The following is a 142,300-nucleotide window of genomic DNA, read 5'->3' on the forward strand; positions in this document are numbered from 1 at the left end:
CATGACGCCAGCAGATTGGGCTAATATGTGTAAAGCTGTGCTAAATGGAGGACAATACCTGTTATGGAAGGTTGCCAATGAGGAATTTTGCAAGGAGACGGCTAGGCGAAATGCAGCAGCTGGTTATCCTCAGAGAAATCTAGATATGTTGTTAGGAAAGGGACCTTATGAGGATCAGCAGCAACAAATTGCATATGATCCTGGCGTATACGCACAAATTGCTGCAGATGCAATTAAGGCATGGAAGACTTTACAAGGACATGGAGGTTTACAAGGTCAATTATCTAAGGTAATACAAGGAGCTAATGAACCTTATGCTGAATTTGTAGATAGGCTTATTCAAACAGCTACCAGAGTTTTTGGGAATACAGAACAAGCAATGCCATTACTAAAACACCTGGCTTATGAGCAAGCGAATCGTTGGTGCAGAGATATCATTAGACCATGGAAACATGAAGATTTAAACACATATATTAAATTATGTAGAGACATTAATGAACAAGAGCAAGTCGTGGCAGCTGCAGTAAAACAGGCTTTAGATGCCAGAGACATTAATGAACAAGGGCAAATTGTGGCAGCTGCAGTAAAACAGGCTTTAGATGCCAGGCCAAGAACATGCTACAATTGTGAACAAACAGGACATTTTAAAAGGAATTGCCCCATTGGAGGAGGGTTTAACAAAACTAGGTATCAAAGGAGTAGAATACCAGGTATTTGCCCACGATGCCGTAGAGGGAGACATTGGGCTAATGAATGCCGTTCTCAAACCACCATAGAGGGTACTCCATTATCAAAAAACGAACAAGGACCAGGTGTTTATCCACGATATCGTGGAGAAAGGCATTGGGCTCCATTGCCAAAAAATGGACAGGGGGGCCCAATGCTCCGGGGCCCAAAACCACAAATATACGGAGCACTGGAGGAACCCAGCAACCCCATCAGGGTAGTGCCCAGGACACATTGTCCATCAGATCCCTCATCAGACAAACCAGAGGGAGCGCAGGGTTGGACATCTGCGCCTCCGCCAGAGCAGTACTAACTCCAGAGATGGGAGTTCAAATCATTCCCACAGGGGTGAAAGGACCTCTTCCCAAAGGAACAGTAGGCTTATTATTGGGACGCAGCTCTTCTACTCTAAAAGGACTTATGATAAGTCCTGGGGTAATTGATCCCGACTATGAAGGTGAAATAAAAATTATAGCCAGTTCTCCAAAGGGTATATCAGTAATTTCACCAGGAGATAGAATAGCACAGTTACTAATAATACCCAGCCTACATGATAAATTTTCCAGTCGTACTGTAGAAAGAGGTTCCAAGGGATTAGGCTCCACAGGTGTAGATTGGGCTATGCTTTCTTTAAATTTAGATTCTCGCCCCATGCTAAAACTAAATATTCAAGGACATGAATTTAATGGGCTACTGGATACAGGTGCAGACCTTAGCATCATCTCTCGTCAAGAATGGCCAAAACATTGGCCATTACAACAAGCCACTCAAACGCTTCGAGGCCTAGGAGTGGCGACTAATCCCCATAGAAGTGCAATGGTATTAGATTGGAAGGATCCTGAAGGATGTGAAGGAACTATACAGCCATATGTATTGGATCATCTTCCCGTAAATTTATGGGGACGAGATGTCCTAGATCAATTAGGTTTGACATTAACAAATAACATCAACCAAAATGCACCCACTATTATGACTAGACAAGGTTTTAGGAACGGAAAAAGATTAGAAAAACAAGAACAAGGTATAGCAGCACCAATACAAATAGATCAAGGAACAGACAGACATGGGTTGGATTTTCAGAAAGGGCCACTGAGACGATAAAAATTACTTGGAAATCAGAAAGACCAGTATGGGTTCCTCAGTGGCCCCTGACTAAAGAAAAGATACAAGCAGCCCATGACCTGGTCAAACAACAATTAGCAGAAGGACATATACAACCTTCTGTATCTCCCCATAATACTCCCATTTTTGTCATCAAAAAGAAATCTGGTAAATGGAGATTATTGCAAGATTTAAGAGCCATTAATAATGAGATGGTTATTATGGGACCTGCTCAATCAGGGATTCCTCAGTTGTCTGCTTTGCCAAAAACCTGGTATGTTTTAGTTATAGATATTAAAGATTGTTTTTTTTCAATTCCAATTCATCCTGAGGATAGTCCACGTTTTGCATTTACTATCCCTGCACTGAATCATGAAGGTCCTGATCAGAGATATGAATGGAAAGTACTCCCTCAAGGGATGGCTAACAGCCCAACTATGTGTCAAATTTATGTTAACAAAGTAATCCAGCCACTTAGAAATCAAAATCCTGAACTACAAATATTTCACTATATGGATGATGTATTATTAGCACACAAAGATAAAAACACATTGCTAGAATGTTATGCCACACTTACAAACTTATTAAAAAATTATAATCTAGAGATAGCAATAGATAAAGTACAATTAAATTTTCCAATTAATTATTTAGGAGTTCTATTATCCTCAACCATGGTCCGTCCACCAAAAATTCAAATACGAGTAGATCAACTCAAATCACTTAATGACTTTCAAAAGTTATTAGGAGACATAAATTGGATAAGGCCTTATTTAGGTATACCAACAGGAGAGTTGGGACCTTTATTTGATATCCTAAAAGGTCCATCAGATCCAAATTCACCCCGAATGTTAACGCCTGAAGCAAGAAAGGCATTAAAAATCATTGAAACATATATGGAAAATATGCATTTGGATAGAATTGATATAAGTTTGCCTTTATTATTTATTGTACTACCAACAAAAAATATTCCTACAGGAGTATTTTGGCAAGAAGGTCCATTATTATGGATACATTTATCTTATTCTCCTAACACTATTCTTACTAGGTATCCTGAGGCTGTAGGACAATTAATACTCAAAGGAATAAAAGCAGCAAAGGGAGTGTTTGGAATTTCTCCCAATAAAATTATTACTCCATATACTATGAATCAAATTGATGAGTTAGCTAATGAGTTAAATACTTGGGCAATAATCATGTGTAAATCTAATGTTTCATTTGATAACCACTTACCATCTAATCCTTTATTGTCTTTTTGGTCATTGCATCCTGTAATTTTTCCAAAAATGACAAGAAAAACACCTATCATGAATGCTCCAAATATATTCACTGATGGGTCAAATAATGGTACAGCAGCAGTAGTTACCCCTGATCAAACTTTTACATTTTTAGTACCCAAACAATCAGCTCAAAAGGTAGAGCTTAATGCAGTTTTACAAGCTTTTGTGATGTTTAAAGATTCTGTATTTAATTTATTTTCTGATAGTCAGTATGTAGTTAATGCTATAGTATCTCTTGAAGATGCTGGTAGGATTTCCCCTTCTTCTACTGTTTTCTCTTTGCTTTCCACTATACAAAGTCTAATCTGGGACAGAAAAGATCCATTCTTTATAGGACATATCAGGGCACATACAGGATTGCCTGGAGCCCTTAGTTTGGGCAATGATTTAGCAGATAAAACTACACATGACATACATATTTTCTCTACACTAGAAGAAGCTATAAATTTTCATAAAAAGTTCCATGTCAATGCTAATACTTTACAAAAGCGTTTTAAAATAACTAAGGAACAAGCTAGACAAATAATAAAACAATGTCAAAATTGTGTGACCTTTTTACCACAAGTTAATCTTGGAGTCAATCCTAGAGGATTGATACCTAACCATATTTGGCAGATGGACGTCAAAAACTTGCCAGAATTTGGAAAATTAAAATATTTGCATGTTACAGTTGATACATCTTCTGGATTTTTGATGGGCTCCCTTCATGCCGGAGAAAAAACTAAAGATGTTATAGCTCATTGCTTACAAAATTTTGCCACTGTGGGTGTTCCAAAACAGTTAAAAACAGATAATGCCCCTGGTTATACTTCTACCTCTTTTAAACAATTTTGCTCAACATTTGGCATTACTCATATAACAGGAATCCCATACAATCCACAGGGACAAGGCATAGTTGAAAGAGCTCATCAAACTATTAAAATGTACTTATTAAAGCAAAAAGAAGGAATTGGGAAGGGGTATATATTCCCCAAAGATAAACTTAAAATAACCCTTTTTACTCTAAACTTTTTAAATTTGGATTCATCAGGACTTAGTGCTGCGGAAAGGCATATGTGTCCAAAAAAGGTACATAAGCCCAAGGTACTTTGGAAGGAGATTCGAACAGGACAATGGAAAGGTCCTGACCCAGTAATTGTCTGGAGTCGGGGGTCTGTTTGTGTGTTTCCACAGGGAGAACAGCAGCCGATTTGGATTCCAGAGAGATTAACCAAGGTCCTGACCCAGTGATTGTCTGGAGTCGGGGGTCTGTTTATGTGTTTCCACAGGGAGAACAGCAGCCGATTTGGATTCCAGAAAGATTAACTAAAGCGATTTCTACAGACCAAAAAGAAGATGATTTGGCTCAAATCCATAACAACTGATATCCAAAACTCCAGTTTGGCTATTCTTACATCTGCAACAGAACCAGGATGCTTTTTTCAATATCTATTTTATTATTGCCCTTTGCCATATCATGAAGTTCTATTTTGTTTTTTGAGCTCATGCAGACCTAGGTTAATGTTTTGCTGATCAGTTCTATTTTTTGACTATAGAGTTTTTAAACATTGCAATGGAGATTTCACCTGTAAAAAGTTATAAGGCCTTTACTATAATGTTATGTGTTGTATGTATTATATTATGTGTGCACACTTGTGTTTTGTGTTATATGTTTGAATGTACGTATGTCCATATATCATATATGATGAGCGCTCATGATAAAATGGATCCAAATATTTTTTTTCACGTGATTTATATGGTTTAATTTAAATTGGGTAAACAACTGTTGAGGATTGTTTTAATATGTAAACAAAAAAGAAGGTTAACAGATCTGTTTGTTTACTTTTACCTTTCCTTTTCATTATATTTAATAATTCTCTTAAAGATAATGTAAATTGTTAAGAAAATTGTTTTCTTTTAGTGCCTTTTGGAATGTTACATAATTTTTTCTTTAGCCATTATTGCCAGAATTCCTATCTTCATCCCAGTGCTGGTGAAGTGAAAGATAAAACCAATCTACAGCTTCTACAATAGTCATCACTGAACTGCTTGCAGAACTTGCCTGGACACATTGTGAGCTCACCTGTATGCATTGTGAACTATCTGTTGGTACAGCGAACTGTGGTAGTGCTGGAGTATTTTTGCTGATGGTGTCACCGGTGGTACAATTTAGGAGCCCTCAATTGGCTTAATGTCATGGCATTTTGCATCCTCCTCTACTAGTGATGGTCTAAAATTTGGGGGCCAACAGAGGTGAGGTAAAGAACCTCACCCCCCCACAGGTGCAAAGGCCTATCCACAAGTATGGCTGTATGCTGGACCGGTAGTCAGTGACGGGTATGATCCAATTGCAGTGGTACCAACCTAAGACAGGAGGCTGACGCCTAGAGGTCAGTTCATCCGATGACGGGTAAGGACCATATGTTGAATTGGACTGCCTAACAGGCACGGTCCCTAAGCCACATGCTTGTTGTTTAAACAGAGAGGGGGAGATGTTGAGAGCCACAGCCAAAGGGGCCCCAGCAAACTTCCAGCTGCCAGCAAACTTCCAGCTGCCGGCTGATGATTGGCTCACAGCGGCCCCAGCAACATCTAGCTGCTTGGCTCCTCGGCCCCAGCAACATCTAGCTGATTGGCTCCTCTGCGGTGATGCTCATTGGACTGTTTCCCTGCCCTTTCAGACCACGGAGCTGCTCATTGGGGGACTTTTTTGGCTCCGCCCACGTGACCCAGCCAATCGGCCTCAAGAGCAGGAGGATTGTGGGAGGTGGAGAGAAGCTTGTGTGGGAGAGAGAGGCTTGGGGAAAGCCGGTGGTGGCAGTTGAGGCTCTGAGGGTTTTTCCTGAGAGGCTATTTTGTTTGTCGTGTGTGGTTCTAAAAATAAAGTTAGTTTCTTTTGACAAGTGGCTCCTGATTGTGCCCAGCCAGACTGCGGCAGGGTATAGTCCGAGAAGGGGAATAGCTGGGTCAAATGGTGGTTCCATTCCCAGCTTTCCAAGGAATCTCCATACTGCTTTCCAAATCGGCTGCACCAATTTGCAGTCCCACCAGCATTGTATGAGTGTACCTTTTTCCCCTGCATCCTCGCCAGCACTTATTGTTGTTTGACTTCATAATGGCTGCCATTTTTATTGGAGAGAGATGGTATCTTAGAGTAGTTTTAATTTGCATTTCTCTGATTGCTAGAGATGGTGAACATTTTTTCATGTATTTGTTGATTGATTGTATATTCTCTTCTGAAAAGTTTCTGTTCAAGTCCTTGGCCATTTGTTGATTGGGTTATTTGCTTTTTTGTTGTTTAACTTTTTGAGTTTTTTGTATACTCTAGAGATTAGAGCTCTATCTGATGTTTGAGGGGTAAAAATTTGTTCCCAGGATGTAGGCTCCCTATTCACCTCACATATTATTTCTCTTGCTGAGAAAAAAACTTTTTAGTTTGAATTCGTCCAATTTGTTGATTCTTGGTTTTAACTCTTGTGCTATAGGTGTCTTATTAAGAAATTTGGGGCCTGCCCCCACGTGATGAAGATTAGGGCCAACTTTATCTTCTAGTAGATACAGAGTCTCTGGTCTGATTCCTAGCTCCTTGATCCATTTTGAGTTGACTTTTGTGCATGGTGAGAGAAAGGGATTCAATTTCATTTTGTTGCATATGGATTTCCAGTTCTCCCAGCACCATTTGTTGAAGATGCTATCCTTTCTCCATTGCATGGTTTTAGCACCTTTGACTAATATAAGGTAGTTGTAATTTTGTGGATTTGTCTCTGCGTTCTCTATTTTGTACCATTGGTCTAACAGCCTGTTTTGGTGCCAGTACCATGCTGTTTTTGTTACTATTGCTCTGTAGTATACTTTAAAATCTGGAATCGCGGTACCACCAATTTCACTCTTCCTGCTTAGAATTACTTTAGCTATTCTGGGTCTCTTGTTTTTCCAGATGAATTTCATGATTGCTTTTTCTATTTCTGCAAGGAATGTCATTGGGATTTTGATGGGAATTGCATTGAATCTGTAAAGTGCTTTTGGTAGTATGGCCATCTTAATAATATTAATTCTACCAATCCATGAGCAAGGTAAATCCTTCCATCTTCTAAGGTCTTCTTCTATTTCTTTCTTCAGGGTTCTGTAGTTTTCATTGTATAGCTCTTTCACCTCTTTTGTTAAGTTGATTCCCAGGTATTTTTTTTTTTGAGGATATTGTGAATGGAGTAGTTGTCCTCATTTCCATTTCAGAGAATTTGTCACTGATATACAGGAATGCCTTTGATTTATTGGTATTGATTTTATATCCTGCCACTTTGCTGAATTCATTTACTAGTTCTAGAAGTTTCTTGGTTGAATTTTTTGGGTCTGCTAGGTATAGGATCATGTCATTGGCAAATAGTGCTAATTTAAGTTCTTCTTTTCCTATATTTATGCCTTTAATTTCTTTCGTCTGTCTAATTGCTCTGGCTAGTGTTTCAAGAACTATGTTGAATAGAAGTGGTGAGAGAGGGCATCCCTGTCTTGTTCCAGATTTTAAAGGGAATGCCTTCAATTTTTCTCCATTTAGAATGATGCTGGCCTGAGGCTTAGCATATATAGCTTTTAACATGTTGAGGTAATTTCCTGTTATCCCTAATTTTTCTAGAGTTTTGAACATAAGGGATGCTGTAATTTGTCGAATGCTTTTTCTGCATCTATTGAGATGATCATATGGTTCTTTTCTTTAAGTCTATTGATGTGGTGAATTACATTTATTGATTTCCATATATTGAACCAGCCTTGCATCCCAGGGGTGAATCCCACTTGGTCATGGTGCATGATCTTTTTGATATGTTTTTGTATCCAATTTGCCAGAATTTTATTGAGGATTTTTGCATCTATATTCATTAGGGATATTGGTCTGTAGTTTTCTTTCTTTGAAGTGTCTTTATCTGGTTGGGAATTAGGGTGATATTGGCCTCATAAAATGAATTTGGAAGTTCTCCCTCTTTTTCTATTTCCTGAAATAGATTGTAGAGTATTGGTATTAGTTCTTCTTTAAAGTTCTTGTAAAACTCTGCTGTATATCCATCCGGTCCTGGGCTTTTCTTGGTTGATAGTCTTTTGATGGCTTCTTCTATTTCCTCACTTGATATTGGTCTGTTTAGGTTGTTTATATCATCCTGACTCAATCTGGGTAGCTCATATGTCTTAAGGAATTTATCAATGCCTTCACTGTCTTCTATTTTATTAGAGTATAGGGTTTCAAAATAATTTCTAATTATCTTCTGTATTTCCGAAGTGTCTGTTGTGATGTTGCCTTTTTCATCCCGTAAGCTAGTAATTTGGGTTCTCTCTCTTGTTGAGAGCCACAGCCGAAGGGGCCCCAGCAAACTTCCAGCTGCCAGCAAACTTCCAGCTGCCGGCTGATGATTGGCTCACAGCGGCCCCAGCAACATCTAGCTGCTTGGCTCCTCGGCCCCAGCAACATCTAGCTGATTGGCTCCTCTGCGGTGATGCTCATTGGGCTGTTTCCCTGCCCTTTCAGACCACAGAGCTGCTCATTGGGGGACTTTTTTGGCTCCGCCCACGTGACCCAGCCAATCGGCCTCAAGAGCAGGAGGATTGTGGGAGGTGGAGAGAAGCTTGTGTGGGAGAGAGAGGCTTGTGGAAAGCCGGTGGTGGCAGTTGAGGCTCTGAGGGTTTTTCCTGAGAGGCTGTTTTGTTTGGCGTGTGTGGTTCTAAAAATAAAGTTAGTTTCTTTTGACAAGTGGCTCCTGATTGTGCCCAGCCAGACTGCGGCATTTGGTGGCTCACACGGGGAGCGACTGAGGGTAAGTGAAACTGCTCGCCCCTGAGGGCAGGGCGAGAGGATGGGTAGCCATTTTAAGATTCCTCTTTTATTTTGCTTCACTTTTGTTTTAAGTTGCCTGTCCCTGGAGATGAGTGAGACGGAAGAAAAACCGCTCACATCTGAGGAAAAACTATTTACGTCTGAGGAACAGATAGGGAGAAAGGACGGATGCACATGTCAGGAGGATAGAAAGGCTATAATGACTTTTTGTTGTTCCCTTTTTATTTCATTCTGTCTCGGTTTTGTTTGGCGTCATCTTGTTGGGTTGTATTATAGTAGAAATACGGGATCAGAAACTAGTAAAACACAAACTGAAAGAGTGTTAAGTAAATTGTTAGAGGAAGGAGGCATCTCAGTAAAATCAAGAACAATCAGGGCATACATTGATACAATACAAAAATGTAGCCCATGGCTTTTTAAGGAGGAGTTGTTAAATATATCACAATGGAACCATCATGGTGAAGATTTAACAAGAATAGAAAAGAAAAGCCCAGGGACTCTGTCAGATGGCACATTGCCATTGTGGACGTTCATATCTTGTTTGCTTAGTCCAAAGCCTTCAGTTCAGACAATGGTAGAGGAAGGAGAAGACATAATGATTCAAGTAAAAGAGAAGGTCTCTCAAGTTAGTCAGACAGAGGAAAAGATTCAAGTAAAAGAGAAGGCCTCTCAAGCTAGTCAGACAGAGAAAGAAAGTGTAAAACAGAAAAAGCCATCAGGGGGAAAGTTACAACAGGAGACTGCTACTAACACCTTTCTATCACCAGAGGGTGTAAGTGTCCAACCAACAGCACCACCTCTACAGGAGACTGCTACTAACACCTTTCTATCACCAGAGGGCGTAAGTGTCCAACCAACAGCGCCACCTCCATATGCTGGGAGGCCCCCAACCCCCGCAGTTGATAGTTGGGATCCTGAGACAAGATCTCAAATATTAACATGCCCTGTATTTGAGGCAGGAGGGCAGCGATTTTACCAAGTTTTAAATTTCAAAACAGTGAAGCAGCTAAAAGAGGCTGTAACAACCTATGGTCCTCAAGCACCCTTCACTGTAAGCATGGTCGAATCCATTAACAACTTGAACATGACGCCAGCAGATTGGGCTAATATGTGTAAAGCTGTGCTAAATGGAGGACAATACCTGTTATGGAAGGTTGCCAATGAGGAATTTTGCAAGGAGACGGCTAGGCGAAATGCAGCAGCTGGTTATCCTCAGAGAAATCTAGATATGTTGTTAGGAAAGGGACCTTATGAGGATCAGCAGCAACAAATTGCATATGATCCTGGCGTATACGCACAAATTGCTGCAGATGCAATTAAGGCATGGAAGACTTTACAAGGACATGGAGGTTTACAAGGTCAATTATCTAAGGTAATACAAGGAGCTAATGAACCTTATGCTGAATTTGTAGATAGGCTTATTCAAACAGCTACCAGAGTTTTTGGGAATACAGAACAAGCAATGCCATTACTAAAACACCTGGCTTATGAGCAAGCGAATCGTTGGTGCAGAGATATCATTAGACCATGGAAACATGAAGATTTAAACACATATATTAAATTATGTAGAGACATTAATGAACAAGAGCAAGTCGTGGCAGCTGCAGTAAAACAGGCTTTAGATGCCAGAGACATTAATGAACAAGGGCAAATTGTGGCAGCTGCAGTAAAACAGGCTTTAGATGCCAGGCCAAGAACATGCTACAATTGTGAACAAACAGGACATTTTAAAAGGAATTGCCCCATTGGAGGAGGGTTTAACAAAACTAGGTATCAAAGGAGTAGAATACCAGGTATTTGCCCACGATGCCGTAGAGGGAGACATTGGGCTAATGAATGCCGTTCTCAAACCACCATAGAGGGTACTCCATTATCAAAAAACGAACAAGGACCAGGTGTTTATCCACGATATCGTGGAGAAAGGCATTGGGCTCCATTGCCAAAAAATGGACAGGGGGGCCCAATGCTCCGGGGCCCAAAACCACAAATATACGGAGCACTGGAGGAACCCAGCAACCCCATCAGGGTAGTGCCCAGGACACATTGTCCATCAGATCCCTCATCAGACAAACCAGAGGGAGCGCAGGGTTGGACATCTGCGCCTCCGCCAGAGCAGTACTAACTCCAGAGATGGGAGTTCAAATCATTCCCACAGGGGTGAAAGGACCTCTTCCCAAAGGAACAGTAGGCTTATTATTGGGACGCAGCTCTTCTACTCTAAAAGGACTTATGGTAAGTCCTGGGGTAATTGATCCCGATTATGAAGGTGAAATAAAAATTATAGCCAGTTCTCCAAAGGGTATATCAGTAATTTCACCAGGAGATAGAATAGCACAGTTACTAATAATACCCAGCCTACATGATAAATTTTCCAGTCGTACTGTAGAAAGAGGTTCCAAGGGATTAGGCTCCACAGGTGTAGATTGGGCTATGCTTTCTTTAAATTTAGATTCTCGCCCCATGCTAAAACTAAATATTCAAGGACATGAATTTAATGGGCTACTGGATACAGGTGCAGACCTTAGCATCATCTCTCGTCAAGAATGGCCAAAACATTGGCCATTACAACAAGCCACTCAAACGCTTCGAGGCCTAGGAGTGGCGACTAATCCCCATAGAAGTGCAATGGTATTAGATTGGAAGGATCCTGAAGGATGTGAAGGAACTATACAGCCATATGTATTGGATCATCTTCCCGTAAATTTATGGGGACGAGATGTCCTAGATCAATTAGGTTTGACATTAACAAATAACATCAACCAAAATGCACCCACTATTATGACTAGACAAGGTTTTAGGAACGGAAAAAGATTAGAAAAACAAGAACAAGGTATAGCAGCACCAATACAAATAGATCAAGGAACAGACAGACATGGGTTGGATTTTCAGAAAGGGCCACTGAGACGATAAAAATTACTTGGAAATCAGAAAGACCAGTATGGGTTCCTCAGTGGCCCCTGACTAAAGAAAAGATACAAGCAGCCCATGACCTGGTCAAACAACAATTAGCAGAAGGACATATACAACCTTCTGTATCTCCCCATAATACTCCCATTTTTGTCATCAAAAAGAAATCTGGTAAATGGAGATTATTGCAAGATTTAAGAGCCATTAATAATGAGATGGTTATTATGGGACCTGCTCAATCAGGGATTCCTCAGTTGTCTGCTTTGCCAAAAACCTGGTATGTTTTAGTTATAGATATTAAAGATTGTTTTTTTTCAATTCCAATTCATCCTGAGGATAGTCCACGTTTTGCATTTACTATCCCTGCACTGAATCATGAAGGTCCTGATCAGAGATATGAATGGAAAGTACTCCCTCAAGGGATGGCTAACAGCCCAACTATGTGTCAAATTTATGTTAACAAAGTAATCCAGCCACTTAGAAATCAAAATCCTGAACTACAAATATTTCACTATATGGATGATGTATTATTAGCACACAAAGATAAAAACACATTGCTAGAATGTTATGCCACACTTACAAACTTATTAAAAAATTATAATCTAGAGATAGCAATAGATAAAGTACAATTAAATTTTCCAATTAATTATTTAGGAGTTCTATTATCCTCAACCATGGTCCGTCCACCAAAAATTCAAATACGAGTAGATCAACTCAAATCACTTAATGACTTTCAAAAGTTATTAGGAGACATAAATTGGATAAGGCCTTATTTAGGTATACCAACAGGAGAGTTGGGACCTTTATTTGATATCCTAAAAGGTCCATCAGATCCAAATTCACCCCGAATGTTAACGCCTGAAGCAAGAAAGGCATTAAAAATCATTGAAACATATATGGAAAATATGCATTTGGATAGAATTGATATAAGTTTGCCTTTATTATTTATTGTACTACCAACAAAAAATATTCCTACAGGAGTATTTTGGCAAGAAGGTCCATTATTATGGATACATTTATCTTATTCTCCTAACACTATTCTTACTAGGTATCCTGAGGCTGTAGGACAATTAATACTCAAAGGAATAAAAGCAGCAAAGGGAGTGTTTGGAATTTCTCCCAATAAAATTATTACTCCATATACTATGAATCAAATTGATGAGTTAGCTAATGAGTTAAATACTTGGGCAATAATCATGTGTAAATCTAATGTTTCATTTGATAACCACTTACCATCTAATCCTTTATTGTCTTTTTGGTCATTGCATCCTGTAATTTTTCCAAAAATGACAAGAAAAACACCTATCATGAATGCTCCAAATATATTCACTGATGGGTCAAATAATGGTACAGCAGCAGTAGTTACCCCTGATCAAACTTTTACATTTTTAGTACCCAAACAATCAGCTCAAAAGGTAGAGCTTAATGCAGTTTTACAAGCTTTTGTGATGTTTAAAGATTCTGTATTTAATTTATTTTCTGATAGTCAGTATGTAGTTAATGCTATAGTATCTCTTGAAGATGCTGGTAGGATTTCCCCTTCTTCTACTGTTTTCTCTTTGCTTTCCACTATACAAAGTCTAATCTGGGACAGAAAAGATCCATTCTTTATAGGACATATCAGGGCACATACAGGATTGCCTGGAGCCCTTAGTTTGGGCAATGATTTAGCAGATAAAACTACACATGACATACATATTTTCTCTACACTAGAAGAAGCTATAAATTTTCATAAAAAGTTCCATGTCAATGCTAATACTTTACAAAAGCGTTTTAAAATAACTAAGGAACAAGCTAGACAAATAATAAAACAATGTCAAAATTGTGTGACCTTTTTACCACAAGTTAATCTTGGAGTCAATCCTAGAGGATTGATACCTAACCATATTTGGCAGATGGACGTCACACACTTGCCAGAATTTGGAAAATTAAAATATTTGCATGTTACAGTTGATACATCTTCTGGATTTTTGATGGGCTCCCTTCATGCCGGAGAAAAAACTAAAGATGTTATAGCTCATTGCTTACAAAATTTTGCCACTGTGGGTGTTCCAAAACAGTTAAAAACAGATAATGCCCCTGGTTATACTTCTACCTCTTTTAAACAATTTTGCTCAACATTTGGCATTACTCATATAACAGGAATCCCATACAATCCACAGGGACAAGGCATAGTTGAAAGAGCTCATCAAACTATTAAAATGTACTTATTAAAGCAAAAAGAAGGAATTGGGAAGGGGTATATATTCCCCAAAGATAAACTTAAAATAACCCTTTTTACTCTAAACTTTTTAAATTTGGATTCATCAGGACTTAGTGCTGCGGAAAGGCATATGTGTCCAAAAAATGTACATAAGCCCAAGGTACTTTGGAAGGATATTCTAACAGGACAATGGAAAGGTCCTGACCCAGTAATTGTCTGGAGTCGGGGGTCTGTTTGTGTGTTTCCACAGGGAGAACAGCAGCCGATTTGGATTCCAGAGAGATTAACCAAGGTCCTGACCCAGTGATTGTCTGGAGTCGGGGGTCTGTTTATGTGTTTCCACAGGGAGAACAGCAGCCGATTTGGATTCCAGAAAGATTAACTAAAGCGATTTCTACAGACCAAAAAGAAGATGATTTGGCTCAAATCCATAACAACTGATATCCAAAACTCCAGTTTGGCTATTCTTACATCTGCAACAGAATCAGGTTGCTTTTTTCAATATCTATTTTATTATTGCCCTTTGCCATATCATGAAGTTCTATTTTGTTTTTTGAGCTCATGCAGACCTAGGTTAATGTTTTGCTGATCAGTTCTATTTTTTGACTATAGAGTTTTTAAACATTGCAATGGAGATTTCACCTGTAAAAAGTTATAAGGCCTTTACTATAATGTTATGTGTTGTATGTATTATGTGTGCACACTTGTGTTTTGTGTTATATGTTTGAATGTATGTATGTCCATATGTCATATAAGATGAGCGCTCATGATAAAATGGATCCAAATATTTTTTTTCACGTGATTTATATGGTTTAATTTAAATTGGGTAAACAACTGTTGAGGATTGTTTTAATATGTAAACAAAAAAGAAGGTTAACAGATCTGTTTGTTTACTTTCACCTTTCCTTTTCATTATATTTAATAATTCTCTTAAAGATAATGTAAATTGTTAAGAAAATTGTTTTCTTTTAGTGCCGGTGAAGACAATGTAAATTGTTAAGAAAATTGTTTTCTTTTAGTGCCTTCTGTAATGTTACATAATTTTTTCTTTAGCCATTATTGCCAGAATTCCTATCTTCATCCCAGTGCCGGTGAAGACAATGTAAATTGTTAAGAAAATTGTTTTCTTTTAGTGCCTTCTGGAATGTTACATAATTTTTTCTTTAGCCATTATTGCCAGAATTCCTATCTTCATCCCAGTGCTGGTGAAGTGAAAGATAAAACCAATCTACAGCTTCTACAATAGCCATCACTGAACTGCTTGCAGAACTTGCGTGGACACATTGTGAGCTCACCTGTATGCATTGTGAACTATCTGTTGGTGCAGCGACTTGTGGTAGTGTTGGGGTATTTTTGCTGATGATGTCACCGGTGGTACAATTTTTCAAAGGAGCCCTCAATTGGCTTAATGTCATGGCATTTTGCATCCTCCTCTACTAGTGATGGTCTAAAATTTGGGGGCCAACAGAGGTGAGGCAAAGAACCTCACCCCCCCACAGGTGCAAAGGCCTATCCACAAGTATAGCTGTATGCTGGACCGGTAGTCAGTGACGGGTATGATCCAATTGCAGTGGTACCAACCTAAGACAGGAGGCTGACGCCTAGAGGTCAGTTCATCCGATGACGGGTAAGGACCATATGTTGAATTGGACTGCCTAACAGGCACGGTCCCTAAGCCACATGCTTGTTGTTTAAACAGAGAGGGGGAGATGTTGAGAGCCACAGCCGAAGGGGCCCCAGCAAACTTCCAGCTGCCAGCAAACTTCCAGCTGCCGGCTGATGATTGGCTCACAGCGGCCCCAGCAACATCTAGCTGATTGGCTCCTCGGCCCCAGCAACATCTAGCTGATTGGCTCCTCTGCGGTGATGCTCATTGGGCTGTTTCCCTGCCCTTTCAGACCACGGAGCTGCTCATTGGGGGACTTTTTTGGCTCCGCCCACGTGACCCAGCCAATCGGCCTCAAGAGCAGGAGGATTGTGGGAGGTGGAGAGAAGCTTGTGTGGGAGAGAGAGGCTTGTGGAAAGCCGGTGGTGGCAGTTGAGGCTCTGAGGGTTTTTCCTGAGAGGCTGTTTTGTTTGGCGTGTGTGGTTCTAAAAATAAAGTTAGTTTCTTTTGACAAGTGGCTCCTGATTGTGCCCAGCCAGACTGCGGCACTCTCTTGTTCTCTTTGTTAGTGTGGCTAGTGGTTTATCAATCTTATTTATGTTTTCAAAGAACCAACTTTTAGTTTTGTCAATTTTTTCGATTGTTTCTTTTGTTTCGATTTCATTGATTTCAGCTCTGATTTTAATTATTTCTTGCCTTCTACTGTATTTGCTGTTGATTTGTTCTTCTTTTTCTAAGGTTTCCAGGTGTAGTGTGAGGTCATTTATTTGTTGGCTTTTCCTTCTTTTAAGGAATGAACTCCATGAAATGAATTTTCCTCTTAGTACTGCTTTCATAGTGTCCCAGAGATTTCGATATGTTGTGTCTGAGTTTTCATTTACCTCTAAGAATTTTTAAATTTCCTCTTTGATGTCTTCTGTAACCCTTTGTTCATTCAGTAGCATATTGTTTAATCTCCATGTGATGTAGGATTTTTTCTTTCTTATTTTATTATTGATTTCCAATTTCATTCCATTATGATCAGATAAAATGCATGGTAGTATCTCTACTCCTTTGTAATTGCTAAGATTTGCCCTGTGACATAATATATGGTCTATTTTTGAGAAGGATCCATGTGCTGCTGAGAAGAAAGTGTATCCGCTTGATGTTGGGTGGTATATTCTGTATATATCAATTAAGTCTAAGTTATTAATTGTATTATTGAGCTCTATGGTTTCTTTATTCAACTTTTGTTTGGAAGATCTGTCCAGTGGTGAGAGAGGTGTGTTAAAATCTCCCATGATTATTGTGTTGTGGTCTATTTGACTCTTGAACTTGAGAAGAGTTTGTTTGATGAACGTAGCTGCACCATTGTTTGGGGCATATATATTAATGATTGTCAAGTCTTGTTGGTGTATGGTTCCCTTGAGCAGTATGTAGTGTCCTTGTTTATCCCTTTTGATTAACTTTGGCTTGAAGTCTATTTTATTTGATACAAGTATGGACACCCCTGCTTGCTTCCGGGGTCCATATGAGTGGTATGATTTTTCCCAACCTTTCACCTTCAGTCTGTGTATGTCTTTTCCTATCAGATGAGTCTCCTGTAGGCAGCATATTGTTGGATCTTTTTTTTTAATCCATTCTACTAGCCTATGTCTTTTGATTGGTGCATTTAAGCCATTAACATTTAGGGTTACTATTGAGATATGGTTTGTACTTCCAGCCATATTTGATTATGTATGTTACTTAACATGGTTTGTTTTTCCTCTATGATTAGTTTTTCCTTTACTGTCCTACCTCCCGCTGTTGGTTTTCATTGTTATTTTTCATTTCCTCTTCCTGTAATGTTTTGCCAAGGATGTTTTGAAGAGCTGGTTTTCTAGCTGCAAATTCTTTTAACTTTTGTTTATCGTGGAAGATTTTTATTTCATCCTCAATCCTGAAGCTTAATTTCGCTGGATACATGATTCTTGGTTGGAACCCTTTTTCTTTCAGCGTTTGAAATATGTTGCCGATTGAACTTCCCTTTTTAAAACACAAATTCAAAGCAAATTATTAAGAATTTCAAGATGGCCACTGCAGAGCCAGGGCCACTCTGAATGTGGAACTCTGTGTAGCTGTGCCAGTCCTACACCTATGAAGCCATCCCTGAGAGGAGAGGGACAAGACCAACTGGAGATGACACCATAGAAAGGCAGTCAGGGAATAAGACCCCAACCTCGCTTTCCTCCCCATTTCTGGGTGGGTCTCTTCAATGGGAGGACCCACATACCAGCCAGAAGGCAAGATTGCCAGTGGAACAGAATCCACAGAGGTCAGCCTCCTGGGGCAGATGGAAGGACGGAAAGAAGGTGTGGAGAGTCTAATCCCACCCAGTCTGCACCTTCGTCCCTCAGGATTCACTCTTTAATATGGGTGGGAAAGAGCTACCATATCACTGGAAGCTGATGTCAGCTTGGTCATTGGTATGGTCTGAATGCTTGTGTCCCCCAGATTCATGTGTGGATCCCTAACCCCCCATATGATGGTCTTAAGAGGTGAAGCCTCAGCGACATGTGGTTGGGGCTTTCAGGAATGCAATTGGTGTCCTTATAAAGAGGCCCCAGAGAATTTCTCTCATCCTTTCCACCATGTGAGGATAGAGCTCCATATCTGCCATGCTGCCATCTTGGATTTCCCAGCCTCTAGAACTGTAAGAAATAAATTTCCATTGTTTATAAGCTACCCTACCTATGGTAGTTTGTTACAGTCACACTCCCACCTGAAACAGAAAGGGAGCCACCAGCGACATCCTCTATATAAAGTAGTGGGACAGCAGGCAACAATGAAGTAACATCAGCATGACTGCAGAAACCCTGCTTCTGTAGCTGGTCCCAGGACCTATGGGGTAATGACATCCCTGCACCTGCTCCAAGATCCCCTCAGCCTTTGCTAAACAGGGATCATTAGCTGGCAGAGTGATCCCACCTTCCTCTCCTACGTGAACCCCACTGGCAGTCCCATCTTACTTGGGTTGCTATAGTTTTTTTCCATAAACTTGTACAGTGGGATGTGGAAATATAATAAGAGATGTCCAATGCACCTCCAAGACTCCAGACCTGGCTCTCCCTGCCCCACTGTAGAGCAGATCTTCCCTTGGCCATTGGGACTATTAGCATAGGCAACATAGCACCCCTCCCTGTGCATGTTGTTTGGCAGCACGAGGAGCCCAGAATAGGCAGGGATATTCCACTTGCAGTACTTTGGTACCTGGTAGAGAGAGTCTCCCTTAAGTACCAACACTGCTTTGGTTTGGAAGAGTGTATCCCACAGGTCCATGAGTTGGAAGCTGGATCTGCAGGGTGATACTATGGGAAAGTCCTATGGGCGTTTGGGAAGAAGGGCCTAGGTCACTGAGGGAGCACCCCAAGGGACATTCTGGGAACTCATGCCCATCCTCTCTTTTTCTTTGCTTCCTAGCTCATGATGTCAGCAGTTTGTTCCATTGTGCACTCCTGACATGTTATGCTGCCTTTGCCAAAGCCCCAAAGTAGTGGGGGAGTCACAAGGTCTAGGGATGGATCCCCCAGAACCATGAGCCCAAATAAATCTTTGGGCTATTACCTTCTATCCCCGGGTACATGACCACCTTGCATATGAACCTATTTTGAACAAGGGCCAGGGAGGCAAGGGAATGGACGTCTGGCACCCACAGGAAGGGCCATCTTGCTACCTGGCTTGTTGAGCATCTTCTCTGTGTCAGGTGTCCCCTGGTGGTCATCCAAAGCAGGTCCACTCATGAACCAGGAATGGGATGTTTCCAGAAAATTTTCCCGGTCCTCCTGAGCATGCAAGTGCAGGCTGAGAGAGAGGCAGGGAGCTGGAGGAGAGGCCGAGGAAATTTTGAACCGGTTGCTCACACAGTCTCCCTGGGCCCTTCAACAGGCCCAGGCCCAGTCTCCCACTTATTATTCTCTGTTAAAAATGGGGCACTGCTGTATATACCCAGTTATCAGCCATCAGGCAATATTCTTTTCACAGCAGTCCACTCAGGCTCCAGAGTCCTTGAGATCCCACAGGTAGGAGTGTAGCTTCTACCTGGGTTGACCAGCAACACAGGAAGTGCTGTACTAAGAGCATTTGGCACAGAAGAAGACGGGAGGTCTCCCTTGCAACGCTCTACGTGGGGCTCAGCAGAAGCTCCACACCTCATCCTCTTCGCTGCCACAGATACTCCCAGTGCCAGAGTTGGCTCCATGATAACAACCAGGGGCAGAGCAGCTCGCCACTCAGTCTCACGAGCTGCCTGGCTAGAGCAGCACCCCAACCCCCAGACCCAAAGAGACCGGCCACTAGATGTATTGCCAAGTGCAGCTACTTCCCATTCACTTTAGAAGGGATATCCTGACCTGCCCAGACCACTGGACACCTGGACACTCACCATGCAGCTTGACCCTGAACTTAGCTGTCTCTATGACCTTCGGGCTTGTACCTGTCCTACAAAGGCACCCACAGTTCCTACTATTTCCTGTTACCAGCCCATTGCTATGAACGGACCAGCATGCTATTTTGCAGGATTTCAAGATTGTCAAGGTTCCTCTGAACAAATGGACAGAACTCTGAAGCAAGACAGTGAAGATACAAGGCTGTCCCTGCAATAGAAATGCAAATTGCTTTTGACTTCTCCTCTGACGGGAATGGGAAAGAGAGCCTTTATCAGGTCAATCAAACACTATGGTGAATGCCAAAAATCCATGTGCAGAGCTGCAAACTTCAGACTTCAAACTACAGTCTGACCACTCCAACATTACTGTAGCATTGTCTAACTTGAAGACATACATATTTTACTATATAAGTATATTTTGCCATTTGTCTATGCTTAGTAACAAATTTGCATTTTTTATTTGATATAACAAAGGCTTTGATGTAATTTCTCTTAGATTTTGCATTTTTTCATTATTATTATGCTTAACCTCAAACATTATTGATTCTTATATCATTGCATTAGTATTATGAATAATCACATGAAATGTTGTGAATATAATTATAGGGCTTTTTTTTTCATTTAGTAGGAACCTTTCCATCATTGTGGAAAACTAAGAAAATTTCTTCCCGCTGTATAATCTGGCATTTGTAGCTTAAAGTTTATTTGTCTGTGAATAAAATGTACTCAATAAATGCTTATATAATTATATCAAAATGGATTCTGCTGTCATGTATGACTAAAAAGAACCAATAAATTAAAAATATATTCAAAAATGCAAATAAAAAGATGAAAAAAACTATGGTGTTTAGAAATGAAATATTTGGGAGGTGATTAGGATTAAATAAATTCACCTCAGTGAAGTCCCTGTGATTGGATACAGGTGACTTTATAAAGGGAGGGGGAGGGGAGATCTCGGAGGATACCCATCCTTACAAGCATGGTTCTCACCACGTGATGCTCTGCCCTGGCTTGGGACTCTGCCAGCAAGAAGACCATCCTCAGCTGCTGCCCTTGCTCCTGATGTAGACCTGCGAAACAAACCTCTCCTCTTTATACTCCTCCACTCTGGTACTGTGTTATTAGCAACAGTGACTGGATTAATAGAAGGCGAATGCTCTGTTTTAATCAGATCACAGATTCATCTTTTATGGGCACATTCAAGTATAAAGTGACCACTTTATTGCTTAGGGCCTGGGAGTTGCAGAGGAAGGTAACGTCATTTATATATTTTAAATGAATTTACATAAGCAGCAAAGGTTCAGTATGGTACATGATAATGTCTTTTCCCTTGGTAAGTGCTTGGAACAGCAAACTCAACAGCAGCAATTAATGTATCCTTCAAAAGACTCTCTGTAATCAATTAACTCATGACATTTGACTATTCAGTTTATTATTAAACCAAATTTAGTATTCACCTCAAAACTGGTTTACCATTATCAAATCCACTAAAATGTCCTACTGAAACAATTTTCCAAGGTGAAAAAAAATACAAAGATTCAAGCTGGGGACATGTTGGCTTCTTAAGAGGGATTTTAAGATTGTAGATCTTTGTCTCTTCCCAGCAGCTCTCTGAATATGACCCCAGTTTCTTCATGTTAAAATAAGGGCATTGCACAGTCTGGCTGGCTCTGCGGGGCTAAGGTTCCGGTGTCCAGGATCTGCCTATTTTTAGCCCAAGGCATCTTAGGGATGAGGCCAGAATTCCAAATGAGGTTCAAATTTGCAACAACACTAGTGGCCCAGGTACACAGTCTCAGAAAAAGACTCCAAAATGACTTAAAATTAACACATCATACCAAACTTTTTGTTTTATAAGTGAGAAAACTTAATTAAGGAGAAATTTCATGTTTTCTCCTGATTAACCTACTTATCTTTCAAAATTCAGTTCTGAGCTGGAGGTACATAGCTCAGTGGCAGAATGCGTGCCTAGTAAGTGGGAGGTCCTGGGTTCCATGCCCAGCACTGCAGAGAGGAAGAAGAGGAAGAGGAAGAGGGAAGGAAGAGGAGGACAGGGGGGGGGGGGGAGAGAGAGAGAACCTGAGAGACTGATTTAATTTAGCCATTCACCCAGAAGATACAGCTGACCACTCCCTACTGTCATCAACATCAAATATTCACTTTTGTCAGTTATCTGCCAGTCCCTGTTCTAAGCACTTAGAATTCATGGTGCACAATGGAGACGAAAATCCTTGCTCTCAAGTGGCTTATATTCTAGGTGGTGGGGGGAGGGCGGGAGGCACTGCACTGTAAATGTAATAAGTAAATCATGCTGTATGTGGAAGGGAGCCAGTACTAGAGGGGGACAGAAAAGGATCATGGAGATCAGGAGCACCAAGAGTGGGGATGGCTGAGTTTGTGTTTGACTTATTTATTTATTTAGTTAGTTTTGAGTTTGAGATTTTTACATAGTGTGATAGCCTCATAATGAGGTGAAAGTTGATTTAAAAAAAAAAAAAAACACTTATAGGAGATGGGGAAACGAGCCAGGGAGTATCTGGAAGAAGAACGGCAGGGTCCCACCCTGTGAACGTTCTCCACCAGTTCAGGTCACAGTGAGCAGGCGCTTGAGAGATAAGGCTAGGGAAGCTGGTCACACAGAGCCCTCGGGGCCACCACAGAGGCTTTTACACTCCAGGGTTTGAGTAGAGCAGTGACATGATCCAACTTCTTCCCTGCAGGCCCACCTGCTCTGGTTGCTGTGTGGGGAATAGAACATGGTGGACAGGAAGAGAAGTTCCGAAAGCCGGTGGGGGCTGTTGCAGCCCCTCAGGTAAGAGGCCACGACTGCTTGGACCCAGGGCCGTAGTGGAGGTCGGCTCTGTCCTGAAAACACAACAGGGTGAGCTAAGAGATGAGACGACGCTAATGGGTAAACATGAGTAAAGTGTTTCCTTGAGTTTTGTGAGCAAACAAATCAACAGGGTTGTGGGAACTCCTGATTTATACCTGTCGGAAGTATAAGTGACAACCTACCACTTGAAACTGGCAATTTGAAGGGAGTGGGGTGTGGTCAGAGTCTTGTGATTCTGAGCTCTTAACTTGTAGTATCTGACACTATTTCCAGATAGAATTGGAGGACATTCAACTGCTGGTGTTCACTGCAGAACTGGTTGGTGTGTGGGGCTTCTCCCACATCTGATGTCTGAAGTATTGAGCGTCTGCATAAGAGGTAGTTGGTACTGAAAACCAGAGTGGGAAAGTGTTTTTCCCACACTGTGTAACACATTGCTGCAAACTTAGCAACTTAAAACAATACACCCTTATTCTCTCACACTTTCCATGGGCCAGGAGTCTTTAGCTAGGTCCTCTGTTAAAAGTTTCACAAGGCTGCAACTAAGGTGCCAGGCTGTGTTCTCATCTGGAGGCCCCAGTGAGGAAAATCTGCTTCCAAGCTCATTCAGGTTGCAGACAGTTGGTTTATTTGTGGTTGTAGGATAAGGGATCTAGCTGTTAGCTTGGAGCACCCCGCCATTCCCAGGGGTCACTCACAGTTCTTTGATGTCAACTCCTTCAACACTTCCACCCTGTTCATCAAGCTGTAACGAAAGTCTTCATTGTAACATAAAGCAATCACAGGCTGACACCATATCACCTTTGCTTTATTCTATTAGTTAGAAGCAAGTCTCTGGACCTGCACAGTTAAGTGCCTGAACACCAGGAAGTGGGACACACTCGGGATCACAGTGACCTGTATCATTAGAAGTGTGTGTACCCCCCATCTCAACAATTCTGTCTCCTGTTAGCTCTGGCATAGCATGGCTAGTGTGACAAAAGAACTTCATTTTCTTTTTTAATTTTTTTTTTTTAGTTGTTGACAGACCTTTATTTTATTTATTTTTTATGTGGTGCTTAGAATCAAACCCAGTGCCTCACACATGCTGGGCAAGAGCGCTTCCACTGGGCCCCAGCCCCTGCCCCAGCCCTAAGAACTTCATTTTCAATTTAAAGAAATCTAATGATTAATTTAATTTAAAAACCCATAGTAAACTCAGTTTCAGGAAAAAAAAAATGTTTGTGTAAGTAAATGAGACTTCTTTTTCAACTGTAAATTTTATAAAACTAGATACAGATCAAATGTCTCCACTGAAAACTCAGTGTTTAAACAGTATGATTGATGTTAATTGTAAACATATACACCAAGTTTCAAAGACAATACAAAAACCAGAAATCTCTTAAATAATTTCCAAACTGATGTTGAAATGATAAGATATATTATTAAAAACAATTTTATCTGCTTGTACTTATTTTTGAAAGAAACAAGTTACCAGAGGATTTTAAGTTGCACACGTGGTTCAAATTCTATTGCTGAGCAAAAATAAAGAGGTGCTGAGCTTATACTTGGCAAGACACCAATGTCAGCTAATAGTGCAAGGAAACACCTGATTAATGATAGATAGGACACTGTGGAGGGCTCAGAGGGGTGCAGACGGGCTCTCCAAGCGCTGGGAAGGTCTCAGGAGAAGGCCGACCTGCTGCTGACACACCCAGCAGGACGTCCCGCGCCAGCAGCTGCTCCGCCGGCTCTTCGCCCCGTGCCCGCTGTGAACGCGCGGCGCTGCTTGACCCTCGCGCAGCGCCGTAGGCCGCGCTGCACGCCGGGCGGCCGCGATGGCGGACGTGTCGGAGAGGACGCTGCAGGTGTCGGTGCTGGTGGCTTTCGCCTCCGGAGTGCTCGTCGGCTGGCAGGCGAACCGGCTAAGGAGGCGCTATCTGGACTGGAGGAAGCGGAGGCTGCAGGACAAGCTGGCGACGACGCAGAAGAAGCTGGACCTGGCCTGAGTGGACGCCTCGCGATGCACGCGCGCGCCCGGCTCCCTCGCCCTCCCGCCCGCGGGGCCGGCCCTTCCCCAGCGTCGGTGAGCAGAAGGACCGTGGGGCCTGGAGCCGCGGTAGGCTGGGGCCCCGGGAGGGAGTTGCTTCCCTCCCCAGAGACCAGGAGGAGTAACTTTGCTGAGTACTAGCGCTTGGGTGTAATAGTTGAGCTCCCTGCGGGGGTTTGGTGGCACTGACTTGCCACATGCAGTGTCACCGCACCCTGACATCATTAAAAGTGAAAAATCCCGGAAAGAACGACAGGGGAAAAAGGAAAGGCCATGGGAACCACGGAGATGCCTCTTGCACCTGCTCCCCCTCCGTCCATCCCCGTGGCTCCCGGGGGACCTCTTTGCATTAACGTTTTGTAAATTCCAGTCAGAAAACTTAGGTTGTGGGAAGTTGGTGAACAGGAAAGAGCAGTGGTCTGGAAGTCAGAATCCTTGCATTTAGTCCAGACTTTCTCATCAGCGCTATTTGTCATAGATTTTCAGGACCTCCGTTTCCTTTTAACAGTAGATCTTAATAATTCAGGGTTTAAAGCTACAGCATAATTATTTGAAGTTAAAGAGTGTGTTACTAACCTTTTCTTTTTTTCTGTTTCCAACAGCTTGCTGAAGAGGGATGTAGAATACCGGAAAGAAATAAGTTCTTGCACTTTATGAATCTATTTTTAAAATAAAAAAATTTAAATATCTTTGAACCTTTTTTTTCTTTAAGGGAAAGGGATCTTTTGCCTGCTGTTAAGTTTGCTGTATGAAGAGATTCTGGATTCTTAAGCTTATGCATTAGCAGTTTTCAACAAGTAACTTCTTTCCTATGGAATCTATGCGGGGTCGTTGGTACAGCCACAAGGCAGAGTTCACCAGGGAACCATTATGGGTCCTTTTGTTGGACCAGGAAAGCAAGGGTCTGTGTACACATAACTGAGGTGAGGATGATGTATGTAAGACCTTTGCACTTCAGAGATTGACAGCGTACCAAGTACAGAGTAGACATTTCTATTGGCAGAAGTCTCCTGTATGTCTCATTACGGAATATACATGTGAACAAGAAATGTTATCGAAAAGAGCTTGGTGATAAATTCTGTAAATCAAGAGTGAGTGACTAGGTCCATGGTTACTTTTTATTTGCAAGTGATGCTTTCTAGCACATCACCCTTGCTTATTCTTATAAAGATGACTTTTGTGTCTCAGCTCCATAGCAACATAAGGAAATTTAGAAAAGGTGTTCCTACAGAAAGTCTATTAAAGTCACACTACTTCCAACTTTGTTCTTTTTCATTCTGTGAATGCAGTACATAAGGACCCAAAGGATGGTTCTTAGAGCTTCATCCTGTCGGCTCCAGTTAGCTGAAGCTTTCCAGTTACCATCTTTCATTGAGGCTCAGAGTTAAAGCTCTTCGAGACACAGTAGGTTTCTTGAGGTACAAGTTGCCCTCCAACTACTGGGATGTTCCTGGTTAAGTATCTGGGTTCTGACAAGTTCTGCCTCTGGACCTGTTCCTGTACCCTGTTCCTGGTGGACCTGGTCTTTTCAGGTTCTTTCCTCATTGCTTGCATGCAGTGCCCTGGTGTACTCAGCCCCCTCTCCTGTCCCATATCTGGGCATCCCTGCCTATGGGCTTGTGCTGCTCATTCCCAAGTCCCATTGTTTCCCATGGGTCTTCACCCATTGTGTGCCACTCCTAATCTCATTTTCTGTGCCTATTATTTCTTTATGCTCTATGCACATGTGTCCCCATCTCTGTAGTGGGGAATCCCCCTTGATATTCTGTCACCTTTTTCTTACCTTTACTCAAATTAGTTTTTCTCCCCTGAAATGCTTTCTCACATAGAGGCAGCACCCTTTGCTATGTTAACCAAAACTGGAAACAGGAGGTTGGGAGCCAGGAGTCACAAAAGTAGATATCCTGGATATGACATACTGCTGACTTGAAATAAATACCCCACCCCCACTTGCCATGCCATTTAATCACAACATCTACTTGTCTTGATTGACTCGCTCTTCTATCTTGTCTTCTTTCTGCCCCATATGGGCTTCTCAGACCACCTACTGCATTCCATATTGCTTTAGCTAAACCCTGGATCTTCTTTTCAACAGACTTGGACCTCATCTCATACTTGGCTTCTTTGATGTCAGCAGCTGAAACCCTCCTTGTTTAGGTCAGCTGACATCAGTAAAAGTGCCAACTCAAGACCACTGGTTATCCTATCCTCCAGTTCACCTTGTCAGTCATCCTGGGCTTCCTTATCACATTAGACTCCATCCCCACATTTACCCCTCAACACTGTTGTTGCCACCAAACTTACCAGAGGAAGACACTTCACCTTTCTCATGTGGCCTACCATAAGTGGATTCTATTGTGTATCCTTCTGGTGTCCCAGTAATGTTTCTTCCCAGTGTATATCTCATTCCTAGGAGATTGCTCTCCATCATATGAGAAGATAAAGGCCATGAGGTGGGAATTCCCTTAGCTCTCAATGATCTGACTAGAGCAGTGGTTTTCAACAGGGCTGTCCATTACGATCATCTAAAGAATCTTCACAATATGAATCCCTGAAATTTTGCTGCATGTAGTTGGTCTGGGCGTTAGGATTTTAAAGCTCCCCAGGTAAGTCTAATGCTCAGCAGAGGCTGAGACCCAGTGGTTCAGGCTCTGTTGCATGACCTTTCCTTTACTGTTGGGGACCACAAATCAAGTCAAGATGGCGCCTGGCAGTTTGCCAGGAGGAGTGGTTTGTGAGGCAACGCCACCGAGCCATTAAGATGATGGGAATTCCTTATTGGCTGATTGCTGTATCTGGATGATGCTAATTGAGTCAAGCTGTGTGTAATCAGTTAGGTGTATATATACCGCTGTTGTCCCGCAATAAAGCAGTTCCCGCTTCAACCTTTAAGTTGCATGTCACCTCCCGGTCATTTTGCCCAGCCGGACTGCGGCACTTTACTTGGAAAGCAGATGTAGGGGCCCCTTCATAGGCTATCTCCTCTCTGGTCTCAGTTGTATCTGTATCTACCCTGGGCCTTCAATCTTTCCCAGCTTTCCCTTAGTCACAAGAACACAGATCTTGACTTAAAATTCCTTTTAGTTGACCAACTTGAGAATGAACATACTACAACTAAGTACAGCGTCTTACAAACACAAGGTTGACACAAGAATTCTGTACACAGCATAATTCCATTATATTGTCCAAAAGGAAGCAAAACAAGTTTGTAGTGTTTACTTTTGGTGGTGGTGGGGGATAAGGGTGGGTAAGAACTAGGAGAGGAAGAACTGTTAGGGTGCATGTAATGTTTCTTAATCTGGGTGCCATTACATGGGGCATACAGTGAAGATTCAGGAAGCTGCATGCTTTCATTTTGCACTTTTTTTTTTCTGGGTACTGGGGATTGAACTCGGGTGCTTTACCACCAAGTATGTCTCCAGTTCTTTTTAATTTTTTATTTAAGATAGGGTCTTGCTAAGTTGCTGAAGCTGGCATCTAACCTGTGATCCTCCCAGTTCTGCCTCCCAAGTTGCAAGCAATATGGGCAGTACTTGGCTTTATGGACTTTTCTATCATTTTTGAAGAAAGAAGTATATAATGAAAATGTGACAGTTTGGCCTGACCTGTGGAATCAACTTATGTGTAGTTCTGAAGAACACACACTTATGTGGTCCATCATTTGGGAGGTTAGCTGGGTCTGTCATTCTTGCTCAAGTACAATGTTGCCACAGTGGAGTTTGGGGATTGGATTTACAGAATTCAGCCCCGCTTGGGGAATTATTATTACCAGCTTCCTAAGGGTGCATGCAAACTGGGGATCAAGGTGAGGATGTATTATTTGCTCACAGACTTGCTTGGAACAGAATCACCATCCTCCCAGAATTCAGATGGACGACGTGCAAAATCAGAATGGAGAGAAACTACAGCCGTATCCCAGAAGACAAAGAACTAAAAAGTTACTTTGAAAGCAACAGTATGCGCCCAAATCATGCACCCCGTGAAGGCTACACTGGACAGTTCTTGTAGTTATGAAAGTGTTAAAACGCTCAAATCGCATCTTAAGATTTGCTCAGTGAGACTGGCATGAGTCAACAGCATAAAACAGCACCCCAGCCCGAGGTAATAACGATACGCTGTGGCACGTGTAGTTTCGCACACCGGGAGCTTCGCAAATCGGCTACCGCGGCGGGCGCGCTACCGCTCTCGCCTTCCCGCCAGCAGTCGGCAGGTGGGCGGGGCTAGAGGGCGGGCGCGGCGTGGCGTCATCTTCCGGCGCCGCCTTAGTCTCCCTGGCAACCGGCGCGCGCCGGGCGCCGGGGCCGGGGAGATGCTGCCACGCCGGCCGCGCGATCCGCTGCAGGCGGTGCGGCGCCGCAGTCAGGAGCTGAAGCAGCAGGTACGGTGGGGTCGGGCGCACCCCGGGGTGGGCGAGGGGGCGCGGGGCGCCGCAGCGCTTTCCTCCCGGCGACCCCACGCCCTGGGAGCCGGCGTCCGACCCAAACGCTCAGCACCCGCGACCTCCCCGCGCCAAACCCGGCTCCAGCCCGCGCTGCGCCCGGCCCGGCCACCCATGGAACCTCCTGACCTTCCACGACAGACCGCGTCCTCCGCCCTGACGGCCCCCAGCCGTCGGGTTTGCAGCCCAGGGCTGCGCAGGAGCCGCCCTACCCGCGCCCGCCCCGCGCTCTCCGGGTCCCTGTCCCTGGAGCCACCGCTCCTGGGGCCCAAGCCCCAGGAAGAGTCCTACTGTGTCAGGACTGCAGGACCTGAAGGGCGAGTGTCCTAGAGGACACACAAGTGATGTCAGCATGAAAGTTAACTTCAAAGATAAACCAGTGGCAAAGGAGATGAACTCTCCCAAAGACTGTGAAAGTGGCCACACTCAGTCTTGGGGAAGGCGTGGCCGGCCTGCCACCTAGACTCGCTGCCCCACGGTGTCGGGTTCAGCTTTCTGGAAAGCACTGTGACGAGGTGTAGCCGATGTGCATGCGCCCAGGCGCCCAGGTAGAAACCTGCCCTATGTAATAATGAAACGTTGGGACAGAGATCGATAGTAAAAGTACTGGTCTCATTGCTTAATAGAAAAAATGATACGCTTTAATGAGAAGTAATAGGGGAATGAATAACTTTCGATGGGATATAATAATACTGTGACTAAACTTTTGTTAAATCTTAATGTGTTAGGGGAAATATTTGTGATCAAATGGCAAGTTAACAAAAACAAAACGGAATAAAAGATATCTTAATGACGTTTTTCTATATATAGTACATGAAAAAGATATAAAAGAAAACATGCTGAAATGGTATCTCTGTGGTGGAATGCTGGGAGTAGTGTTTTTTCTCATTTTTAAGTACACCGAATGCCTATGCCTTTTTTTTTTTCCAGTACTAAGATTGAACCCAGGTGTGCCCTATCACTGAGCCACATCCCAGCTTTTTAATTATTTATTTATTTTTATGGTACTGGGGATCAAGTCTGGGACCTTGTGCAAGCTAGGCATGTAAGTGCTCCACCACTGAGCCACATCCCTAGCCCTTTTTATTTTTTATTGTGACACAGAGTCTGGCTAAATTGCTGAGGCTGGCCTTGAACTTGTGATCCTCCTGCCTTAACCTCCATAGTAGCTGGGATTATAGGTGTGTGCCATTTCATCCCAGGTCTGTTACCTTGCAAGAAAAAAAAAAGTAAATAGCAATTAGTAGGTTCATTTTTTTAGATTCTTTATGAGTTTGCTAATTTTATTTTGTAAAAAGGGATCTATTGCCAAGATTTTTACTCTAAATAAAATTATTTTATAATATATCAGTTAAAAATAAGCCAGGCTCTGTGATGCAGGCCTGTCATCCCAGTGGCTCTGGAGGCTGAGGCAGGAGGATGGTGAATTCAAAGCCAGCCTCAGCAAAAATGAGGTGCTGTATAACTCAGTGAGACTGTCTCTAAATAAAATACAAAATAGGGCTGGGGTCATGTGCTCCTGAGTTCAATCCCTGGTACCTAAAAAGAATTTTAAAAAATAAATTTTAAAATGAACCAAAGAATTTGGCACATAAATATTTAAGTGACTTTATATTGGAATCCCAGTGGTACAGCAAAAGCAAAATTGTCTCCTGGTAGAAATGAAAAATAAAACTTGATGGAGTACTGACTTACTGGTAACTTACTGTGGATCTGCATTTAATTTTAAATTTAGTGGGACATTAAGAGAACCAGGACATTTTTCAAAAGTAAACTATAAAAGCAATTGGTAAAGCAAACATAAAAGATGATTACAAAATTATTCAACTTGGAGACAAATTGACTCAGGAGCCACTTGATACCTTGAATATCTGGAAAGGACGTTTTAATAGTATTAGCTCATTCTTATATCCACAAAGGAGACCTGAAAGAAAGCGGATGGGGCTGGGGATGTGGCTCAAGCTGTAGCACGCTGGCCTGGCATGCGCCGGGGGGCGGCGCTGGGTTCGATCCTCAGCACCACATAAAAATAAAATAAAGATGTCCCCCGAAAACTAAAAAATAAATATTACAAAATTTCTCTCTCCCTCTCTCTCTCTTAAAAAAAAAAAAAAGAAAGAAAGAAAAGAAAGTGGAATAAATTTCCAGCATGGTATCCATGGGACAAGGAATCAGCTTCCTATTTGGGTCACTTGAGTGTATGAATTTTATAAATAACTCAGGTGGATGCCAAATAATAAGGACAGAGAAGAAGCTAGTGGAATTTACTTCTTTTTTATCTATCTTTTCCACATAATCTGCAGAAAAGAAACCAAAGAAAGGTGTGCCTTTTTGGAGGGGTACATTGACAAAGATGCTTGTAGTCTTTAGTAACACAGGAAGTCAGGACAAAGTCATGGTACGTTCGTTGCAATGAATACCACTTGGTAATAAGGAATAAACTCATGATACAACAGTGTGGAAGCATAACATTACATGGTTCATGTAGACAAGAGTTCATACTGTACAAGTTCATTCATATAAAAAAGTTCAAGAGCAGGCAAAACTTAGGGTGGAAAAAAATCAAGACAAGTTTGTCTCTGGAGGAATGGGATGGAATTTACTAGAAAGGACACTGGAGTTCTATGAGGTTTCAGTTATAAGCACACATGTTTGTCAAAATGCAGCAAATATACCTTTTAGGTTTGTGCATGTCTTTGTATGTTTTATATCAAATATTCAGCTCTCTGGTTAGTGGTACCTACAGCACATTATTTAGGGGGCAGTGTATTGGTGACTGTGGTTGACTTCAAAATGCATAAAAATAAAGTGGGTTGATGGATAGATAGACCAAATTAGTACGGTAAAATGTGAACAGTAGAATTGAGGTAGTGGCATATAGGTATTTGCTATAAAATTCTTTCAACTTTATCGTATGCCTAAAAGTGTTTATTTCCTAAGGGGAGAAAAGTAATTTTTTATTTCCGAAGACAAGACATAACTGAAATGTAAGTATCATAACTTAATATGATGTTTTAAACTGTCTCCATTTGCCATAGGTTGATAGTCTGCTTTCTGAGAGCCGATTGAAAGAAGCTCTAGAACCTAATAAAAGTCGAAATATTTACCAAAGGTAAAGTATACTCAATTATTGGGTTTTCTCGGGACTACACTTATATCTCAATGAGTTGGATTTAAGGCACAGAAGTTGTTTGAGACTTTCTTGCCCTCTTTCCCTTCCTTTCTTGCTTTTTCTTTTTATTTGTCTACTTTTCCCCCAAAAGACAAAATAATAATGATAGATAATATTGAGGTAACAGTGAATAAGATTTTCTAAAATGTACTTTTAAGTATTTCCTTTCATTATCTATATCTACCTGGTCTTAATTTGAAATGATAAGATCAAATAAAGAATAGTAAATATTAAAGAGAAGCACCCTTCATTTATTTTATACTCTGTATGTGCCAGGCATTATAGTCTGAACTCCTCAAACTTTTTCTTAATTTTGTCAATAATACCATAAGGTACTTATTAACATAAATAAGAAAATCAAGGCTCACAGCAGTTAGTTAATGCATCTAGCATTACTTGGCTTTAAGACACTAAAGTTGGGAGCCTATGAAAATGTTTTAAGGTGGCTAAGAAATGCAGAATTCCTTGAAGCAAGGGAAGGCACTTGACGAGAATCTCAGTGGTGCAGGGTTTGGTCCATTACAACCAAATGGAAGGATTGCACTGTGATGTCATGAAGGTCTAGAAGGAACCAGCTACACCTAGTGGTTGTGGGCTTGTTGCTATTGTGCAGCAACTAAAATCTGCTCAGAGTGCACTGTGGAGGCTCACGCAGAATTACCTAGACCCTTGGCTCGTGTAGCCCAGATTCTTCTATAAATGATCAGAAATCTTGCTAGAAGCAATTTGTCTTTGCTTGGGATAATGACCTTTAATTTTCTTGAAAAGATACGGTGTTCTCTATATGAGTAAGTAGTTTCTGGTTTTAATCCCTGGGAAATTTTAACATTAAATAGACATAACAAACTTAACTGAACTAGACTGCTAACACTTTTGCATTAAGTTCAGAACATCATTAAGTTAATTTACATATTTGGGGATGTTTGAAGAGTTTATAGCATTCAGAAGAACATGAGAAGGGGCACCAGGAGATAAACAGTAAATACTTAAGTAATAAGACCATGGGGAAGAAAAGAGCATGGGATTCATTCTATTAACTTAAATTATTTATTTAAAAGTTTTACTTAAGCCAGGAATTCAGAGTGCCTAAAGGCAAAGTAAAATATAAATAATTTTTAAAATGTCGAATGGAATTTAATTTACCATTATTGGCAAGATTGATTGTTTAAGGAATTTTTTCAAATTAAGTTAATTAATAATAGTGAAGAAAATAATGAAGGTAATTGTGCTTGCTTTGCTAGATTTAAAAACAAAATAATATTTACAGGCTATATTTGAAGCTTTGGGGAAAGCTAAGTTTTGAATTTTCTTTTAAAAAATAATAAGTGTTTAAGGGGGGAACGGATTGAACTCAGGCCCCTTTGCCACATGGTTACATCCCTTGTTCTTTTTATTTTTTTTCTTCTGAGACAAGGTCTTGCTAAGTTGCCCTGGCTGGCCTCAGACTTTCAATCCTCCTGCCTCAGCCTCCAAAGTTGCTGGGATTGTAGATGTGTGACACCCTGCCTGGGAATAATAAGTATTTTTAAGCCATAATTAGCTTGTGTATAAAATGATCCCTTCACAGTCCCTTAAAAATTCACACTGATGTTTGCAAGTCTGAAAATGTCGTTTTACCCTTATGTTTAGCTGGTTATAGAATTTAAAATAATTGCTACTAAAACTTTTGAAGGCATTGTTCAGTTTTCTTTGCATGCAGTGATGCTGGTAAATCTTATTATTGTTCCTTAATAATTAGCCTGTTGACTTTTCAGCCTTGGTGTTTTGAAATTTTAGCACAATATATTTTGGCATTGTTTTTATCTGTTTAACACCAAGTGGATAGTTTCAGTTTGAAAACTCATATTTCTCATGAGCTCTGGGAAATTTTATTTTACTAAAGATAATTTCTTTACTTCCATTTATCTATTTTTCCTGAAATACCTTTGAGTCGGGTATTGAATATCTTGGATAGGTTGTCTAGGTTTCTAAACCTCTCATGAATACCTTTTGTTGCTTGTCTTTTTGCTTACGCCTGGAAGATTCTCTTTTTTTTTTTCTCCTAAATGGAATTGTAATTGAGGATTGGGTAACAAATACTGATAGTATTTTGTGTAGCAGCCACAATTAAGTCCATCAGATATTCCAAATAAAACACTAACAAAAATTTTTATAACTTCTATGAATGTTTTATTTTACTAATCATGTTGTTCATTTACTAGTGTTTTTTCTTGTTCTCAAATTGTTCTTTTTTTTTTTTTTTTTTTTAAATACTCATATTCCTGCTTTCAGAGTTTCTCCTTCCACGCTTAGGTTTGTTTTTAAGTTCTATTCTTTGAATTGTCTTTGCTTCCTTGGTGCTCAGATTCCTATTTATTTATTTATTAGTTTTACATTTTATCCTTATGTTGCTGGTTTTCTTTATTTAGTCTGGTGGCCCTTTGCTATTCATTTTTATTTAAAAATGTGAGCCTGGGTTGGTTATTCTAGAGCACTCCCTCAGGTTCTTTCACTGTGGCATATCTTGGTGTCTTTCCTGTTAGCACTATATGCTGAATGCAAATCAGTTCGTTGCAGGTGGAAAGGGCTCATCATGGGGTCAGAGGAGCCCTCAGTGCAGGAATAGGTGTGCTGGAAAGTTCTTTAGCAATTATGATTCTCCCCAAATCATTATTTATTGTTATTATTATTATTATATTTAAGAAGAATCTTCTGGTTCAGTGGGAGAAGAGAGAGAAGAGAGAGAGAGCTAACAGGCTCAGGATTTCTGTAAATAAACTTTAAAAAGTTAGTACAATTATTACAAAAGAGCCTTAACTAAATCTAAACTTAATGAGAATCTTTGCTCTTTCCCTGAGTAATACAAAGACCCCGGATGGCTTTAAGACTGATTTCCCTAAACGTGCACCCATGGTGCATCTTAGACAGACCTTCATGATCCTGGAGTGTTCTGCCGGGTGTCCCTTGTGCCTGTGTGACCTCTTTCTCACTTGATAGAAGACATGCTTCTGTTTTTTCCACGAAGCAGAAATTTGTTGCGCTCTCTTGCTGGCCCATGATCCTTTCCCATTCTTTGCTGTTTGAGGTTATTCCTTCGAAAACACTTTAGTCATTTTTTGTTCAGTTTCAGGAGGCAGAGAAGATGGGTGTGTGCTTAGTTTTTATCCTGAACCAGGAGTCTTAAATATCTGGGCTGTTTGAGGATTTGATAATTTTTTAGATATTAAGGAGATAATTATAATTATTTTCTTGGTTTGTGTATTATAAAACAATCATTTTGCACTCTGGCTTTCAATGAGATTTCTGAGTTCTTTCATTCAAGCAACAGGACACCTGTCAAAATAAGCAGCTTTACTAAGTCTCATCTGACAAAACTCTGCTGCTGGATTCTCCGGGGTAGGTCAGTGGCTCCTGATGTCCCAAGACCAGCTATTGGTGACATTCTGTCTATTCTGCCAGCCTCAGCTTGTTGATGATGTCTGTCCTCAGAATTGCAAAGTCCTTAGGGGGCAGTATTTAAGAGCAGGAAGGGGAGGGAGTTTCTTAATGCCTTGCTATAGAGGCTGGGGGCAGGGGGCATCCTGAACATGCTCTTTTATGTTCTGTTGGCCAGCCCAGGTGTCCCCCCACCACCTGCAGTGGAGGCTGAGAACAGAGGTGCCAACAGAGGGCAGGTCACAGGATAGAGGAAGCCAGAGGAGGGTTTGGGGCAGGCACCTGGCAGGGTCAACCAGTTTCATGTTACCATTTCTCTTTTTCTGCCCATTTCACAAAGGACTTTTGACTCCTACCCCTTTTCCCTTTTATGTTACTTTATGTCATTTCACTCACATCTGTAAGAGAAAAACAGCTCCAATAACACAGAAGTCACTTTTCAGAGAGTGAGAGAAAAGCCAGGGCTCCGAATACTAAAAAAAGATTTGATTTTTGAAAACTCCTCTTGGTGCCACGGCACACACCTATGATCTCAGTGGCTTAGGAGGTTGAGGCAGGAGGATCATGAGTTCAGAGGCAGCCTGAGCAACTTAGTGAATCTCCAAGCAACTCAGGAACACCCTGTCTCTAAATAAAATGCAGAAAAGGGCTGGGGATGTGGCTCTGTGGTTCAGTGCTCCTGGATTCAATCCTTAGTATCAAGAAAAAGAAAGAAAACTCCCCTATCATCAGTTGTACCCCATTTTTGCTCATTTTCTGTATCTCTTCTCTGGGTGTCTGAGACTTAAACTGAGATATATGAGCTGTCTCTGTAGCCCAAAGCATTGTACCTGTCCCGAGAGCCTGTTCAAAAGGGGTGTGCAGTGGTAGTGGCAGGAAGAGGCAGCCGGAGTCCGAGTGCCCACCTGCCCTTCCTGCTGCCCTCCCAGGGACCCACTGTGGTTCTTTTTAGAACCTTATTTTCTCTGCCTGGAGTCGGGCTTGTTGGGAGACTTACACAGCTGTGGTGGGGGTCAGTTGTGTCTCATGTCCAGTTCCTTGGCCTTGGGAACCGTAGAGCTGGGGAGGCGTCTTAGAACCCAGAGCTCCTCCTCATTTTAGACTCAGGAGACTGAGGCCCCAGATCCCTGACATTTCTGAGCCTGGTTTTCCTGCCCAGGGCCTTGGAGCGCCCCTTGGATCATCTAAAGCAATGGGTACAAAGGTTTTTACATGTGGATTTTTAAACATTATTCTTAACAATAGCCAATGGCCTTGCCTGCTTAGTGATTGAATGATTTTTTTAAATAGCTTTCTAATTGTGACAACAGAAAAATCATTATATTTTCTTTCTTTTTTTAAAATTTAGATGTATCCAGTTAAAACAGGCAATAGATGAGAATACAAATGTTCTTCAAAAGTTAAGAAAAGTAAGTATTATGTGAATCATATTAGAAAAAAACTTTTTACGTAAATATTTTCACTAAGAGGAATGAATTGGAGTCGGTAAGTTCCTGGGTTTGCATTAGAAATAAAGCCCTACCCAGAGGCGCTGAGTGGGGGCATGGGCTCCCAGGTGTGCTTCAGAGCAGAAGAGAACCTCCAACCCTGCCGAGCTCTTCAGCATTAAGGACCCAGAACCCCAGACACTGCCTTTCAAATGTGTGCATTGTATAACTTAGATGAGGTGCAGTTTAGAGCCGTTTTGATTTTAATCCCACTGCGGGTAGAGTCTAGCCCCCGGTGAGTCGAAGGAAGTCTGGTCTCGGTGGCGGCTCTCACAGCAATGACTGCCAGATTGGAGGATCAAGCTTTACCCTTGGCCATCCCTTTAGGACTTTTTTTTGGTATGGGCCTGAGTTTCATCTACGTGTCTAGGGCTAGAGGCTCATAGAGCAAGTGGAAGTCACTGGAAGTGTCCCCTGCCTGTGTGTGAATCCTTGTTACTGCATCTGAGTGTCTCTTCTGCATTTTTGCAATGACACAGAACTTTTCAACTCAGGAGGCAGGCTTTCCCTGAGTTTGAAAACCTAGTTAACCCATTTCACAGATGGGAAAACAGGCGTTCAAAGCTGAAGAAACAATGTCTCTGTCAGTAAGCAGCAGAACCTGGGACCAGCCCTCGCCTTTCTGACTCTGGAGCCAATATTCTATCAGACCCTGTCCCCTACTTGACTGTAGAGTGTCTGGAGTGCTCAGCAAGAAACAAAACGAAAACAAAACCATGTGGTTTTGTGTTTTCATTTGGCTTGCATTCCAACTCAATAACTTAACTACATTTCTTTTAACTCTGATGTATTTCCCTAAGGTAAGTGTAATCTCACACTAGTCTTTATTTTGTCCTACAGCACTTACTGTGGTTTTTATTGTTATTGTTTTTTTAAATGAATGTAATTAGGAAACTAAAATTCATTTTTCAATGAGATATTCTCTCCTAGGCTGATGAGTCTGCACCTGTCGGGAACTATAATCAGAGAAAGGAGGAGGAGCAAAATTTTCTGGACAAGCTCACTCAACAGCTGCAGGCGCTTGCTGTGACCACAAGCAGAGAACATAGAACTGAGTATGCCATCTTCTTGCCTTCATTGCTTTCTTTCAGATATTATGTTGCTATCATTTTTACATTTGATTCTGAAATAAATATATGCTATAACAGCATAGATATGAAGAAATGACCACAATGGTCTGAATAATGAACAGTTATTGTGCATGATAGGACACGTCAAATCCCAAGAGAGATGTAAAGATGTGCATGTCCTAGTCTCTGCCCTCAGATTACTCAAAATATAGTTGGGAAAGCAAAACAGAGGTGCAAGAAACTACGTAAACAAGTGTTAAATAACTAGGATGATGCCCTGAGTGTCAGTGTTGATGTGTAAGGAAAATGACTTGCAGTGTCTACTGACAGGGTTCCCTTTCTTATAAATGTTTTTTAAAAATTTGAAGTAGACACATAATTGTTTTTCTGCTGGAGAGAATGTTAATAATATCTCTTACAAATTACAAAAGACTTGTAGGTATAAACAAACCCAATTTGTAGGGAGCAACAAAATATCAATTATTTAGACTCTTCAAATGCTGTTCCCCAGCTTTTTACACTGTACTCTGGGAAAAAAGCTAAGAATGTTGACTTGAAGATTCTAGAATTTTCACTGAATTCTAGCATTAAGAATGACAGAATAGCTGATATTTTACTTAACTTTTCCACCACAAACAACTATAAAATCTATGCAAATAAATAATATGCATTCTTTTCAAGTGAACATATAACATTAGCCAAAATGAGCCATATAGGACCAGAGAGCAATTTTCAATAAATTTCAAAGAAGTGAAGTTGTATATATTTTTTGACCTCTTAGAATTATATTAAAGCTCAATGACAGAAAAATAACTAGATATCACTAAAAGTCTGCAAATTAAGTTACATACTTTATCTGTATGACCCATTAATTCAAGAAAGTGTTGCACTGGAAATTGGAAAATATTTCAAATGATAAAAATGTATGACTCTGGGGCTGGGTTGTGGCTCAGCGGTAGAGTGCTTGCCTAGCACATGTGAGACGCTGGGTTTGAGCCTCAGCACCACATAAAAATAAATAAATAAAATAAAGGTATTATGTCCAACTACAACTAAAAAAATATTTTAAAAAGTATGTATGACTCATGGGTTGCAGCCAAAGTAGTGCTTAGAAAGGAATTCATAGCTTCAATGAATAATTTTAAAAGATACCAAAATTCAATTATTGAAGCTGTTAAAGAAGCCAGAAAAAGAACAAGGTAAGCCCAAGGGAAAGGAAAAAATACAATGGGAACAGAAAACAGTGACATCAACAGATAAATAGTAGGTGCAATCAGCAAAGCCAAACATTGACTTTGCTGTAAATATTAATCAAATTGATAAATTCTTAGCAACACTGATTAAGAGGAAAGAAATAAAATAGTGATGAAGATAAATGGCTCCAGGTATATCCAGATACTCCAGTATACATTCAAGAGCTCTACCACTGAGCCACCGCCTCAGCCCTCATCCTAACTGGCTCTGATGGGAAGCTGACTGCAGGCAGACATTGTTCTAAACACTTTACGGATTGTCACTCACCTGATCCTCATGACAGACTTAGGAGTCAGGTTCTGTTGTTATCTCAACTTTACTTATGAGAAAGGGAGAGCTTACTAGAAGGTCACCCACGGAAGAGAGAGAGCCAGAATCAAAACCCCCACTTGTGTTTCAAGCACTGTGTGAGAGCGCTCAAGCAGCGTGTCCCGAACGGGGGACCCAGGCCGTGGGTGGGGTGCTCTTGTTGCACAGGCCTCGCTCATATCAACCGGCTCCTTGTCCACCCTCAGTCCTTCAGGTCACGAGTGCTCAGCATTGTTGTGGGAACCATTAGTTGTACTTTCCTTTCATTGCTTTTTTTTTGGCCAGCTCCAAAAATGGAACAGTTCTTCAGGGTACAGAGGTTCTGCTCCCACTGGGTTTGTACTCGCATGTTTTTTTCAAGAGATCTCCTCATACAAATGCTTTTTGTAGAACTGATGTGCTTACTGACAAAGAGGAAGATGAGGATTCTTCTGAGGAAGATGAAGAAGATGAAGATGATGATGAAATGGAAGAAAGTGGTGGAGAGGAAGAAGAATCAGAAGAGGAAGAGGAAGAGGAACAAGAAAATGAATCTCCTAAACAGACAAGTAGAAAATACATTGCTCTTGGAGATTTTACTGCTCAGCAAGTTGGGGACCTTACATTTAAGGTAAGTAGAGAAGATGGGGACCTAGTGTAAGGGGAATGTTTCTAAAGGCTCAATCTGTTTAAATAAGGAATTATGATTTACAAGCAGTAGTTATGTGAGAGTCTATTATTAAAGTTACCTGTTCTAAAGATTTTTAAAGTGGCTTTAGTGTTGATAAATCTTAACAAGGGGTAAAATTTTATAATTAGTTTCTGAATGTCATATGTACCAAGTTATTCAGGTGGGTTAGGCAGTATCCTAGCTGAGGTAGGGGGAGCACTATCACACTTCTTCCTGTTGGCTTAGACTTGAAGGGGTGCACGTCTGTTCTAGGCCTGTGCATAGATAAGCGGCAGGTGGGATAGAAAAATGAAGTTGTGGGGTCTTGTTTGTTTGTTTATGCAGAGCAGGGATCAGACATGGCCTAGCCGGGCAGGTGATCTACCCTTGAGCTACAGCCTCAGCCATGCAGGTGTGGTTTGTAAAGGATTTGAGACAGTTTTCTGCTAGTGAAATGAGTCAAAGAAATTTTTATTGACTATATAAATCTTGATCTTTTGTTTAACTTCAAAGTGTGACACTCACTAATAGTAAAATATGCAAGAATATTATACAACTAATATATTTATTGTTTTTTGTTTGGTTTGGTACCAGGGATTGAACTTGGGAGTGCTTTACCACTGAGCTACGTCCCCACCCCTTTTTTATTTTTACTTTGAGACAGGGCCCTTTGCTAAGTTGCTTAGAACCTCACCAAGTTGCTGAGGCTGGCCCCAAACTTGCAGTCCTCCTGCCTCAGACTCCCAAGTCACTGAAATTACAGGCATGTGCTACTGCACTCAGCTAATACATTTTAATTCATAGGTTGTTGTTTTTTTTTTTAACTTTTCCTGGAAAAATGCCACCAATACTAAATAATAATGTATATTCTAAGAAAGTCTTTGCTTTTACGTGTCTTCAGTAGTGGAAATTACTGTTTTTCAAGGATGGATTATATTTCGTACATGAACAAGTATTGTTTTCAATGGACAAGTATTGTTGAAAACATGGATTAGGTAGGTAGGAACATTGGGTAAACTATTTTTGTTTCAAAATAGGGCTTAACTTTAATAGAATCATTTTTCTTCAGGGATTTATATGATACTCCTGGAAGAAATTTTCCAAAGAGAGACTTACAAATTCAAAAATATTTTCTGCAATAATCAAATTGCTAGAATAAGTACGGGTCCTCATAAATGCTTGTGGAAATGGTCCCCATTTGCATGTAGAATTTGAATGTGTGTTGAGCAACCCAAAGGAATGATTCATTTATAGTCACAAAGGTATTGGGGTATGGCAGTAGGGAAGCATTTGATAAAAGTTAGGATAAATATTAAGGAAATATTTCCTTTTTTCAGTATATATTTTAAAGCATTAGTAATGAAATGCTACTCATGACTATTGAGCTTTATTTTTAAATTTGTACTTTGTTTTGCTTTAAGAAAGGGGAAATTCTTCTTGTAATTGAGAAGAAGCCTGATGGTTGGTGGATAGCTAAGGACAGCAAAGGAAACGAAGGTCTGATTCCCAGGACCTACCTGGAGGTGAGTCTTTGTTGTTTATGCTTTCTCCTTCAGATAGATCTCATTTTCAGTTAAACATTAAGCTATATTCTTGGATCGGTTGACTAGAGAATGACTTGAAATTTAAATTTACTTTAGTTTTACAGAGACAGGGCGTGGGGAAGACATTGTGTATTGAGGTCCTGGGGGCCTGTGAAGAGCTCGGGTGAAAGTGAGCCCGGGAGCATTCTCAGAAGGAGGTGGCTCTGTTGCTCTGTGATGTTTATAACAACTAAGAGGCATTTATTATCATAAAACATGGCCACCGTCCACTTGGTGTTTACTTCCACAAATACATTACTCCCTTACTAAGAGGTGAGCATACTGTCCATACATGGTTGGGTCCTGAGTCACAGCACGTGCCACGTGGTGTAGACACCTGTCTGGATCAGCACTGTCTGATAGAAATAAGAGACACACCACACATAGGATTTTAAATCTTCCAGTGACCACACTGAGTTTTTTTTTTTTTTTCCACCCTGACAGCGAGGGTGGGGTTATTATCTGACACCACGGGTGTCATTTTCCATATCAGCTCCTTAGCAACTCAGTTGGATTCTGGCCGGAACTCCTGGATTTAGCACAGGTGCCACACAGTAAGGGCACACTCCCACCAGACTGCCCCCTGTTCAGATGCCAGTCACATGTCCCAGCAGCCACTTGTACTTCTGACTGATTGGCTAAAAATTCAGAAGTCTCCTCTCCTTCTGCAGGGGTCTGATGATTCCCTAGGGTGACTCACAGAACTTGGGAGAACACTTTCCAGTCTGTCCTCTGTATCTGAGGGTACAGAGCAAAAATATCTGAAAACAGTTGCATCTATATTGAGCATATACAAGTCTTTTTCTTGTCATTATTTCCTAAACTATACAATATAATAATCATTTATATGGCATTTACATTGTGTTAGAGATCATAGGTATTTTGTATATGATTTAAGGTATGTGGGAAGATGTGTACAGGTCATATGCAAATACTGTATCATTTTATATAAGTGACTAGAGCATCCTTAGGTTTGGTATCCATGGGGATTCCTGGGACCAGTCCCCTGAGGATACTGTGGGACAACTATACTTGGATGTACTAGTTTATTATAAAGGATGCAACTCAGGAACACCAGTGAAGAAGACGCACAGGGCAAGATGTTGAGGTGGGGCGTGCAGGACCTAAGCATGCTGTTCCCCAAAGCCTTTGTGTGTTCACCCACCTGGAAGATACCCAAGCCCCAGCCTCCCGGGGTTTCTATGGAATTTTGGTTAATCTCATTAACTAAATCACTGACCATTGGTGATGAATTTAATCTCCAGCTCCTCCATCCTCCCCAAAGTTTGGAAGGAAGAGCTGAAGGTTCAAACTTCTAATCCCTTCCTGAAGCTGTCTGGGGGTCCTCTAGAGGCACCTCACTAGCCTGCACACTAGAATGATTGAACTTCTTAGGAATAAGAAAACTTCTTAAGAATAAGAATTCAGGAAATTCCAAGAGTTTTAGGAATTCTTTGCCAGCAAAAGACACAAATATATATTTTTATTACACACATTAAGAAGTAAACAAATAGGGGGAATTATTTTTAATATTTTATATTGTCTAATATATCAAAAATATCATTTCAACATATGATCTATATTTGGACATTGAGTTACTTGTTTTATATTAGGTTCAAAATCCAGTGTGTGTTTACGTGGACAGCACATCTCAACCGTGTTTACGTGGACAGCACATCGCCACGGGTGGCGAAGGGCTATGCACCACACAGGACAGGTTTAGGTCGTCCTTTGGAAGGCAGCAAGCATTCCAGCTCGCGGTGACATTTATTCAGGGTGTTTGCAACCTATAATCACCATCAATTATGCCACAAAGAACCTAAAATTAGCTTCTATGAATTACCAAAAATCTCCCCAAAGCAGCTCACCTGAGGTAGCAGCGTCTTCTCCCACGCGTGGAAGGAGTGTGGAGATGGCTTTCTGGCGCTGGTTCAGGCCCCACCTGGAACTCCATAGCTCCAGGTGAGGCAGCTCTTCCTGGGTTACCTCTTTAGTTAAGTCAGTGGCCAAATCCTTTAATGATTCTGAGCAGCAAAAGGGAAAAGAGGAAAGAATCAAGAAATATGAGCTGCTATCTAAGGAGGTAAAACGTTTTCTGGAAGTTAGAAAACTTCAGCCACATCTTGACGACCAGCATGTTTAGTCCCCAGGCCACACCTAGCTGCAAGGGAGGCTGGCTGGCCAGATGGAGTCTCAGCAGGCCCGATGAGTCAGGGGTTCTGCTAGAGAGGAAGAGGTGGAGGGTGGCCACCTGCAGACTGTTTGGATCAGTCTGCATGTACCTCTTTGTAGACTCTTGGTTGTTCCTCTTGGGTGAATTCCTACATGCTTGTCAGTGCTTCAAAGGGTTTACACCTTTATATTTTGATTTATTTTGCCAATTTTGTCTTGGCAAAATTATGGCCTCTGATGTTAAGAGGGCTTATTTCCCCATGCATCTGCCGAGGCTGGCCAATACCAGTCTTTCTTAGCCTTTGCCAATGTGATCAACAAAACAGCCTCATAGTTTTTATTTGCACTTGTGATACTCCGAATGAGGCTGAGCATCCTTTCATATGATTTACGACCATCTGCATTTCTTCTTTGTGGATAACCAGTTCAGTTTCTTTGACCATTTTTCAAATGGATTTTTTAAAAAATCTTTTTCTTGATTTATAAGAGCTTTTTATAAAATTAACCCTTAGAACTTGGTGTTAATGGTTTCTTTATTGACCTTCAGCTGCATGTATTTTTTATTAGTGAAATATGCTAGCATTTCCATTTATGATTTTTTAAATTTTGGTATCATAACTGCAAAGGGCTTTACCCCACATTTATTTTCTCCTATCAAAGGTAATTCTTTTAATTTTTTTTCATTTGAATAAATTCTACCTGGGATTTATTTTGGTGAAATTGCTGTTTACTTTATAGTCTTTGTCATTGTTTCATATAGTGAAGTTATCAGTCATGGGTTGAAATTTTTTTCCCTGTCACATACTAAATTCCCCTTGTGCCTGAAAGTTTCTGAAAGTCGTAGCATTTTTATTGGTTGATTTTTGTGTTAGTTGGAAAGCACTTCCTGTTTCAACACTTTTCCAGCCCTGTGATAAAGAAGAGGAGCAGGCGACAAGTGAAGAGGGCAGTGAGGAGGACGCCGGGGAGACGGCGAGTGAAGCCGAAGCTAAGCAGAGGTACAGAGCGCGGGAGAGCGAGCAGCTTCTGCCGACTTTTTATTTATTTTTACTATTAAAATAATGTAAGATTTTCTTGAAATGGAGTCAACTTATACCTAGAGAGCTTTTCATATTATTGTTGACTTAAAGGTCATGGCTACTTTAGTTTTGTAATTATTTTTAGTGCATTTAGTTCTAGCTTCGCCTCGCCTAGAGATTGTTTGGTCTTCAGAATCTACTGAGTGTTTGTACTTGTTCTCTGATTCGTGTGGTAACGGGCAGAGGCTGCGCCTGCACTTACCTGCTCTTTCATCTCCCCAGAACTGATACCCACTGCAGTGCTGTTCAAAAAGCTATCTCAGAGGTTGGTATCTGCTGTCTTATTAATAATACCTTATATTTGATGTCTTATAATATTTTTAGTAAATAAGACATTTGGGATGTCTTAGTGTTTTATTATCTATAGTTCTGGTTGAGTTCAGATTCAAACCAGGATGGAGACTCTTTGAGACTGTCTAGATCTACCCAGGCTCAGTTGTGGAAGGTGCAGGGCAGAAGGCTTCTCTCTCTGCCTTAGCAAGCTTGAGCTGCAATCAGCATTTCTCATTAGGGCTTCTGTACAAGAAGAGTAGATCATCTCACTCATGGTGTGATTTCAGAGCTCGGAATCTTTCTCATTGATCCTATCCAGATTATTTATCATTTTGGCAAAGGCTGGCATTAGATTTTAGTTATTATTTGAAAAGTCTGAAAAACCCAGAAAGGTAAGACACTATCTGTAATCCTGTCATTTTAAAAAAATGACATGACAAAATGAAAATTCTCCACCCTATGAGTAATCACCATGAACGGTTCAGTTAGCATCTTCCTGACCTTTTACTGCTCTTCTAACTCCCAAGGAGATGCTCGAGGTGCGGGTGGGTGGGGGTGCACTTACGCAAAGCACCTGTCAGCTCCTCGGGCGTCAGTAGCGATATCATCTGCTGAGTGGCAGTGCAGTATGGGGTGGGGCTGGAGCAGGAGCATTACAGACAGAATGTACTTGAAGCAGCTGATCTAGAAACAAAGCTCTGCGCCCGGCACTGTGTGGGCCCCAAGTCTTTGTGAGAGTGCAGATCCAGTGATGGCCATGTCCTCTCAGGATTTGGGTCACGTTGCAGCACTTTCCCGACATGTGCACGTGGTGTTTTCCCGTTGGGTTGTGCTTGCTGTGGTGCTGAAGGGACACGGTGGGGAGGTGAGGAATCATGGATGGAAACGAGCAGACCACTTTTGTTTGTCCTCTCCTCTGCAGATGAACACGGTGGATGTGTTAACCAGCATGGGGGCTATCCCCGCAGGCTTCAGGCCTTCCACACTCTCCCAGCTGCTGGAGGAAGGTATGGTGGTGCTCAGCCTCTGCAGCCATGCTTGGAGGCTAATTTTTCTCTGGTAGCTAAAACAAGTTGAGGAAGATGCGGAGTTTCACTTCTCTTTGGAGCACATCCTTTCCTTGTCCCTCTTATGACCATGAGCAAGGACCCCAGTTCTATGAGAGGCCCATCTGTTTACCTGTGTTGTGGGCTCCAGCCCTTCCCTTGTCTTTTTAATCGCCAGCCCTTTCCTGCTCTCTAGCCTGCCTGCCCTGCCTTCCCCTGCCACCACTGTGAGCAGCGCACCACAGTGCCACCAGCCCATCCTGTCCCAGCACAGTGCCACCAGCCCATCTTGTCCCAGCGAGGAAGCCTCACTTCCTCTTCCCCTCTTCACAGCAAGGGCTCTCCTAGAGCATCTCCAGTGGGCTTTCTGATTCCTGTTCATCCCTGGATTTCCCGGTACTTGGCAACTTTTGTCTAGAAGCTCATTTTGAAGGGGAGTCATGAGGGGCAGGCTGGCTCCTGTGTGCCTGAGCCATTAACTGTGGGTGGAAGGGCTGCTTCAAGGTTACTTCTGCTGGGAAGGTTCTTCCTGGACCTCCCCAAATAGCTGCCCCTTCCCATCCTGTAGTCTCAGGGTCCCTTCTACCTTGGCAGCGATGCCCGCTCTGGCAGCGCAGCTTCCCTCCCACCCCCGTGAGCACACACACTAGTCTCATGTGCCTACTTCTCTGTTTCCCTCACTCAGCTGTAGGTCAACAAGGACTCTTGGCTCCATTTCCAGCTCCTAGCACAGCCCATGGCACAGGGCAGGGACTCAAATTATTTCTTAAACAAATAAGTGATTTTATAATAAATGTTCTTCATGATAAACTATGGAAGAGGAGTATAAAAACGCTTACGTATCTCCCATATCCCGCGTGGGCAAGGGAATTGCTTCCCTCCGGAGGGATGGGCTGGCTGGGAAGTAACAGCTAAAAAAAGTACCACGAGATGACCTCAGAACACAGGAAAGCAGTTTCAGAGCAGGGGCATCGATGGGCGAAGCTGACCAGATGGGTCTAGTTCCTAACAAAGAATGGAGCCTGCGCTTGCTTTATTTATATCGGAACACATCAAAGACTTTTAGTAGAAAATTCTTCACCAAAGCAGGATAGAGGTGGGGGCAGTTAGGCTGCTCCGTTCCTGACAGGTCATACCCATCTTCGGTCCTGCCCAGGACCTTTTGGCAGAGTGGAGGGGGAGTTCATTTGCATTGGGTGGTCTTGATAGCAGAAGTGCCACTATAAGTTCCCAAATACGAGACCTACCCCCTCGCTGGCTTCAGTGCTGAAAAGGTCCCCGTGCATTTTGTGGATGGATTCCTGCACTTTTGTGTTAAGAACTAGGTTCTGGGGCCGGGCTCAGTGTAGAGCGCTTGCCTAGCACATGTGAGGCACTGGGTCCGATCCTCAGCACCACAGAAGAGTAAATAAATAAAATAAAGGTATTCTGTGCCTCTATAACTAAAAACATATATGTGAAGAAAGAAGCAGGGCTGGGGCTGGGGCTGGGGCTCAATGGCAGAGCACTTGCCTAATATGTGTGGTACCGAGTTCGATCCTCAGTACCACATATAAATAAATAAAAATAAAGTTACATCAGCAACTAAAAAAATTTTAAAAAGAAGCAAAACTAATGGTTATGTATTTTTTCTAAAATATATAAAAATGTTACAGATTTGTGCATTTTATAGAAATATGTGAATAAATCATTTTCATTGTGAAGCATGTTGTTGGTCTAAACTCTTTAAGGTCTTCCTTAAAACTATCTTAAAGTAGTCTTTTATCAGTTTTTAATCTTAAAATTTTGAACATAATTCTGTCTTGGTTCATCTGTCTTGGAAAGCAAGTTGCTAGTAAGCCCCTTGGCATTTTGGAAATATCTGTTTCCTAAATTTGTAGCATAATGTCTTAGACTTTTGGTTTTGAATTTCATTCTTCTTTTCATAAGAAAATAAAGGAAAGCTGTTTTTTCAGGGAATCAGTTTCGAGCAAGTTACTTTCTGCAACCTGAGCTCACGACGTCTCAGCTGGCCTTCAGAGATCTGATGTGGGACGCGAAGACAGGCACCGTGAGTACAGCGACAGCAGAGAAGCTGCAGCCCGGCTGCCGTTGTCCTGGGGCCAGCATATGAGTGACATGTGGCTTTAAAGCAGTGGTGTTCACATAGCCAAGGCAGCACCTAGACTTGGTCCCCTGACTCTGGTTTCTCTTAGCGGTTGCGCCCTCCTCCCATCGCCACAAAGGACGTAATACTTAGTCTCCCTGTTCATCATGCTTTACCTCAGTGTCTTCATCTGGGAACAGGGATGATAGTCCTTCTAACATCGAGCGGTTGTGAGAATTTATGAAGGCTTTGGCAGTGCCTGGCAGAGTATGAGAACGTAGTCAGTGTTGGCCAGCACTGTGCTTTGGATAGGTGCCCCACGGCTTGCTGCCAGCCTGGGGGCTATTGGGAGGCGGTAGGACCTGGAGCTGAGGCCTAGTGAGGGGAAGTTACATGGCTGGGCCACACCCATGAAGGGATCGTGGGACCCCAGCCCCTGCCTCTCTCCCATCTGCTTCCTGGCTGCTGCAAGGTGACACATCACGCCACCATGTGCTCCCCGCTCTGATTCCCTGCCTCGCCACTGGCCCCAAAACAGTGGAGCCAAGCGACCATGGACTGAGACCTCTGAGAACAAGAGCTGAGCAGACTTTGCTGTCTGCAAGCTGCTCATCTCAGATCTCTTGCAGTGGGAAGCTGCCAGCTCCGTCAGGAGGAGTAGGAGTGACATGATCATAGTTGAGTGGGAATGAAAAAGTCGGCAGAACTTCATGATCACACTTTTTGGGTACCACCAAGAATAAAAGATTTTTGCTATCCCAGTATTTGAAGTAGAATATGCTCTTGATCTTTAGTTCTACTTTATATCTGCCTGTAACAGATATAAACTGCATTAGAGTATGTCACTCCCTTCCCATTTACCTTGACTTTACCCCTCAGTGGTGGCCGGGGTGGTAGGAAGGGGGGTGCAGAACTTGGTGCCCTTATTCCTCTCACCCTGAGCATCAACTGGTGCCTTAGTAGGAGGTGCTGTATTGCAAGTGGGCAGAGAGGGGCTGCTTGGTGCACCAGTGCTTGAGCAGATCACAGTTAATGCCATGAACTTGTGCCCAGGAACTAAAAACCCAGCTCTCATTACTTAAATAAAAAGGTGACAGATTATTGATATTATCTTATCTTTTGCAACAATATAAATTATTTAAATGAAAAGGCTTGTGATCATAAAGCAGAATGTAAAGTTTAGCTAATTGAAGCTGTTCTTTAAAAAATAAAAATACAGAATGCCAGTTTATTTATTCACAATCTGACCTTTATCTGTGAAATAGATTTGAACAATCAGACCAAACATTACATTCTATGTCAAAGCATCTAAGAAGCCAAAGAGGAGGTAGCTGGGTGCCGCAGTCCGGCTGCTGTAGGACAGGAGGGGTATATATACATTCCACACAGCTTATCTTAATTAACATAAACTAGATACAGCAGTCAACCAATAAGGAATCTCCACACTTAATGGCTCGCTGGCGTTACTTCACAAACCACTCCCTCTGGCAAAATGCCAGGCGCCATCCCAACTTGTTTACAGACCCTAACATTTCCCCCTTACAGCTGGGTGACATTAATGCCAGGTGTCTTGGTTGTCATGCTAGGGTAACTGTCTACAATTCCACACATCGTATGGGAATGGACCTGGAGACTGGAATACAGTGGTTCGAGGGTCAGGTCATATATTTTACCTGCTAGTACTAGTAGTCTTTCATTGAAATTTTTAAGTGGTTAAGAAAAAAATGCAGATATTTCAAATATAACTTTATGCAAAATTTACCTGAAATAACTGGGTTTGGTTTTGAACAGACTATTGAAACTCTGTGTATGTATATCCATGTAAAAGTTCCTTTTTGTATTCTATGTATATCTTCTTAAGCTGTATTTTACAAATGATGCTTTGGAAATGGATTTGTACTACTATTAATAGGTTTTTGTGTTTTTCTTTCAGATTAAGTCAAGGCCAAGTCGTGTTTCCTTAATCCTCACCCTGTGGAGCTGTAAGATGATTCCTCTCCCAGGAACGAGCATCCAGGTGCTCAGCAGACATGTTCGCCTCTGTCTGTTTGATGGCAGTAAGGTAAGCTCACTAGTTGAACCATCTCACACAGGATGACGGAGAAGCCCTTGTGTGGTACCACACATTAAATGTGGAGTGCACTGTGTGTGAGTATGTGGTACCGCAGTGGGTTAACCCTGGATCTTCAGTTGCTACATGTGTGATGTTGGTACACACACAGTTAACCCATCTGGGCCTTAGATTTCTTCACTTATGAGAGGGACTGGTACCTTCTTCTAGTGTTGTGTACAGTTCAGGTCTAAGTATAGAGCATTGCATTTTTGAAAACGCAATGTATATCCAGCTCCCCAGTCAAGATATGGAGCATCGCCATCTCCCGTGATATCTCCTGGAATCCTTTTCTGCTCAGCTCTTCCCTGATTCCTAAAAAAACATTTTTTACCTAATACCAAATGATAGTCTGAATGACTTCTAAAAAAATAATATATCTTTCATGAGATGTAGCTTAAGTGGTGCTTAGGTAGAAATTCGTAGCTTTAATTGCATATACTAGAAAGAGGGAAGGTTTAAAATCAGTGATCTAAGCTGGGAACTTAAGAGACTAGAAATTGAAGAGTGAGTTAAACCTAAGAATGTAGAAAAGAGGAAATAACAAAGGGTAGAAATTAATGAAATAGAAAACAGATGGACAGAAGAGAAAATCAATGGAGATGAAGGTTGATTCTTTGAAGAGATTAATAAAATTGAAAGATGCCCAGAAAGACTGACCAAGATACTTTAAAAATAGTGAAAGAAAGCTGGGCGAGGTGGCACATGCACACCTGTAATCCCAGCAACTCTGGAGGCTGAGATAGGAGAATCACAGGTTCAAAGCCAGCCTCAGCAACAGTGAGGTGCTAAGCAACACAGTGAGACCCTGTCTCTAAATTTAAAAAAAAAAAAAATAGGGCTGGGGATGTAGCTCAGTGGTTGAGTTCAATCCCTGGTACAAAAAAAAAAAAAGAAGAAGAAGAAAACAAATTATCGATATCTCCCACTGAAATAGAAACATCATTACTGATCCTGCAGACACTGAGGACAGTAAGGGATATTATAAGGAATTATATGCCAGTAAATCTGACAACATTGATGAAATAGATAATTTTATACAAAACCATAATTTACTGAAACTGACATAAGAAGAAATAGAAAATTTGAGTTTCTCTTTTAAAGAAATTACAACTTCAATTAAAAATTTCCTACAATGAAAACTCCAAGTCCTTATGGCTTCACTCTACTGACTTCCCACAAACATTTAAGGAAGAAATAATACCCATCTTATGCAAACTCTTCCAAAGAATAGAAAAGGAGAAAACATTCCCTAACGTATTTCCTAAATCTAGGAAAAACATGACACCAAACGATGACATTACAAGACCAGTTTCCTTCATGGATATAGAAACTAAAATCCTAAACAACATTCTCAAGTTGGATCTAGCAATTTATAGAAAGGACAGTAGGTCACGACCAGCTGGAATTTCTCCCCATGTTCAGATGTACACACCTGGCAGCCAGCATTGGATATGCGAAATTGTGATGTTATTTCATCATATTAGTAGACAAGAAAAAATCATGTGAACATCTCAATAAACATAGAAAAAACATTGACAAATTCCAGTGCCCATTCACAAGTTTTAAGAAATTCTCTACAAACTAGGAACAGATGAGAACTTCCTCAAATTTATAAAGAACAAAAAAAACCTAAATTACTATCATTGACAGTGAAATGTAGAATTTTTTTTTTTTTTTTAGTCTAAGATTAAGAACAAGTCAAGGATGCTAAGAAATAAAAAGAACTCAGTTTTTTAAATGAGCAAAAACTTGAACAGGCCCTTCAAAAAAGAAAACATGAGAAACCAATAGGCATATAAAAATATACCCAACATGTATAATATTCTACATTATTAGAGGAATGTAAGTCAGAATTTACAGTGAGAGACCCACTTAGATGCTCCATACAAGAAGCCCACCTTAAATAGAAAGGGTAAGTTAAAGGGAGGAGGGTTCACTATTCAAGATATTAATGTCAGGCTGGGAATGTGGCTCTGTTGTTGAGCGCTTGCCTGGCATCTGCAAGGCCCTGGGTTCAACCCCCAGTGCATTAAAAAAAAAAAAAAAAAAAAAAGTCAAAGTAGATACATACCCAGTCACCCCATGTTAGAGCTTCAAAACACATGACCTAAAAATTGATGGAACTGAAAAAAGAAATGGGAAAAGCCACCATTATAATTGGAAACTTCACTACTGTTCTCAGGAATATAGAACAAGCAGACAGAAGATGGGAAAGGATATTAGGAATTGATTAACCTATTGACAAACTAGGTAGAATCAGTATTGAGCAGCACTTCACCTCTAAACAGTAAGAAGCACGTTCTAAGTGCATGTGGAATATCCACCAGTCTACACAGGTGGACCTGGGTCAGAAAATAAACCCCAACAAGTCTAAAAGAGTTGAGAGCCATGTACCGTATGGCCTTTGAGCACATGAGATTAAGCTAGATATCAGTAACAGAAAGATCTGTGGGCAAAGTCTTCAAATGCTTGGAAATTAACAGATTTCTAAATAATCAATAAGTCAAAGGGAAGTTAGAAAATATTTTGTACTAAACACAAAGTGGAAGTGAAATAGACAGTCTGGTAGATGTCAGCTAAAGCCTAGTTAGAGGGGTTCCCAGAGTGGGTGGGAGCTGCAGAACAGCTCCTCACGGCCTCACCCCCTAAGCTGAGGAGCCCCAGGCCTCTGTGGGACGTGCAGGCAGAGGCCCTCTGGGGAGGGGACTCCAGGGGGAGCAGGGTGGCCACCAGTGTGGAATCCTGATGGGGAGTGTCTGGAAGGCAGGCAGTGTGAGAAGCAGTGCGCGTCTGTCCTAAAAACAGCAGAGGGCACTGAAGGAGGTGACATGATGAGATTCATGTTCTGGAAAGATCTCTGGCTCCTCTCCGAAGAATGGATTAGAGGGCAGCCAGAGGGGTCTCAAGTGGTCCACTGGGGGCAGGGCCGTGGCACAGCATGGCAGGCAGAGGACAACAGGCATCATCTTCAAGAAGCAAAATCTGGATCCAGCTTGCTTAGGATTGCCCCTGGCGCTGGCATTTGCACAACATGGGACCTTGACCTTGCTCTCAGGCTCCTCCTCTTGTACCTCCTGGGATCAATGTGAGGAAATTGGGTTAATATAAGTAAAGCACGGAGAACAACACATGGAGCATAATAAGTGCAACCAAAAGAATGATGACGATTACAGCTTGGGTGGAGATCAGGTGGGAGGAGATGCAGGAGGCGGGAATCAACGGGCTTGGTAGTGGGCTCACTGTGGAGGATGGAGAGAGAGCAGGTGTGGAGCGGGCAGTAGGTCTCGGACATCCACCCCTGGATAGACCATGGTCAAACGCACACAGGTAGGGAGGCCTGGGGGAGGACTGGGTGTGGCGCTGCCCTGGTGGTTTCCTTCCATCTGAACTTGGGGTAAGGGTGACCACAGGGCTACTGTGCACAGAAGCACCACCGCAAATGCGCCAGGAGGTGTCAGCAGTGACCAAGAAGAGAGAACCTGCTGTACTCTCCTGTTCTCGCATGAGAACAGAAAACAAAAACTAGAATTTCACTTTAATAAGGTGAAAATATGGGATTCATTTTATATCCAGATCCTAGAAGTTCATTTATGAAATTAATTTTTATCAGAGTTTGAAATCGAGAAGTTTTCATCACATTTAATAGTTAGAAAAATGCATTATTTGCTTTTTGAAGGCTTCTTTAACAAATCTAGCCTATTACAAATGAAAAGCTCTGTTGTCGAGCCTGGGCAGTGCCACTCCAGGACGCCCTCCCAGCACCCACCGTCCTCGCAGGGCAGGTGCACCCACACCTGCAGCGTCGGGGGGAGCCTCAAGCCTCTGGGTCTGCTGCCTGCTTTTCTTTTTTGTTTTATTTTCTAGGGCTGGGAGGGAGCCTGGCTTTGTTCTCTCTCCCTGTTGTCCTCTGTTCTCTTTCCTCCTTCTTGCGTGTGGCTTGGACGTTTCTTAGAACTCCATTCTGAATTATCCGTGGTGTTGCGTGGTCTCTCTGGGGGGCTTCCTGTGTGCTTGCTGTAGGTGTCATTTTACACACCCAGCTAATCACAGTGACCACAGGCAGCGTTCCGGTTGGAGAGAGAGGCAGAGACTGTCCCTCTCTATAATTCTCTTTGTCCTCATTCACTCATAACTGGCTTGCACATTTCCTGTACATACACTGAAACCACATCACCCAGTCTTACAATTTTTGCTTCAACCATCAACTGAGAAAATTAGTAGTATTTAGTCAGATCTTTACTGTTCCCATTGATCTCCTTCCCGATGTTCCAAGATGCCTTCTTTAGCTTGTCCCTTCTGTACAGAGAGTGTCCTTTAACCATCCTTTCAGGGTGACAGATTCTCTTAAACTAGCTTTATCTGAGTATCTGTCTCCCCTCCTTCCTAAAGGACCTTTCCATTAGATGTGGGACTCTGGGTTGACAGTTCTTTTCATCTACCTCTTAAACAACATGGTGCCACCTCATCCTGGCCTCTGGTTTCTGCCGAGACACCCACTGCCATCTGAGTCATTCCCTTGGCTTAACCTGGCTGTTTTTCTCTCTTGCTACCTTCAGTGTATTTTTTTTTCCTGTTTACTTTAGAAGTGTGGTGTACCTGGCACAAACCCTTTTGGATCTTCCCTGTTTGGAATTCACTCAGCTTCTTAAATCTGTAGGTTTCTGTCTTTGGCTGAAATTAGGGATTTTTCAGCCATTATTTCCTACAGTACCTTTTAAACTCCTCTCCTCTGGGACTCTGATGACACAAGGGTTAGATCTTCTATTTTAATCCTATAGGCTTCTGAGTTTCTACCAGAAGTGTCACTTCCTCTTCTAGTAAGCATATCTCAGATATTGAGTATTCACTTGATGTGGTTTATTACTATCACAAGGGCACAAATCTGAATCTATTTTATCAGTTCCTTCATTGTTTTATTAATAAGTTTTGGGACCCTTGTTTTCACTGTTTGAAAAGTTAGATGCATACTATATTGGACGTAGAAAGAAACCAGACCTTACAGAACTGCATGAAATAAAAAATGGAAGCCCCTCCTCTCCCTCTGCCCTGCCCAATGTAGCCACTGGTAATTATCTGGGACTCAGAAGGGTGATGTTTCAAAGAATTCCTACAGCCTGATCTGAAATCGGAAAATCTTTCAGGTCCTGAGCAACATTCACACTGTGAGGGCCACGTGGCAACCCAAAAAGCCCAAAACCTGGACCTTTTCTCCCCAGGTAAGAAATCTGCTGAGTAGCAGAACGGGAAACACCCTTCTTTCCTCCTGGGCGATCAGTAGTTAAGACCTAAGGCGAGGCTGTCGGAGCGTCACATTTAGCACAGAACACATGGAGCCACATGTGAACCCTTAGATTCTTTACTGTTCTAGGAGGACTTTGATTAAAATTATTTGTGTTTCTGACTCACCAAGGTTATAATTCCAATGAATCATCCTATTCATTGGATTTCAATTTTAGGAAATGCCCATTTGATGAAAAATGCAGACAAGAAGATAAAATTTAGGAAGTGAGGTGTTTCTCAGAAATGGAATCTTACAACTGCACTAATGACAGTTGTGTTTTCCTCTGATGAAATGAAAGGTGACGCCTAGGGAACCAGTACACTCCGGACTGTCAGAACTGGGATGAGGTTAAGGTTTATACCACTGAGTCAGGCTCGCAGGGATGGATGCTAGTGAATCCAAGATGTCTCTCTGTTCTTTTTATAATACGAATTGTCTGTAGTTCACCTACTTCCACCCCCAGGTTTCATTACTTGAGTGTTTACTTCCCTCCCACAACTAACTCCCTTTGTTACTGCACCCTAATTACCCTTCTCCTAATAAAGATCTTAACACAATGGGGGTTCAGCAGAGGGCACTGGCTGTGAGTGAGGCCCGCCGCTCGCTGGGTGCTGCAGGCACCCTTGCTTGACTAGCACAATGCCTGAAAGTGAGTGTGGCCTCCTGATTTCCTGACCTCCCTGCCTCCAGGGAGACACACCACATATATTTGGGTCTGTCATTTCACAGTTCTGTGACACACAGCTGTGTGTCATGCTTTCTCAGGATATAAAGGTGAGCTTTGGGAGGAATAACTAAGTGCTTGTCACCTTCCTGAATGAACTGAGGCATCTGCTACGTGCCCACATTCTTCCTAGGTGCATGAGGGTTTACTTGTATGTCAGTGGGGAAGAAACACAGCTGCAAACAATAAGAATGCTCTCTACTTAGGATGCTCTAGCCACGCACAGGCCCTTGGGTCCCTGCTTTATTCAATCCTTAGAGTCGCCCTGTGGGGCGGGCGCTATGGATTACTCCGGCTCAGGCAGGCTGTGAGGATATGGGGCTCCAAGCGCTTTGGGAAACACAGAGGAGGGGGAAGTTAATTCTAGCCCTTGAGCCTCAGGAGGTTTTGTAAAAGAAAACTAGACCTCAAAGACTGAGTAGGGTTTTATAGGCAAGAAAGGGAGGATGTGCTGTGTAGGGAGAGGGGTGGGAGGAGCCCAAGGGGAGGGGGCCTGTTCCAGGCAGGCATCAGGAAAGCCCAGCAGACGTGTGTGCCCAGCCACTCAATTCTGTTTAAAATGAACAGTGATTGGCATAAAAACCTTATAACATATGCCAAGTGGGCCTCGAGCACCTCGGGGGCGGTTTGCCGCACATGTTGTATGTTAGCCCTGCTCGGAGAAAAGTAAGTGAAGAGAAAGATGTTTCCCTCAATAAGGGAGCTGAGTGTGTTTACCAAGTCAGTGGTGTGGATGGGTCAGTCCGTCTGCTCTTAACTTTCCTTAAGAGACCTTTGTGGTAATACAGAGGCACAAGCCTTGTGCCTTGGACGGGGCAGACCGCCCCTTCCCACTGTGCACTGTGGTCAGTAACCCCACATTTCTTTATCGTTCCAGGTCACTGGCATCTTGCCATGCTTGCTCCATGGCGACTGTTTTATCAGGTCCAATTCTTCATCTCCAGACCTGGGAATATTATTTGAACTTGGAATTTCTTACATTCGCAATGTATGTCAAATGCAAGATAAATGTCACTTTATAATATACCAGTTAAAAGGAAATTGGCAGGCCGGGTGCCGTGGTGCAGGCCTGTGATTTCAGCGACTCAGGAGGCTGAGCAGGAAGATGGCAAGTTCAAAGCCAGCCTCAGCAACTTTGAGAGGACCTAAGCAACTTAGTGAGACCCTGTCTCTAAATAAAAAATTAAAAGGGATGGGGATGTGGCTCAGTGGTGAAGCACCCCTGGGATCAGTTCCCAATACAAAAAAAAAAAAAAAAAAAGGAGTGCTGGAGTGTGTGTCTGTGAGTGAAGTCCTAGAGGGTTTCCCTGGGTGGGATTTTCATCTCTGGCGGAGTGAGCTGGCAGTGCTCATGATTCTTATGCAGTGCTGCTTTCTCAGTGGCATTTAAGATGAACAGGATCTGCTTACATGTGTAGCACCAGTGAACGCCAGAGCTCCTAAAGAACGGAAATTCAGAACAGAAGGGGTTTTCAGAAAGTGATTAGAAGCACCGTGGCACTCCAACCCCGGGACCAGTGCATCTGGCCCTGCAGTCAGCAATTCTTATTGAGAGACCTGGCCAAGTGGCGGTTCTGTGCAGGGAACACCAGAAGCATGGTGTCCTGAACTGCTGGAGCCGAGGCGTGGCCATGCTAGCAGCCCCCCATCTCCCACCCCCTAGCAGCATCTGAATGCAGTATAGGAACCCGGCCCCTCGTAGCCCAGAGCCACCATAGGTACCCTGTGTACTGCATCATCCCGCGTTTCTTTAGGACAAGTACACCCAGGCGAGTCGCAGATGAGTCAGAGCGAGGAGAGGAGCAGCCCAGAGCCAGGCCCAGTGGCCTCTGGCAGTGGACAGTGGGGCAGACTTCCAGGTGTCAAGGCCTTTGCATGCTGAATCCCCACAGTCCACTGCAGGGAGACAGAGCTTGCTGATCCAGGAGCACCCATGTGCCTCTGGGTGATGCCACAGGAAGTGCTCAGCTCCTGAGGCACCATAGCCAACTGTTGGCACGTCATCAGTTTCAGGGATTTTCAAGGGAAATTTTGACAAAATGTGAGCATCACTTAAAGTGCCACCTCTGCTCTACCGTGGAACCCACCATGTTTCATTTTATTTTCTGGGGCAGAACTGCTTAGCCTTAAGGGGGGGTACTGGCCTTGTTCCTTTCAGGGGCTTGCATGTGCTTATAATTTGACTCATTCAGATGTTGTTTCTCAGACTTGTTTTATTTCCTAGTCAACAGGTGAGAGAGGAGAGTTAAGTTGCGGCTGGGTGTTTCTCAGGCTCTTCGATGCCAGTGGCGTTCCGATACCAGCAAAGTAAGTGCGCTGTGTATTCCTAGCAGTCGTGTGATTTTGTAGAAGTTCTTTTTTTAGGATCAAGGAACTCAGGTTTGTTCTGTTGGCATGTCAACAGCTTTTGGGGCGAGGGCTTTTAATGTTGATTTTAGTGTTGTATAAAGTAGTGTATGAAAGCAACACACACACTCTCACCCAGAGAGGGAGAAGGACACATAGGACGTGTTCTAGAATATGCTTGCACTGTCTGTCTGCTGGGACTGTTCCCTGAAGTACTGGCACATTCCACCATGCTGAAAACAGTGCGAAAGCTAAGTCCAGGATCCCCAGGTCCTCTGTGAATCTGTGTAGGACATTGAAATTATAGCAATTTTTTTAATACTTATTTTTTAGTTGTAGTTGGACACAATACCTTTATTTATTTATTTTTATGTGGTACTGAGGACTGAACCCAGGGCCCCGCACTTGCTAGGCAAGTGCTCTACCTCAGCCCCAGCCCTCCTGTAAGCAAATTTAAACTTTAAAAGCACAGTGCAAGCTAGAAGCAAATATAATACATACCACAAAGTTGGAATGTTGTTAGCCCTAATGTAAAAAGAGCCCTTGAAAATTAATAAGTAAAAGATCATCTGAATTTTTATTTATTTATTTATTGGTTCCAGTGATTGAACCCAGGGGTGCTTAACCACTGAGCCACATCTCCAGCCCTTTTTATTTTTTATTTTGAGACAGAGTCTCGCTGAGTTGCTTAGGACCTCACTAAGTTGCTGAGGCTGGCTTTGAACTTGTGATCCATCTGCCTCAGCTTCCCAAGTCACTGGGATCATAGGCATGTGCCTCCTCACGCAGCTCATATGAATTTTTAAATGGGGAAAATAAAGATCTAAGTCTAGGATATAAACAGGACATTCACAGAGGGCTACAGATGGACAAGAAGTAGGGAGGATGGTGATCAAGATCCTAAATTTGTCATTACGGAAACTCAGGGTGCTGGGTCCCACACTGCCTGTATAATAGGAGGTATGCACCATAGTATCCAAATTCCCCCCACCTTTAATCTGGGGAAATAATTCCTACCCCACAAGCTCCTGGTGAGGATTAACTTGGATAACATGCCCTGCACAGCCTCCTTACCACTGGGCAGACGTGAAAGTTCTGAACCCTAGTTTCTAGCCTCATCCTAGCCAGAGCAGGAGGGGCGCCCCATTATCAGGAGTGAATACAGAAACCCAAGTTTCTTATGATTCTTTAAAAAATATGTTCAGGGTTTTCATTTATACTTAGAAGAAAAAAATAAGGAAACATCCAAAATTCTATCTTGGCAAAGTGAGGTCCCAGTTATTTCCTAGGAGGTGGAGCTCGGTCGACAGGGAAGCATTCTGATGTGTATTATGAGGCACAGGGAGTCACAGGGTGGGTGACAGGGCAGGAGACTTACTGAACTAGGGGAAAGGACAGAGGAATTTTTCATTTTTTAAGTGTGGTGTCTATGCCATTCCAACATTTTTCTTAAATATTTATTTTTTAGTTATAGGTAGACGCAATATCTTTATTTTTTATTTTACGTGGAGCTGAGGATCGAACCCAGTGCCTCACGCATGCTGGGCAAGCGCTCTACCTCCAAGCCACAACCTCAGCCTCCATTCCAACATTTTACAATGATCTGTGTTACTGTTTTACTTTAAAAATCATATAAATTCATAATGGCTTAATTTCAAATATTGATTTAATACATTTAAAAAAGGTAATTACTTGCTATTAACAAGTCATTCAAGTCAAAACATCTTTATTTTTATTTGTTTATTTTTATGTGGTGCTGAGGACCGAACCCAGTGCCTCACGTGTGCAAGGCAAGTGCTCTACCACTGAGCTACAGTCCCAGGCCCATCTTAATAACAAAAAGTAATCTTTCTCATTTTCATATATTTCCTGTGTTGATGCTTGGGACAGAGTCTCTTTGCTGAGATGACACCCCATGGAAGGGTCGACATTGTCATTCTCATTCATCAATGAGACACAAATAGAATGAATATATTTGTGCTAAAAATGTTTCACTTCTGGTTCTGGTGTCTACGGAATGCCCGCCGTGCGCAGCCATCATAGTATGTTATTCTTTCACAGAACTTACGAGCTCTTCTTGAATGGTGGCACTCCTTATGAAAAAGGTGTTGAAGTGGACCCTTCAGTGTCCAGAAGAGGTACTGCAGTGGTGCGCTGCCTTCTGTCAGTCAGCTTTCCGTCACTGTGACAACGTACCTGAGATAATCAACTTCAGAAGAAAGAGGTTTATTTTGCTTCACGGGTTTCCATCCATGATTGCTTGGCCGTTTCTTTGAGCCTGTGACATCATGGTGGAAGCACATGGCAGAGGAGGCCTGTTCATCTCATGGTTGCCAGGACTCAGAGGAAGGGTTGGGGTCCAGTATCTTCAACTGACCAGTGTCCTAGCCTCCTCCCATAAGGCCCCATCTCTTAAAGCTCCCACACCTTCTCCCTCAGTGCCACAGACTGGTGACCAGGCCTTTAATTTGTGGGCCTTTGGGGAACACCTCAGATCCAAACCGTGGCACCTCCCCTTCCTTAAAGATGAAACAAATGGCAGAGGCTTCAGAGAAGGCAGCCATATTCCAGTAAGCATGACAGTTTCTACTTGGATTCACGTGTTTTAAGCTGTGCCATTTGGTGATGTGATCTTAGTCACTTTTATCTAAGTGATTGTTATTTTGGTAGCACATGTAAGACTATAATGTTGAAAAGCATGAGAAATGGGGCCCTGCATTAGTTCTGTCGCTGAACGCTGAGCTGATGCTGTGGCAGGTACAGAGTGAGTAAAGCCGGCTGCCTCAGAGATGGCCCATTTCAGGGTCAGGGCGTGTAGGCATTGAAATCGTGACATGCATGCCACCTCACCCTCCAGCCACCCTCCAGGAAGATGGAGCACCCGTCAGTATGTCCGTTGGCCAGGGGACACTAGGGAAGGGAGTGGAGGGCAGCACAGATGGGCCCTCCCTCGGGGAGCTGCGGACTGACGGCTGGAGCCCCCTCGCATGCCTCAGCCCTCGCGTCCTTGTGTGGTCCAGGACACCAACCCTGGCTGCTGCCCGGTGCCAGGCTCTCTCCTCCTGGGAACAGGAAGGAGTTGGGGTTTGGGGTGCAGGTGCTTCTTCCTGGGGCCGCATGTGCCCTTCCCCCTTTCCCTGCGTGCTGCTGCGGCTATCTGCCCTAGTGGCCAGGGGGTGCTGTAGGGAGGCCCCAGGTTGCTGTCACCGCCCGGTCCCTTCTGACAGCCGGAGGGGTGTGGGCGCTTCCTGCCTGCTGTAACCACCAGTTGTGCTGACCTCTCACTTAATAGTCTTACCAAACGCCCATTCCGAGCGCTGACAGCTGTGGGTGGGTCTGTTTCTGTTTTGACAGCGCAAGGCAGTGTTTTCCAGCAGATGATGACCATGCGGAGGCAGCCTCAACTCCTGGTGAAACTGAGGTCTCTCACCCAAAGGTCGCGGAGCATGCTCAGGTACGTCCCGCTTCCCGGGCAGTGCCTGCGGGGCACCCATCTGTTGGCTGTCTCTTGTCAGTTACTTTTCCCCCCATTAATTATTTTTGCCAAAGAGCAGAAGAGAAATAGAAAAATAATAAAGCTTAGCATCATTTACTCTTCTTTACCATTTAGCTCAAGTGACAGACTTGGTAATAAATCCTTCAGCTACTTTTGAACAAATGAGACTGACCAATGCCTGGGCCTATCTTCAGGGATATCTTTTTTTACTTGTTCTTTTTGGTTTTATAGGACAGGAGAATGTATTTTGACATATTTACATACATGGTGTATGACTTCCCATTCTTGTGGTTGTACATAGTGTGGAGTTCCACTGGTCGTGGGTTCATATATGAACACAGGAAAGTGACGTCCCACTCGTTCTGCTGTCTTTCCTATTTCCAGCCCCTCTCCCTCCCCCTCATTCCTCTTTGTCTAATCCAGTGAACTTTTCTTCTTCTCTCCCCTCCCCTTATTGTGCGTTAGCATCTGCATATCAGAGAGAATATTTGGCCTTTGGTTTTGGGGGACTGACTAGCATATTTCACTTAGCATGATAGTTCCATCCATTTATTGGCAAATGCTATAGTTTCATTCTTCTTCAGGCTGAGTAATGCTCTGTTGTGTGTATAGATACCACATTTTCTTCATCCATTCATCTGTTGAAGGGCACCTAGGTTGGTTCCATAGCTTGGCTACTGTGAATTGAGCTGCCATAAACACTGATGTGGCCAAGTCACTACAGTATGAACTTTTTTTTAAATGTTAGGTTTATTTAGGTTTGACTTGCATGCAGTAAAATTTATGATTTGGGGGTTGCAGTTCCTGGAGTTTTGACAAATGTACCGATCACATGACAATCACCACAATCCAAAGAACACTCCCTTTTCTCTCAAAGGTTCTCTTGTGTCCCTCTGTGGTCAGCTCCCAGCCCCGGCCTCGGGGAAGCACTCCTCAGTTTTCTTCCCCAGCACCTTGGCCTTTCCCAGATGCTGTAGGTGGATTCACGCGACCTGTGAGTCTGGCGTCTTTGACCATCATACATCCGAGGCTCATCCGCGCTGTTGCCTGTGTTAGTGATTTGTTCCTGTTCATTCTAAATGGTAACTGCTGCATTTGATGGACATGCCACCGTGTGTTTATCATCCTCTAGTTGGTGGTCTTTTGGGTTTTTCTAGGTTTGGGTAACTATAAATAAACCTGCTCTAAATATTTGCATACATGTTTCTGCGTGTGTGGACGTGAGGCTACCTACATCTCAAGTAGGACTGCCTAAGAGGGTTTGCTGGTACATCTGGTGTTGGTCTGGCTGCTTCCTTGAACGCCTGTGCCATTGACCCTCTCACCCTCACTGTGCACGGGTTTCAGTGACTCCGTGTTCTTGGCAGCATATGGTATGATTTTTCTGTTTAGACCAGTTTAAAAAGTGAACAGCAGTTTCTCACCATGGTTTCATTTGCCTTTTCCTGGGGAGATCCCAAAGCTTCCAGTTCTCACTCGATGCCCTGTAGTCATGTAACCTTCTCTTGGGGTTTCAGTGGCTGCCTCTTTAAAATGGGGATAATAGCAATATCAATTCCCTCCAGCTGTAATGAGGTTTAATTGAAAGCAAGTATATGAAACACTTAGTCCATATTTATAGTCCCTGGCTATAGGGAAACACAATGGTGTTGGCTATAATTATCTATATCATAATTATTTTATATCCAAATAAATGTCAGTGCACACCAGGTAGATACATGGTGCCATATCCTGAAATTTGTTCAAATGAAGAGGTGCAGCGCAGCTGGTAGGATTGAGGAGTTTAAAACAGATGTTAACCGATTGGAGGGATGAGAGGGCCTTCCTCCAGGTCACACAGGGGACACGAGATGGTGAGCCTGATGCAGGTTGGGGAGCAGCAGGGGAGGCAGACTGATGTGGCCCCTGAGTGGTGGCTTCCGCCCCTGGGTCAGGGCCTTGCTTTAAATATCCCCTGTTCCCTCTCCAGAGCTGACAGGTGCTTGTCATCACACACAGGTGCTGAGTCTTTCAGTAACTGTTAATAACGTCTCTCTCCTTACCTGCCCCCCGCCCTTTTTTTCTTTCCTGGCTCTTTTTTCGTGGACCTTTTTTGGCAAATCTTTCCTCAGAAAATTGTGGGGGTTTTTTCCCAGTGAGAGGAGAAGCACAGTAGCGGTCTTTGTCAGGGGCCAGCCGGATCCCGTGGGGCCTAGTTCTCCCTCTTGCTGCTGCTGCCAGCCACTCCTCCGGGAGTCCAGGGCACCCATGCAGCCCTGTCAGCACAGTGCTTCCGGCAGTTTCTGTGGCTCCAGATACTAGCTTTTAGGTCCTTTCACCATCTCAAGGTCAGGTTTGACTGTGGTGCAGGGGGTGGATGAAACTAGGAGCACTCTTCTGTGTGTTGGGTTACTAAGAAGGGCCCTGGGTCCTTGTCCCCAACCTCAGGGACTAAGGCTCTCTCTTGAGTGTAGTGCACACGGGCACCCAGACCTTTGGTGTCAGAGCACGCCTCTCAAGAGCCCTGCTGCTGCCGCCCCTGCCTGCTGAGAGCCATAGCCAAGTTGGAATGGGCATGGCTGTGCCCAGCCAGACTGCGGCACCTGCCACTTACCCAGACTTGAGGGCTGTCCTGGCATTGCCTCTGCACATGGCAGGATCCTGCCGTGTGTGCCCCTGGTGATGCTGAGGGTGGGTTTGGGCACCCTGCTGGTGTGACCCAGGGACAGCCTGGCTCACCGACAGCAGGCCATGGCAGTGAAGCCAGAGGCCCTAGGCCTTTCCACAGCCGTGGACCATGGGCTGCGGTGTATGTAGGTCAAGGTCAGGGGCTGGATGTGAGCTTTAGAATGTGGCTGCCCTGCCTGAGCACCTGGAGGGGCAAAGGCAGGACTGACCCAACTGGGCATCCTTGCCACCCATCCTGCTACCTGCAGAGAGAAGGGAGCGAGTGTGGCATCTGCAGCCCTCTCTTTCCAAGGTGCATCCACCTCCAGCCCCACCTGCCCTGCCTACCAGCTCCACCTTGGCTCAGCCACGTCTCTGCTCACAGGAGACAGGAGGGGTCTTTCCAGGATGCCAGTGAGCACAGAACAGTGGAGCAGCAGCACCAAGAGCAGTAAGCCCAGTGTCTTTCTCAGAGCCCATCGTCTCCTAGGGCCCTAGCTGCCCCAGCCCACAGCCTTACATGAGTAGAGCCTGTGGGTGTCAGGAGACCTTGAAAATGCAGGTGAAGCTGGGCAGACCCGTGCTCCCTGGAGAGAGCTCCAGGGTCCTGCGCAGGGGCCCAGTTCAGTGAGCTGGCTGGGCTGGGACACGCTAGGGGGAGCTGTCAGCGTGGCAGGGAGCACACAGGTGTCTCAGGCTCCCCAAGGCTTGGCTTTCTGACTCTGGAGCTATTCCAGATCTCACTTAGTGCCCTATATTGTTTAGCCTTCTCTCAGGGTTAAATAGGAGTTACCCTTCTCGTTCTGGAGCTCTTGTACAAAGGGTTCAATTTGCAGTGATCAGATTCTCAGCCCCTTAGGGGAGGGGAAGCTCTGAGTTTGAACTCTAAGTTCAGAGCACCAGGAAGCGCTGGCCTGTAGAAGCAAGCTATGTGCACGTGTGTGTGGTGGTGCTGGAAATGGACTTCCCTTTGCCTTTTTGATGCATTCTGTTCCTCTCTTTTAATGCTGTTACATTATTGCTAAAAATAAATAGGATATGGCCTACCTGAGGCCCATTCACCCCAATCACAGCACCTCTGCCACCAGAGACTGCTGGTCCCCATGTGAGGTCAAGAGGACATGTTCTTACTTCTTCAACTCAGCTAACCTTTGGTGACACAGAACTTTCTGGCCATCTTAGGTTTGGAAAAATCAGGAGGTTTCTCTAAAGGAATTAAAAAAAAAAAAGGTAAGCAGCATTGCCTCATGGAATGGGAAGGTGCCAGAAGGAAAGGCGTGCCCACTGTGGGAGTGCCCTGCCTGCCAGACAGATGAGCAGGGAGGTGGGCAGCAAATGAGGGGTTGAGAAGCAAGGAAGGAAGGAGGGCTCCACCCTTCCCCTGCGCAGCACAGCGACCACTGTTACTCAGCAGCAGCTGGAACAAGGGCCACGGGGGCCGTGGGCAGAGCAGCCCCTGGAGTAGCAGCACGACCGCTGGGTGCACACGGGGCACTGAGGCTGCCAGTCTGCGACTCGTAGGTCAGGAGCAGACGTGGGAACCTGAGTGGCTTCGAAGAGGGCCGCGGCTGCTCCCGCTTGGAGGTGGGGGAGGGAGAGCTGGCCTGCACCATGCCTCGATGCCTCTGGACAGTGGGCAAGGTGCTGCTCCAGTTCCCAGGAAGCTTAGGAACGGGGATCCCCTCGCTCAGGCCAGCACAGGGTCACGATCACTATTTCCTTCCAACCAGCTGGAAGCCTGAACATGGCCCCAAGGATGATTGTTCTAAAACCCTGGAGTTAAGATAGAGGATTAATTTATAAAATCAAGACCTCTTTTATAACTTCTGAGTGTAAAAGTGAGTCTCTTATAGGAAAGCATATAGTTGGATCTCGTTTTGTATCCATTCTGACAATCTGTGTCTTTGAATTGGGGGTTTAATCTATTACACTTAAGGTCATTGCTGGTCGGGGCTGGGGACGGCCTCAGTGGCAGAGCCCATTCCCAGTGTGCCGAGGCCCTGGGTTCCAGCCCCAGCAGCACCAGATAAAGTGGTCGCTGGCAGGCGGGCCTTGCCCTGGGCGGTTGTTCTCTGAGTGTCCTGGAGTTTCTGTCCTGATTTCCCCCTCATGCTTCCCCTGGTGTTGAAGTGATTTTTAGAATGACACAGTTGGTTCCCTTTCAGTTTCCTTGGTGTCTGTTCTGGAGGTGGTTACCATGGGAGTGGTGGGTCGTATCCTAAAGTCACAACAATTTATTCTAAACCGATACCAACTGAACTTCAGTACTGAGTCCTCTGTCCGCCCCGAGTCCCTGCCCCATCTCGGGCCCTGCACCAGGCCTTCCACGCCACCTTTAACCCACCCAGTTCCTTGAAATGCAGGTAGCAGCTCATTCCACAAACGAGGAAACGAAAGCACAAGGAGAGAAGTTAATTAATCCACAATCAGGAAGTGGCCAAGTCAGGATGCCACAGGCCTGTCCCACCCCCGTGTCCCACCCTGCCCTGACTGATCTGGCATTTCCTCTGCACTCGCAGCCAGGCGTGGCAGCACATGCCCTCTTACAGCCTGTAGCTCCCTAATCCCCTGCTCTCCAGAACATGCAATTGATGACTTTTTACTTGACCTTTGACGTGGGCATGTAGGCCAGCATGGCGACTCAGAGCTGAGACTCCAAAGTGTCACCTAAAATACAAGTCGACTGGAGTTTAATGTGACCAGCTGGAGTGGAAGTTTCACCTTTAGGTTGTTAAAATGTTTCCAGTAATGAAGCAAAACTTGCAGCCTATCCTTAGAGTAATTACGGTAAAAAGCCCTGTGGCTGGCCGGCCTAGGGGCTGTTTAGTGACTGCCTCTTTGTTCTTCTGTAACAGCCTGCTGCCAGAAACACTGATTGGAGGGATGTGCTACGTCCACCTGCTGATATTTTATCGACAAATTCTTGGAGATGTGCTCCTCAGGGACAGGATGAGCCTGCAAAGTGCTGGTAAGGGGCCTGCGTGGTTTCCTGTGCTCCTGAGTGTGTGTGACCCGTGCCACCCTCTGTCTTCTGCCTGTAAATGTGACATTGGGAACACCATATTAGAAGTGCACCTGGCCCTTCCTTTGTGGGACTCCTTCAGAACACTGAACTTCGTGAGCTCAAGTGCATGTAAATTCTTCCACATATTCTCATTTTAAATTCCGGAGGTTGGAGATCCTAAAACACAGATATAATCAGCGCATCCAGTAAGGAGTGTTCTGGGTTCTAGGCGCTAGTTTTACTTACAGCTTCTTTAAGTTTGAATTTTTTCCAAGTCCAATAATTTTAGGAAATCAAGTTTCTTACATGAATGAATTGACAATGAGAGAGAAATGTGTTACCAGAATTGCCTCTAAAAAGAAAAATAGTTTAAATTTATTGGATAGCCTTTGAACTCATTAATAAACGAGTAAGCAGATGTGTCCTGTCCCGTGTGCCAGACGTGGTGCTGGCCCTGGTGAGTGACAGAGGCATGGCTGCCTCTCAACCCAGCAGTGCAGGGCTGAGCCTTTCCGCCTCCACAGGAAGTGCTCTGGAGGAAGGAAGCGTGGAGAGGAGATCAACAGGGTCCCTTCTGGGGAGAGGGGTGGCGTACCTGAAGGCCCAGGCAGGAAAGCTGCAGGAGCTGAAGGGACACCAGGGAAGGCAGGCCAGAGGGGACAGGAGAGTGAGTGAAAGAGCAGCCCGACTCCTGTTAGACAGAGTCCACACCCAGGGACTTACCACCTGGTACCTGGCAGCTCAAAGTCAGCAGCCATTTTTTTTAAATATTTATTTATTTATTTTAGGTGTAGATGGACACAACACAATGCCTTTATTTTTATGTAGTGCTGAGGATCAAACCCGGGTCCCGCCCGAATGAGGCGAGCGCTCAACCCCTGAGCCACAATCCTAGCCCCAGCAGCCATTTTTAAGCAAGGCCATACTATAAGGGAGGATCATTAAGCCTGTTGAGTTTATTTTAATGACTCTAGAAAAACTTCACAAGTGACACAACTTCTTTTTGTTTTTGTTTTTTGATACTACCACTGAGCCACATCCCCAGCCCTTCTTATTTTTTATTTACAGATAGGGTCTTGCTAAATTGCTTAGGGCCTTGCTAAGTTGCTGAGGGTGGCTTTGAACTTGCAGTCCTCCTGCCTTGGCCTCCCTGGTTGCTGGGATTACAGGCATGGGCCACCACACCCAGTGTGACATGACCCTCCTGCAGGTGAGAATATCACTCAAGATGGCTGACTGCATTTGATCATCAGAGTAAGCATAATAAGATCAAGAGGAGGGGTTTTTCTTTAGTGAGAACATAAAATTATAGAATAGATTTGCCCTTTCAGAAGCCCCCCTGTGTATCAAGTCTCACTGCAGCAATGGTGTTAAGAGGTGGGACCTGGAGAAGTGACTGGGGGAAGGTGCCTCTCGTATGAAGGGCCTAGGTGCCCTTAGAGGAGCTGGCGCAGGGAGTGTGCCTTCCCCGCCCTCCTGCCTTCCCCACGTGGGCCCCGGCATTCCTCTTCTTCAGGGGAGCGACACAGTAAGAAGCCGGATACCAGCTGCTGGTGCCTTGGCGGTGGACCCCAAGGACTCCTCCTCCAGAGCTGTCGGAGGTGACCTGCTACTGCTGCTCAGGCACCAGACAGCAGCAGGGACATTAGGCCACAGTGTATGGCGCCTTGGCCAGCTGCCTCCTGTGCCACCCTCCTGTGGGCCATCGGTGCTGTGGTGCTGTCCTATGCGTCTGTAGCCGTGGGGCCAGGCCCTCCAGTTCTGGATCCTTCCAGTTTCACCCACCACCACCCACTGGCACCTACCCAAGGCTGGGGTCCTTCCCAAGGGCTGGAGTCACCCTGAGCAGCGGCTCCCCCTCCTTCCCCTGCATTTCCTGGCTCCTGCCTGCCCTCCGGGAGCAAGGCTACCTAACTGGAAGTTCCTCTTGCCAGGCCACCCTCATAGGAGGAAGGGGTGGAAATGTGAAAGAAACCCCAGGAGAAGAAATAAACTTCCCAGCCTCCCTGTTCAGAGCCCAGTGACCCGCACCCTAGCAGGAATCGCTTTAAACTCCCTGAATCAGGACAAGGGGGTCGGGGGCACCGCCTTGAGCCTCCTGGAAGTCAAGGTGTGTGGCGGGTGTTAACGACTCATTTGGCCCAATCATTTAATGTGAGTGTTTTTAGATGCAGGGCAGAGAGGTGCATTGACTCTGTGCTGTGTCTTTCAGATCTGATTAGTCACCCCATGCTGGCCACCTTCCCCCAGCTCCTGGAGCAGCCCGACGTGATGGACGCCCTCAGGGTGAGTAGACGGTGCCCATGCACCTGCTGGCTTCGCTTTAGTGAGCTCTGTCACCCAGGTCTGTCACCTGTTCAGTAGATGGCATTTCCTAGGACTGTTCCGCTATCAGGGTACAAGCTCTTGCCAGGCCGCCCCCCCTGACCCAGCAGCACTAGGTACCTATGGTCCCTGTGGCATTTTTGTGCCTGCTTCTTTCTGGGCTTAACATGACCACCAGTGACATCCTAAAAGCGGAAACCCATCAGCTGAATTCTCAGAGGCGAGTCAGGGCACGCAGCGCTCCTGAGGGCCAGTCCACACGGGTTGCTGCATCTAGAACAGCAGGGACGTTAGGCCAGAGCATGCGACATCTCCAGTGTCCAGTGGCTTTGGCCTTAAGAGATGGCGGGTCCCCATGGCTCAAGCTAATATGTCAGGATTAAAAAACATTAGAGGACCCATGTTCATGCTATGTGCATGCCCAGAGCAGGACGGTGCCCTGGGCTGTGGCGACTTAAAGAAGGCAGCAGTGCTTCATTAAGGAGCTCTGGGCTGGGCCAGCGAGGATTTCAACTCACGAGGGCAGGTGAAGACGCTGAGCAGACATTCCAGGCAAGAAGGAATCAGTGGAGAGTGTTCCAGAAGAGAGCCGTTTTCTGGTTTGGCACAGTGGGTGTAGGCCAGGGAGCGACGGAGCGTGGGCAAGGTCGCGGACCCAGTGTGGAGGGCACGGGCACAGGGAGTGGTTCCCGCCAGGCTTGTGCTGCAGGTGGGCTCCTCCTCAGCCCATGTGCAGGAAGGAGCGGCCGGGCTCTGGGGACTCAGTGGCTAGGAGGGTGGTCAGAGGGCCTGACAGCAAAGGTGGAAGGCCTCGGTCGTCCCTGGAGATCTCCGGACCTGCAGTTGACTGCATGCTGGCTTGACTGGAATGGGGGAATAAGAAGATTCTCTTTGGACCTTTTTCAGCAAAAAGGTCATGGCCGTGGCCACTTGCATGGTCCCCTGGGGCTGTACTGAACGGTGCAGTGTTGGTCTTGCTTCCCTCTGAAGTCACTAGCGCAGGGCAGCTGTTCACTGAGGGCAGGGCCTTTTCGCCACAGGAACGTCTCTGTTAGGGGGACCGCAGGGCCAGGCTAACCGACGGCTGTGTGTCCTTGAGAAGCAGGTGGCTTAGAAACGTGCAGTGACCTGACTGGCCCCGGAGTTCATCAGGGCCAAGCAGGGCTGTCACCGAGGGCCAGCTGGGTGCAGCCAGTTAGGCCACAGGCTGGGCCACGGAGCACACACAGAGAAAGTCGTTCAGTCTGTTGCGACATGAAGGAAAAACACCTCGTTTGGGACAAGCTGGGTACATGTGGGTGGTGTATCCACGGAGAGAGCTGCATGCGTGTGTGCACGTTCGTGTGCCGGTGTGGGTACATGTGGTTACGTGTTACTTACACGTGGGGGAAGTCTGTGAGAACATCTGGAAGATGATGCTCCAGGAAACTACCAGTGATGGCCTCTGGGTCATGGGTCATTTTAATCTGTATTGTCTTAATTTTTCCATAGTGAATCTTTGATAAATAATAGAAATGGCAGAGTGTTTGCACCACACTCTCCAGCCTTCTGCCCTGGCCTGTTGTGTAACAGGACAAGCAAGGCTTCGCCAGCCGCCCACACGGGCCTGGGCTGGCTTCTCACTCATGGACCCTGCCCAGCTTGGGTCAGCGAAGACCCTGCTCCATGGTCCCCCAAGAGTGTGGGCTGGCAGAGGCCCGCTCTGAGGGCATCATCCAGAACTAGAACAAGCAGCCTCCTCTGCTGCCCATTGTCCCTGCAGGAACAGGGAGAGGACTGAGGGAGGTTTGTCCGTGGGATCTCCACAGCCTTCGCCCTGAGGGTGCCTGGGCCAGCACTAGTTCTGTGGGCCACCGACTTGAAGAGAGCCGGGGGCAGGGGCTTCTGTCTGCTGCAGAGAGGAAGAAGGGGCCTGGTGCAGAGCAGGGCTGTGGGAAAGAGCTGACCACTGGCTGCTGCTCAGTGAAAGATGGCGCAGGATGTCACCAACAATAGACAGAGTTTACCGCAGAGTCGGTCTAAAGCTGCTCAGTGATATTCACATTAAGCCATATTGTCTTCAGATTTACATGATGAAGTGCGTGCACCTCTTGATGTATTTAAATAAGTGCAGTTTTGTTATGGGTTTTTTGTTTGTTTGTTTGTTTGTTTGTTTTTGAGATGGGGTCTCACTAAGTTGCTTAGGGCCTCACTAAACTGCCGAGGCTGGCCTCAAACTTGCAATCCTCTTGCCTCAGCCTCCTGAGTCCTGGGATTCAGCTGTGCACCACCATGCTCAGCATGTGATTAGCTTTTAATAATAAGAATGGTGCCTGGCCTGATTAGTAAAGTATTCTGGCACTTTAAGGGGCCTCTTCAGGCCTTTGAGGACCTCCAGGCAATGGTGAATAGTCAGTAGTGTGGGGAACCATGGTCCAATGAGGCAGTGAAAATTGAACACTCCAGAACCTTCTCACAGTGGCTTCATCTGTGATCACCTCTGCCGTGTGGGTCTGGTACCTGGTGATTGGCAGCCTCTCTGTCATAGAGACTCTCTTTCCTGGCACCCGTGTCCATGAGCACCCCAGAGTCTCCCTCCTGAGAATGGAGTGCGGCCTGCAGGTGTACCACAAACCAGGCCCCAGCAGGGGAAGCCTCCTGCACCCAGGGCGGGAGGCAGCCCTGAGGCTGGCCGTGCTCCATCCAGGCTCACCGGCTGCCAGGACCGGGGCTGGGAACTCCAGTCCATACCCCATGGGATCAGTTACCCCGGGGTTTCTTATTTCTCTGAAGGAGCTTTTGTGAAGCCTGTGGGCAGGCTGGGAATATTGCAGAACTGCTTCACTCTATCTCCCCCATCCATGGGCATCGCATGGCAGCAGGATTGTCGGGGACTGTGGCATCTGGCAGTGTTTTCTTTTTTTTTTTTTTTTTTAAATATTTATTCTTTAGTTTTGGGCAGACACAACATCTTTGTTTGTATGTGGTGCTGAGGATCGAACCCGGGCCGCACGCATGCCAGGCGAGCGCACTACCGCTTGAGCCGCATCCCCAGCCCCTGGCAGTGTTTTCTTGATGATGTCTTACCTTGGAAGCTCAATGCTAGCTCACAGCCCTAGCCTGTGGCAGTGCAGACCGCACGACTTGTGGCTGCTGCTGGTTCTCTTAAGTTGGTTCTGACTTATAAGAACTGAGCTCCTGGGGCACCTTGCACACCTCTGCCGTGTGGGTCTGGTACCTGGTGATTGGCAGCAGGTGTGTCATTTGGTCACTCTGTGCCATTCCCAATCCTGCCCACAGGTTCCCTCAGAGACAAGCTGCAGAAGTGCTGCAGGGACACGGGACTGACCTCTTTCTGTTTGCTTTTCTAGAGTTCGTGGGCTGAGAGAGAAAGCATGTTGAAAAGATCGGAGAAGGTAATGTGGTTTTCACACTGACTTCGTATTTGCAGCGCTGTTGTTTGCATTCAAGTAATGCCTCCTCTTTTTTTTCCTATATTTGGTTAGTTGTCAGTAGACTTCATTTATTTGTATGTGCTGCTGAGGATTGCCGCAGTCTGGCTGGGCACAAAATCACGAGCCACTCAAGCAGGAACAAACTTTATTTTTTGAAACTGCCGCCAATGTCCCGTACGGGCACCGCCAGAGAGAGTTCCTCCCCCGGAACTCCCTCCTACTGTACTTCCCCAACCAATGGGAACTCTCCAGGAGTCCCGTAGCAGGCCAAGGTGAACAGCAGGAGTCCAATATCCATATGAATGCAAATCTTAACATAATCATATCATCTCAATGGCTAGCTGGCGTCACCTTTCAACCAAAAATGCCATGCATCATATACTTGGCTCTTAGCAGAGGATGGGACCCAGTGCCTCACGAATGCCAGGCAAGCGCTCTGCCACTGAGCCCCGCCCAGCCCCATAATGGTTCTTCTCCAGCCAAGTGGCCACAGTGGTGCTTGCTGTCCGTCAGGGAAACTGTGTCACTGTGGTCACAGTGCACATTCCAAGAAGGGTGTGCATGATCGGGTCTGAATGTGCAAAGGCATCTCAGGTCACTGAGTCTCATTGAAATGAAGGAGTTTCTGAACCAGCCCTTCTGGCTGGCTCTCCAGTGTTCCTTACTTTTAAAAATTCCTGTAGCTCTCAATACCCATAGCAGAGAAAGAGAAGGAGAAACCAGCCTAAACTGTGTCACGTATCGGAAATAGTACTTGCTGTGCCTTCTGTTGAGTGGTAATCAGCACATGGAACTTGCAGTGGACAGTGGACCGTGGTGGGGTTTGACTTCTGTAATCCAGGATTTGGCAGCAGTTTTCTTTGGGGGATTGGATGGAACCCAGGGACTTATCCCCAGCCCTTTTTATTTTTATTTTATTTTTTTTTTTAAAGAGAGAGAGAGAGAGTTTTTTAATATTTATTTTTTAGTTTTCGGCAGACACATCATCTTTTGTTTGTATGTGGTGCTGAGGATTGAACCCGGGCCGCACGCATGCCAGACGAGCGCACTACCGCTTGAGCCACATCCCCAGCCCCAGCCCTTTTTATTTAGAGACAGGATTTCACTTAAGTCCTTAGGGCCTCACCAAGTTGCTGAGGCTGGCCTCAAACTCGTGATCCTCCTGCCTCAGCCTCCCAAGCCACTGAGGTTACAAGTGTGCACTGCTGCACCTGGCAACAAACTTTGTGTAAATGGCCAGATAGTAAATATTTCTGGCTTTGTAGGTGTCATAGCCTCTGTCAGGACTGCTCAACTCTGGGTGGGGGTGAAGCTCATTTGTGGAGCACTCACTTAGCATGTGTGAGGCCCTGGACTCAAAGCAGCTGCTCCGTTGTGCTGCAGAAGTGGCCGCAGACAGGGCACATGTGGCTGAGTTCCCTGTGTCCCTGTGAAGAGCGAGAAGGATGCTCAGAACTGCAGTCCGCGGCGGCCAGTTCCTGAATGGAGGCGGTGGTCACCTGCAAGGAACGAGGGATAAAGACACACTAGTGCCCCTAAACTCAGGGGTCGGGGTCGAGACACTGTCCTGAGTCCCACAGGACTACCCCAGTGCTCGCATGGGCACAGCTGGGGACACATTGTGGGCTCTGCTGCATGTGAAAGCTCTGCCCTGGGCCTGCTGGGCCCTCTGAGACCCACCCGCAGCCGGTGCTGGTTACGCATCACTCTTGTCATTGGGAGCTTTTGACACCCTCAGGACCGAGGACCCCCACCCCACCCAGGCGTGGCTGCAAATCTTGTCCTGGGGTCTCCTTTCTCTGGACCCCATGCAGGACACAGCCGTCCCCATGGCGTGACCATGGCTCTGATAGGCTGTGGCGGAGCCGAGTCGATAGCTGGCTTTGCTGTGTTTGGTTGTCTGGCCTGGACCATGCCCTGTCACCCATCCGACCGCAGCACCCTGGTCTCCGGAACGCTGGAGGCTCGGGCCGGCCGAGCTCCCCTTCTTGCCCACCCTGCTCCCGCCCCAGGCGGCTGTACCCCCTGCCTGGCCCCAGGGCACCCTCCACCCCGCCCCCAGGTGGCTGTCGTGCCTCAGGCGCAGCGAGTGGGCCGTCCTGGTCACTTGTGGTTTTGGCATTTTCCCAGAGAGACCCCGAGTGCCTGAAGGCCACCTTCCTCCTGGTCTACCACGACTGCGCATGGCCGCTCCTGTGCTCCACGCTGCTGCCCCCGCTGCACTGGGCAGAAGAGGAGAGCGAGGGGGCTCGCTGGAGGGCCATTGCTGACTTCCTCAAGCAGAACCAGGAGCACGGGGGCGCTCTGCGCGCTCTCCTGTCCCCAGATGGGGCCCACCAGCCCTTTGACCTCTCAGAGCAGGCCTATGACTTCCTGGGCGAGGTAAGGAAGCTGTCGGCCTGACCCAGCGGCCCGGCCCCTGCTCCAGAGCCAAAGGCAGCTGCCCATGGGATCGGGTCTCACCCCCTTTTTGGGTACAGATTGTGTTTTTTAAGAAATAGTTATATAATTTGAGTAGGTTTTAAAACAATAAATTTTATAAGAAATACTGTCGCATCTAAATTTGAAGACTTTAAAAAAAATAAGTTGGCAATGTCAGTTTCTATAAAAGCAAGATTTTATCAAAAACTAAATTAATGACCATTTAAAAAAGTGAAGGGACAGTGCACTGGATAGGAGAAGGTATTTCCAAGCCACATATCTGATAAGAGTTTAGGATCCAGAATACATAAAATGTATGATCGTTGCTACTAAAATTTTTGTTGTTTGAGAAATTAAGTGTATTTAAGCACTTAATTCTGTCTGATATTTGAATGTTATTTATTCCTAATTAGATACAAAAGCAGAATCGTTTTTTTCCGTTTCAAGTCAGCATAGTAAGTGCTCTGTCAAAAAACAAGAAAAAATCCTTCCAGCCTGGTCCCTTTAGAGAACAGAGAGGAGTTCATCCCATCTTGTTGCGTTTTGAGTAAAATTGTGACTTCTGGTGGAAGGTCCCTAGCCTTTGCTGTTAGAAGCAGGCAGTAGCAGCTGACATTAGCTGAGTACCTACTGTGTGCCTAGCGCTTGGGTTAACCTGCCAGTTCTCCCCACTGCTACTGAAGTAACAAGCCAGGCGGAATAAACAGTTTGCTCAGGTCAGAGCTGGCAAATGTCACAGCTGACACTCAAGGGAAGACACCATGGTAAGTTTCTTCTGCCTACCATGTTCTGCCTCATCCATGCAAACCTTTAAGAAACATGCGTACAAATAAAATTTGAGAGAGCTATTTGAAGAAAAGTGTGAATGAATTAGAAAAAAATTAACTTAAACTCTTAAAAGTACCTATGAGGTACTTGTGTTTTGGCAGCATGCCATCTTAAAAGAGGCTTTTTTAGAGGTTTATCATATTATGAAACTTCTGGATTACATCTTAGTTAACTTACTCAAAGCCCTTAACCTAGACTTGGTCCTTTTATGGGTTCATTTCTGTTACTATAACAGACTACCTGAGGCTAGAGACTTATGAAGAAAAGAGTTTTATTTAGCTCACAGCTCTGGAGGTTCAAGAGCACAGCACTAGTACCAGCTGGGCTCTGGTGAGGGCCTCACAGCAGATGGCATCACAACAGCAGGAGCTAATGCATGAGAGAGGGTGCCAGGTGAGAAGTGAGCCCCCGGGTGGGGAACCACGCACTCTCTCGAGAACTAACTCGGGCCCCACAAGAGCCACCTGCTGCCAGCAGGCCTCACCCGCTCTTCACATGGCCCCGGGGACCAGGCTTCCAACCCCTGAAATTTGGGGGACTCACATTCAAATCACAGCAGCCTTTAACTTCAGAAGTTAGCCTGGCATGAAGGGACCCCAGCGGCGGCTGCCAGGTGAGAACTTGGCCCGGAGAGCTTCCACTTATCCCCAGGAGCTGGGTTCCAGGGTGTGCCCCTCTGTGTCCCCTTCTGCCCTCGGTGACATGTGGATGACACGTAAGAGGCAGGAAGACCCTCTCCTTGCCCATCATGAAGCAGCCTCAGTGGACCCTTCCCAGTGGCACCTCTGCTGAGGTGGCGAGCCCCCAAGGGACTGGTTCCTGCCCTGTCACCCAGTCACCTTAGTCCCCGAAGGCCTGTTCTCGGAGGAACCCAAGACTTTCCCCTGCCCCACTGGGAACGTCGCTCACTGTGGGATCTACTTCCTAAGTCCCACCTTTTTATTTTTTAAGCATTGGCCTGTTCTTGGCCGGAAGCCAGGTAGGGCGTTGGGGTGGAGCGCTGGCAGGAGCAGGAGAAGAACTGGTCCAGGGTCCCCACTGCCTCCCTGCTCATCTGAGGAGGTGTCAGGAGTCAGCTTCGAGTTTCTGAATCACAGGGACAGGAGAGGGGCCAGAAAGTGAGGGGCACAGGAGTCAGCCTGGCTGGCGGGGACAGGCCCAGGGCTGGGTGGCTGCTGCTGAGGGCCGTTGCCTCTTCAGGCAGCACAATATTTTTTTTTTTTTTCCCAGCAAAACCTCTCTGAGTTTTTAAATGCCACTTTTGAGCTTTCACAACAGGAAGGGGTTGTCAGGGCGCCAGAGACATCCTGGCCAGGAGCCCGGGGTCCTGTGGGGAGCACTCCTTAGCAACACACTAGCCACAGTGGGCGACTGCACGTCCTGCCTGTCCTCCCAGTCCTCCAGGCCCTGAAGCCAGGGACCCCACACCAGAACAACATCCCTCTCCATCTCCTGACCTCCCAGCGTTGGTCGGGTCTGCTGGAGGTGAGAGTCACGGCTGTGCCCCTGTTTGGATGCCTGGGACAAATGCCAGGGCAGAGGTACATCCAAAACCATTTGATGGCACCCGCAGCTTGGCCTCACCATCCAGTGCAGTGAGAATCCCCCCTGCTCCCACAGGCTCCAGTAGTGTCACCTGTGCCGCTGGGAAGTCCCCCTGCTCCCACGGGCTCCTTCAGTGTCACCTGTGCTGCTGGGAAGCCCCCTGCTCCCACGGGCTCCAGCAGTGTCCCCTGCCAGCAGCAGTGTGCGCGACCTCTGCTGGGACTGGCTCTGCTTCCTTTGCACAGAGCATCCCCGGCCGGCCAGAGGGTGTTCAGGGCAAGGAGGTGGTCAGAGCTGGCGGGAACAGGACCGCCCTTGGCGCTGCGCTCTGGGGCTTCTAACCGTTCACTCCTCGACTCCACACGTGGCCACGTCACAGGCCCTGGGCTCCAGGCACAGCACAGGCACCAGGGGACAGCAGTTGCCCATGGCAACTGGAGGCAAGGGTACTCATGGCTGGGTGGTCCTGGCCTTGTGTTTTGTTGGTGTCATATTTAAACCCACCAATCCTGTGGCCTGGGAGGTTCCCGGCCTCATGGTGGCGAAGTCAGGGGCGAGGACACAAGTGTCCTTCCCCTCCTACCCCCCCCCCCCCCACAGCTCCCTCACTGGCTCTCAGGGTCCAGGTGACTCTGCAGCTCTCGGAATCCAGTCGCGGGGCCCGTGTGATTTGCCACGGGAACCAGATGGGCGTGGGCAAGGGCTGGGCATGGACATAGGAAAGCGGAGGGTGGACCCACGGGCCATGGAGGCCTGGGTGGCTGGGTCAGCACTGCTGGCTGACCCCTGGCCTACAGGCCTGCTAGCAGCAGGAGAGCCCAGAGATCACCAGTGGACTCCAGCGGCTCAGGTCCTGTCCCGTTTTGAGGTCAGGGTGGACCTTAACCAGCCGCTCCTGTCGGACTCTGCCAGCAGCCAGTGCTTCAGAACTTTGTCCTCGCAGAGCCACACCGAGCTCCTCTGGAGGGGGGGGGGGTATCTGGAAGACTCGTTTCCCATGAGTCTGTTCTGCTAGCTGTCCTTTGACCCTGGAGTGCACCGGGCTTGCTCTGACCATTGTTAGGGACACTGGGAGCCAGGTTCCCTGGACACAGCACTACCCCCAGCTCCCCAGCCCGTCCTCCCTGCACCCTGCCACCCAGGGAGTGTTGAGGTGACTGAAGTAAGACATTAGCTATTTCCAGCTGGGCCTGTGTCGTGTGACGTCAAGGGGACAGGCTGTGTCCTACGGCCTCCACTGCGGGGACCGTCAGAGTGGACAGAGTTCCCAGCCCAACGTCCACGTCCCCCTCACGTGGCTCCCCCCACCTTGGGGCAAGGCCTGAGTCACTGGTGAAGTCACCTGAAGCCAGCTACCTGTACTCATCACTTCCCTGAGCTAATGACTTCCCCTCCCTGGGAAGGAGGGAAATGGGTCCCCTAAGAACTGGGCCTCCTGGCGCCGGCTGTGGAAGGATCCTAGGGGACACGACAATCTGTTCTTCTCCCAGCTCCCTCTGGCTGTCCTGCGGCCTGACCCTGTGTGTTGGTGACTGACTGTAGGTCATTTCTGAAGAACATGCAGAGCACGTGTGGGCAGGAGAGGATCTAGGGAAGGAGAGAGAGAAACAGTTGTCCCCAAAGTCCTTGTGACTGAGGTGGATCAGTCCTGCAGAAGCACTTACCGGGGTGCTCTGTGTGCCAGGAATTCAAGATGGCGCAGTGGCCATGGTCCTCCACAAGAACGAGGCCATCACTGCCCTGAAGCCCTTGTCCCAGGGGAGGGTGCGGGGGAGGGCCGAGAAACAACAGGCGAATGGGTAGGCGAGAGGGACTGGGGCAGCGATGAGCAGGGGACAGTGACGGCTGGGTCACTTCAGCTGTGATCAAGTAGAGAAAGCTGTCCCCCTCTGCCACCAAGTGCAGCGAAGGGCCCTGGGCAGATTGCACGCAGCTGCTCTCTGGGAACCCCCAGAAGCAAATGGAGCAGGATGTGGAAGGAACCAGATTCAGGACACTACCCAGCTGGTGCTGAGCATCCTGTTTTCCCAGACTGGACTCAGAGGCACCTGAATCCCAGAGCTGGACACAAGACACAAAGACATCTCCAGAAGAAGCCCTCTTATTTCTGGTCCCAGGAATTGGAAAGAGACCCCCTGCAGGTCAGAGAGAGTGAACAAACCCTCTCACTGTTTCCTGTCCCAGGCCATGTAATGACAGTAGCAAGGCCAGGGGCGGCCAGGAAAGTACCTCTAACTGAGGAAGGGGTCTGTCCCCCCAGCAGAGGAGCCCTGGTCCTGAGAGCACAGGGGGATCCCCGATTCTTCCTCACCCCCAAACTGCTTGTCAGCCCCTGAGATAGACATGGTCACAGGAATGAAAACCCGAGTTTTGTCCAGAGGACCAGGGTGAGAGTGGAGGGGCAGGCTGCTGGGACCTGGGAGGTGTCGGGGGACACAGCAAGGGAGCTCAAGAAAACGGTCCCATAAAATAGTAGATAACTATCTGAGCTCACTCCAAAGCTGACCCCAAACAGAATCCCAAAGGCTTTCAGAACTGAGTCACAGGGACCCAGGCTGGTCTCAGGCCCAGGATTGTCACACTAACCAGATCCGAATGGCCCTGCAGAGCTAAGAACATCTCACACCTAAACCACAGCCCAGAGCAGGCGAGGGACCCCGGCAGGAACCCGACAGGCTGCCTGCCTGGACAAACAAAGTCAGTATCAAGGGGCTGGGGACATAGTTCCGTGGTAGAGGGCTGGGCTCGCAGGCACAAGGCCTTGGGTACAATCCCCAACACCACCAAAAAAGCAAAACAAAACAAAACAAAAATCAGTTTCAAAACAGGATTTAAACACGACTCAGCACAAGACACCATAGTCATGATGTCCAGGACACGGTCCAAAATGACAGGAAAATCTCAACATCTCTGAAGGGAAAAGAAAATCAGAGACATCAAGAGACCACTCCAAGATGGCCCAGTGTGAGACTGAGACCCTGAGGCAGCGGTTGTGACCATGCTCTAAGAAGGAAGGGCAGCCTTTCACAGTGAAAGGGAAGACAGCCCATTGCACAGAGAAACAGGAGAGAACCGAACTGAAATCTGAGAAAAAAATATAAATAATAACCAAATGACAGAATTTAGTAACAGACTCAATGCACTGATGGAGCCAGTCCAGAGTGCAGAGGGCCCGAGTCAGAGGCTCTAAACACAGGTCGGTATGAGGAGTTGTCCAGACTTAACAACAAAAGGAAATCGATTAATAGATGGAAAAATAAACTCACAGGTTGTACAAAGCCAAGAGTCTAACATTCCTCAGGGTCTCAGGGGGAGGGAAGAAAGTGTAATGAGGGAAAAAAAAAACACTATTTTTTCTTTTTTTTTGCGGTGCTGAGACTTGAACCCAGGGGTGCTTTACCCCTGAGGTACATCCCCAGCCCCTCTTTTTTTGAGTCAGGGTCACACTAAATTGCGCAGGCTGGTCTCACACTTGTGATTCTGTCGGCCTCCCAGGTCACAGAACATGCCCTGCTCAGAAAAAAAAACTTTTGAAAAAATAATGACTGAAAATGTCCCAAATTTGGTAAAAGCCATCAAGTTAAAGATTTAAGAAACTCAGTGAGCACCAAGCGAGATAAGTCCCGGTGTTACAATCAAACTACTAAAACTGAAACCAAGTAGAAACATTGAAAGCAGCCAGAGAAAAACAATGCATAAAAAAAATGGAGTGACAGTAGAATGACCGCAGAGTCCTTATCAGAAACCACCGGGTGGCCTGGGTTTTTTTGTTTTTGGTTTTGGAGTTTTTTGGTTTTTGTACTGGGCATTAAACTCAGGGGTACTCGGCCACTGAGCCACATCCCCAGCCCTATTTTGCATTTTCTTGTGAGACAGGATCTCACTGAGTCACTTAGCGCCTCACTTTTGCTGAGGCTGGCTCTGAACTCACCATCCTCCTGCCTCAGCCTCCTGAGCTGCTGGGATTACAGGCGTGTGCCACTGCGCCCAGCTGGATGACATTTTTATAGTGGCAAAAGAAAAAAATACATAAACCTGTCATCCCAGAATTCTCTACTCCATAAAAATGTCCTTCGGGAATGGAAGTGACTTGAAGACACTCTCAGATGAAGAAACACTAAGGAATTCATTGCGGGCAAACTTACCCCGAGAGAAGTGCTAAAGGAAGTTCTTCAGGCAGAAGGAAATCGCACCAGAAGAAAGGGATATAAATGGCAACCATGTGGGCCAATATGATAGGTTATTGTTCTCTTCTGCTTTTTAAAATATGTACAATGGTCTTGGATTTTTATGTCCCTTCTACGATGACAGCTATACTGAAAGACAAGAGGGTGGAGACCTGCACAGTGGTGAGGTCCATCTGAAGTGGCAAATGTCAACTCTGAATGAACTGGGAAGTCACCTCCCACAGCAGCTTCTGCATACAAACTACAAATAGTAAAGAACTTAGTAGGTGAATTAAAGTGAGAATATTAAAATATTCAAAAATCCAAAAGAATTCAGGAACAAGGAAACAGGAATGAAATACAGAGAAAACACACACACAAAAAAAAAACCCAAAGTACACATAAATCCAAAAATACCAGTCATTATATTAAATGTAAATTAAAGGCAGCAAATTTCAGAACTATATCACAAACACACACACACACACACACACATCATAAATACAGTGATAGAGGTAAAAGTAAAAGAATAAAAAACACACTGGGCAAACACCAATGTATCATAATACACATGCAGACACCAATCATAAGCAATTGTAAGTTGTGTACATTGTTAGTGGGATAGAAATGTCTCAGCCGTTTTGGAAAGCAGCTTGACATTATCTGCTAAAAACAGGTACCATGTGACCTGTAATCCCCCCTTAACATATTCCAACAGAAATGCATACACAGATGCCTCTAAAGACTATTCTAGATGGGCTGGGGTTGTAGCTCAGCGGTAGAGCACTCACCTAGCTCGTCTGAGGTCCTGGGTTCAATCCCCAGCACCACATAAAAATAAATAAATTAATTAATTAAATAGGAGTATTTTGTCCAACTAAACTAAGAAAAAAGGACTATTTTAGAATAGTAATAACCCCAAATTGAATGTTAGTAATAACCCCAAATTGAAAAAACCCAAGGTCCATCAACAAGAGAATAAAGAGTAGCTTGTTCATAGAATGTTCATGGAATACTATAAAGCTCTGAATCAACCACATACAATGACATACAAAGACATGGATGGTCCCACACATAACCTGAAGTGAAAGAAGTCAAACACAAACGAATCCTTTCAATAACAGACAAAGCTAACATGTGAGGTTAGAAGTCCAGGGCGGTTATTTGGGGAAGAAGAAGAGAGAACTGGTTGAGGGGCACCTTGGCCGTCTAGGCTCACCCAGGGTTTATTGAGAGTCCTCAATGAACGGTCTTTGTTGGCCACTCTGGGAACAGGGATGAGGCAGGGAAGGGACTGTCACCTGCACTCGGTGCAGAAATACGAATGCCCCGGGATGCAGAAGTTTCTGGGGCCTGACGGTCTGCGAAGACCCGGCCCCGCCCCGCGCCACCCCGCCCCGCCGCGCCCCGCGGTGCGCTGTGGTCCCCAGGGCTGCTGGCTTCGCGAGTGGAAGGACCTGCTCGGCGGGAACGGTTTTTTCCTCCGGGGCGACGTCGTCCGATGGGTGTGTCGGCAGGAGGTGATATTTGAAGGCTGCGGGCTGGAGCAGCGCCGCGGAGCGGAGCAGGGGCGCCAACAGCGGGGACAGCATGGCCGCGAGGGACCCGCCGCCCCCCACCAGCTACGCGCCGCCCGACGTGCCCCCGGGGGTCGCGCTGTTCCTCACCATCCCCTACGCCTTCTTCCTGCCCGAGCTGGTGAGTGCCACCGCCACCCGCGGGAGGCGACGGGAGGTCGCCCGGGGACGGGACCTGGCGGGGACCGGGACCTGGCGGCGCCGCGGTGGTCGCGGTCTCCGCACCCGCAGAGCCACAGGCGCCCGGCAGGCTGTGCCCCCTGGGCTTGGGCGGCCTGGCGGGGATCCCTCCCTCCGTAGGGAAACCCGCACGGGAGGGACAAGCGGTCACTTGGTGGCTGGACGCTTGCGGCCCCTCCTAGGCTAGCGGGGACCTCTGGACCTGTTGCCAGTGGGCTTTTCCCATGTGATTCCTTTTCCCCACTCGGGTGCTTTTCTGAAGCTCAGAAAGCGGGCAGGGGTCTGGCCCAGGCTCCCAAGGGCCTCCAATATCTTCCCGGCTGATTGACAGCCGCCTTGAACTTTGATTTATGCGGCCCTGCACAGGAGGCTGGGGACAAATCCACCATAAAACAGTCTCCAGATGCCCTGGGTACACCGGGATCTGATGGTGACACAGCACTGGCACTCAGACCTGTGCACAGCTTCCCCAGAGCCCCCTGTCCCCGAGGTGGCTGCTGTCCCCTCTCACTGAGGGCCGCTGGAGCCTGGCCAACAATCCAGGGCCAAGGGGCTCTGCGTTTCTGGATCCTTCTGAAGCTCCCGTGTGTGGGGGGGGGGGGGGGGGGGGGGGGGTATTTACTTTCCTGCTTAGAACGTAGCCAAGATGGAAAGTGGACTCGCCCACAGAGATTGGACCTGACCCGTCCCCTGCCCCCTCCCCATGCACCAGGATGGTTGGGCGGACCAAATGCACTTCAGGCAAACTGGTTAAAGGGCAGCCATCCACGTCCTGAAGCTAGGCTGGGCAGGTCGGCATGGGGGGGACTCTAGCCGAAACCCCACCCAAGGGCAGGTTCCTGCCAAGCCCGCCACCCCCAGGCATGAACGTGGGCATCTGGCCAGACTGATGACATCTTAGTGCTCGTATGAATTCTGTGGTTAAGGCCTGGGTGTGTCCCTCACCTTGGGACACGGGCTGCCAGGATTGTGGTGGCTTCACCACTTTTTATTGAGTGCATGCCTTTTGACAATCAGTCACTGTAGACACTGGTGGCCGGGCCACTGCCTGCCAGCAGTCCATCGGGCCCTTCTGCTGCGGAGGGACTCAGGGGCTTTCCTCTCTGCAGCCAGGCTATCTGTCCTGGCCAGCTCAGGGCAGGGCCCAGGCCTGTCCCTGGGAGTTGGACCTCAGAGGAGTGGCTGGATTTTCAGACTGGGAGGAGGGACAGAGAAGCTCCAGCCGCCAGGAGGGAAGAGCCCAGGAGGCTGGACGGATGCAGCTTCTGAGTCAGGAAAGTGCCCGGGGCTGACCACGTGCCCCCACGGCCATTCCTGCAGTGGCACCTGAGGAATGAGGCTCCTGCAGAGGGTTCCACGTGCCCTCCACCCAGCCTCCTCTGGGTCCCGACTCCCTGGTGCGGCTCTCATGGTCAGGAACTTGACATGGATACTGTGTTATCCACTGTTCTATTCAGAGTTTGTTCACGTCCCCCACCGATGTCCTCCTTCTGGTGCAGGGTCCAGGTTAGGGTCTCGCATGGCATTGAGCTGTCCTGTCTCCTGTGCCCTTTAACCTGGATGGCTCCTAGCTCTGCCCTGATTCTCTGGAAGGAGTGATGATGAGGCACATGGTGCGTGTGTTCACATGCAGACACAGATGCGTGTTAAATGGGGTGTTGTCTACTCTTGTTCTGCTCCTTAAACGAGCGTGCCTCGCACGGAATTAGAGCAGGGTGTGCCTTGGACTCCGGGAAGGGATGAGGAGGGAGGGCAGACTCAGCCCAGCCCAAGTCCTCTCTGGCTTGGTGGCCTGGTGGTGTCGCCTGCTGCTGTGTGACAGCACCAGGCCTCGGGGTGTGGCCAGTTCGGTCTCGGGGCTTAAGGCGTCATGGACAGGTATATGTCTTTCTAAAGATATGAGTCCAGAGAGTGGGGTGTAAAACTGGGGCTCGGGCCAGCAAAGGCGCACAGAGAAAGGGAAATCCAATAACTGGGATCCCAGTGTCCTCCGAGGTGGGGACAGCCCAGGGAGGACATGGCGTGGGCAGTGTCTGCAGGCACCCTTCCCTCCAGCCTGTCCACAGAGCAGCACTGCGAACCCAAGAGCAGCCTGAGCTGAGGACCTGCCCAGTTGCACACGGAGCCCGGTGGTGCCCACCAGCACTGTCCCACGGGAGCTCAGATGAGGCTCCCACTGGCTTCCCTAGGGCCACATGTCCTCCTGGCTGGGCAGGGGCAGCCTCTGGCCCTCTGTGGTTCCTAAGGATGACATTCTAGGATGACCCAGACTCCAAAGGGGCTCTGCAGTCCCCACCTCTGGTCCCCTGCCACCTGCTCCTACCGATCTCTGTCTAAGGAGGTTTGTTTTCAAGTCTTGGACATTAAAACTCACAGTTGCCGGGATGGGGCAGGGGCGTCTCCTGCACCCTTCCCACAAGCCCCTATGGTTAAGTCTCTTTTGATTAGAATCCGGGGTCAAAACCAGGGAGCTGGCCTTGGTAAGGCAGATCTTGACCCCTGTGTCTCACGGGCAGTGAGTCACAGAATCCAGATGAGGATCAAGGTCAAGGACAATCCCCTCACCATAGCCAAACCCCAGCCATCCCACCCTCCCTCACCCCGCCCTGAATGCACCCCGGGAAACCACCACTCTATCACTATGATTTTGTTATTTCAAAAAAGTTGTAGAAATAAACAGGATCACACAGTGTGTGGCCTTTTGAGACCAGCTCCTTCGCTCAGCTCTGTCCCTCGATGCCCACCCAGGACATGGTGTGTCCTCTCCTGCTCTCCTTCCCCTCCCATGTTGGGGACTGGATGAGTCTGTTTAACCAGCCACCCGCTGAGAAACAGCAAAGCTCTTCAGAATGTTCATGTACAGACTTTTGTGTGGATGTAATTTCCATCTCTCTGGGGGAAATGCCCAGAGCAAATGAGCAAGTGCATCCTGTAAGTCACCAAGGGTCTCCTGAGATGAGCTGCCACTCAAGCACCAGGCTCCGCCCCTGGGGGGGACACAAGAACAAGAAGCTAAAGGGGGGAAAGGTGGGCCGTGAGCCCTGTCTTTACAGAGTGGAGCAACTGACACTGCAGGGTGGACTAGTAAGGGACAGTTGTGGGTTTTGTTGGTGGTGATACTAGGGACTGAACATACGGTGCTTTACCACTGAGCTACATCCCGAGTCTTTTAAATTTTTTTAACTTTTAGACAGGATCTTGCTAAGTTGCTGAGGCTGGCCTCGAACTTGTGATCCTCCTGCCTCAGCCTCCCACGCCTCTGGGATTACAGGCGTGCGCCACTGTGACCGGCTCTGCTGGGTTTTTATTGAGAAACTGAGGAGCTTTTTTCCAGGGTGGCTGCAAAATAGCTTTTGCATTTTCCATTCCCACCAGCCAGGCATGTGCATGTGTCCCACTGACATTTGTGTTTTATCCGGTGTGCTGTGGAATTTGGGCTTCTCATTTGAAACTGAGAATTTGGCAACAATCTCCAAGGGTGAGGAAGCTCTGATATGATGAATTTAAAGATAAGAGTGCACATCCCATCCGGGCTTCCCTCTCTCCCCTGGGTGGGTGGGGGCACCAGCTGCTGCCAGCACTGTGCTGCCCAGGCTGGTGACATCCAGCTGACCTCGCTCCTCAGAGCCAGCTGTGTGCGATGGATGGGCCACCAGGCAGTGGCCTGCGGGGTAGGTGTTGGCTCCAGAGCTCTTCAAAGGCTGGAAAGTAGAAGCTGAGAGCACCCGGGGGTGGCTCCCACCAAGGGTGCTTTATGGATAAGAGTCCAGCGAAGTCTCACCACTTTAACCCTGACTCTAGCTGACTTAATGAGATTTTGCCTAATTAAAAGGAAACAGGAAGGAGAGTCCAGAGACGCGGCCAGTTCAAAGGGGAGATGTGTGAACGCTGCTGTTAGATCTCTCCATTTCCACTTCTCCACTCGCCCGCAGACCATCAGAGGGAAATGCTAAGGTGCTCTTAGAAGTTCTTTCCAGACTCCTCCAGCTTGGGAAGTTCATCCTTATGTCTTACTCAAATCCCCAGTATGGGAAGTTCACCTATTCTTACCTAAGTCTCCAGGGTCACCTTAATTTCCACCTCCTGCTTCCTCCACTCTGTGTGTATGAGCCTGTCTGACAATCGCTGCAGCCTGGCACGGTGTCCAAGGCCAACTCTGCAAGGCCTGAAAGTGATGAGGTGGGACTAGAGGAAGCATGAGGCCCCTCCCCAGGCCCCGTCCCATCCTTAGGACACGTCCTTAGATGCTGAGTGTCTGGAAGGGAAGTCCTCTCCCTGCTGCCCTCCGCCTGTCAGTCCACCTCCGGCTCCTGGGGCTGCTGGGGTTGCTCAGGGCGCCAGCCGCATCCCACCTGCACCCCCCCATGGCCCCCCGCCCGTATTGTCCTGCAGGACGTGGGAGCCAGCGCTCTCCGCACCAGGGTACCTGTGAGCCCCACCAGAACGGTGCCCAAGGACGCCCCTGGAAGCAGGTGACAGGGAAGGGAGGACAGAGAGGAAGGGATATTACCAGGGCCAAGAGGAGCGTGGGGCAGGAGGACCCTGGACGAGGTGGGGCGGAGGCCATGGGAGCCTCTCAGAAGCCCCCTGGGCCACCCCGGCTCCCTGTACCAGGCCCAGCCCTACTGGGAGACCCCCAGTGCATCTGGGGTCAGTAAAATGGAGTCACTCCTGAGGGGATCCAGGCCTGGCCTCACTTCTTCGATGCCATGAGACCCTGGACAGGTCACTTAATGCTCTGGAGCCTCACTTTCAACGATGAGAGGAATGACATTAAGAGAAACAGTGGTCTCCTAAGTCAGCTGCACAGTTTTATAGGAAGGGTCAGCCTCACCAGTAAGGGCCCCAGAACGGTGGTCCCCGTGACTGAATTGTCATTGGTCACAAGACCTCTATTAGGAAGAGTGGGCCTCTGGGCAGCAAATGCCTCTGGTAAGTCACCAAGGGTCTCCTGAGATGAACTGCCACTCACGCACCGGGCTCTGCCCCTGGGGGACACAAGAACAAGAAGCTAAGGGGGGAAAGGTGGGCCGTGGACCCTGTCATTGCAGAGTGGAGCAACTGACACCCTGAGAGTCCTCAAGACAGGGCGGGGATGAAGGAAGGGGACAGACATGCGGCCAAGAGGCTCCAGGGACAGAGCATGGTCAGGACACCCCTGAGGGGGGAAGGGGCTTGGATTGAGGGGAACGTTGGCTTGTTCAGACCAGGACCAGAGTGAACAAGCCTGAGTGTGGGTGTCAGGGAAGAGGCGCTGTCCCCTCGACCCCCAATATCACACTCCTGTATTTAGTGAGCACTGCTCTCTGCCGAGCACTGGGCATCTGGCAACCCAGACCGGCCCTGCCTTGTGGAGTACAGGGCCTGATGGGAGGGACAGTGAGGAGCCAGGCAGACTGACCAGTGGTGCTGTGACCATGGTGCGGCAGGGACCCCACGGAAAGGTGCTTTGCGCAGAAGGGATTCAATATGGGGAATTGCTGGGAGCCATTGAGAGGCTCAAAGAGCAGAAAGGGTAATGAGCACATGAAGTGGCCACCGTCCACCCACAGCTAGGGCAACAAAACGGACACCGTGACTGGTGCTTAAACCACTAAGAAGCCTTGCCTGGCTGCGTTCGGATCGCTGGGGAGTGGGCCATGAGGCAGTGGCCAGCCCAGGGAGGGGACACAGGGATGTGCTGCTGGAGAGATAGCGACGTGCTGGGAAGGGCAGTGGGAAGGCCCTCTCTGCTCCCAGCCAGGCTCCCTCCAGCCTCCCCCTAAGCCCTGAGGAGGCCCCAGCTGTGCGGGGAGCTGCTCACAGGGGGCTTGAGTCCTGCGCCCACCCCAGCCCCTCCGCCCAGGGCTGCACTTCGGGGCCTATGCTTGCCCTGACCGTCCACCCCTTCCCGAGCAGTCCACCCTCTCCGTTCAGCAGGCAGACAATCAGCTGCACTGCAGGAAGGCCAGCCCGCCTGGACCACGGCAAAAGGCAGCAGGCTTGCAGGAAGTGATGGGGTGCTCCCCAGAGGGGCTGCATTCTGACCCGCTGGGCCCCAGGGGCTCCCGGATGAGGAGTGTCCGCTCTCCGGACGGGCGCTGCTTCTTTCCAGCATTCCCAGGGGCTTTCCCTGCAGAATGTCCCCCAGGGACGGGCAGATCTGTGGGACCCAGGAGATACCTGGGTCTGGGGCTGCAGCGTCTTCTGACCTACCTCAGGGCCTCCTCGGGCCACCGTGGCTCTGAGCTCTGCTTTCTCCTCCACCTGGTCACAGTCCCTGGGTCCCCAGTCCAGGTGCTCTCTGCCCTGGTGGTGCGGGGGCCTCGAGGGTGTATTTATTTGTGTGTGGCCCTCTCTGACAGTGCATTTCTGGGCCAAGGTGGCATCCCAGGAGGATGAAGGGCACGGGGAGGGATGGGGAAGAGGGAGGTAGGAAAGTCCTCCCGGGAAAACCCATCTGCCCTCTCGAGGGAACAGGCCTCCAACTGGGAGATGATGGAGCAGGACGTGGTGGGCATGTCCCCCTCGGTCCAGGCTCCTAGCAGAAGTTCAGACCATGGCTGGGCCACGGTGGTGTCAGAAGGTGCCCCTGTGCGGAGCTGGCTCAGGAAGGTGAGGCTCCTGACAGCTGGCGGGGGTGTCCACGCCTGCCGTCCACCTCCTTTCTCAGGCGCATGGGGTTGGTCCTGTTCTATGCCGGGCTCTCTGCCAGATAGATGCTGGGGACCCCAAGACCTCAGGGTGCGGTCCTGCCTCTAGGAGCTCAGGAGTCCAGGCTGGACGCAGCAAAGACAACGAAAGTGGAGACACACCCTAAGGAGGGTCACTGGGGGATGTGGGGCTTGGCAGTCAGGAGTGGCTTCTGGACGAGGTGACGTTGGTCTGGTCCGGTCCTCCAGGGCCTGGTGAGGCTGGGACTTGGGAGCTGGTCCCTAAGGAAGAGCAGAAACATGGTCCGGGTCACACTGTCTGTGGGATCCTGGAGGAAGAAGGGCTCCTCTGGGACCCCAGGGACAGGTGAAGGGGCGTGCAGTTAATCAGTGTGAGGGGGTCCTGGGGAGGTGGGGAGTCCTGTCCATGAGGGCGGGGGTCTTTATTTCTAACTTTTCTAAAATCTACAAGAACAGAAGTTTTTTTTAATTCCCCCAAAGCGTTTTCTTTTTCTTTTTTTTTTCTTTAAGAGTCAAAAATGAAAAGCCCTTTACACTCTGGTTAGTTAAGAATGTTTTTATTATTCTATTTTATGTCACACTATAAATCTGTGCTATTTGGTCAGTGAACCTGGGCCCCGGCGGCTAAATGGAGGGTGCGGCCGAGGCAGGAAGCCGCAGGAGGAGGGAGGAAGCCGGTCACTCAGGGAAGGTCCTCGAGCTTCCTGGGCACAGGGCCAGCCAGCCTGGGAGCACTCCTGGGCCTCAGTGATTCGTCCTTCCAAGATCCATTGCCCCAGAGCTCAGGCCAGGGCTATTGTTCCTGGAGCCACGGGGATAGGACTTAGCCCTCGCGGGAGCCTCTGCAGACGGGGCTGGCAATTTCCTGCCAACCTGGAAGCCAAAGGAACTTCTCCCCCCGTGACTCAGGACAGAGTGACTCAGTGTTTGGAAGTGTCCCAGCCCAAATTATGGAGCATGGAACTTCCATAAAAGGCTGCTTGTCTTGGGGTCCTCTCGGGGTCCTGGCCTGGGGCCTTTGGGGCAGTCCCAGGACAGTTTCCTCCCCCCTGCCAAGGAGGGACGGGACCTGCATCATGGGCTATGAACAGCGCTGGGTCTTTGTGTGCCCACAGGGGGCCTGCGGTGATCAGGGCCTGCCCAGGAGCACCCGGCCCCCTTGGGTGGGACTGCTCCGCCTGGCTGGGTGCCTGACCTTCAGCTTGCCACTTGGAACCGGAGCCTGCACTGAATTCCAGTCCCCAGGAGGGGCTTCTGCAGCAGCAGTCACTGTGGTGGCCTGCCTGGGTGGGCCCTACCCAGGGGGTCATCCAGGCTGGGCAGGGCGGGTGGAGTCAGGGCCCACATGGACTGCGATCCACAGAAAGAAATACCCCTTTATTGCAACCTGTAACGCACACGTGTGTGTGTGTTGTGTGTGTGCGTGTGTATGTGAGTGTGCGTGTGCGTGCGTGTGCGTGTGCGTGCGTTTGTGTATGTTGTGTGTGAGTATGTGCGTGTGTGTGCGTGTGTTCACAAAAGACTCAGGAAACGGCACTTCCCTTCCCATGGACAACACGCTCCTGTACTTTCCACTCTGGTCGGTCTCATCTCTTGTTGGTGACCCACTAATAGATGAGTCGTGACCCTCAGATGAGTCTTGCGCACTGGTTGGCAGCCCCAGGGTGGGGGCCACTGGCAGAGGCCCAGGGGGCCCAGAGCTGCCCCAGCTTTCTCTGGGCAGGCGGCTGGGCTGGAGGGTGAGGTTCTGGTCCGCGTTTGGCCTGGGAGTCTTGGTCACCAGGGAAGTGACCTCAGAGGGGGCCAGGGGCGTGGATGACGTGGGCAACCTCCCATTCGGGGTGGTCTTCAGCGTCCTCTGGCTGGGCCGTTGCTGGCTGAGTCCGGCTTTAACACAGGAGAATGGACTGAGGTCCCGGGAAGTCTGGAGCTCAGTGGGCGGATTTTTCAGAGGCCCACGGCCATTGGCCACTGGCCTGTCCTCCCCAGTCCATGGCTCCAGGCTTCACCCACACACAGCAATGGCCAGGGCAAGAAAGGTGACCATGGGCCTGGTGTCCCCTTAGGCACAGGTAACCTTACCTGGGAGTCCCCCGCAGAATTCCCTTGGCATCTTGTTGGCCAGGACTAAGTCACACAATGTCCCCAGCCAGAGGCTGCGCTGAGCCTTGCTGGAAAGAGACCTCTATGCCCCCTCCCTGCCCATGCTTGCCACCAATAAGCCCAGGGGACTTAACAAGTGTCTGGCTGTCCCGTCCCCTGTCACAGGAACACTGGCCACCAACTCACCCTGCAGGTGGACCCTGCGTGGTGAAGGTCTCATCACTGGAGACAGTAGCTTGGACGTTGACAGTAAGGGGGCCTTGTCACCCCTGCAGCCTGTTTTCGAAGCCACACACTTGCTGACTGTATTTGTTACCACCAGGTTAAGACTGGGCCTCTACAGCCATTCACGGACCTGCAGAGCCGTGAGAAGCGAGTTCCCCACAAGCCACGCTGAGGGCTGGCTGTGCGCTCCCGGCTGAGATCTGCCCGGCAGTGTCCTCCCTGGTCTCAGTGCCCACTCTGCAAATGCACGTCCTCTTCTCCATCCTTTTACTGCTCCATTGTTCTTGGTTTTGTGCATTGGAGGGATTTTGCTGTTTAAGATGCACCCAGTGTAGTGCCAAAGCGCCTCTCTTGTCCCTAAGGTAAGGGACAGGCTGGCATGTCAGAAATGCACATGGTAAGACTCGCTCAGTCCACGTTAAGCACTGTGGCCACGTGCTCAGTGCTATAACCCAACAGGGCATATTACGTAAAGTGCCTCTAACCAGAAACAAGATTATAGAATAACTAGGTGGCAGGAAAGTGGGACCAGAGGCTCCCAGATGCTGGTTACTGTTTCCCCTGGAGCAAGTGTTCAGTCTCTGCAAACCCAGTGTCCACAGGGACTTTAAAGAACAGAACTGCTGCCAACAAGAGCCAACAGTTAAACCGTCCAGTAAGATAGGAAGATGTAAAAAGTATAATATACAAGGTATGTGCTCCGTGATTTACAGCTTTATTAAAATAATGTCTGTCTCAGGACTGCGCCTGTGGAGGACGTGGCACAGTGAAAACTCTCATTGCTGTTGACATTATTTATACAGTCAATTTAAAGTCTAGTTAAAGAATAATTCTGGCCACTAAAGTGCCCAGAGTCAGGGGGGCATTTTGATTGGACAGCGCAAACTCCCCAGCGTCCACTCCAGCCCCATGGCTACTGCAGGGGCACATCTGTTGGAAGGAGCTGTCACTCTCCAGTGACATGGGAACAGTCCACAATGGGCTTATCTTGGTTTTCCCTTTTAAAAGGTGTGCATCAAAGTATGTCTATTTGCACACCTGTGTTCATAGCAGCACTGTTCACACTAGCCAGTAGTGCGCAGAGGAATGGATAAGCACAGGTTCTGCAGATGCCTCTGGGCTCACCACAGGGCCATGCCCTGAAAACCCCACTGTAAGTTGAAATAGTGGAGTCAAAAATATACTGGAGCAACGCGGAGTGGCACAGTGACTGGGGAGGCTGAGGTAGGAGGATAGCAAGTTTGAGGCCAGCCTCAGCAATTTAGCAAGGCCCTAAGCAACTTGGTGAGACCCTGTAACAAAATAAAAAGTAAAAAGGGCTGGGAATGTGGCTCAGTGGTTAAACACCTCTGGGTTCAACCCCTGGTACAGGAGGAAGGAAGGAAGGGAGGGAGGGAGGAAACACACTGGATACACCTAACCGCCCCTCATCCGGACTCAGTCACCCAGCACACTGCAGAGTATCAGTTTTTTCCTCTGATCTGGGGCTGACTGGGAGCTACAGTTCAGGCCACTGCCCGGCATCAAGGGAGAATATCACACCACACAGCACTAGCCCAGGAAAAGTTCGAAATGCAAACTTGGAAGTGCGAATTCTACAGAATTTGCTCACAAATATGAAAATCTGTAAGTTGCACCATTGTGAGTTGGAGAACATCTGGAAAACACACACACGCACACACACACAAAGGAATATTATTCAGCCTTAAAAAGGAAGTTCTGACACGTGCTCCAACATGGAGGATCTTGAAGACATCATGCTGGGTGAAATCCAGCAGTCACGGAAGGGCGGAGTCTACGTGATTCCATCTCTGCGGGGTGCCTGGAGCAGCCAAAGTCGCAGAGGCAGAAAGTAGAGTGCTGGTGTTGAGTGCCCAGGGGAGGGGAGGGAGTTTGTATCCAGGGGAACAGAGTTTCTGTTTTGCAAAATGGAGGCGCTCCTGGCTGGACAGAGCAAGATGCCTCTGAACTGAGCGTTTACAAAACGGCTAAGATGGGGAATTTCATTATGGGGACACGATTTTTAAAAGAAGGGCAGGTGTACAATAGACGCAGCACCTTATCTGCCTGCACCTGAATGCCTGACATCCTTCATCTTGACACTCCACAAAGCCACAGAGAACCTTGCGGAAGCTGGGGTTCCCTCAGTGTGCAATGCTGACCACTCCCTTGTGGAGCCCTTTCCTCCCTGGAGGTCAGGGGTCCCAGGGGCCTGCTGACTTCAAGGACCTCACCTGTCTTTTTTTTGGGGGGGCGGGGGTTACTAGGGATTGAGCCCAGGGGCTCTTGACCACTGAGCCACATCCCCAGCCCTTTTTGTATTTTATTTAGAGTCAGGGTCTCACTGAGCTGCTTAGCGCCTTGCCGTTGCTGAGGCTGGCTTTGAACTCGTGATCCTCCCGCCTCAGCCTCCCGAGCCGCGGGGATTACAGGCGTGCGCCACCGCGCAGGGCTCCTCACCTGTCTGGAGTTGACTTTTCCCTCCAGCCTGAGGTTTCCGAGGCTCAGCTAGGAGCTGGGGTCGGCTGCTACCAGCGAAGGGAAGGAGAGGGTAGTGGCGATGAGACCCGCCCTGCGGAGACACCTCCGCCCGCGATGCAGAAAAACCTGCCGGGTCCCCACCTGGGGCTCTGGCTTCTGTCTCACCCTGAAGCCACGCCCCCCGCCACAGCTGGAGTCCCCGCCCGGCAGGTCTGAGACTGCAGCGTCCTTCCCACCCGCTGGCCCTCCCCTGGGGCCCTCACCCAGCGAGCGTCCTCTGGACCCTCTCAGGGTGTGAAATAATCCCCCCTCCCCATGGCAGCCTGGCCAGCGCGGACCCCTCGCTACCCAGGTGGCTGCGGCTACTCTGCCGCGTGGGCAAATCCCTTCTCCCTCAGGTGCATCTCTTCCGGTTCCAAGTCTTTAGTGAGTTTCCGTCGTCCAGCCCGGTTTCCTCCTTCTGGGTCTCAGTCCAGAAATATTCTGTGCGTCCCAGACAATGTGCATGGACCCAAATGCACACGTGCACGCGCACACGCACGCTCTTTTCTTCTGCATGAATCCTAGTGCACTGGGCATGCTGGCCTCTGCCTTTGAGAACTCCTGGACTTGTGTTCAGGTTGGGGATTCAAAGAGCCTGCCTACGCTTTCTGAAGGCTGCCGGTGTTCTGCCGTGTAGACATAACCGAGCTAACCCGTCCCATCGGCTGGCTGTGGAGGTCATCATGTCCTTGCTCTCCTGCAGCCTCCAAGATGGAAGGACCACGGTGTGTCTGTTCACATGCATCACTTGCAGGGCAGATTCCAAAAGGCCAAGTTACTGAAGGGAGCATTAGGTGCCAACTTAATGTTTTGATCAGTATTACTGTGGGCGGGGGGGTGGGGGAGAGCCAGCGTTGGCAGTGGACAGCACCCTTACCTGACCTATTAGTGGCAGGACTTCAATTGTATGGATATCGGGAGTGTATGAGTTCTCAAATTTGGAGGCAAAAATCATGTCTGTGTGCAGGTGTGTTTTCTGGGTGGCTAACGTGTTCCTCAGCTCCTCGGGAGGGTCTGTGCCCCCTTAATACTGACTCATCCGTCCTGCGATTCGTCTCCCAGCCTTCCTTCCAGAAGTGAACTTTTCACCCTCTAAAGAGACCGGTTTGGACATTCCCTTCTCTGGATCTTTCTCACAGGACATCCCTCCTGTCCTCTGTGCCATTTCAGATGATTCCGGCTGCCACAGCCAACAGTCATTACCCGACTCTCAGATGAGAACTGTCACAGAGAGCCAGGTGGGACGGGAGCCCACAGATCCCTTTGGCCTTTTGATGGACACAGAGGCCCAGATCTGTCACGTAACCTGTGCAGCAGGCAGAGCTGGAATTCCAAGAAAGAAGGGAGGGCGTGGGTGGGCGGGCGTCAGAGTGGGCGGAGGTGCCAGCAGAGGAACAGACTTGGGGCTTTGGGATGGGCTGCACCTTCTTGGGGAGTGGTCAAGGGTGCAGCCTCTCTTACCAGTTCCCACAGTCTCCTGGGGCTTCTTGAGGTCCCCAGAGAATTCTGGGGAGTAGCAGGACTCACCGTGCTGCCCTGAATACCTTCTCAGGTGTCCACGGGATTCTCGTTTTGTTTTTCCGTGCTGGGGATGGAACCCAGGGTCTAGCACATGCTAGGCCAGGACTCCACCACCAGCCTCACAGCCAGCCCCCACATATTTTAGAAACACCTTGCCTCTGTGCCATGCTTTTGTTTGATTTCTTTATTAAGCAGCTTTTAAAACAATAAACGTCCTCCAAAAGTGACCAAAGAAAGTGTATTAAGTATCATTTGAACGTCATGGATTTCAGCCTAGGTGATCATTCCAGTCCATTGTAGCTGCTGTCCCTATTTGAAGGTCAAATTGTCCCCTCCTTGGCCAGCAGGAGCCTGCTGGGTCCTTCTGATCTGACCCCAGGAGCCTGTGGGGTCTTACTGTGTGATAAGTGGCCAGGCTCAGCCCCCACCCAGATCTGCAACCAGCCCCTTCTCCCGGCTGGATGTCATTAACCCAAATCTTGTATTCTTTAACCAGATTTCTAAACAGGAGGGAGCTGTTCCCTATGAATAAGTGATCAGATCTGTGACTGTGCTCCCTCCTACCCCAATGATCCTTTCAGACCTCGAGTTAGACTTTCAGCAAGTGAACACACAAGTGAGCTTTATAAGAAAAAGCCCCAGCCAAGGCTGAACTTGAAACACAAGTGTCGTAGACGGATGTCTAACTGTGGTGAAATAGTCCTCCACTTCGAGGGCCAGCCCCAACCACCGAAAAAAATCTCCTGCTCTTGGGAAATACACAATGAAGACTTAAATGGAAGGGCCATTGAGGCTTCCAGGAAGATTTGAAAAGTTAAATATGAGTTTCTTTAAAAAAAAAGCATAAACAAATATTCCGAGTTCTCAACCTATAAAGATCCGACCTACGGGACTTGAAGCAGAAATGAGCCAACAAATTCCACTGGGTTTAATTCACCTGGAGTCGCTCCCTGGCCCTGGTCCAGGCCACAGTTTAGAAGGTAGAGGGGCGTGGAAATGAAAAGCAATAGCATTTCTCTGATTCCACTGATTACACAACAGCAGAGCCACTTCAAAAGATTCCCACACATTTTGAGTGGGTTTTCAAATGTTTGGGGGGCTTTGGCTTGTGTAAGAGTAAAAGGTGGGACCTGGGATCCCCAAAACACAGCAGGGACCCAAAGTGGGGAGTCCAGGGTGGGCCCTCTGGTGCTGCGGGTGGGAGATTCCCACCTAGGCCTTTAATTCTCCCAGTAGGCCAACCTGGGGCACATCCTAGGAATGTCTAGGCCCTGTCCTTGAGGTGTGGAATCTGGCTTGGGGACACAAGTGTCCTCCCCCATATCCAGCTTCTGCACACACCCCTTCCCTCTCCTCCTCACAAACGGGTGAGGATTAGGCTGGCCAAGGCAGCCTCTGATGGCTTGAGAGGGTCAGGGACTCCTTCTCAGGCCCTGACAGGGACAGAGGGACTGAGCCATCCTGGCCGACTCCCAAGCCTGGCACAGGTGAGTTGGTGGTCAGCAGTGGAAGGGGTCTGTGGTCTCTCTAAGGGAATTAGAGTTGGCGGTGGCCCGAGTGGGCAGGCATTTCATCACCTGTGAAGTACCTGGGGACTGAGAGGTGGTCTTGAAGTTACTACAGACTCATGCCAAGGGGGACACGTCAGCACCTCTCACCCCATGACTCTGCAGGCCCTGTGCTGGGCACCAGGTAGACATCTGTGAATGATACCAACCTTTCTCTGCTGGTCCCATGTGAGTCTAAAATCCTACAAGTCCTGGTGCAGCCACTGGTCCTACAAGTCCTAGGTGGCATTCCCTCTAATTGTCACCATGGCTGGGTGTTGGCCATGGGAGCCACATTCTTGCACCACACTTGGCAGGTGGCCTAAAGCTGACTCCTGGCACCTCCCTGCAGTACCAGCATCAGCAGCACCTGTCACAGGGAGCAACGTGGGAGAGCCCCGTTCAGGGGATCTCAAGAACAGAGCTCCCATCCCTCAAGACCCCCCTGCTAAGGATAAGTCAGCCCACCCAGCCACAGGCAGCCCCAAGACCTGCTCCCATTTTCCAAAATTCATCTGGAGATTGACTATTAGGGCCTGGGGGAATTTGCCCAGAGAACTGGCATTTTAAGGAATGGCCAGGATTCTGGAGCTGTTTCCCAGCCCTATTAGAGCTGTACGCGTACTCCTTGCATAGAGATCCCTGCCCGTGTCCACTTCTTATTCTATACTGACTTCTTACTTCCCCTTCCTGTTCTCTCCTTAAAGCCTATAAATTCTCTATAATTGCAAAAGTGTCTTTCCTGCTAAGACAATGGCAGGGGGAGGACAGGGTGACATATCTGGAGCTATCCTTTGGCTAGTTGTAAGTTAAGAACTGCTAGTCCAGAAAGCCAGGGGTGTTATGAAAAGCAGAGCCTGAAATGTGTGTCTTTCTGTTGAGCTAGACAAAATGAGTGAAATTGTTTGCCCAGAATTTCTCTAAGAGTATTATTCAGAACTGAGTGACTGCCACAGACATGAACCGCCAATCAGAATTCACTAAATATAGGGGCAGACAAGTGTAGAGTAATAAAAATCAATGGAAACCACAGACTGCAGAATCCAGCTACCAAGGACAAGGTGATTAAATGTTTGTATAGTGAATGTAAAATTAATATCAAGCAGGAGTAGTACAAAGATATTCCTATCTCCACACACTGTATCACTAGTGCATGAACTGCAGAACACCAGCCAGAGAGAAGACCCCCAAAGTGGCCAGATGTCAACGACAGATACCTACAAACAGCAACAGTTCACCTGAGCTGACCTCTTGACCCCAACAATGGAAGCCAGAAAACAATAGAATTATATGGGAAAGTGTAGAACATGGTGGACATAAGAGAGGAGATAATTTTCAGGGGAAAATTAAGGCTATTTTACAACTAATCAAACTGAAGATTAACAAGTTACCTTCACTAAAGAGACCACTAACATGTACTTGAGGAAGAAAGAAAATGATCCTAGGAGAAAAGGTTGAGATGCAAGAATATCTCCATGACCCAGAGTAGGGAGGAATTTCTGAAACTTGTGGCAGAGCATGATCTATAAAGGAAAAGATTGACATATTCAATTGCATTGAAATGAAGGGATTAGTTCACCAAAAGTCATCATAAAATATATGAGATACATGCTAGCAAATTTTATCTGAAACATGTATAATAATCAATAATACCTACATTACTGGGAAGAGTTCCTGTAAGGTTAAAAAAAATTATGATCAATAGAATCAATTAAAATTTTTCAGAAGAGGAAATATAAATGGCCAACAAATACATAAACATACACTCTACCTCACTAATAATCATTAACATTAAAACCTAAAGAGACACATTAAAAGCTCCAAGAAATCTGACAAACTGCAACAACAAAAACCATCTTTGAACTAATAAATAAGCTTAGCAAGTTGCAGGAAATAATGTCATTGTGCTAAAAATCAATTGTATTTCTCTCTAGTCGAATAATTTTAAAAAGTAAAAGTACTTACAAGAGCCCCCCCCCCAATAAAATAATTAGGCATAAATAATAACAAAATGTGTAGCAACTATATGCTAAAAGCTGCAAAACATTATAAAAGAAGTCAAAGAATATATTCATAATTGGAGAGACATACCATGTTCATGGATTGGAAGACGAGACAGTAAAGATGTCAGTTCTCTGCAAACTCATCTATGGATTTAACATTAAAAATCTCATCAAAGATATATTACAGATACTAAAAAGCCGATTCTAAAATTTATGTGAACTCGGGAACAGAACTAGGGAAGGAGATGAGCTGTCTCCTGAGAAATTCTCCTGAGAATCACATGCATTCACAACTCTTCAGATTATTGCAGCTTTACAGAAAGTTTTAAAATCTGGTCATGTGATTCCTCCAAACCACGTATTCGAGAGTCACCTTTGAGTCCCTTCCCTTCCTTTCTGCCATCATCACACATTTCCAGTGATCTCACAGTTGACAGGCTCTTATTCTTTTTCAAAAACATTTTATTGCTTTATTAAAGATAAGTGCTGTGTGCCCACGATGAGCTGTAATAAATAGCCATTTTCTCCAGGAACCTCTGTTCCTTCAGGCTAAATCCTGTTATTCTCTCTCCCAGATGAGTCATGCTAAGTGGGTTCTGAAGGAATTTGGGAGTGGCATGAGTTCAGACTTTGTACCTGTTGGATGTGAGGAGTTTGAGGGGCAGGTCCAGGCTTGGGGTAGGGCAAGCAAGGTACAGGGTGCAAACTTTAATGGACATTCTCAAGAGCAGGCAAGTGCAGAGTCAGCCCTGCAGAGGGACTTCCACATAGAGACATCTGATGGGCAGGTGCAGGCATGGGGCTGAAGGCCACAGGGAGAAGTGGGCAGAGGTGAGATGATATCACCAGCCAGTGTGGTGTTTAAAAGTACAGATTAAACAGGACCAAGATCAGGACACCAGAGGAGGCTGCAGTGACATCCTAAGCAGGGGAAGGGGAAGGGCTGAGAAAGCAGGAGACAAAGGGCAAGGGAACCTCGTGTCTGGCTGACCTTCTCCCCCAAGCCTCTAGCTGGACACTGAGTTCCTGCCCTGGCTACCAACACAGGGGCCATCCTAGCCTAAAAGCAAACAAAAGCTGAGCCCAGAAAGGACAGGGAGAGGTAAAGGCACCAAATCTACCAAAGACACATCAAATCTCGGGGCAGAACGCAGAGGCCATCAAACTGGAACCCTATCACCCAACTGGGGGTGGGCCCCAGGGCATCAGCTGCTATGACCTAGGGCTTCAAATCATGTGCCCCCAGGGTCAGGCAGGCATTCAGTGGGGGGCAGGAGCCGTGGAAGGAGAGGGCTACGCCACCATGTAGGTGAGCAACAGGGCGAGTCTAGAAGATGGCATCGGGTTGGTGGGGAGGGGGATGTGGTCCACTAGGGACTTCAGGACCTTTTTCAAGAGACAATCACAACACATTCTAGCCTGAGAAATGGGTATGCTGTGGCCAAAACCATATATTTCTCAAGAAATATCCAAAATCTAGATTTTTTTTTCATGTGAAAAATATTGTTTAAATGTTGGCGACTTATTCAGAATATTTAAAAACTGAACATGCCAACACTGCTTGAGCTCAAAAGGTACAGCTGGACTTGGTGGGAAGCCCCTCCTTTTGCAACCTCTGGGTCAGCCCCTTGACTCTTCTAACAGGATCCAACTTGACCATGGCTCAGAAAGGCCACCTTTCCTCCCTGTTCCCTCCTGGGTCCTTCCAGCTTCAATGGAGCTTTTGACCAGAGACAGGAGAAAAGAAATGCCCTCTGAAGGCACATGTCACCCCACACGGTGCGACGTCCCTCACATCGCACTTTTCTCTTACAGGCATTTGGGTGCTGGGTCTGGATCCTGGTAGCGGCCACCCACGTAGCCAACCCGCTGCTTCAAGGATGGGTGATGTACGTCTCCCTGACCTCCTTTCTCATCACCCTGATGTTCCTGCTGTCTTACTTGTTTGGATTTTACAAAAAATTTGAGTCCTGGAGAGTGCTGGTAAGGATCAGGGTTGGTGCCCTGGACTGGTGTCCTGGGAGCTGTGGGCACAACGGGCCCTTCTGGCTGGGGAGGGAGAACCAGAGAGCTGGGATCAGAGGCCCTGCCTGGGCTGGACCCTTATTGAGCTAAGGCTGGTGCTTTCCTGTCTTCCCTCCGCCACCTTCCCTGCTAGCAATGTCTGCACCTCCTGGAATTAAGACTATCTGGGAGCTGGGTGCAGCCGCGCAGCCTCCATCAGGCTACTCAGAGGATGGCTTGAGTCCAGGGCTTCAGGCCAGCTTGGGCAGCAGAGAGAGGCTCTGCCTCTTTATAAACAAATCCACAAAACAGAAGCAATATTCCGATGTATTTTTCCTCAATTTGACTCATGGTAAAATAAATCATGGCAGCAGTGTTGAATAAAGTGCTAGTAGGGGGAAAAAAGAGCTTGTCACACTTACTGATCAGCTCATCCTTTCATGTGCCACATGGATTTGTGCAAAATGGACATGCATTCGAATCACACTGAGCAAGCAGCATCGGGGTGGATGCTTGCATTTGATACAGCATCGTTGATTTTTCACGTTGTCACATTATCTTGTTAACTATTTGGAAGTGCTCTGTGTTGAGCAGTTGAAAACATAGACAAAAGAATAGAGAATTACACTGGGACCCTCACAGCCCAGATTCCAGAATTACCAAGATTCCACCACGCTGGCTGTGTTCCCACTTTTTATTTTCCCTGTAGAATTTTAAAGCACTTTCAGCCTAACTGTCATGCTATTCCACACATGTCTGGATCCCCCCAAACATACACAGACTTTCTCACCAGCTTCCACACACCAAGTCAACAACAACTCGGTGTATTAAGACCAAGGTCACCTTCAGATCTCCCAGTTATTTCTGGAATGTCTTTTTGCACTTGGCTTGTTTGAGCTGGATCCTCACAAGGGGCCTTGTGGGCCTTAGTTGTTAAGTTTCTTGGGTGTTTTCGGATCTAGACTGACTAAATCTGGCCCTGCCCGTGACCTCTAGGAGAGAGGAGGTCCACTGTCCTCCCCGGGGGACCCTATTTTGGATCTGTGTGTGTGCTTCTCCGGGTGTGATCTGACTTTCTGCTCTCTTCACTGAGTTGACTGTAGGCTGGAAGTTGGCATGGACGGCTTTGACAGGTGGCAGTGATCCCTCTGTGCCCAGCACAGTGCCAGTGGTTCAAAGCCGGGAGTTAACCAGCCTCTGTTCAGACCTGGCTGACCAGTCCGTCATTGGCCTTAACCTTGAGCTTCCATCTCCTCAAAATGAGACCAACACTGAGTGCAGGCGAGCCTCCCTGGTGGTTGGCGATGTTGGCGAGAAACACTCCCGGTGCCGAGCAGGCCCTGGGCGAGCGCCCGCGGGCCTGGGACCTGCACTGCTGTCACTGCTCCACCATTATTTGGTACAAAAATATCTTATTAGAAACTCTGCAGAGAAGCAGCAGGAGTTGGGGGTGGGGGACCTCACCCCTTTCCTCGCTCTTCCCTGCTGTGTCACAAGAGAGGAAGGTGCCTGCCCAAATGACGGTGGCGGTGGCCTCTGCTCTGCGTTCCCAGGACAGCCTGTACCACGGGACCACGGGCATCCTGTACATGAGCGCTGCTGTCCTGCAGGCGCACGCCACCATCGTTTCTGAGTCCTCGGACCTGAAAAACTACTTCATCAACACTACCGCCTCGGTGAGTGGGCCGGGCCAGCCGGGCAGGGGCAGGACACCCACAGCGGGAGGGCTTTTTTTTTGGGGGGGGTACTGGGATTGAACTCAGGGTGAGTAACCACTGAGTCACGTCTCCAGCCCTTTTAATTTTTTATTTTGAGACTTGGTCTCACTGAGTTGCTTAGGGCCCACAGATTGCTGGGGCTGGCTTTGAACTTGCGGTCCTCCTGCCTCAGGCTCCTGAGCTGCTGGGTTGAGAGGCATGTGCCACCGCACCCAACTGGAGGGCATTTTTGTGAGAGGTTTCAATCTGCCCCACGTGTGTCAGACAACCCTGAGCTCTCCAGCTGCAGGAGGGGTGTGTGTGTGTGTGTGTGTGTGTGTGTGAGAGAGAGAGAGAGAGAGAGAACACGCATGCCCAGGCTCCAGGCCTTCTCTGGCTTCTGTCCATCCTGGTCAGCCTCGCTCGCTGCCTGTCACATCCGCCACAGTATGCAGAATTTATTTTCCCAAAGTGCAGATTGAATCGTTTCTCCCCCCTGAACACCTCCATGCCCCCCATTGCTCTGAAATGAAGCCAGAGTCCCTGGCACAGCTAAGTTGTCCCCATGTCCATTTGTTTCAGTAACCAAAGTCCATGGGGTGGCATTGTTGGCAGACCAAAGCCCAGGCAAGGTGGTCCCACCAAACTTGGGCTGAGCAGGACCCTGGGCATCTGGCGCTGGGGGCCTCCCTGGTCCCAGGCACCTCAACTCCCCTCTCTCTGTGGAATGGTGCCCCCGCGTGGCCGGAGCGCACAATGACATTCCTTGTCCCCGAGGGAACTTCCAAGGTGGAGCCAGTGCTGCTGGACCCTGTCCAGGGGTGAAAGGCTGAGGAGAACTGGGTCCACCTGGCAGCTCCCCTGGATCACAGGGCTATGCCAGGAGGAAGGGCACATTTGGGGTGCTGTCCCCAGTGCCTGTATGTCCTGCCTGCTTTCCGCTTCCTGCTGCTACAGTGTAAGCTCTGGGCGGCAGGAGCCATCCGGCATCCTGTTCACTGTGACAGCCATAGTTGTGCCCGACCTAGAGCAGGTGCTCCAGAGACTGCTGAATGTGTGAGTGAGGACAGCCGGGCATGAGGGACGAGGCCAGCGCCCGGCCGTCGTGGCGATGGCCTCTGCCTGAGAGGGGAGCAAAGCCACTGTGGTTCCAAGCACGGTCTGAAGCTGTTGCGCTTCCCTGTTGTGGGGGATTATCTGGGAGCAGAGTAACAGGAGCCAAGTAGAGGCATGGGGAGTCCTCGGGAGGGATGACGCGGCTGAGACAGGAGCCGGTGCCAAGAGCCAGCCAGGCAGGGAGACCTGCAGACTCTGCCCTGGCTTTGGCCGTGGTGGTGGCCAGGGATTTGGAGGCACAGGTCACCATACCAGGTGAGATTCGGGGGCCGACCGAGCTTGTGGGGCTTGTGAGGAAAGGCCAGCAGTTCAGGCTGGGCCATTAAGAGCTGGGGCACCGAGGCATTCAGAGCAGTTGTGGGCCAGCAAGTGTGAATGCGGAGGCCACCAGGGCCCACAGGTGCAGGGCTGCAGGGGGCAAGGAGACAGTGCCCAGGGCCACAGTTGAGCGGGAGGAGAGCCAGCTGGATGGCCAGGTGGCAAGGCCCCTCCTGAGGGTGGAGATGGAGACACTCAGAGCAGGACACCAGGAGAGTGTGGCCCTAGGGAGGCCCAGGGACGGAGAGTCTCCAGGATCCAGCTAGCTGGCCGGGGTGGCTGCTCCCGGGTGGGGGGGTCACTGAGGAGGGTCTGGGCTTGGGGCCTCCTGGGCTGGAGGGGGCGCTGGCACCGGCCCTCTAACGGCCTGGTCCTGGCCCTCTCCAGTTCTTTGCCTTCATCACCACGCTGCTGTACATCCTCCACGCCTTCAGCATCTATTACCACTAGGGCGCCGGCCCCCAGCGCAGGATTCAGCTTCGCCATCTGGACGAGACACAAGTTCCCCGGAAGCCAATGTGGAATCATCACACCGTGTCCCCTTCGGGGCGAGGAGGCCCATTTTGGCATGTGTCTGGACGCCATCCCTCTCTGAGGAACATGAGAAAGCTGTTTCCTTTTTCCTGGGAAAGTAACTGTCTTTGGAATGATCTGACCTTGAACCCAGCCCTTCTGGACAATGAACACGGACACCCTCACCCTTGAGAGGCCCCCTGGGGGGGGCGGGGCCTGCAGCACCCCCAGATACGCAACCTGGAAGGCCCTCGCATTCCTGGGCCGTGTTCCAAGGAAAGCTGGCCCTGTGCACACGGAAAGGTCAAACCAAGGTGCTTTAAAGCAGATGGCTTCAGAGCAAATGCTTTTCTAAAGGGAGCTGTGCTCCAGTGGTGTTTCTCCCCCGGAGGGGCTGCCCTCCTCCCCGATCCAGGCAGGATGTCCGCACAGCCCAGTAACTGCCCACTGTCGCTTTGAAACGAATAAATTATTCTGTGAACGGATCTTGTCCTGACGGGTCTGGGGCTTGACGTCGTGTGTCAGTCTTTCCACCTGGGTAGGCGTGGTCTTCAGGAGCTACAGAGGTGAAAACCCCATCTCTGTCTCCTGGTCACTTTGTCATTGCCCTGGTGTCTGGAAAAGCCACCACAGATCTCTCACTTTGTTGGCAGGCAGCTATCTGGGATGGTCACTGCTCACTATGTGCCTAGTGGCCATGTGCAAATAAAGACCTTTTGTTCAGTTAATATGGATGAAGTTGGTTGTGTTCCTCCTGCGGGCAGCTGGCCCCAGTTGTCTTTTCTTGGGTCCACTGAAAATTTTCACCAAAACCGCTCCTTAGGGGGTTTAAGTCTTGACCTCCCAGTCATCCCCTTACTCAACCGGTGGGAGGCGGGAGCATCAGCGGATTTCTCCTTCTCCCAAGCTGAGCTGCTTGATTGGCACCCAGTCTGATGACCCTCCCCTTGTTCCCTGCCCCCCCCCCCACCTCTCTGTCCCTCTGCCAGTCATTTCTGATGCTGCCTATGCCTCCATCCAGGCCTGATTCATGACACAGCACCTGCCCATCACTTTCTAGCAGCTCAGGGGTGAGAGGGTGTGTGTGCATGATGTTTCCATGGAGATGCTGGACCACTCCATGCTGAAATTCAGCTACCAGGAATTTTCACTGACTGAGCGGACCCTGGATGCACTGTGTGGGGCTCATCTCTGTGCACAGGTGCAGGATGGGATTGTAAATTCCTCTGTCTCCCATGGGGGCATGTGTGTGATCAGAGTCACTGACTAAATACCTGGGGCGAGTCCAGGCCCCACCTAGATGCCTTTCATTCTAACTCACCTGCCAGGGGCGTCCAGGAAGCGCGCTGGTTTCTGCACCCACAGCTAGAGTCTGCATTCCCTAGAGGGCCACTCAGCACTGTCCTGGCCCCTCAACCAGCTCCTTGGCTCTGCCTGCCTGTCTGAGTCCCACTGACCCAAGACCATGCATTGTACTGTGCTCCGGAGCCTGGGGCTGCATTTCCCTGGGATGGAGCCAGGTGGGGCATCTCTGGCCCTCCACCCACCTCTGCCCTGACTTGGCTGCCATACCCCAGCGCCCCCCAGCGCCATCCCTACTCCCTCATCCTCCAGCTCTCCCCATTACTGTCACCAACACTACTGAGACCCACCTCAGACACCCTCATTGCAGGCATGAGAAACCTTTCACATTTCACATCTAAGCAGCAGCCCCGTCAAGCCCTTGGCTCCAGCCTTCCTCAACGCCAGACCCAGTGTCTCTCCACCTTTTGTTCCTCATCTCACCCACTAGTCCAAAAGAGGGGGAAATCTCTGGCCTAGAATCACAGCACAATTTAGGAATGCCCCCCCACCCCAGTCACACCGTCTTCCCACCGTCCCCGAGCTCTGGGTTGTCAGTTAATCATGTGGTCTTAGGCCCCGGGTTCAACTCCCCAGCACCACAAAAGAAACTAATAAACAAAATGTGTGGTTTTGAAGTCTCCACACCTATGACAATCAGTGCCCCTGACGGATGTGTCTGTGTTGGGTGCTGGCCTCTGGGGCTGCCTTACCCAGGGTCACGAGCCTCCAGGAAACGTCTTCCTCCAACTGACCAGAGTGAAGATAGAAAAACCAGCTCCCAGCCAGGCATGGTGGAGCACACCAGTAATCCCAGCAGCTGGGGAGGCTGGGGCAGGAGGATCGTGAGTTCAAAGCCAGCCTCAGCAACTTAGCGAGGCCCCAAACAACTCAGAGAGACCCTGTCTCTAAATAAAATATAGATTAAAAAAGTCTGGGGATGTGGCTCAATGGTTAAGCACCCCTGGGTTGTCAAATCTGCAGTACCAAGAAAAAAAGAACAGAAAAACAGCTCCCCTTGTCTCAGAGGAACACCCCAGCTCCAGAGCTCCTGAGTCCACTCAGGAACCATCTCCCAGCCCCGCTTCTCTGCCCTCTCTCTCCCACAGCCCTTGCTCCTGAGAGCACACACCATGAGCCTCCTGCCTGGTAATCCAGTCTGTTTCCCCTGAACTTGCCTCCCAGATACTCCTTACAACCTCCTAGGTCCTGCCCAGGCCCTTACCACTGAGCATCGCTGGACCAGGGTCCCCCTTCCGGGGAACACACAGGCCCTGGCTCACAAGTCTATGTGAAAAACCCCAAATCATCACCAGAGTGCCTCTGCACCAGGACTGCCCCGTGTGCACCTTGCCCTCCCAGGAAAGCCAGAGTTCAAGGGCACGGGAGGGCTTTTGGATGTTTTGTCCTTTTCTACCCACCCCCAGTGCCCGGCACACTCACCCCTGGCTCTGCCAACCTCAGCTCTCAGTCCAGCCCCAGCACTGTGGACAGATCCTGCAAAGACCATGCCAGCCACAGAGGCTGACCACAGAGCTGGCCCAAGACCCCAGGTCCCCTAGCCCAGCATCCACATCTGAGGGCAAAGGAGCATTCTCCACCTGTCTCTGTCTTTCTGGGTTTCTAAGGGGCAGATCAGCTCCCTCCAGCCTGAGAGCCATCTGCACCATGAGAAAGAGCCCGGCCTGTCACCACCAGAGCACAGCCTGACTTCTGTGGCCTCAGGGGGCTGGGCCTCATGGGCGGTAAGGCTGCCCTAGCTGGCCCTGCTGACCCCAGCTACAAGGAAGGCTGGGCTGCTGGGGGTGCCCAGCTAGATTCCATGCACCCCACAACACACTGGTTCTGAGCCCAGCACACAGTAGGGCTAATAGAAGAGCATTTAATGCCCCCATAGAGCCCCAGGGCCTGCATCAAGTGTGTCTTAAGGGAACCATTCAGACAGTGCCTCCAAAATGTCAGAGCCAAACTCAAGAGGCAGGTGGATTGGGGCAGGGAGAGTGGGGAGGGGTCAAGAGTGACAGTTGTGGCCCTCGTGCATGACTGAGCGGGGGTCTTCACCCTCTAGGTGGAGGATGCGGACAGCCGCATGAAGCAGCTCTTCTTAGGGCTTCCTGGGAGGAAGAGGGCAGCTTCATTTCTTGCACGGAGATTGTGGTATTGTGTTCAATAAGAAGAAAAAGAGCCTGGATGGCGGTACACGCCCGGAAGCCCAGGGGCTCAGGAGATTGAGGCAGGAGGATCACAAGTTTGAGGCCAGCATCAGCAACTTATGGAGGCCCTAAGCAACTTAGCAAGACACTGTCTCAAAATAAATAAATAAAAAAAATAAGAAATAGAGTTCCTAAAACCCTTGGAATCGCTAAAGTGACTGGCCCCCCAGGGGCTGGTGGGTAACCCCATGATGAGGGCTGGTTGCCCTCTAATCACCAACCGTGTGATTGGTTGGCACTTTCGTTTCCTAGGGAAGGGAGGGGCCGAGGGTGGTGCTGATCACCAAGGGCCAAGGATTTAAACCACTGTGCACGCCCATGTCACCAAGCCCCCGGTACCACTGCTGAGGACCAGTTTGGAGAGCTTCAGGTGGATGACCATGTGGTGGCTCTGGAAGTGAGTCACCTCACGCGGTTGGAAGTTCCCCATCCTGCCTGCCCACCCCCCAATACCTCGCCTGGTGAATTTCTTTGCTGACTCTTCAGAGAAAAGAAGGAGAAGTGAAGGGGTGTGTTGTCCCCATCCCCAGTGGGGTGGCTTGACAGGATTGGCCTTGTGAGAGTCGCTCCCTGTACCCATGGTCCTGGGCTCAGGGTGGCTCCTTTATAGTAAAGGGTAAGAGTGACTGAGCTGCCCTGGCTGATTCTCAAACATGAGGAGGGGGTCCTGGGAACCTCCAGTACATGGGCAGTGGGTCAGAAGCACAAGTGACAATGGACCTTGCCAACGTGGGCAGTACTGTAGTCCCGAGCCCTCAGGCTGTTGGATCTGATGCTAACTCCAGGCAGCTGGTGTCAGGGTTGAGTTAAATGGTGGCACACCCAGTTGGTGTCTCAAGAACTGGATAATTCGATGGAGTGGGGCAGCGTGGGGCAAGGGGCTCCAACATGCATCTAGCATCAGAAGGGAAGCCCCGAGGGCCATAGGAGAGAGGAAACAGGGTTGAGATCCCAGAGACACCACCACCCTCTTCAGAAGAAGGGAACCCAAGTATCTTCACCTTGGGATGGGTTATGCCCTAAGAAGTGTCCTTTGGCTTCCGCTCACGATCGCCAGATGACCGGAGAGTACGGGACAGGCATTGCTACCCAGGAAAGGACCAAAACTCCAAGTTCAAAGTGTGGATTCTATGGGAGCCATGTTGCTTCACACGGTCACAGAGGATGAGCCACCCTGAGTCCAGGACCATCAGTACAGTAGGCAGCGATCTCTCGAGGCCAACTCTGTCAAACCACCCATATTGGGGATGGGGACAACAGGCTCCTTCTGTGTTCCCTGGCCTTGCCAACACAGGCCACACTATTCCAATGTGGCGAGCATGAGGCACAAGAAGTGGGAACATCAGGTGCGTGTGTACCACAGTGTGGCCAGGGCTGGTGTGTCAGGTGCTGTAGTCACTCCAAGGTGGAGTTAAGTTGGGGTGGACGCTGAGGTCTGATGTGTCCCACACCTGCAAATTCATAGGTTGGAGGCCTGATGCCAACTGAGACAGTATTTGGAAATGGGACTTTTAGGAGGCAATTGAAGTTTAATGAGGGCATAAGGATGGGGACTAATCCAACTGAGAGATGCCCTTGTAAGGAAAGGAGCCACAGAGAGCCCGGCCTCGCCACCACGTGAGGGTGTCTGCAAGGTCCAAAGCCAACCTGGCCTTGCATATCCACCTCCAAAACTGTGAGAAGGCAAGGTCTGTGGTTCGAGGCCGGGTCTGAGGCCCGGGGCTGGCTGGACCCCAGGTTTCGGCCAGGTACAGGGCGAAAGCGCATGCGCGGTAGGCCTGAGCGCCGATGAGCTGTCATTGCTGGCCCTCATCATCAGACCTGGCGGGAGCCCACAGGGAGCCGTCCCTTCAGCGCCAGAGCAAACAGTGCCACTGACCTTAAGATCAAGGACTTAGAATTAAGGCTCTTTTGATCCGAACAGGATTCAGGAACCAGAGGAAGCCAGCGGGAAGGTGTTGTTACCCGAGGGCTCCACGAGGGGGCGCGGGTCACCACTCGGAAGCAGGTTGATCTGCGTCCCGCGCTGTTAGCGGGCAGCCCTGGAAAGGGGGACCAGAGTTTGGGGATCTTACCAGGGAAGGCTGTCCTCCTACCACAAGGGTGACACAGAGGTACTCCCCATCTTGAGGATTTGCCTACTGCCTCGCATGTGGGCAAACGAGACTAAGGACAGAAAGTGACGTGGCTCAGGCTGCAGGTTGGGACAAAGCTGAAGCAAAGGAGGTGGAACCCCACCAGAGACCCCTTCTGCCCCTCTCCTGTCATGGGGTGGAGGGACGGCTGCGCCCAAGCCTGAGGGTAATGGTAGGTTTTGCAGGGAAGCAGGGAGGAGGGACATCTGTCTGAATCTGGTTCCTGGCTTCCCATATCCCGCGTTCCTTTGAGCTCAGTCACCAAGAGGCAATCCCCTGGTCCTCAACAGGCAAGCCTGCCCTGAAGCAGGAGGTGAAGGAGCTCAGCCTCCATTCCCCGGGCAGCTAGGACGGTGGGCGAGGAGCTGGGGTCACAGGATCAAGAAGAATCAAAATGTTCACACATTGTCCAAAACAGCTGTTCCTTCAACCAGCTGCTACTGTCCTGCATACGCCCAGGTTTCCAGAGCATCGTGTGGCACCTGACCTGCCGGGCTCTCCACGCTCCTTCTCCAGGCCCTGAATGGACATATTACTACAGGTGTCAGGGCCTGTCATCTGGGCCTAGCCTCTGGGGAATCTGCCCCTGGCTCTGAGGAGCGGCTGCTCAGGTGCACGCCTCGCACACGTGCCTTCTCTCCGGGCCTCAGTTTGCTGCTCTGTGGACTGAGGAGCTTGTCAAGATGCCCTTCAAGACCCTCCCAGGCCACTGCTTCCTCCCATAGAGAATGGGGAGGGTGGAGGAGAAAATTGAGTAGGGAGGCCCCAGGCCAATTTTGGGAGTGAGAGGACAGGTCATGAGGCCCAAGCAAATCGAGGTCCCTTCAGAGCCAGGCTCCACTGGTGTGGATTCAGGAGACTCAAGTATGGGAGAAACTGAGATCTTCAGGAGGGCACAGCCCTACTGGGCATCTGGACTCAGCCTGGTATTTGCTGTTCACAAGGTTTGTTCTGCTCTGTGCACATCTGCTAAGCATCTGCAGAGTGCCTGTGCCTGGGGCAGGCCAGGAAGAGGGCGAGACAGAGGCCAGAGGCCACACTCCTTAGGGGAGGGCCACTAGCCCCACCTGGAGGTGGAGGGGAGGGATTTGCAAGGGCCTTTAGAAAGCAGGAGCCAGAAGGTTACTAGGATGATCAGTGGTCAACCACACTGACCCCCCTGGGCCGGAGTCCCGGGGCTTGAGTTCTAAAGGATGAAGTGCAGGTGGGTGGGAGGGCAGTCTACAGGGGACAGGGTAAGAAAGGGCCTGGAGGTTCAGAAGTAGCAGTCAGCAACCAGTAGGATGGTGACAGCAACAGGACCACAGCCAGACAGCATTAGCTGTGACCATGGCTCCCCAGCAGAGAAAGTGCCTACCTGACCCCTTGGGAGAGTGGACACTGCAGAGAGCTGACCAGAGTCTTTTGGGGCCTGAGTTCATCTCAAGAATCTGTGCACTTTGAATTCTCCAAGAATTAGAAATTGTCGTTTTCGATTGAGCACCGTGAGACACGGAGATGATCACACAAATTAGGTAATGAGTGATTGATAATCAATAATTAGGTGATAGGTAATAAGCAATGTTTTTCTTTCTTTCTTTTGTTTGGTGCTGGGGATGGAACCCAAGGCCACATGTAGGCCACCGAGTCCCACCCCCGCCCCTGGTAATGGCCACATCAGCTCATGTTCTCACGGAGCCTGGAAGGACCTGAGCTCTGCTGTGGACATTTCCCCCTTGGCCATCAGGACCGCACCTGTGAGAAGACGAGGCAGGTGTCAGGCGACACTCTCCCAGGTGTCTCCCAGGGATGGAGTGGAATGTCCTGGTTTGGGGTGGGGGGTTCGAGGCAGGCGTGAAGTGGGAGCCACCACCCCAGAGCCCTGAAAGCCCAGCAGTCCTATTTCTGAAGACCCTTGGGATCTTTCTGGTGACCCAGGAGCTCTGAGAGGCTGCAGCTCAGTGACCTTGGCAGAAGGTTCCAGATGCCTGCCTCTCCCGCCCCCACAGGGGGGCCGGCACCTACCTCCACAGAGGCTGGGAGGCCTTGGTGTTGAGGTCACTGAGTCTGGGAATGCAAGGAGGTGGACAAGCACAGAGTCTGGGCTTGAGGACCAATTCCAGCTCACATTTGACAGGCACTTGCTGGGCACCTGCTGTAAGCACAAATGACAGAGTTTGGGGACAATCCTCACGGATCAGCAGTGTCTCTTATTCAGCAATGGAGTTGGGCATCGGAGGGGCTCATTTTTTGGGTAGAAAATGGCCACCAATTACAGGAGGGTTTGGGGTTTTGTAGGTTTCACTGAGGTGACTTGTCAGTTCAGGCATCTAGGAAAGAAACTGTGAAAACTTGAGACTTGTTTTTACTGGGCAAGGATAGGGAGTTCAGAGCTCAGTGTCCAGTGCCTTCCTTGTCCTCTGGGGGTCATCGCATTGTCACTGGGACAGGATTAATGTGTGGCTTTCCTGTCATGGGAAGAATTTGCTGGGAAAGGATCAGTGTTCATCCTCCTCCCGGGGAATGCCATTTTAGGACTGGTGTGTGACTCCCTCCCAGGGATTATCCTGTCACTGGGAAAGGATTTACTGGGGAAGGATTGACGTTCGGTCCTCTTCCTCCCTCTCTCCTCCTGGTCACACCGTCTTGGGTGTTGTCATTTAACACATCCTTCACAGTAGGCGTTCACAGTAGAGCCATGTGTCGATGAATCCCAGGGACACGTGCTGACAAACACAGCGTGAGGGGATTTTGTCACTGAGCCAACACCCCAGGTGTGCTTATGCCACCAAGACATCTCTGCTGTCACTGGGGATATAATCAGACAGGACCATGGACAGTGTATGCAGTCCACCATTGGCTGAAGCGTCACTGTCGCGTGGCTGAAGATGCTCCCCTATCCTGGATCCCAGTGTCCCTGTGAGCCCAGTGTGGTGGCCTCTCTCCTAGCTTGGCTCAAGGCCACCTGTTTCTGTTACAGTCACTTAAAAGTTGGTGCAGCCCCTTGAGAGGGAAGCAGCGTGGCCAGGGAGGAGCTGCCTGTTGCTCTCTTGCTCTGACAGCAGCGCCTGACCAAGGAGAGCCAGCCGGGCAGTCCCTGGTCACCCAAAGCCTGCCTGCTCCTCCATCTCAGGGTTAGCACCACCCAGGGATGTTTAGAATGAAGCACAGAATTATTTGAGAATTAACCAAACCCATACTAATAATTTTGCATGTAAAGTTCCCAAATTCTAGGGGTACTGTCAGGTGTAAAACAATGTGGTCCAGGCCAGGCGTCGTGGTGCACACCTGTAACCCCTGACACGGGAGGCTGAGGCTGCAGGATCTCAAATGGAGGCCAGCCTCAGCAACTCTGTGAGACCCTGCCTCAAAATGAAATTAAAAGGCGCTGGGAACGCGAGTCAGTGGTAAAGTATCTCTGGGTTCAATCCCCAGTGGGCCCCCCCCCAAAAAAAAAATTCAAGCCAGGAGAGTAGAAGTTTGCCTTTTTATTCTAATTTAAAACATGCCATTGGATATGGTGGCATGCCTGTCATCCCAGTGACATGGGAGGATGAGACAGGAGAGTTTCAAGTTCAAGGCCAGACTGGGCAATTTAATAAGACCCTGTCTCAAATTAAAAAATAAAAAGGGCTGGGGATGTGGCCCAGAGTACAATTGGGGGCAAAAAAGAAATTGTCAATTGTCGGCTGAAATTAAATGCGGAAGTGAAAACCAGCTGTTTGAATTGGTGAGTGTAGGGCAGAAACTATTAGAATTATAAAGCCCAGGAATCTGGTTAATCTCTCCTGCACCAAAAACCTGCCTCAACCAGAGACGAAGGGGCGGGGCCTCTGGGGCGGGGTGCCCAGAGGTAGAGGGACCCCTGAGCCCGGGCACTGTGGGTGGAGTAGCAGAACAGGAGTGGCACGATTAAGAGGTGACTCAAACTGGCAAAGGCTGGTGAGGACAAAATATGCCAACCCCACCAGTCACAATCCTTAAATATCGCTGTAAATTCGCAGTTTCTAGGCAACATCAAAATCCATCCTGTAATCTATTACTTAATAACCTGTTCAGTTTTTCGTCAGGTTTGCTGGTCTGGACAGGAGCAGGACGGCTGGCTGCGAGCTGTGACGCCTCGGCTTCCAGGCCCTTCCGCGGCCCCGGGTCTGTCCTGCCCTGGCGGGGTCCAGGAACACAGGCATACCCTGCCTGACGGTTGGCAGATTCAAGGGCCTTTGAATCTTATTGACAGCAGGTGACAGCAGAGGGGCTGTTGCCCTCTTGCTCTGACAGCAGCACCTGACCACTTGCCTGGTACCAAGGGTAGGTCGATGCCAGAGTGGCCAGGCGTTGTCCCAGCCCAGCTGACCACACTCATCGAGGGGGTCTCTGTCCCCCAAGTGCCGTCCTCCTGCCTCGAGCAGAAGTCCTCATGTGGCTTTGCCTGTGTTTGATTCTTCCTGGGCCCAAGGTGGGTCACCGTGGGGCCTTGTGTGGTTTGTGTATCAAATGCACATCAGACACGCACAGGCCTGTGGGACCCACGGCCATGCCACGTGCTTGGGGCTGCAGCTCCAGGGACCCCATATACAGGGCCATACCGCCAAAGCCCACAGGAGGAACCACACCCTCCCCAGAGTGGCTTAAACAACGGGACGTAGTGCAGCGTCCCACAGAGAGGAGGGCTAGAGGGCCGGCCTCTCACTTCAGTGGCTCAGCCTGTCAGGCTCTGATCTGCCTCTGTTGTCTCCATGTCTTCATTCTCACTGACTCAAGGAGGTTGCTGCAACCCCAGACATCACTCCTCACACCATAAGGCCTAAGGACAGAAAGGGTTCCATCTCAGAAACCCCCCCTCCCCCAAGGTAGAAGACCTCAAATTAATATTAACAATATTGGGTGCCTGCTGAAACCCAAGGGCCCTGAGTGGCCTGACCTCAAGTCCCCTCCCCACCCCTCTCAGGTCTTCTAATCAAACACCCTCCCTGTCCAGGGCCCAGGCCCATTTCCTGCTTATTCCTATGGGGTAGACTCAGTGCCCTGTCAGCCTGCAGACCTAGTCACCAGCCAACTGCATCCTCAGGTCCAGAGGCGCACCCCGTCTTAACACTAAAAAGCCTGCTGTCCCCCTGGTCCACCAGCCCCGTGGGGCCTGGATCCTCCTCTCCCAAGCTATGAGGCCACAGGGCTATAAATTGTGTCCATCTTATCAGGGCCATCTATTGATGACGAGGTTGGTTCCTCCCCATAACACTGGGCAACACCTCTCTATCACCGACGGATGAGATGACCACGGCGGCAGACCTCTCCCCCCAGGTAGAAGCTCCAGGAAGAAGGACCTGGGATCTGAGTGAGCTCTGCTCTTGACCCTGCTGGGTCACACGCTTAGGTGCTAGTAAGTGGCAGCCGGGGGCAGGGGTTACCACTATTGGTCTAGACCACCACTTGGTACGGGAGTCACCAGGCCTGGTGGTTCCTGCAGGCCAGAAAGAGGTCCCACCACCTGCACGGTTGTAAAACACTTGTTGTTTTTTTCTTTTTTCTTTTAATGAAGCGAGCGCATTGCTAGGCACTGTGGCACTCACCTGAAATCCCAGCGGCTCAGGAGGCTGAGGCAGGAGGATCTCGAGTTCAAAGCCAGCCTCAGGAAAAGTGAGGCCCTAAGCAACTCAGCGAGATCCTGTCTCTAAATAAAATACAAAACAGGATGTGGCTCGGGGTTTGAGTGACCCTGAGTTCAGTCCCTGGCATCCACCCCCTCCAAAAGAGGCCTGCACCCCAACAGTTCCCTGGTGGGGACCTCACACTCCAGGCCACTGCACACCAGCCCCAATTATCCGGGGTCGGTTACCTGACAACCAGGGACAGCCCTGGCCCCGGAGCCTGTGCCACGATTTAAACTGGCCAGTCTTCTCCAGTGGCCAAACACAAGTGTCCCGGACAGCCCCCGCGTGCTGGAGGCTGACCCTGGTGCACGGCCCTGCCTGGCAGCCTGCTCCCGCTTGCGTCTGTCTGAGCGTCTTTGTGTCCCCTGTCAAAAGAAGCTTTAATCCTTCTTCAACAATGGGCGCTCTGAGTGGCAGGGCGAGGCCCAGGGCTGGCTCTGGCTGGGCCTCTTGGGGCTGCTCCCGGCTCACTGAGGGGTTTCTGGGCCTGGAGGAGGAGGACGGGGCTGAACTGGAGCTTGATTTCACCTGCTTCTGGGTCTTCCAAGTCCCTCCCCGCCAACCTGAGCGTGCTAACTGGCTACTTTCTGGGGACTGGACACCAGCAGAAGTGGGGGCCACCTCAGGGCAACTGGAGCAACGGTCACTGGCATGGCCCTTCCTGGGTGCTCAGTGTTGGCGTTTCTTTATCACTCCTGGGGCTGGACCCTAATTCTGAGGCTTTCAGGCGCCCTTCATGGAGGAAGGTGTTGGGCAGCATACCTTGGTGCTGTCACTAGGTCCGCGAGGACCCTCAGAGACTCTGCGGCAGATGCCCCTGCAGCCTCCCCTCCTGGAGTTTCTGGACCACCCATGAGGCTGTGAGTGGGACACAGGCTTCTGGTGCAAGGAGCTGCCTCTTGGCTCCGTGCTATTTCAACAGTGTCCACTTCATGCTTTGCACGTAGCCCTTGCTGCCCTGCCCTGAGACTTGTTCTTTAAATGGACGTTTCTTTCTCTTCCTCTCTCCCTGCTCCCCCCCAAATCTCCCCCTCTCCCTAGTCTCAGGGGAAACAGGTTCACCTTTCTTCCCCATCCTAGGATGAGGTACCTGTCCCTGAGCACACACCCACCACAGGAACAGAGTCATCCAGACTTTGCAGAATTCTCTCCTAATTAACCAGTGTCAACTACAGCAGAGGACACCTGGAATGCCACCTTTGAGTCACCTCTGTGAAAGCCCCCTGTTCCTGCTGAGGGGCAGAATCCCAGCCTCAGGCACAAGAATCCTCTGTGTTTCTCCTTTGCTAGCAAAGCAATAAACCCTCTTTTTCCCTTTTCTCAAAGCCGTGTCCTCCTTAATGGCCTGACATTGGGGACAAGGACCAAGCTTTCGGCACTGTGGTTTAGATGTGAGGTGTCCCCCAAAAGGTCATGTGTGAGACAGTGCAAGTGTTCGGAGGTGAGCTGATGGGTCATGCGAGCCTCGGTGGCTGAACCCCTGATGGGGATTAACTGGGCGGTAATGCAGGCAGGTGAGGTGTGGCTGGAGGAAGTGGGTCACCAGGGGCATGACTCTGCGGTTGGTGCTTTGTCCCTGGCTCCCAGCTCTGTCTCTCTGCGTCCTGACTGCCGAGAGCCACACGCCTTTCCATCCTGATGTCCTGCCACACCTCCGGCCCCAGCTGTGCAGTCGGCCACCCGTGAACTAAGCCTCCGAAACCGTGAGTCAGAGGAAACTTCCTCTTCCACTCTGTTTTGGTCAGGCGTGTGGGTCCCAGCGACTCAAGCTGGCTCAAGTCCGACCACCAGAGAAGAAGTGGCAGGTCATCTACTGAAAATGAGGCTTGGGCAGTGCCTGAGCCTGTGAGCCCCACACCCTGGTGCCCATCAGGTTTAGGTCACGAGGACAGAACTGCACACATGGGCAGCCTGGAGCCCCTCTGGTGTGGGGTGGGGCAGACCTGGCCCTCCGGTGGCTGCCATCGAGAGCAGGGGTGGCCTCCCCTGTCCTCAGAGTGCTAGAGGAGGTCACTCCCTCCCAGTTCCTTGGTTACCAGGGGTCCTGTGGGTGGACTGCAGGGGGAGTCCACAGGCCTGCTTAGGGCATTACTAACCATCCTCAGTCAGCATGTCCCTGGCAGGACAGGACCCAGGGGTCAACACGATTAGCCAGACTTTGGGCAGTAGGGTTAGCACTGGACACCTGGTCAGCAGAGAGCCTCATTTGCATGTTCTTATGGCTGTTGGGGCACTGCCTCAGAGATGGTCCACCAGGGTAAAGCCTCACAGACACCCCAAACAGGATCGACGTCACGAGTGTCCACCTATGCGAGGCACAGTTCAGGCCTCAGCAGGACACCCCTGTCTCCCTCCTAAGACTGGGTTGCTACAGGTGTGACCAGGACACTCATTCACATCTCAGCACATGCAGGCTGGCTCTTAGAAAAGGTGACAGAGAACTGTCATTGTCCTGCAGGTCTCTGGCAGTGGGTTGATCACGAGGCCCGCGGGGCCCAAGGAACTCCTCTCTAAGTGGCAACAGGACAAACTCCTCTGGGTCCCTTTTTTATCCCTTAGTCTCTCTGTGCCAGGCTCCTGACCCTCTCGTGCCTCACGCTGACACTAAGAAGCTTCCCCATGACCTTGCTGTGGGTGGGGAGGGGGGTCCTGCTTTAGTGTCCCTATGCCTCATCACATAGGAGACCTCTTAGTGATGTCCCCCTGGCTGCCTAGATTCCCCGTCCTGCCCTGCAACAGAAGAGCTGGAGGCTGGACAGGCGACCACCATAGACGTCTCAGGGGTCAGATGCCTGCCCATCTAGGCAGGTGGGGTGTGGCTGGAGCCTAAATTTCCACCACCCCAAAACCCTTCTTGCATGTTTGAGCTCTCGGGGGTGATGATCAACCAGACTTTCTCTCTGACCCTCTCCAGGGAATCATGAATCCTAGGGCCATTGCCACAGGCAGTGTGGACGACAAGAAAGATTTTTTTTTTCTCTTTGCAATACTGGGGATTGAACTCAGGGCCCTGTGCATGCCAGGAAAACTGTCTCCACTGAGCTATATCCCCGGCCCAGGAGAGGGAGATTTTTAAGGCTTCCCTTAGTAGATAAAAAAAAAAAAATCATATTCCAAAGGCTGGAATATGATTCAGTGGAATGGCACTGGAGATGTGACTGAGGGGTAGAGCACTTGCCTGGAATTCACAAGACCTTGGGTTCCATCCCCAGTTCTGAAAAAAAAAAAATCATTCTAGAATAACCTGAGGCCCCTGTGATAGAACTGACAGCTCCTCGCCTGTGGCGTCAATGTGGTTCATTCCCAAAACTCAGGCAGAAGTCAAATCCTGAAGCCATGTGTTAACGAAATTAAAAGGGTGGAAAATTATCCCTGCTATGGACTTTGGGGGGGGGGTGTTGGAAAGTGATTAGGTTTAGGCAAGGTCACTGGGTGGAGCCCCCATGAGGGAACCCTGGTGGCTGTATAAGGAGAGGCAGAGAGAGCAGACCCGCAGACACAACTCCCCCATCCCCCCTTGCAATGTGCCACCTCACAGTCCACAAGCAAGAAGGCCAGCACCAGATCTGAACTGATGCTATCACTACGCCTTTGAACCTGCAAAACTGTGAACTAAACTTCTTTTCTTGATAAATGATCATCTCAGGTTATTTCATTACAGTGATGAAAAGCTGGTTGATACAACCTCCTTGGTAACAAATGTCCCAGAGGAAAAATAACACCGGATAACAGAAACCTGTCAGGTGTAAGTGCTCACCATTTTATGTCGATTATTGGTTTTGTGACAATTGATCCGGATGTTATCAGTTTGCAATCCAGAGGTCCAAATCCTCCAAAGGAGAAATGATTTGCATCAAACGTGGTGAGTGCTGAGGCCCGTGTGCCATTCCACTGAGCAGGGCTGGCCTGTCTCTGGAGCCCATGACCTCACCATCTTGCTCCATGGACATTTTAATTGGTAAAGAACTTGTCCCACTCTTAACAGCAGGCGCCCTAATCAGCCCCTGTGATCGACGACCTGCTGCTGCAGAGCTCTCAGGACCCGCCTGGGCAAACCCCGGCTCAGATGGAATCTGCTGGACTTGGCCACCCTGCAGGGGACTTGAATTGTGCCCCATCAGATCCTGGAGGACTAGTCACCGTCCCCTGCTAACTGTGCACCCACAGCCCTTGGGATTGAGAGTCACCGGCTGCTTCCAAACCGGTCTCTCCTTCCAGCTCCACCAGCAGCTCAGTCTTGTTATAAAACCATAGAGCCACAAACGAGGTCCTTGTCCCCTCCAGGGGCATCCACTGTGGAGGACACCCCAGGCCACATCCCAGACAACCCTGGCCAGCAACCTGGCCCCGGGAGAGCGAGGCCACCAGCCCAGCGGCCCCCGTGAGGTGCCCTCTCCTTGAGGAGCCGAGGAGCGGCAGGCAGCAGGAGTGGCTTCTCCTCCGTGGCGACTGGGTATGCGGTGACGGTTCTGAGTTTGCCGTTGGCTCAGTTCACGAGCCTCTTGAATTCTTGAATCTGCCAAAATATGTGCCCTTGGGATTCCAGGCCTGAGGGGAACCCTGGGGATGTCACCACTGTCTGTGTGCAGGGCCAGGACCTCCACTAGCACCTGTTTCCCTCGGTTACTAGACCACCTGCCACCTCCTGCTGCCCGGTACCTGCCAGACCTCCACCGTGCCCCGAGGAATGTACCCAGACACTCCCCTCCTGACCACGTCTCATGAGTCCATCACGGTATCGTCAGAGACCCCCAAACTCTCAGCTCTGTTTTATTTATGTATTTATTTATTTATTTATTCGTTTATTTATTTATTTATTTATCTATCTATCCATCCATCCATCCATCCATCCTAGGGATTGAACCCAGAGGTCTGTACCACTGAGCCACATCCCCAGCCCTTTTTACTTTTTATTTTGATTCAGGGTCTCTCTAAGTTGCTTAGGGCCTTGCTGAATTGCTGAGGATGACCTCAAAGTTCCGATCCTCCTGCCTCAGCCTCCAGAGTCACTGGGATTACAAGTGTGCACCACTGTGCCCAGCTCCTGCTGAGTGTTTTACCCAGTGGTCCCATCCAGCCTTCTGCTCTGCATGTAGCCCTAGGGGCCCTCTGGGGACTCTGCTGCTCATTTGAGTCAGGCCTCTCTTCTTGCTACGGACTCGGTCACTTAGACTGTAGCTGATGGAAACAAGCCCAAGTGACCATTTTTTACTACTGGATGCCGTGGCAGACAGGGCCCAGGGGCAGGAACCTAGTGTCCTGCTTCCCTTCTCCCCATGACTTAGGGACTGTTGGGGTTGCAGGGTTTGGTGGCCAGCCACCACACTTGTCCCTGCTTTCTAAAGCAGGAAGAACTTGGTGACTATGAAGGCTGGAACAAAAAGGAAGGGAAATGTCTACACAGGAGCGAAGCAGCCATGAGGGGAAGCAGGTGACCACCGTCGGGCTCCAAGCCCCGGTGCCAGAGCCGCAGGCCCTGAGAACCCGAGGCGACGGGAAAGAGATTCGCAGGGGTAAAGCTGGCCCAGGCCGGGTGTGCTCGCTCCCCTTCTCAGCATGAACCCCAGACGAACAACTCAGACAGGGAAAGGTCGATCCAATCGGGGTCCTGGTTTCGGCCCCTGGTTGCTTGGACCTGCCACTTTTGGGCCTGTGGCAGGGCAGCCCCTGGCGGTGAGGACCACGTGGTGGATACTGCTCACCTCATGGAGGTCAGGAGCAGAGAGATTCAGAAGAGGCTGAAGCCCCATCCCCGCTTCAAGAGCAGCCCCCAGGGATCTGTCCATCCTCCCACGAGGCCCCACCTGGAGCTTCCACCCCTCCCCAGGCTGGTGACCAACCCCTTAGCATAGGGCCTTTGGGACACTGAAGATCCAAAGCACAACAGCAGGGAGGGCCTGTAAATACCGTCCCAGGTCCCTGGGACTGTCGATGCTTAAAGAACTTGAGAAGGCAAGGTGACAAGCGGTTGACTGACAGGACCCCTCCCCAGGTGGGGCTCAGCCTCTGCCACTTCATCAGGTACAGCCCACTAGGCTGCAGATGTACCTGCCCAAGTCCCTCATCCTGACCTCATCCCGGGCAGGGACCTTATAGGGTGCACAAGAGTGCCCAGCACCTCTGGGCTGGCAGTGCCAGAGCGGAGGCCAGTGGTTACCGGGCTGCCCTTGGGACACATCTCCACACTTTTCAGCCCCCTGAAGACCTTGGTTGGCCACAGAATCTCCCAGCACCGCCCTGCAGCCAGTTTCCAAGGCGTGTATTCTCAGCTCCGTGACAACACCGTGTTTTCTATCTACAAGGGTGACATTGCCAGTTAAAGGAAAAGTGGTCAGGCAGCGCGATGAGATAGCACGGGACAAACAGTGAGCCCAGGGGACCCCTGAACCAAGGGGAGCCCCTACTCATCAGGTCATCTGAGGCAATCACATTACAGTTAGTGACCAGAAGAAAGACTGTGCAGTCCCAGAGATCTGGAGAGGGAAGGGGACTTGGTGACAAAGCTGGTTCAGGACTGGAAGCTGGGGGTGGGGGGGACAGATGACAGCAGAGCAGGAACAAGGACAGAAAAGCAGGATGCTCCTCTGCTGTCCCCAGCAGGCACTGCTGCAGGGTGGGCAAGGCCACCCAGCCCCTCAGGTGACCGTGACAGAGCCGGAAACCAAAGGTCATCACAGAGGCCAAGGGAGCCTGCTGGTTTGAAGCCACCACTCAGGACCGGAGCCAGGCCTGACAGGCAGGACCATGAAGCCTCCAGCAGGCCTGGGTGGTCCCCATGTGTGGGCTTGGAGGGCTCTGAACACCCTGGGAGAGGCCACCCAGGTGACGTCTCCAGAGCTGGCTGACCAGGTGACTAGGGCTTGGCGAGGACCAGTCCACCTGCCCACACACCCCATGACATGGTGCCAGGTGGTGGCACAGGAGCAGCGCAGGAAGGAGCCCATGGGGCGGGGTTTCCACCGGGCCGAGGGAAACCCTGGGGCCTCTGTGAATTTGATTCTCCCCGGAGCCCTGTGAAGCCAGTGGTGGACGGAGCTGTGTGGTCACTGGCAACGCACCCACCCCTCAGCTGTGGCTCTGCAGTTCTGTTGGGCGAGGAGGATGTGAAAGGGTCCTGTGTGTGGGCGGGGGATGAGTCCCCGGTCAACCTGTGGCCCTGCTAGTGCCTGCACCCCGAGGTTCACTTCATCCTGGGCTCTGAAGAGGCCGCTCAACATGTTTTATCTTGTTAATCCCCAATAACCCTATGACGGAGGGATTACTGTCACCATTGCACAGACCAGGAAACTGAGGCACAGAGAGGCCAAGCCACTCGTCTGAAGTTGCATATTGAGTACATAACAGAAGGGACACAGCCAGTCAGGTCCCAAGCTCACTCTGGAATCCGAGGGGTCACAGGTGTCTCTGTGCCTTCAACATGGGACGAGGCGGGGGGGCAACATGGTAAGAAGAGTGGCTCAGCCCTGCCTGGCACCTCAAGGGCCAGGTTCCTCTGGAAACCTAAGCCAGGGGCTGCCGCATGTCGTGGACTGAGATCAGCAAGCTAAGAGCCGGGTGCTCCCAGGTCGGAGGCCTCTGGGGACAGGGACATAGGTCTATCAGCCGTCCTAGGCCTCAGGCATGCCGCAGTCTGTCCAGCCAAACCTCCAGGCCTGCCCTGAGAGGTGGGGCAGTAGCGGGGGAACTGTCCCTAGAAATGGGGACCTCTGAGTACAAAGTCTCTGTCCACAGTCAGAGCTGTGCCACAGGCAGAGGTGGCACAGCAGGGCAGAGGCCGCGGCAGAGGTGACCCCTCCTTTAGTGTGACCTTGATTTCATTATTTCTCTGTGGTGCTGAAGATGGCACCCAGGGCCCCACACAAGCCAGGCAAGGGCTCCGCCCGCCACGGGGCCACCGCGAGCCCCTCCTCTATGTTGGAGTGTGTTTTCTGTATGCTGATACCCACTCCCTCACCCACCAATCCTGTCCCCACCATGAAACACGTGGCTCTGGCTTTCTAGTGCTTATTTAGCCAAGAATGTATAAGCTTTTATTTATTTTTTTAAAGAGAAAAAAAGGGTTATATTTATACGTTGGCCTGTGACTTCCTTTCTTCACCTCCCAGGGATGCTCTCCTGCCACTTTCCTGCCAGTATCCAGATGTCTACTGTCTTCCACCCCTACCCCCCCCCCCACAGGGTGTCCCCTGGTGCAGACACAGAGGTCCTGCATCTGGTGACTGTCCTGAGCTGAGTGGATTGGACACAGTGGGGAGAGGTGACATGCTCAGGGGATCTGCTGGGGCCAGGGATCTGGTCTCTCCAATTTTTTAAGGAGTTTGGGGACTTGATGGATCTGAGAAGTGAGGAGATTTGGGAACTGCTGGTTTGGGAAGATAGTCTAGGGGGTGCAGGGTCTGGGGGTGCAGAGTCTAGGGGGTGCAGAGTCTGGGGGTGCAGAGTCTGGGGGGTGCAGAGTCTAGGGGGTGCAGGGTCTGGGGTGCAGAGTCTAGGGGGTGCAGGGTCTGGGGTGCAGAGTCTAGGGGGTGCAGGGTCTGGGGTGCAGAGTCTAGGGGGTGCAGGGTCTGGGGGTGCAGAGTCTAGGGGGTGCAGGGTCTGGGGGGTACAGAGTATAGGGGGTGCAGGGTCTGGGGGTGCAGAGTCTAGGGAATGCAGGGTCTGGGGTGCAGAGTCTAGGGGGTGCAGGGTCTGGGGGTGCAGAGTCTAGGGGATGCAGGGTCTGGGGGGTACAGAGTCTAGGGGGTGCAGGGTCTGGGGTTGCTGTATCTGGGAGGTGCTGGGTCTGGGGGAGGCTGCATCTGGGAGGTGAGGCAGAGGTGGGTCTGAATCACCTCAGTGGTGCAATGGCTGGTCAGCTGAGGCCCCAGCCCTTCTCCTTGCAGGCCCCCACCTCCTGGGCTTCCACTCCCATGAGCCTCTGGGGTGCACTCTGGAGGCCTCCTCTGCCATCCAGGGGGTCGGGTCGAGGCTCCTCCCTTCCTTTTAAGCTCTGCTGCTTTGAGCCGCAGAACAAGCCCCAGGGCAGCGGGGCGCTCTTTCTGCCTCTTCTTTTAAGCCCTAGAGCTGGGAGAACTGACCTATTTGTTGTATCAGGCAGGAACAATCACCTAAGGGACACACTTGGTGACAAGAGTGAAGAGGTTAGGAAACCCCGAGGGGTCATGGGCTTCCCTTGCCTGCTTTCCCCTCTGTCCCTCCCTCCCAGCCCCTCCCTCTCTCCCTGTCCTTTAACACGCACTGCCCTCCCCACGTGCTCAGAACTGGGCGTCCAGAGACCAGTGAGCAAGCTCCTGCTCGCGCCCAGGAGAACATTCCATTCTTTTGCAGCAAGTTTGGATTCTGCTTTGGTTGAGATTTATGGTTTTACTGTTTTCTGATCTCATGCCTTTCCACATCTCCAGGGCCGGTGGGTCAACTCGGGGACCTCTGGGCTGGTACCACCTCCTTGCTTCTTCGAACTCTGTTCCAAGTTGATTCAGGACTGAGGAAACATTGGCACCTCCCCAAAGGGGCACTCCCCCAGCCTCCGCCAGCGCTCCGCGGCCCCCACCCTGAAATGCCTGCGGTGCGCTGGCCCTGCTGTCACCTCCCAGGCTCCCAAGGCACCTCCATGCCCAGCCTGGTGGCCTGTGCTCAGGCAGCTTTGGAGGGTCTTCACCTGGAGGCTGAATGAATGGATGTATCACTTCCTGGAAATAGAAGTTCAGAGAATGAACGAATCCATGTCTACATGATTTCTAATAATAATAATAACAACAACAACCTACAGAGATGAGACAGTTGCCCTGATTTGGAAGAAGGGGTGGGTACAGCCCAGTGCTCTTCTGCTGCTTTCCAAGCATGGGAGTATTTTTTCCAACAGAAAACAGGAACACTAAATAAAATCTACAGTCCAAGAGTGTCCGCGGTCACCATCAGTGGCAGGAGGGCGAGGTCAGAGGTCCCCCACTGACGAAGGGCGACGTGGTCTCTCTAGAAGGTGGGCTCCTGGTCACGCATGAGGGGGTCAGTTCCAGAGCCAGAGGGTTTTAGAGAAAGGCCCAAGTACACACTTGAGAAGGAGAAGCCCGGGGTCAGGCTGGTTCTGGGGCGTGGCTGCTCACTTCTGGTATTTTCTCAGCAGCCAGCTGGGCGTCTCAGGAGGCCTGCTGTGTGGCAAAGGTTATCTGAGGGTGTTTTTAGTGAAACCTCAAGAAAAAGAGCCCCCGCCCAGCCCCGAACCTGCTAAGACTGCATTCCCAGGACCCACAGGCCCCGCCTGCTCTGTGGAGTTCACGTTTCCTGAGGTTTCAGTCAACTTGGGCCAAATTCCTGGTGCAACTTGCTGGGCGGGTGCTGAACTGCCATGCAGAGGTGCTGGGCCCCCTCCCTGGGCAGAGAGGACCGTCTCCTAGCAGGCAGGAGCTGCGACAGCTGCCCTTGGGTTAGCTAGAGGGAAGCCACACAGTGCCACCTGTGCTTCCTGCCCGTGGACTTTTGACTCTTTTCCCTGAGCCCAGAACCACCCAGTTCTTTCCAGCCCTGCTCAGCAGCCACCCTGCTCCTGACATGGGTCAAGGGCTTCCTGCTCCCCAGCTTCTGCACCCTTGCCCGGGCCTGGCATCCCTTCTCCCTCTCCTCTGCACACCCCAATTCAATGCAGCCTGAGGGCCCCCTGTCTCTCTGGCCAGCACCAGCCCTGGCCGCAGTTCTTCCTCTGCCCTGGACTCCTGTCTGCTTACATTCTCCCCTCTCCACTGCCTGGCTTGACTCTACCTGTTGGTGTCTTTACGTGATCTTTCAGGCATGTAGCATGAGACACCATGTGCCCCCGGAACCCCAGGAGATGAGGGCCCAGGGGCTGTCTGTTCCTGTATCAGAAACCTCTCTCCCCACCACCTGGTTCGCCCCCGCCCAGCAGCTATAGGGCACCTCCTTCCTCAAGCACCCAGCCCTAAGCCAGGACGGGCTATGCTGGCGGATTCTCTTGGGGCTCCCTGACCCCACATCCAGCACAAAACATCAGCACACATTTACTATGTCCGGACCCCAGAATGCACTTCATAAAGGCCAAGGTGATGTCCACCCTCCTCTATGGGCTCCTCTTTGCCCAGCGCAAACTGAACTTGGACTCATGAGGGAATGGAGGCTGGGGACCTCTATTCAGTTTGCATCTGCAGGGCAGGAACACAGCTGCCACCCTAGAAGTGCCCAGAAATGGGGGCTCTGCTGCAAACTGCTCCCACCTCAACCTACTGCAGAAGGGTTAGTCTCTGTGCCAGCTGCTTTGGTCTGAATGTTGTGTCCCCCAAAAAATTTATGTGTAGAAATTTAACCCCTAAGGTGGTGCTATCAGGAGGGGGGCCTTTGGGAAGTGATTGGGTCACAGGGAGGAGCCCCTTCCCGAGGATAGGATGAGTGCCCTTGTAAAAGAGGCCAGAGACCCCTCAGAGAGCAAGAAGGCACCATCAGAGAGAAGAACCAGAGACTAGGCCTCCCCCAGAAAAATCTGCCAGTGCCTCGACTGGACTTGAATCTTTGTTGTTTATAATTTCCCCAGTTTGTGACAACAGCCTGAACAGACTAAGATGCCACTCCTTGGTACTTGGCCTATGGTGACAGGGAAAGGGCCCAGTGCAGACCTAGCCCAAAGAGGGCCTGGCCAAGTATCCACCAACACGAGTGTGACATCCCTTTCAGATAGAACTCTCCAGAGGAGAGAAGGACTTGCTTTCTTCCTGGAGACTCCCAGACGATGCCAGCCCAGCTCTGTGCTCAGAATCCCAGAGCACTAGACAGCACGAGCCCAGGGAGGCTGGGAAAGAAGAACGAGCGACTCTGCGGCTCATTGTCCCTAGAGGTGGCAGGGCACACGGCACCCCCTGGGGCCAACAGAGGACAGCCCTCTGGTGAACAACTGCCACTTCTAGTTTTCAAGTCTGTGGCTTTGTACAGTGGGCACAGAGGAGTGGGGACAGCCTGCCTGCTAGATTCAAGAGGACAGCTTTGCTTGGCCACCGTGTGACCTGGACATATTACCACCCACTCTGAGCCTGGATGGTGGGGCGACACCCACCAGAGAGACTCCGGGACCAAATGAGATCACGTGGGCTAAGTAGCTGTGGCAGAGCTGGATGCTTAGGCCCTGGTGAAGCTGGCTCCTCTCCACATCTGGGGACAAGGCAGCTGTGGCTTCATTACTCCATCCTCCCAGCAGGGGTCCTCAGTGTCTCATGCCATCCGTGAAAATGTGCGGCTCTGGGTAGCTCTGAAGCAGGCATGTTCCCAGCTTTCTCACCTGTACCAGGAAGATGACCCCACCTTCCTGTATCCCCAGTCAGGGGAGGGAAGGTCCCAGGGCCTGTCAGCAGCATAGAGATGCTCCAGGGAGCAAGGGCCAGGGCCATACCTGATGATGTAGGGAGCTTGGCATTTGACGGGCGTCTGCCCATCTCAAGCATGGTTTCAATCAAGTGCTTGCAGCTTTGGAGGTCGGCAGCCTCAGGTTCAAGGCTGAGTTCCACTAAGCAGCTGTCTAACCTTTCTGAGGTTGTTACCTCACCTTAAAGAGGGAGTCCTCTTACTGACCTCAAAACCAAATTACCCTTGCTGTTATTCATTGGCAATTCCTACCCCATGAGTCTTTCTCTGAACATGTCCCACTCTCCCATCTGTTCCCTCCCTATTCACACATAAGCCAGAGGTGACCTTTTCCTGACTCAGCTGCACAGCAATAGTGACCTCCAGTTTCTACTTGGTAGAAACCTGCACTAGGACATCAGATAATTTGACAAAGCCCAGATCCACGCCAGACCTACATGCATTCACACCCATTGTGCTATTGGGAAGACTCAGGCCTCTGCAGAGAATTGCTGGCTGAAGTGGGTCTTTTTTTTTTTTTCATATCCTGCTGGAAACCAAGTTGAGATCCTAGACTTCTTACAAATACAAACCTCCCAAATCATCAGGAGGGTCCCAGAACTTCCTGGGAGGCTTTGCTGTCAAGTGAAGAGGCCCATCTAGATTTGCCAGTGCTCTTTATGTTCAACCCGGGTTGTTCCACTTCTTCTCTGGGCACCTGGCCCAAATGAGACTGGGGCCTTCTGATAGTGGGAAATATTTACTGAGAACAGAACCCAGGGCTGGGTCCCTGGTTGACTGCCAAGGATATACTGCATCAGGGAAGGAAATGGTGGTGGGGATGGGGACAGGAGACATTCCACAGTGTTTCGAGTTTGGAAAAGAAGGTGAACATCAGGCAAAGGACTCCAGGTGAAATGAAGGCTCACCAGATAAGGACAAGCCTCCTGTCCTGGACCCAGGAGCCCTCCTAATCCTCTGTATTGTCTTGCAGAGACTCCTCCACCCATACCTTACCCAGGGAGGGCTGGCTCTTTGGAGCCTCCGTGGGGTGTACCAGGAACCAGGTTTTCCCCTAAAGTCACTGGCCCAAGCATGAAGGACTTTAGCAACAAAGGGTTAAAAGAGGTAGTGAAATAACAAACCAAACCAAAGCACAGCTAAGCCTCAAGGCTGGGCAAAGATGGTATTGAGTGGGCAGGAGCTTTGTGTGAGTTTCCAATTAGTATAAACCACAGAGAAATTGCTAAGCCACTCTGGCCGGATTTGCTGGAGGGTTATTGTCATCCTGTGCCCTGGGTGACTCTCTGTGGCCACTTGGCTTTCAGAATTGTCTACAGTTTCCTTGGGAGGAAGATGTTCTCTTGGGAGCCACGAGGTCCACTTTACAAGCTGGAAGGCTCCCAGCATAAGTGAAGACAAGAGGGGAGGGCCCCAGAAAACCCTGCAGCCCCTTATAGCCAAAGAGGTCCTGCCCTGGGTTGTGACACCCAGTTCCAAGACACCAAGGTGGAAGACCCGGAAGAGGCTCACCAAGGCAGAATGGGACTTTCTCATTTCAAATGCCTGGTCCCTTTCATAAGTCAAGGGAGAGGGCATCTGCTTTGGAAAACAGGTGAAGGAATTTCCTTTCCTCTCTCTCTAGCAGCTGGAAAGGGAACAGAGCTGCTAGAGGGGGAAGTGGCCCTGGGTGCAGGTGTGAGTTGAAAGCTGACGCCACTGCCTCCTGGCGTTATCAGGGTTGTAAAGGAAACTCGGCAGTGATACTGAGAATAGTAAATTAAGTGGGGAACAAGGGGAGTGTGATGCTTGTTTAAAAATAAAAGCAAATAAGAATTTCAAAATTGTTAAGAAAAAAATGCAAAACAACGAACGAACGATAAAAACATAAAACAACCCGAGGGTCAACAGAGTCAAAGCTCTTGGGGTGGGGTGCGGGGTCGTCCCACCTCCAATCTCTATCAATGCTCCTTCCTGCCGCAGAGATTCACTGTGACCCTGCCCAGCACCGCTGCAGGTGAGAGCAAGCCCTGCCCTCACTCAGACACAGCGGCTGCATCGAGAGGACCAGGGCGGGGCGGGTGCGAGGTTCCCCTTGCTGGGTTCCCACCACGCAAGAAGGGACCCATCCATGGCCAGAGCCATCTCAGCGACTCCCAGGCAGACCCAGCAGGTTGCAGCGGAGGTTAGGACCGGGAACCCTCCCCACGGTGAACCAGGACGGGGAGGTCTTGCACATTAAAGCACCCAGCGGAAAGATGGAGACCCAACTAAAGAGTTAAAGCTATAGTGACCCGAGGGGTCCCTTAGGGGAGGATTAAGAGACCAGGCTATTGGTGGCCATCATTCTTAAAGGACTGCGATCACCTGCAAGGCGCGCAAAGTTCGAAGCGCCTCACGGATCCTGCTCTCGGCAGAGGTGGCAGCCCTGGGGGGAACGTGGGCATCAGGTCCCGGTCCCTGGCTCCGCGAGTCCGCAGAGTGCCCTGGGTGTGTTTCTGGGCTGCGCCTGCGGCGCCCTGACCAGGTCCCCTGGTGGGGCGGGGGCGGGGCAGGCCTGGGGCTCCGCCCTCCGATGCCCCGGACGCCCCAGCTCTTAACCCGCGCGCAGGGGTGCCCGGCCACTGGGCTTCTCCAGCAAGCGAGTGGTCAGCAAGCAGCCGGAGCCGCAGCCGCGCGCGCGTCCAGTCCCGAGGCCGACGCCAGCTCGCCGGCATGGCTCCCGCAGCTGCTTCGGGTGGCAGCTCCCTGCCCAGTGGCTTCTCGGTCTTCGCCACCTTCCCAGACTTGCTCTTCGTCTTTGAGTTTGTGAGTGGCGCGCGCGCCCTGCCCCAGGGCCGGGAGGGGACGGGATAGCTTGGAGCGGCCGCTCTTTCGCTGCACTGCGCAGCTATCCGGGCCCAAGCTGGAAGCTGCGCGGGTCCCGGGAGCGTCAAGGCAGCGCGCACAGGGTGAGGGGGCCACCCTCAGAAAGTCCTTCCCACCGCCCAGTCTTTTGTTCCCTTCTAGACCAATGACAGTTCGCACCCCGGGTCAGATGCTGGGAGCAAGCCTGGCGGGGTCTCGCTGCGCTGGGTCTTCAGGGCGGCGCGCCCAGTTTGCTCTGCCTGGCTATGCGGGGAAACTCACCCCGCTCTTTGCCCTGTAGTCGGACCAAGTCCTTGTAAGGATGCCTGGAGTTTTTCAAAGAACAGGGTTTTGTTTTAAAAAAGAAAAAGAAAGAAATCAGCAATAGAAACCTTAGTATTGCCGACCGAAGTTTAGAGATTAAGAGAAACTGAATCCGAATTATTCTCTTCTGGACTCTTAAAAAAGTTTCCGACGAATGAATGTATGTGAGACAAATTTGACCTGGAATTAGGAAAATAGGGGCCAGCGTTTGCTCCGTAGTCATTCTCCCCTGGAGGGCGGGGAGGCAGCAGACGAAGAGCAGTCCCCATGTCTTGGCTGACCTTGAGGGCTGGAGAAGGCTCTGCACCTGCGGCTGGTCCCGCCTTGCGCTGAAGGGACAGAGCAGCCCCTGTGGCTGCAGGAAAGATCTTTTCACTGTGGGTTCCTGGTAAGGTGTCACTGTGTCGCTAGGCTTTAGATCTCCAGCGGCATCAACTCCCTGGGGGCCTCTGGCGCTTTATTTGGGGGGGGGGTGTGCTTTATTAATTCTGTGGGTGTGGTTGGCAGGTGGGGAGACCTTTTCCTGTGTGTGCCCACCGGGTGCAGAAGCCAGAGGCTTGGTTAAGGAGGACAGTGTGGGAAGCGGAAAGGTTCAGAGAAGGACCCCAGCTTCTTGTCTGATGGTGGGAAGTGTTCACACAGAAGAGAGGAGGTCGTGTCATCCTTGAAGGACTTGGAAGAGGGGCCATGGGAAACCCAGTTGCTCCGTGGCAGGGCTATCATTCAACCAGGTTGACTTCACATCCTGGGCACAGCCAGAACATGGAAGTAATATTTAAAAGAAATCTTGGACACCATTGAGCCCAGCCCCACTATTTATAGACAGGGACAGCCAGGCCCCAAGTTGGGAGGGGGTTGCTCAAGGTCTGAGGGGTCTTCAGCTGGCTCTGGGGCCACCTGGGGATTTTCCACCTTCCAGGTTATCTGGCAAAACCCCCCAACAGCACCAGGCACATGGACTCCGTGCAGGAGTGCCCTTGGGTCTGGCCTAGGCCTGAGAATACCCACAGGGTTTTCCTCCTTCATGAGGTTCCTGTGGGAGCTTCTCTTTCCCGTCTCCTGTCTGTGCAAGGTTGGACTTCTGAAAATGAGCAGCTCTTGTCTGGAACCCGGGACTAAGGAGTGAGTCCTTCCTTCAGGGCTTTACAAAGAGGTATTTACAAAGGCAGAGCTTTGCGACCCAAAGAAATCATGTCTCATGGTGAGATGTGATGGGCAGAGAGGCTTGTCAACAAAAAAGATCTTAGTGTCTCTTGAATGTCCTGTGAGTGACTTAGAGTCTTCAAAGCCCTATGGAGCTCAGTGAAGGCAAATGGTTTGCCCTGACTTCCCAGAAGGGACAACCTCCCAGGGCTCCCAGGCCTCCTCTTAGTGGCTCAGCAGGGGGGCAGGAGTGCCCCTGAGGGTAGGAACAGCCCAGCCAGGCAGCAAGATCTAATCTGTAGAGGAGTGGGGAGGAGGGTCCCAGCCAACCCACCACCGCCATCTTTGGTCAAAGTTGTGGGGTGGGGGGCAAATATGAGAACCTTCTGTTAAACTTACTGCTCTAGCCTGGTTTTATCACCTACCAGTAGTAGAAGTTTCCAGAATGCATAAATTCCCCTGGTTCATACCATTTCCCTCTCAGCTGTCTTAGAAATGGCTTCTCTTCCACTTCTGCATTCTCCCCCTGTAGCTGTCGCTTCCCCGGAGGCCCTGGACATCTTACTCTACCTCTGAGTATCTTTCTTGCTTTCTGTGTTAGAGGCAGGGTCGCCGCTGCTGGGGGTGGAGAAGAGGTGCACACTAACCCTTCAGGTTTTCCTCTGCATGGATGGTGCACATGGAGCTGTGCATGTTTTGACGTGAGGAAGGAGTAGAGAAGAAAAGGGCCTGAGAGGCACCTGCTGCCCCTGGGAGGGTTTCCTTAAATCGTGGACTATGAAGCAACTCAACAAAAAGACAAAAAAAACCCAACTAGAAAATGGGCAAATGACTTGAACAGACACACAAACACACATTATACTCTGCCATGTTAGTCACCAGGGGAATGGGATGGAAGCCATGGGGCATATTGCTTCACACCATTAGGCTGGCTGTTCTGGTTTAAATGGGTCCAGCAGCAAGGCCTTCGATAAAACTTCCAAACAAAAAGAAAGTGGAAAATAACAGGGTTGATTGGGGTATGGAAAAATATTGGAACTCTTGTGCATTGTTTCTGAAAATATAAGAGTTCAGATACCTTGGAAAACAGTTTGGTGGTTCCTCAAAAAATACCCTAGGACCCAGCAATTCCACCCCTACATACCCAACCACAGGATTCAAACCAGGGACTCAAATAAGTACATGTGTTCCTAGCAGCCCTATCCGCAATGACCCACAGGGGCCAACAGTCCAGGTACCCATCAATGGATGAATTGGATAAACAACTTAGGATAGATCCCTACTGTGGAAAATTATCCAGTAATTGAAAGGAATGCATTTCTGATTCATCTTACAGAAGTGACCAACCTTGAAAGCAGCTCTTGCCTGGAACCCTTGAAAACTGAATGCAGAAGCCGGGTGTGGTAGCACACACCCCTAATCCCCAGAGTCTAAGGCAAGTTCAGAGACCGGCTTAGCAATTTAGGGAGGCCCTAAGGGACCCAGTGGGAACCTGTCTCTAAATAAAATATCAAAAAGGGCTGGGGATGTGGCTCAGTGTTTAAGTGCCCCTGAGTTCAATCCCTGGTACAAATAAAGAAAGAAAGAAGAGAAAAAACTGTATACAGAGTGAAAGGGTCACAGATTGTAAGATTCTATTTATATAAAATATCCCAAAGAGGTAAATCTGTAGAGACAGAACACGTCCTGGTGTTTTTTCAAGAACTCAGGGAGGTGGGAATTGGGGAGCAATTAGATAGAGGTAAAGGCTACACCACACTAGGAACATGTTGAACACCACTCAACTGGTTGATTTAAGATGACTGGGTTTGGCCGCTTATCATCTCAGCAATCTGGGAGGATGAAGTAGGAGGATCACAAGCTTGAGGCCAACCTGGGCAACTCAGCAAGACCCTGTCTCATAACAAACACAGAAATGGCTGGGGATGCAGCTCAGTGGTAAAGCACCCTGGATTCAGTCCCTCGTACAATAATAATTGTCAAAGCCTAATGCTTTGCCTTGTTTCTTAGTGTTAAGGAAATAAAGCTTATACGATGGTGTCTAAGCCTGCTAGATGGCCCCTTGTTACCTTGTTCTCTCCTTCCTTCTTCCTCAGGGATATCCCTAGGCTGAAGGTGAAGCTTATCAGGCTGCACTATGACAATGAGCCTGGTGTTGTTAATGTCAGCAGCATCCTGCACAAACCCTACAACATGATGTTTTGAGGTTTACACATGTTGATGCTCTTTATGGATTCTTCTCTTGGTGGACATTTTGGCTATTTCTGGTTTGCTACTTTTAGCTGTTGTGTACAACATTGGCAAGATCCTTCTTGTAATTGCTGCAGGAATTTTTCTGGGAATGCAGGGAGGATATAGCTCGCTGGGTCAGAGGGCACACATTTCTGTTTTCCCAGGTGTTACGTATCCACGGTCCCCAAGAGTTATCCCTGTTCACCCACCCCAGCAGGGGACTTAGTAGAAAGCTCAGCGCCTCCACCTGCCCAGGCTCTTTCCAAGACTCTGCCTAATTTTGAATTAATTTATAAAGAACCCTCTCCGCTCCAAAACCATATAAATAAGCTTCAGGCTAGACCTGGACCTTCTCTGACTCTTTCAGGCAGCCTATGAAAGTCCCCATTGTTCTTCATCCTTGTCCCCCTCTGGTAGCGTCAGACTTTGTAATTTTCGCTCACCCGTCGCATGTGAAATGCTTCATTATTTTTTAATTTTGTAGTGCATCGAGCCGATGATGAGTCACAGTTCGGTTTCTCAGGCCTGACATCCCAATAGCCTGGGAGGTGCAGATGTCTGGGGCCAGCAGAGTGAAGCTACAGTCCACTCCCACGGCAGGGGACTGCCCACTGGAGCCGGCAGGGGTGGGGCCTGGCAAGCTCCCCTGGCTCAGCACCCCTATCCCAGAGCTCCTGACTCTGAAGGCTACAAGGTCCTCACAGGAAGTGGGAAGCAGGCCCAGCCCCTCATTTTTCAAGCACAGGCAGTGGGGTCATGCATCCCTCTGGATCCCAGGGGTGAGATGTCCAGGCCTTGCTTATGGCCTCCTCCCCTGCAAGAACAAAAGTCCCCACCCACTGAGAATGCTTCTTTTAGGAGCCACGGTGTCTGCTTTCTCTCCTCCTCCCTTCCCAGCCAGGGCCGCCAGGACAGACCACCACTGCCCGGTAGGAGGCTCCCATGGAAGGCTTTCTGTTCCAGCTGTGGCCAAGACCCCAGGAGGCCACTTCTCCCACAAAGTGCTCTGAGAGGAGACCTCCACCTTTTCAGGACGTGGGAAGGAAGTCCCTGGGGACACTGCCAAGACCCTTGACCCACCTCCCTCCTCCCCTGTAGGCAGGCTGGCAAAGAAAGAATGGGGAGAACCATTCTTGGATGAGAGTGTGCTAGGAATTCCATCCTGGGTGGGTGTTTCCCTTCCTGGCATGCCCCGGGAGCACACAGAACAGGCGCGGTCAGCGGCCCACGGTGAAAGCCAGCCCGTGTTTGGGGGTGGAGGAGGGATAGGGGAGCCATGGAATTGGTTTGCAGCTTTAATTTCTAAAGTAATTACTAAAACCAGAGCTGTTTTGTGACCCAAAGTGAAGAGGGTCTTATTATTACTTGAGAGTGACCAGACAAGTTTTGGATGCTCCTCTGTCTGAGGAAGAGCCACCCCACAGAGCCAGGATGGGGTTACGGGCTGATGACAGAGTTCCCTTGGGTGGTCCACACTCTGGCTTCATTGAACAGGCAGTCTGACCCCTAGGAGACGAGACACCCAATCATGAAACCTAATTTTCAGAACTGGGGGGAAATTGAGGCTCATAGAAGGAGAACCTTGCCCAGGTCACCTGGTCCCCAGGGTCCCTGGAGCACATCCTACTGTGATGGCAAGTCTGTCCCATCCAGGGATTCTGCTTCCAGCCAGGCACCTAAGAGGGACTTTGTCTTCTAGAAAGGACCCTGGGCAGGGCTTGGGTTCCTTCTCTCCCTGCAGGGAGTGAAACTCAGAGCCACGGGAAGCTGAGCAGTACACCACCGCCCTTATCAAAAGCACATTCAGCAGGTTCTGAGTCACTAGGCCCCATAATCTGCAAGTGATAAGCCCTGCACCCCGCCACACATACTGGCTCAGTGGGAGTGGTCATCAGCCCCCAGGCCACCCCTTAGGCTTTTTTAAAAGGTGTTTTGGGGTTCCCATGGGTCCAGGGCATGGATTCTCTGTCCCAGGAGAAATTTTCCGGTGGCCTCAGCCAGGAGCCTGGCCTGCCGTCCCCAGGGAGTGGGACTGGCCCTACTTGGACAGCACGGGACAGCAGCTGGGATGATCTTTCCTGCTGCATCCGCTGGCTCCCAGCCCGGGGTCTTGGGCCTGTGTCGTGGGCCCCTCGATGGGGCTATTCAGGGAGGGGTACAGTCCCGTGCTGCCCGACTCTCTCCTTCCTATGTCTTTGCTGAAGGAAGGAGAATTATAGACAGAGGTCTCTGGCGCTGGGGGCGGGGTGAGGGGTGATCTTGGCTTTGAGAAGTGACTTTTCTAGTTTTTCAAGAACCCGAGCCCTGCTTTGATCAGGAGTCAGGGACTTTGAGCTGTTCTCTGGAAACTCAGTGTGGCCACCGTGGGATTGCCTGCTTGCTGCCCCACGGCCCAGCGACATTCAACAGGTTGCCTTAACGCTTTTCCCAAGTCACCCCACAGGCCCTGGCTGTGGGGGAACGGAGGCACCCCCTCAGCTGACCGCTCTCAGGAGGGAGCAGGAGGACTCGGGATGCTGCTGTCAGGAAGAGAGCGCTCAGGTTTCAGATGGCCAGGGACAGAGGGTGACCATTGGCATCTCCACCCACTACACCAGCCAGGAGACTGCGAGAGCAGTGGTGCCGCCGGTCCATGCCAGTTCTCAGGACCTCAGGAAGGGCTGGGCTTTGCTCTGGGCCCACAGCACCCTCCCTGAGAGAAGGGGCTGGGACGGGGCCACCTAGGGCCAGCCAGTCTTGAACTAGACAGGAGCTGGGGGCTGATTCTAATGGATTCCGCTCTGCCCAGCAGGAGGGTCTGGGTGCTTTCTACCTTGACAGGAGCCAGTCTGGGGCCTCCTCCTGCCCTCTGAACCATCAGTCCCTGGACATGGCACTTTGGGCCCACAGTCTCCAGGGACAAGCAATGGAGGGAGAGATCCTCCTGCAGCTGTCCCCTGGTGTGGATGGGTGTGAGGATGGTGGTAGCAGTGACCCATGGCCTTGAAGTAGGAAACCTGGGTCATGCGGCTGACCTCCTCGGGTTTTAGGTGGTTCTGAGGAGCAGGGAGAATGGAGTAGGTCTCTGCTGGTGTTGCATCACGGTGGGTCCAAGATGCCTCTACAAGATGGTGGTGAGGCCCGGCTTCCAGAGCACCTGCTGGGCCTCCAGCTGCCCCAGGCTGTCCCAGGGTGGAGACGCACCGCCCAGGGTTCTCTACCATTCTGGGTCTCAGGGTGCCCCCGCTGCCTCCTCATGGATGTCCCTGTGGGACCACACACCCCCCAGCGTGGAGTCGTCTTCATGCAGCGAGGTCCTGGGCCTGGGAAGAACATGTAGCAAGTTAAAGGAAAGCTTGTCACCAACCATGACAGGTCCACACACATGGACAGTAGGAGGAGGGAGGTGGGGTGACATGGCCACTCTCAGTTGACCTGAAATTCAGATTCCTGTGAGGGTGTCCAGGACACACTGGGAGAGACACTGATGTCCCCGTGAAGCTGCTGGATTGACTCTGGAAGGTCCCTAGAGGGGCTGTGAGGGGTGGGCACCCCAAGAAAGGGAGGAAGATGACATCCCTGGCCTGTGGGTGGGGGAGGGTGAGGGGTCAAGTCTGCGTCCCGGGACAGGAACCCTGCGCCTGCAGATGAGGGGTGAGGTACTACTCCTTTCCTTCCAAGGCCGGGAGTTGATCAAGGCTCATTGTCCAGGTGGAGGGTGGGGCAGGGAGAAGCCAGCTTCCTGGAGCCACCTCCTCTGCCTGCCCTTCCTGTCCAGACGCCCCGGCGGCTGTCAGCCAGGGAGGACGAGGGGGCTGGTCTCTCTCCTTGATGCCAATATTCTGGGCGATTTCTTGGTAAACTGCCAGTGGGACCCTGGGTGACCAACAGGTGACCCTGGGTGACCCTGGGCTCTGAGGCCAGCTTGTCTGCATGCAGGTAGTGGGTGCCTCAGTTTCCATGCCAATAAAATGGGGCTGTAGTAGCCCCACCTCAAGGACTATGGTGAGGTTCTTGGACAGTTGTGCAGGGACAGTTGTGCGTTCTGAGAAACCCTTCCATGGGCGAGTCTGTCATTGTGTGAACATCACAGAGTGACTTGCACAGAGCAAGACCGCTAGGATGACGCGTCCTGCAGCTCATGGCTACAGGTCAGGCACAGTTAGGTTAGGAGTGTGGCAGGAAGGGAGCCACCCCCTGTGGGTCTTAGGACTCCCTCAGTCCAGCCAGAGTGCTCTGGGATCACTGGTCAACCTGCCCACCCACCACCACCTGGCACCCCAGGTGCCCCTGTGTGCCACTCTCAGGGCCAAGTGTGCGAGGCAAGGTGGGGTGAGGTTGGGCTGCTGAGGACACTCAGCTTGTTCTTTCCGTCCCCTGTTCCATTCAGATGCCACCTTCTATAGGACCTTCCCGCACTGAGAGGGGACAGCTGGGCTGAGGGCCATCCTGGCCAGCCTGACGGGACAGCTGAGGAGAAGGCACAGTGGCTGTCCTGTCCTGCCTTCTCTGCATCGGGGACTGGGCGCTTGCTGGGCTGCTCTGTGTGCCACTCGGCCTGACTGGCGCGGGATGGGTGGGGCAGCTTTGTGGTTCCCGGTGTCAGACTGATGGCTGCACCTGTCCCCAGGTGTAGGAACCCATTACCACGGGCAGGGATTAGCCTTTCCAAAGTGACTTGTCACGGGTGGCAGTGCAGGGCCTGTCTGGATGGGCATCTTCTCTGGGAGGGGCATGCCCTGGCACAGAAGCCTGCCCTCACCTCCCCCCTTGCCTTCCCCGTCAGGCGCGGTCAGATCCAGGGGCCTGGCAGGAAGGGAACCACCCAGTGGTGGGTCTCAGGACGTCTCTGAAATCCAGCCGCAGAATTCACTCATATCCACTGCCGTGGGGGC

At 49.0% G+C, this 142,300-nt stretch overlaps 3 protein-coding genes across 7 annotated transcripts in view; all 3 read left to right on the plus strand.

Moving 5' to 3' along the window:
* The first annotated feature begins 24,628 nt into the window (after nucleotides 1–24,628).
* Mtln (mitoregulin) lies at nucleotides 24,629–25,570 on the plus strand. Of its 2 annotated transcripts, none has more exons than XM_046418935.2 (2): nucleotides 24,629–24,950; nucleotides 25,484–25,570. In XM_046418935.2, the coding sequence occupies exon 1, from the start codon at nucleotides 24,670–24,672 to the stop codon at nucleotides 24,838–24,840; it is 171 nt and encodes a 56-aa protein (XP_046274891.1). In that variant the 5' UTR covers nucleotides 24,629–24,669; the 3' UTR covers nucleotides 24,841–24,950; nucleotides 25,484–25,570. The 2 variants fall into 2 exon arrangements, with proteins under 2 accessions (XP_046274891.1, XP_046274892.1); XM_046418936.2 differs by having other exon boundaries at nucleotides 24,629–24,917.
* A 3,582-nt stretch (nucleotides 25,571–29,152) lies between these two features.
* Nucleotides 29,153–107,950, plus strand: LOC124075496 (MAL-like protein). Of its 4 annotated transcripts, none has more exons than XM_058571153.1 (22): nucleotides 29,153–29,259; nucleotides 32,358–32,431; nucleotides 37,254–37,314; nucleotides 38,323–38,447; nucleotides 40,416–40,635; nucleotides 42,096–42,197; nucleotides 45,336–45,427; nucleotides 45,731–45,773; nucleotides 46,704–46,788; nucleotides 48,783–48,877; nucleotides 50,847–50,975; nucleotides 56,168–56,242; nucleotides 57,909–58,019; nucleotides 59,256–59,338; nucleotides 61,439–61,515; nucleotides 62,732–62,831; nucleotides 68,375–68,487; nucleotides 70,736–70,809; nucleotides 74,199–74,243; nucleotides 103,390–103,557; nucleotides 105,132–105,254; nucleotides 107,097–107,950. In XM_058571153.1, exons 1-22 carry the CDS (start codon nucleotides 29,191–29,193, stop codon nucleotides 107,157–107,159), a joined length of 2,127 nt encoding a protein of 708 aa, XP_058427136.1. In that variant the 5' UTR covers nucleotides 29,153–29,190; the 3' UTR covers nucleotides 107,160–107,950. The 4 variants fall into 4 exon arrangements, with proteins under 4 accessions (XP_058427136.1, XP_058427137.1, XP_046274896.1 ...); XM_058571154.1 differs by having other exon boundaries at nucleotides 105,137–105,254; XM_046418940.1 differs by lacking the exons at nucleotides 103,390–103,557; nucleotides 105,132–105,254; nucleotides 107,097–107,950 and adding an exon at nucleotides 76,413–76,830.
* Nucleotides 107,951–133,491: 25,541 nt separating this feature from the next.
* Mal (mal, T cell differentiation protein) overlaps nucleotides 133,492–142,300 on the plus strand; it is a gene marked incomplete at its 3' end in the record, with an annotated part of 19,539 nt that continues 10,730 nt past the window's right edge. Inside the window, 1 exon segment of the mRNA XM_046418939.2 lies at nucleotides 133,492–133,688. Within this exon segment, the coding sequence (XP_046274895.1) occupies nucleotides 133,596–133,688 (93 nt within the window).

This window comes from Marmota monax, unplaced genomic scaffold, assembly GCF_021218885.2.
Source record: "Marmota monax isolate L192 unplaced genomic scaffold, Marmota_monax_Labrador192_F-V1.1 WCK01_AAM20220418_F8-fsc00657, whole genome shotgun sequence".
Classification (NCBI taxonomy): Eukaryota; Metazoa; Chordata; class Mammalia; order Rodentia; family Sciuridae; genus Marmota; species Marmota monax.

Bases quoted from the DNA above. Each gene is read 5' to 3' on its own strand.
- LOC124075496 (XM_058571153.1), top strand. From the start codon at position 29,191: ATGCTGCCACGCCGGCCGCGCGATCCGCTGCAGGCGGTGCGGCGCCGC. The intron at 45,428-45,730 runs GTACAGAGCGCG...TCATCTCCCCAG, and splicing joins GAAGCCGAAGCTAAGCAGAG to AACTGATACCCACTGCAGTG. The intron at 59,339-61,438 runs GTAAGTGCGCTG...ATTCTTTCACAG, and splicing joins GGCGTTCCGATACCAGCAAA to AACTTACGAGCTCTTCTTGA.
- Mtln (XM_046418935.2), top strand. From the start codon at position 24,670: ATGGCGGACGTGTCGGAGAGGACGCTGCAGGTGTCGGTGCTGGTGGCT.